This window comes from Macaca thibetana, chromosome 16 (assembly GCF_024542745.1).
Source record: "Macaca thibetana thibetana isolate TM-01 chromosome 16, ASM2454274v1, whole genome shotgun sequence".
In the NCBI taxonomy this organism is placed as follows: domain Eukaryota; kingdom Metazoa; phylum Chordata; class Mammalia; order Primates; family Cercopithecidae; genus Macaca; species Macaca thibetana.
Genome location: NC_065593.1, coordinates 52872309 through 53014932, shown reverse-complemented (window position 1 = coordinate 53014932; position 142624 = coordinate 52872309). Strand labels below are relative to the sequence as shown.

The following is a 142624-nucleotide window of genomic DNA, read 5'->3' as shown; positions in this document are numbered from 1 at the left end:
CTAGCATCTGATCAGATCCTTCTACCACCTTCACCTGCCTGGGTGCAGGCTCACAGGAAACTCTGGGCATCTCTGGTCCTTACCTCTGACACATTCATTCTGGAAACCAGATGGGTCACTTCAGAAACCCCTGTTTCCTGGCGATGCTCACACAGGACTCCTTCAGAACCGCTTGGTACCTCTCCTCTGGGCTCCCACTCCACTGCACACATGTGGCCCTGTGGCATCTGTCACACCATGAGGTCACTGACTCTGGAACAGGAAGAAGACATTCTCATCCCCATGACAGAAGCTGCAGTCTGAGCACCTTGGCAGAGGACAGTGCTTAATGTGCACTGGGGACCCATCTAAACTAGACTCTCTGGGAATGAGGCCCAGGAATCAGCATTAAAGCCAAGCTCCCTGGACTGGGGTCTAAGACACTGGCTCACAGGTGAGAAATGCCCTAGTAATAGGTATATTAGGCTAGAAAAGAAAAGCTTCCTCCTCTGTCCTCCCTAATCCCACAGAGGATGTAGCCCAATCTGAGGTAAGAACACCTGAGGCCAGGAGTTCGGTGAAACCCTGTCTCTACTAAAATCAGCCTGACCAACTTTGGGAGGCCGAGGCAGGCGGATGAGAGAAACCTCCTGTCCCTACTAAAAATACAAAAAAAAATTAGCCAGGTGTAGTGGTGCGTGGTAGTCCCAGCTACTCGGGTGAGGCAGGATGCCTGTAGGCAGAGGTCCCAAGATTGTACCACTACTCAGGAGAGAGAGACTCCGTCTGAAAAAAAAAAAAAAAATTAGCCAGGCGTGGTGAGGGCTGAGGCAGGAGAATCGCTTGAACCCGGATTGCAGGCAGAGGTTCCATCTCAAATAAATAAATAAATGTGGTGAGCTCACTAGATCAGGAGTTCGGTGCCACATGGAGAAACCTTGTCCCTACTAAAAATACAAAATTAGCTGGGCGTGGTGGCACATGCCTGTAATCCCAGCTACTCAGGAGGCTGAGGCAGGAGAATCGCTTGAACCCGGGAGGCAGAGGTTGTGGTGAGCCTAAATGGTGCCACTGCACTCCAGCCTGGGCAACATCTCCAAAAAAAAAAAAAAAAAAAAAAAAGATTCTAGGCTCACCGAATGTACACAGATAGGAGACTAAGATTTGGCTCACAAACTGTAGCTTGCTGACTGCTGGCCTAAATAGGAAACTTAGCCTAATAGGATTTAAATACTCGGTACTCAGAAAACAAAACAAAACAAAAAACAGTTCTAGAGTCTGCAGGGAAGCCTGCGGATGGAGTGAGAGGACAGGCGGACAGCAGATGAGAGGAAAGGTCTGGAAAGGCAATGAGAGGAAAGGCCAAGGCCAGCACTGGAGGGTTAGAGAGGCTGGGGATGGCTGAAGAAACTATGAAACTCAGCAAACTATGGTTCACCAGCCAAATCCGACCCACACCCGTTTCTGTAGGGTCTGTGAGCTAAGAATGGTTTTTACAGATGAACATTTGCAAGCAATTTGATGAGAAGGAACACCAACTTTGAACCCCAGTTAAGCCAAATGTCATTTCCCCAAAATAACTCTTTCTATTATTATTATTGTTTTGAATTGTTAATAAAAGACTTGTGAAAATGTATTTTCTCTGTTGTTATATAAGTCTTAATTTTGCTCTTGACCCACAAAGCCTAAAATATTTACTATTTGGCCCTTTCCAGAAAGAGTTTGTTGACTCTCGGTCTAACAATAGATAGTACTCAGGCCGGGCCTGGTGGCTCATGCCTGTAATTCCAACAGTTTGGGAGGTTGAGGTGGGTGGATCCCTTGAACTCAGGAGATTGAGACCAGCCTAGATAACATGGTGAAACCCCATCTCTACCAAAAATACAAAAAAAAAAAAAAAAAAAAAATTAGCTGGGTGTGGTAGCATGCGCCTGGAGTCCCAGCTACTTGGGAACTGAGGTGGGAGGATCGCTTGAGCCCAGGAGCTAGAGGCTGCCGTGAGCCAAGATCGTGCCACTGCAAAACTCCAGCCTGGGTGACAAAGTGAGACCTTGTCTCAAAAAATAAAAAATAAAAAATAACATACGTGTGTGTGTGTGTGTGTGTGTGTGTGTGTGTATATATATGATTCAATTCTATGTGGCTCTTTCCTGGAAACTCTATATTACCTCAAACCAGGACTGCAAGTCTGTAAAACACATAGCAGCCCTGTGTCAGCAGAGCCAGGGTCGGCGGGCGTCGGGCTGGAGGAGTCCCCAGGCAGAACGGGGCAGAAAGAGGTGGGGCCAGGGAAGGGGTAGGGTCAGAGTCATCTTTAGATGGACGAGATGAAGGGCTCTGCAAATGGGGTCATGCCAGGCAGCAGGATAGGCAGGGAGGTGTGGATAGGAAGCACAGGGTTAAAAGCAGAGAGCCTGGCTGCTTCCCTGAAGTGTGTGGGAGCATGGGGTAAGGCTGATCGGTCAAGAGCTTTGCTAGAACCTGGGAAAGCAAAAATGTAAAAATGGAGAAACCATGTATCCCTCAAGGAGTTTAGTGGGTGAAAGACAAGAGGATGATTGGAGGAAAACGTGGTCAGTGCACACGAGAGAGAGAAGCACAGGGGACTCTACAGAAGCCCCAAGGAGAAGTGGTGGTCCCACTTGTGCATACATGTGTATGTGTGCATGTGTGCATGTGTGTGTGCATGTGTGTATGTGTGTATGAAGGTTTCCTGGAGAAGAGAAAGCAACAGGAGCAGCCTTGTAGAGACCAGGACAGCACCTTACGGAATCTGGGGTTACTGATCATAAAATGCCAAAAGGAAGGCCAGGCACGGTGGCTCACGCCTGTAATTCCAGCACTTTGGGAGGCCAAGGTGGGCGGATTACTTGAGCCCAGGAGTTTGAGACCAGCCTGGGCAACATTGCAAAACTCCATTTCTACAAAAAATTTTAAAAATTAGCTGGCCTTGGTGTCATGTGCCTGTAATCCCAGCTATGTGGGAGGATGAGGATGGAGGATTGCTTGAACCCTCCATGTGGAGGTTGAGGCTGTAGTGAGCCATGATCATGCCACTGCACTCCAGCCTGGGTGACAAAGTGAGAACCTGTTTCAAAAAAAGAAAGTGGCAAGAGGAGATTGTGATGACTGAGTTGGAGAGAAGGTGAGGAGAGGACAAGGATGGCCTTGGGCACCATTTGGAGTGTGGGCTTCACCCTGCGGGTGCTGCAGAACTCCTGAGGCATGTGGAGAATCACAGAGACAGCTGGGTGGAGGACGGGCCCAAGGCAGACAGCACTGAAGTCTGAGAGGCCCACTGAGGCAGCTGTTGCAAAATTCAGTGAGAAATGATGAGGTCTGCGCTCAGGCAGCAAGAGTGTCCATGACACATGTACTCATGATACATGACTGGGGACAGAGTCAAGGAGGTGAAATCAGTGGCATGTGGGCCAGTGCGGAGGGAAGGGGAGGGTGGCCTCATGGAAGCCTCCCAGTTTTCCAGCTCTCTTGGCTGCTGGGGAGGGGATGGATTATATCTTCCAGCTCCCCACTTCTGCCCAAAGCCCCAGATGACCCCCCAGATCATGCGAAGAAAGTGTTGGCTCCCCTCCTTGCCCCACCTTCCCTCCTCCAAGTGATTGCCTGGAGTCCCCAGGGAAGACAGAGAGAAAGAGATGAAATCATGGAACAAAGGGGATTAGAGCCGCATTTCTTCCCTTCTCTACAATGGAAAACTCTGTTTGTTGGGAGAGGGGAGCTTTGGGAAGGGGGGCCTGATGAGGTTATGGTTTTGAAACAGGAGCTGTCAGGAATCACCAGTCTAAGGAGCAACAGGCTGTCGTTTTTCTTTCTTCTAAGTAGGTGCTCTTTTCAGTTGCCCCCAATTAAGACAGGGGAAGAGCACCTAGTTAGAAGAAAGAAAAACAAGAGCCTTATTTCTCTCCCACAAGGCTGGAGTGAGTGTGTTTTATTATATCCACCCCAAGCCTGCATGTGCCCCTTCCACTTGACTGGTCACTCAGCCTGGGCACCCACAGAGGAGGAAGGTACCACCTCCTAGAGGGGAAAGAGTCTCCAAAGCAGGAGGCGGGGGTCGGGGGGTGCAAAGAACCAGATGTGGGGTTGGGGGGTTTGGTTTTGGGTCCAATTTCTGCCACTTCTCACCTATGCAAAGTCAGGCAAGTTCTTAACCTCCCTGAGCCTCAGAGCCTTCTTCATTTGTAAGTGCAAGTGATTATGGTGAATAAAGGAGATTGTGTCTGTAGGGAGATGAAAAGGGATGTGGAAACCAGACTAACTCCTAACAACTGCAGGGCCTGGGGCAAAAGTGTACATGAAGTTCAGCTACATATGTCTAAACACTTAAAGAGCTAAAAAAAAATCAACTTTAGTAAACTCGTAAATGAAATGTCTTATCCTCCAACTCTCACAAATATTCTATCACAACACCCTGGAAGGCCGGGTTTGAATCTGGAGTTCTTGGACTCTTTGGAATTCAATGTAGAACATGAATTCCAGCATGGGGTGAAGCCAGCCTTTGGCCCTTACTCACGGCCCATTCTCCCCTTGCCTTCCTCCTGCCAGCTCCGAACTGCACAGCAAGGGCTTCAGGCAGATGCGTGAGGATGCCCTAGCCCTAATGTCTAACACACACACACACACCCCTCAGCCCAGAGGTGCACACACTGGGTGTGGGGTAGCGGGGGCCTGGGGAGGATGGATTCCGGGAAGAAGCCCGTGCAGATCCTGGAAGTGGGCTCAGGGCCATTGGGGCAGGACATTCCAGGGTTCAGGCACATCCAGCACGGTGTATCAGTGGGTGCTGGCTCCAGATGGGCACATCCCTTCCCCGAGGACTCCTCGCACCATGGAGAGGGACGTGACTGGCAAAAGCAAGAGCAGTTATAAAGTGAAGACTCAGGCCAGGGGCCTCTCTTGTCTGGTCTAGGACAGTAGGTTCTGCTCTACACTATAAAGTGATCATGAGTAGGAGGAATAGTTATTCTCTTCCCAAGGGTTTGGTATTTCTTTCCTCTCTCTCTCTCTCTCTCTCTCTCTGATTCTCCACTCTTCTTTTTTATTTTCCTCAGGGAGAATTTGGGGATAATGTACACACCAGCCAGTCAGAGAGGTGGGAAAGTAGGTTTCTTTGGGGACAAATGAACCAGGATGCCAGGAACTCTTGGGTTAGATCCAAGGCCTCTTCAGGCCTTGGAGCTGCTGAGCATCTGCCTTCCCACCTCTCTGGAAGTCTTAGGAACTTGTTATTTATTATCTGAGAACAGAGAATCCTTAGAGCCCTGGACATGAGCATGGCCAAAAACCTGGGGGTGGGAATGCTGCAAGCACTCACCAAGCACAATGAAAAATGGAGTGCTGGACAAGGAGAGTAAGGGAGACACAGTGACGCCCACCTGGACACAGATCCAGGCCCCGGGCTGAGCTCAAACTCGTCCCGTCCCATGTCCCCATACTGGGTGAGACTGCACACCCAGGCCCTGGGAAGCCTGAAGTATAGAGAAAGAAGCCACAGGGAGTGATGCAGGGAGCACTGGAGTCTGGGCCAAGAATAAAGAACCAGGTGCCCAAGGCTGGCCAAAGAGGGCCTGGCGAGCATTCTGGGGAAGAAAAGTGGACTAATCCCAGCTACCAGCTGCCTGAGGTCAGGACAAATCCTTTCCTTCTCTGGGCCTCAATATCCTCAACTGTAAAATGGGGATAATGGTGTTTTCCCTACAGAGTAGAGATGAGGATTTGATTCTTTAAAGCACAAGATACTTTTTGCACTGTTCCTGGAATGGAGAAAGGGATCCCTGAATATTAACCGTGCGATGATTACTATGATTGCAGTGCCTGGTAAATATCAGTTGAATGCAAGCTGAACTTGTATGAACTTCCTCAGATTGTGCCCCACTTAGGCGCCTCGGTTTCCTTATCTGAGAATTTCTTTTATTCTTTAGAAACATCTTGCTGTTAATGCCTAGAATTCCCCTGACACAAACACTACCTAACACTTGCAGAGCACTTGCTGGGGGCCAGTACCATCCAGAGCGCTTCACACAATTCCACCATTTCATACTCCAAGTTCCCTTTGAGGGCCTTCTATTAGTCCCTGTTTGGCAGATGAGGAACCCAGGACACAGGAGGGTTCAAGAATTTGCCTCCGGTTCCAATGTCCACATCTATCTTCCTTCCCTGTCCAGATGTGGGCCGTGCCCCTGCTGGAACAACCAGGCAGCCGTTTTGACCAAACCCACGGGTCAACCCAGCCAGCTCTCTGGTTTGGTGGATGTTCCTAGCACCGAACTAACTAGTTATGGGGCCAGATTAGTCATGCTGGCCTTTGAGTCAATGATCCTGCCTCGACTTGTTTAGGCTTTCTGACAGTGACACAGTCCCTCCTGCTCTAGATTTGAAAGAACCAGTAATAGGAAATACTGATTTTGAATTAAAATGGGAAAAATGGCCATTCCCGAAGTCATTTACATCTTAACCCAGGACATTGGCCCACCTTGTCTCAGAGACCCCTCGCAATCATGAGGCGACACAGGTCTGGGGTTGTTACCCTGTTTCACAGATGAGGAAAACTTGGCTGGAGGCAGAGGGGTGGAGTCAGGTGCCTGGGATGGCATAGCCTTCTGGCAGTGGGAACAGAAGCTGGATTTGAACCCAGGCCTCCCAATGCACCATCCTGTGTACATCCTGCTGCCCGGAGCCGTTCTATTGGTAACACCCTCTTCGAGGCCCCTGAGCCCCCAGCCACTCAGGGCATCACCACAAAGAACGGGAATGGCTGCGGACCATTTGGCCGGGCGTCTCCCATTTGCTGTGCCTTTTGGCACTGATCTGCAAGGCTACATTAAGCGTTCTTTTCCGAGTTGTTTGCGGGCAGGAGAAGCCATTGAAATTGCAATGAACAGAGGCACCTGGCTCCCCAGGGACAATTTCTGAGTCCATCTCCCCACCTTGTTTATTTGTAAAATGGGAACACAGACACAACTGGTGTATGTTTTCATTAAACTAAGTAGGAGCTTGTGGCATTTCTGTCTGCACTTGAGACATGTTTATACTGCTGAGTCCATTATGAATCTGTTTAATATCCTTCGAATTCTCCGAGTCCTTCCATCCCTGCAGCCAGGAAGTGGGTAATGTGCACACAGGGAAGAAATTTCCAGGCACTCAAACCTTTAGGTAAATGAGGACTCTTTTTTCTTTCTTTTCTTTAAAGAGGGGAAAGCCTATTGCAAAAAAATTAAATTCTTCCTGTTAAAAATGGTTTTTCCAGTGATCCTTTCCTTGTAGGAAATTGGCTAGGTCCTAGAGAGATGCTGAAGGAGCCACCAGCTAGGGGAGCCTGGGACTGGTGAGAACAGCATCCCTTTGCCCTGGAGAGCCTGGGATGGAGACATGCAGGTGAGTGACTATCCAGGGGCCAAAAAGGACATCAGGGGATCTGTAGCCAGGAGCTCAGGTCACCTGAGGGCTGCCTTGGCTGCTGGGGGCTCCTGGGACGCCAGTATCACACTAATTCTATCGGACTGGGAACAGGCTTCCCACTGGAGTGCTGGCAGGAGTAGCTCCCTGCTTGCTGGCAGAACAGAGAGATATTATTTTAAGGAGAAAAATGAGATTCCTGTTATTGCTTTATTCCTCCTGCAGAAATGTTGGTGCGTCCCAGCCAGGGCCAAGATGAGAGGCAGTTGGTGCCAAGAGAAGGATGAGCTCATCGCATGCGGGGACGTGAGGTGATTCCAGCAAGGCACAGTGTGGAAAAAAAAGCTCCATTCTTGGGATCCCAAATCCCTGTCAAAGCAGAACCCTGTGACCCTTCCCTCCCCCACCTCCCCTCTCCATCAGCCAGTCCATCTGCCACCTTCCTTCCCCATCATCTCCTTCCTCCCTCATCTGAGCTCACTCCCATTTAATCCCTCTCTCTTCTTGCGTCTCCAACAAAACACTCCCCCTCAGCACCCTTGAGCACCTGTGCAAGTTCTTGTGTGGAGACTGCATGAAGGAAAGAGCCCAGGCTTTGAGGTTGGAGAAACCAGAGTTCAAATCTCAGCCTCACCACTTACTGGCTGTGAGATAGGGGTCTTCTCCTCTCTGCTGTCTCACGTTACTATATGATCTTGCAGCTAGATGAGAAAGAAAATAGGAAAATATCTAGCACATAATAGATGTTCCCTTAATATTTCTTCCTCCTTTCCTTCCTGTGGAAGCAAAGGCTATAGTATAATTAAGAAATTGTTGGACTGGGCATGAGGGCTCATGCATGCAATCCCAGCACTTTGGGAGGCTGGGGCAGGAGGATCATTTGAGCTCAAGAGGTTAAGACTCAAGACTGCAGTAAACCAAGATTGCACCACTGCACTCCAGCCTGGGTGACAGAGCAAGACTGTCTCAAAAAGACAAAAAAAAAAAAAAAAAAAAAAGAAAAGAAAAAGAAAAAGAAAAAAAAATTGTGAGACACTGGGATCTACAAATGTCAAATTCCTGCAGGACTCTGGAAAATATGGGTCACAGGTTATTTCCTGGACTCATCATCAGATTCCTGGCAATGGCCTAGGGATGACACAAGTCACTGTGAATGAAACCCAGAATGATGAAGAAGGGTTCCAGAGACTTAGGGGGAACTTTCTTGGTCTTGGCCAAGAAAGAAATGGCATGGCCAGAAACCCAGGTCAGAGAGGGCAGGAAATAAGATGATGCGGGTTGGAGGGAAGTAGCCTGAGGTTTGGGGATCAAGAAGCTCCATAAGGTGGCCATGAAATCGGAATAGTTGGAAATTCTGAAAGGTGTGAGTGAAAAGGTGCAGAGTCCATGGGGTGAGTCACCTGTGGTAAGACACAGAGCTCTAACTGGCACTTTGGCTGCCTCAGGCAAGGGTCTGAAACACACCCTCAAGCCAACTTTGGTTTTCCATCTAGGAATCACAAAGGAGGTGTTATTAACCACAGGCCTTCTGGAAGCTTCCTATGGAAGGGCCAAATCCCTTTGTTTCTGTGTCATGCAGGGGTGCATGTGCCATCAAAATGTTAAAAATGTCGTAACAATTTCACTTTCATCACTTTCTGCAATTATTGTTTTAAATTCCATATCCTCTAAATTTCCAGCCCCCTGGGCAAAGCCCAATCAGACTGCCCTGGGTAATGGCCATGATGGGGCGAAGTATCTCTGTGATGGAAATTTGATTGCTTTCTGCTTCATTTCTTGGGTTCTATTTCTCCGTTGACTACTCTTTGTAGTTCACGATTTTTTAAAAACTCCATGCTTTCCCCATTTTGCTAAGGAAAATCAAGAAAAGGGATTTGGGTCCACACTTTGGTGAACAGGAGATAAAAGGTAGGCAAGGGGTCTTTAGGTGCCAGAGCAGGGGCGGCAAAGGGATGACAAGTGAGGGACTTTATGTGAGTTAAGATACAGGCTAAGATGCTGAAACAAACAAAAATATAACACAGAAGAGAATTTTATTTTCCTCTCACATTAGGGACCAGAGTTAGGCAGGCAACCAGGGCAAACACCAAGAGCTTGTGTGGACACCCAGATTCCTTCTGCTGTGTTACTCTGTCATCCTAGAGTGTTGTCCTTGTCTTCACGGTTGAGGCTACCTCACCATCCGTGTGAGCCCACATTCCAGCCCAAGGCAAGGAGGACAGAGGAGAGGAAGACATGCAGCTTCCTCATACAATTGTCATCAGGAGGTGCCTGTGGCATTTGTGCATCATCCCATTGGCCACAGCTTAGTCACATGATCACATCTAGCTGCAAATGAAGCTGGGAAATGTGACCCCTAGTAGGCACCACATACCCAACTAAAACCTGGGGTGTTCTATTACTAAAAAGAAGAAAGGGGCAATGGGCAATGGGGACAATTGTCACTTTCTGCCATAAACCCCAGGAGGAAAGGGCTATCAGGACAAGTGACACTCAGGGACCAGCAGCCACTCTTCTAGAGATTCTCTCTGGAGGAACAGAAGAGGTTCTGGGTTTTGTTTCAGGGAAGCTGGGGTAGATTGTTCTTCAGCTCTTTGTGACTTACCTTGTGACCTTGGGGCAGGAGAGTGGATGGAATATATTTCCCCACCCAGCAGCACTGGGCTTGGCCATGTGACCGGTTTGGGCCAATGGGATGTGAGAAGCAATAGCATGCCAGTTCCAAGGTAAAGCCTGAAGCGGCACTCTGTTTCCACTCCTGCCATTCACCATGAGAAGGGCACATGCCAAAAAGCAACTTGCCCAAGAAAGGGAAGAAACACACGGAGCATACCTGAGCTTAAGCCCAGAGCCAAGTACAGCTGAGCCCCAGCAGAGTTAGCCTTGTAAGTGGCGACTCCCCACTCACAGACTCATGAGTGGGGAAAATATATGAATAAACACTGGTTGATGTAAGCCAGTGTTTTGGGAGGGCTCGTCATGGAGCATTATTGCAGTAAAACTGGCTAGTACGGTGGTTCTGATACCCTGCTAAACCTCGATCCTGTCCCCATCCTTCCTCCTGTCCTCACTTCTTCAGTTCTTCACTCATGCAGGCCAGGTGCAGTGGCTCATGCCTGTAATCACAGCACTCTGGGAAGCCGAGGCAGGTGGATCATTTCAGGCCAGGAGTTCAAGCCCAGCCTTGTCAACATGGCAAAACCCCATCTCTATAAAAACGCAAAAATTTGGCTGGGCGTGGTGGCTCATGCCTGCAATCCCAGCACTTTGGGAGGCTGAGGCGGACAGATTGCTTGAGGCCAGGAGTTCAAGACCAGCCTGGCCAACATGGTGAAACCCCATCTCTACTAAACTTACAAAAATTAGCTGGGCGTGGTGGTGCACGCCTGTAATCCCAGCTATGTTGGGAAGCTGAGGCACAAGAATCACTTAAACCTGGGAGGTGGAAGTTGCAGTGAGCTCAGATCATGCCACTGCACTCCAGCCTGGGTGACAGAGTGAGGCTGTCTCAAAAATAAAATAAAATAAAATAAAATAAAATAAAATAATAAGATAAAATACCCACTCACGAAGTCAATGGTCATTTACAAGACACCTGTTATGTGCCAGGCACTGATCTAGGTGCTGGGACTAAAGAAACCTTAAAGCATTTCCAGTCTAGGGGGAGGGACAGACATGGAAATGCATAATAACTCTCTAACACAGCAAATGCTGGAACCAGGGTCGTGCAAGCTGCTGGGGGAGGGGGAAGCTTAGCACAGGGCTACACAGAACAAAGAACCAAATCAGCTTTCCTTTGTTTTCTTCTGTTCCCAGCCAGCCCTCCTACCCATCAAGAAACTTGAGTCTGGTTCCAAGTGAGTGCGGGACTCCAGGAAGTGCTATGGAAGCAGCTGTGAATCAGTTACTGCTCTTTCACAATAACAACCAATGCTTATTGGGCATTTACTAGGTGCCTTCCAGAAAGGAAAGGTACATGCCCTGTCCTCAAGGAGATCAGAGTCTCCTGGGGGAGACATTCAGGAGAAAAAGTGGTGAGACCTACCCAATAAACAGACAGTTTTTTTTTGGATAAACATAGAAATTGCCCCTTCTGGTCTTAAAGCCTGAAACTTACATTTGTTTTTATCTGAGTTCCTTCCTCAGGAAAAGACCTTCAGGCCTCTAGAACTGAAACTCACCAGATTGCCACATCCAGACATTGAGATAGATACTTATCCCTTATTCATTATGATTGCTTCCTTGCTCCTCCCTAGTTCCTGCTAGTTCCTGTTATCTTGCACATTGTTACATTTCTTCCCTGCTATATAAACCTCTAGTTTTAGTCCACTGGGGAGATGGATTTGAGACTGAGCTCCCAACTTCTCAGCTGTAGCACTTGATTGGATTGTAGCTTTTTTCCTTGGTAATACTCATCATCTCAGTCATGGGCTTTCTGTGTGGCGAACAGCAGGACCGAGACGAAATGCCCCGTGTTTTGGTAACAGTGGCACTTCTCTCTGCAATGGCACCAGGGCCGATGGCATGGAGTTCTGACTCTGTGGCCTTGGGCAATTCATTTAGCTTTTTTTTTGAGACAAAGTCGCACTGTGTCACCCAGGTTAGAGTGCAGTGGTACGATCTCAGCTCACTGCAACCTCCGCCTCCCCGGTTCAAGTGATTCTCCTGCATCAGCCTCCCAAGTAGCTGGGACTACAGGCATGTGCCACCACGCCTGGCTACCTTTTTTTGTATTTTTAGTAGAGATGAGGTTTCACCATGTAGGCCAGGCTGGTTTCGAACTCCTGATCTCAGCTGATCCCTCCACCTTAGCCTCCCAAAGTGCTGGAGTTACAGGCATGAGCCACCGCACCTGGCTTTTTCTTTTCTTTTCTTTTCTTTTTTTTTTTGGAGACAGAGTCTTGCTCTGTCACCCAGGCTGGGGTGATCTCAGCTCACTGCAACCTCCACCTCCCAGGTTCAAGAAATTCTTGTGCCTCAGTCTCCTGAGTAGCTGGGACTACAGGTGCACACCACCACACCCATCTAATTTCTGTATTTTTATAGAGATGGGATTTCACCATGTTGGCTGCGCTGGTCTTGAACTCCTGGCCTCAAGTGATCTGCCCACTTCCACCTCCCAAAGTGCTGGGATTACAGGTGTGAGCCACTGCGCCCAGCCTATTTAGCCTTTCTGTGTCTCAGTTTCTGCCTAAACAGAAGGGTGATGTGGCCCCTAAATATCCATCCTCCCCTTCTTCCATTAACGACAGACTAGAATTTCAGCTGAGCACGTGGCTGCCCAAGAGAGACTACATTTCGCAGCCTTGCTTGCAGTTAGGTTTGGTCATGTTGAGGTAGGAGGTGGGACTTGACTCCAGAGGTGGGGCTCAGCGATGCATCAGACTGAGTAATATTTAGCTAAAACAAGGAAGGAGGGGAAAGTACCTCTTTTTAAGATATGGCCTCCACTGTGCCATGTTACTTTACCATTGCCATGGCAACACCCAGAAGTTACTGCCCCTTTCCATGGTAACAACCTGACAACTTAGAAGTTACCACCCATTTTCCAGAAATTTCTGCATAATCTGCCCATTAATTTGCATATGACTAAGGTGGGTATAAATATGACTGCAGAACTGCCTCTGAGCTGTCACTCTGGGCACACTGCCTACGGGGTAGCCTTACTCTGCAAGGAGCAGTCTCTGCCGCTGCTGTACACCACCACTTCAATAAAAGTTGCTATCCAAGGCTGAGTGCAATGGCTCACGCCTGTAATCTCAGCACTTTGGGAGGCTGAGGAGGGTGGATCACCTGAGGTCAGGAGTTCAAGACCAGCCTGGCCAACATGGTGAAACCCTATCTCTACTAAAAATACAAAAAATTGGTCTGGCACGGTGGCTCATGCCTGTAATCCCAGCACTTTGGGAGGCTGAGATGGGTGGATCCCCTGAGATCGGGAGTTCAAAACCAGCCTGACCAACAGGGAGAAACCCAGTTTCTATTAAAAATACAAAATTGGCCAGGCGCGGAGGCTCACGCCTGTAATCCTGACACTTTAGGAGGCCAAGGTGGGATCACGAGGTCAGGAGATCGAGACCATCCTGGCTAAGACGGTGAAACCCTGTCTCTACCAAAAACACACACACACACACACACAAAAAAGCCGGGCATGGTGGCAGGTGCCTGTAGTCCCAGCTACTCAGGAGGCTGAGTCAGGAGAATGGCGTGAATCTGGGAGGCGGAGCTTGCAGTGAACCGAGATTGCGCCACTGCACTCCAGCCTAGGCGATAGAGTGAGATTCTGTCTTAAGAAAATAAATAAATAAATAAATAAATTAGCCAAGTGTGGTGGCACATGTCTGTAATCCCAGCTACTCGGGAGGCTGAGGCAGGAGAATAGTTTGAACCCCAGGAGGCAGAGGTTGCAGTGAGCCGAGATCATGCCATTGCACTCCAGCCTGGGCAACAAGAGTGAAACTCTGTCTCAAAAAAAAATAAAAAGAGAAAGAAGTTGCTATCCTACACCACTGGTTCACCCTTGAATTTTCTTTGGTGAAGCTAAGCACCATCCTGGTCTAAGCCCCAATTTGGGGGCTCACCTGTGCTGCATTTTTATGGTGGACGTAAAATGGTGGTGGGGGTGGGGCTGGTGTGAGTGATCAAGTTCGTGACTCGAACTTCCTGCTGACACCAAAGAAAGGAACTCCTGGGATTTCTTTGTTTTGAAATGGGGTCTCCCTATGTTGGCCAGGCTGGATTCAAACTCCTGGGCTCAAGCAATCCTCAGCCTCTAGTGTACCACCATGCTAATTTTCCTGGGCTTTTTCAGCTTGCTAGACATGGGGCACAAAGGGAAGAGAGAGGGGTAGGGCTTAAAAGCTGTCAGCAGTTGCCGGGCGCGGTGGCTCACGCCCGTAATCTCAGCACTTTGGGAGGCTGAGGCGGGTGGATCACGAGGTCAGGAGTTCAAGACCAGCCTGGCCTAGATGATGAAACCCCATCTCTACTAGAAATATGAAAAAATTAGCTGGGTACAGTGGCAGGTGCCTGTAATCCCAATTACTTGGGAGGCTGAGGCAGGAGAATCACTTGAACTTGGGGGGTGGAGGTTGCAGTGAGCTGAGATCGTGCCACTGCACTTCAGCCTAGGTGACAAAGTGAGACTTCATCTTAAAAAAAAAAGAGCTGTCAGCAGTCAAATATAAAAAATAGAGTCAGACTTTCCTACACCCTTCTTTTATCCTTGCTTAGGAATACAGAAGTGGTGGAGAGCTGTCCTGGGCCATGCAGACAGAGGCAATGCTCTAAGGCTGACTGAGCAACAAGAAAGAAGGAGCCTGGGCCCCCATCGCTCTGGAGCCACCATGTTAATCCCAGGAGCTTGACTGTGAGATGGGAGAGTTGTTAGCAGGAGTAAGTGACACAGTACCTGGTCTATTACAGAGGCTCAAAAGATAGTCCCACCCACTTTCTACCACTTTGTAGAAAATCCTACTTTTAAAATGTTAAAGAGCTTACTTTTTTTTTTTTTTTTTTTTTTGAGACGGAGTCTCGCTCTGTTGCCCAGGCTGGAGTGCAGTGGCGCGATCTCGGCTCACTGCAAGCTCCGCCTCCCGGGTTCATGCCATTCTCCTGCCTCAGCCTCCTGAGTAGCTGGGACTACAGGCACCCGCCACCGCGCCCGGCTAATTTTTTGTATTTTTAGTAGAGACGGGGTTTCACCGTGGTCTCGATCTCCTGACCTTGTGATCCACCCGCCTCGGCCTCCCGAAGTGCTGGGATTACAGGCGTGAGCCACCGCGCCCGGCCAAGAGCTTACTATTTAAGTAGCTTCTGCTACGATTAGGTAGAGATTGCTTCAGTAATCATTCCTAAATTCCAAATAGCTGAAAGTTCAAATGGCAGAAAATCAGAGGCCTGCCTGATTCAAAGGCCTGCCTGACAGTCCGGCCTGCCACCCAAAGCAGAGCCTTCTCCACCACTTCCCTGACAGGGCATCAGCTTCTGCTTGGATACAACCAGTAACAGGGAGCTCACTATCTACCTAGGCAGTCCTTTCCATTATCGGGCAGTTCTAACTGACACACCAGCTGAATAGGCCTCCTTGCCATTTCTCACTCATGAGTTCTCCCCTCTATGTCCACAAACCACATTCAATTCAACAGGCGCCCCTTCTTAATAAAGAGCATGTCTATTCTCTGTTCTCCCCTCCCACCTCGTATTCCCTCCTCCTCTATGGTAGGCAGCCTCTAAGGTGGCTTCCAAGGAGTCCAACCTCTTGTACCCCCTCCTCTTGAGTGTGGGCTGGACATAGTGACTCACTTCTGACAAACAACAGGGTAAAAGTGGTGGGCTGTCACTTCCAAGATTAGATGACCAGAAGTCTGTGATTTCCATCTTGCTCACTCTCTCTTCCTGTCCCTTGGAGCCATCACTCTGGGAGAAGTCAACTGTCATGTCGAGCTGCCCTATGGAGAGCACAGGGCAGGAACTAATGTCTCTGGTCAACAGCCATGAGAATGAGCTTCGAAGCGAATCCTCCTCCCCTGAACCAAAGCCCTGACCAAAGCCGTGACTGCAGCCTTGTGAGACGCTGAGCAGAGCACTCATACCAGATTCCTGACCCACAGACATTGTGAGATAATAAATGTGTATGGTTTCTTAAGCCACTAAGTTTGGGGATAATCCATTACACAGCAATTAATAACTAATACACAGCTCAGCATCTCAGTTCCTTCAGCCTCCATTTATTTCCAGACCCTTCTGTAAGAATTAAAGAAAGAGGAAGGCAACACGAAAGGTGGCTCACCAGTCAAGACAGGTTTATTTTAGAGAAAACAAACCTGAGAGGAGCTTCTGGCTGAGTTAGGTTGGAGACACACTGTCTTACAGACTAAGAGTTTTTAAGAATTCAGGGTGAGAGAATTTATCAGAGGCTTGGACTGCTTCTATGTCTCGTTGTGCTTATCTCGGATAGAGAGTTGTGTGTCTGTTCCCATACATCTTTCTGCAGCTGCAGGCATACCCCCGAGTCTGCTTTTAGTTTCCCTATCTTAGTATACCTGAAGGGAAAGGAATGTGCTTATTAAGGCCCACTGTTTTACTGGGGTCCCATTGTATGAGGGTGAAGTTTGGCAGTTACCCAAGAGACTTTCCCCCACCTCCCTCTGTGCCCGAGCTGTCTTATCTGTTTTACTGTCTGCTCTTTCTGGCTGTTTGTAGTTAGAAAAGAAGTGATTTCCTTGAAATGCATGAGGCTAGAAAGGGAGCTAGAACTTAAAGTGATGTTGTTTGTCTGAGATGACGGTGCTCCTGCTCTGTCACCTTTCCCATCCTTTCTCTGTATATACTCCAATATATCAGTGTCCTTCCTAAAATATGGGCCCTAGAATGGGTCACAACACTCTAGATGTGGTTGTGCAGCAGGACTGTTTCCGCCTGTATGATGGACATTGCCCCTGATTCTTGCCCAAGATGCCATTAGCATTTTAATGGATGTATCTCACAGATGATTTTCTTTTGATCATGTGGTTGACTAAAACCCCTAGGTCTATGCCCCATGAACTGTAAGGAAAGCCTAGTCACCCACCATTGCATAATTGTGCCATTTTTTGTTGTTGTTGTTAAGACAGTCTCTCTCTGTTACCCAGGCTGGAGTGCGGTGGCACCATCTCAGCTCACTGCAACCTCCACCTCCCAGGTTCAAGCAATCCTCCTGCCTCAGCCTTCCCAGTAGCTGGGACTACAGGTGTGCACCACCATACCTAGCTAATTTTTGTATTTTTAGTAGAGATGGGGTTTCACCATGTTGGCCAGGCTGGTCTCAAACTCTTGGCCTCAAGTGATTCTCCTGCCTTGGCCTCCCAAAATGTTGGGATTACAGGGGTGAGCCACCTTGCCCAGCGGTGCCACTGATTTTCAAAACCCAAATGTAGGACTTTACAGTAGCTCTAGAAAACAGTCATTCTGCCTGTCCTGGCCAAGTGAGGACCCTGCAGACACTATTTTGTATCTGCTGTATTCATTTACTCTCCCAACTCTGAGCCATCTGCATACGTGGTCAAGCATCCACCCAGCCCTGAACTATCCTGTTGACTAAAATGATGAGCAAATACAGAAGCTGCTCTCAAGGGTCCCAAAAGGAAGGCAGGAACCCCGCACTGATGGAGACTCATTAAATGCCAATCTTTGCCTGCTCCTTTTATATAGGGTACCTCACCTCATTCTCACTATAATCCTACAGAGTAGTCACGATTTGCAGATAGACTGAGGCTTAGAGAGGAGAAATAATTTTCATTTATTCCAAAGAAATAATTTTTAAAAAGAAAAAAAGCCAGCCAGGTGCGGTGGCTCACACCTGTAATCCCAGCACTTTGGGAAGCCAAGATGGGCAGATCAGTTGAGGTCAGGAGTTCAAGACCAGCCTGACCAACATGGTGAAACCTGGTCTCTACTAAAAATACAAAAATTAGCTGGGCGTGGCAGCGCGTGCTTGTAATCCCAGCTACTTGGAAGGCAGGAGAATCACTTGAACCCGCGAGGTAGAGGTTGCAGTGAGCTGAGATCACAACACCGCACTCCAGCCTGGGCGACAGAGTGAGAGTCCATCTCAAAAAAAAAAAAAAAAAAGAAAAGAAAGAAAGAAAAGAAAAGAAAAGAAAAAAGCTGGAGGTGGGGCGCAGTGGCTCATGCCTGTAATCCCAGCACTTTGGGAGGCTGAGGCGGGTGGATCACCTGAGGTCTGGAGTTCAAGACCAGCCTGACCAACATGGAGAAGCCTCATCTCTACTAAACATACAAAATTAGCTGGGTGTGATGGTACATGCCTGTAATCCCAGCTACTCGGGAAGCTAAGGCAGGAGAATCGCTTGAACCCGGGAGGTGGAGGTTGCCGTGAACCGAGATCATGCTGTTGCACTCCAGCCTGGGCAGCAAGAGCGAAACTCTGTCTCAAAAAAAAAAAAAAGAGGGTCCAGCTTGGTGGCTCACACTTGTGATCCCAGCACTTTGGGAGGCCGAGGCGGGCAGATCACAAGGTCAGGAGATTGAGACCATCCTGGCTAACACTGTGAAACCCCGTCTCCACTAAAAATACAAAAAATTAGCTGGGCGTGGTGGCGGATGCCTGTAGTCCCAGTTACTTGGGAGGCTGAGGCAGGAGAATGGCGTGAACCTGGGAGGCAGAGCTTGCAGTGAGCCAAGATTGCACCACTGCACTCCAGCCTGGGCGACAGAGCGAGACTCCACCTCAAAAAAAAAAAAAAAAAAAAAAAGAAAGAAAGAAAAAAAAAAAAGCTGGAATCAAAATGTAATCATCATTGTGATAGTTAAAATAATCAGACAAAATATAAAACACATCTGTGATCTGGGCAAATAATTTATCCACTCTGAGCCTCAGTTTCTTCATCTTTAAAATAATATCCATCTCACAGGGTTTGGATAAAGACTTGATGAGAGCCCATCTGTAGCACATCTGGTACAATGCCCTGCACAGAGTAAGCCAGCAATCAGTAGAAGACATTTGTAACTAACTTAACTTGCATAAAACGAGTGGTTAAATCAGAGGGAGAGAATATCATCAGAGTAGCGTAGTTAAGAGACCTCAGGCTTAAAGTCTAGCTTGGCTACTCACTCATTGTGTAAACTTGAACCAAGTGCCTACCTAGCTCACGGGGTAATTGTAAGGAGTCAGGCGGAGTAATGTGAAATGCAGGGCAAATGTTGGTTATTCTCATTACTGGACTTCTAGGTTGTTGGTGATTAGTGTCACTACCATACTAGTGGACACCTTCTTGCCTGTAGTGCTTTTCTTCTTTTGAATTATTTTCTTGGGACAAATTCAAAATCCTTTCTCCAACCCTTTCTGCAGTTGTCAGATCCAAGAAAAGCAGGTAGTAGTAAATCCTGCAGCAGCTCAGGCTCAGGACCAAGTTGTTGCTGCTCCCCTGCCAGGAGCAGCCTGCAGTGGGTGACCCGCAGCTGCTAGTTCTAGCTAAGGCCCATGTGCCAGATATGACATCATCGGGAAGGACAGGTTCTCAGCAGTGGGGACGGGAGGAGTGGGGGTAGCAGGAGACTTTTGATTCTCTTGGGACTGCTGCATCATCCTGAGGGGGAGAGAACTGGTACAAATGCAGAATGCCAGGGTTGCTCAGTGGTCCTTTGAGGACAGTCCAGAAAATTCCCTCGGGAGTGTACGTATCACATCTGAGTAGAACTAGAGGGGCCTGAGTGTTAGGGGTGGGGGCCTCAGCCCTGGAATCTGTGGCGTGAGAGGAAGTACACCGATGAGAGTGGTTTAAAAAAAAAGTGAGAACCAAAAAGAGACAGGATCCAAGATAGGGGCTCTCCACTGCATGAGTTTTGGGAGATCCTGAAATCCCAGAATTGTATGCAGTATTTTTTTTTTTTTTTTTTTTTGAGACGGAGTCTCGCTCTGTCACCCAGGCTGGAGTGCTGTGGCCGGATCTCAGCTCACTGCAAGCTCCGCCTCCCGGGTTCCCGCCATTCTCCTGCCTCAGCCTCCCGAGTAGCCGGGACTACAGGCGCCCGCCACCTCGCCCGGCTAGTTTTTTTTTTTTTGTATTTTTTAGTAGAGACGGGGTTTCACCGTGTTAGCCAGGATGGTCTCGATCTCCTGACCTCGTGATCCGCCCGTCTCGGCCTCCCAAAATGCTGGGATTACAGGCTTGAGCCACCGCGCCCGGCTGTATGCAGTATTTTGTGTGTATAATCCAGACATCAGCTACGACATCCAACCTTTTTTCTTTTTTTTTTTAAGAAAGGGTCTCATTCTGTCACCGAAGTTGGATTGCAGTGGTGCAACCATAGCTCACTGCAGCTTTGAACTCCTGGGCTCAAGCAATCATGTTGCCTCAGCCTCTTGAATATCTGGGACTATAGGCATGTGCCACCACACCTGGCTAGTTTTTTTTTTTTTTTTTTTTTTATTTTTGTAGAAACAGGGTCTCCTTATGTTGCCCAGGCTGTTCTCAAACTGCTGGCCTCAAGTGATTGATCCTCTCCCCTCGATCTCCCAAAGTGCTGGGATTACAAGCATGAGCCACCACACCTGATCCTTTGAGTTCAAATAAAATCAGCATCTACTCCATCCCACATGCACCCCACTCTCAGGCCCCCCAGGGATTCTGGGATCTGGCTAACGACTTCCTGGTTACCACCGACTCTACCATCTTCCAAGGTAATTCAGTTTGTGAATCATCTTGTCACCTTGCAGGTACTACTCGTGTTCTGTTCTCTTCTCCATTACTCCCTTGGGGGAAAAAAAATCACTCATATACAAGTGTGTTGCAGATTTGGTTAAATGTTCAAGGATCAGTAAGACAGAGTCAACGTTCATGTTGCATTTGTGTGTGTGTGTGTGTTTGTGTGATGTGTTTGTTTGTTTTTCCTGCCCAGTGTCCCTTTCACCATCTGGTAAAAACAGAGAACTGCCTTTCCCCAATTCCATGTTTCTGGAAGTTTTGCCATCTATGATATCTGAGCCCACCCAGCCACAGGGGTTACTAGGCTGGTGTGCAGTAGGTCTAGAGTTATTGGGGCCATCTTCTCAACTGTAGGGAAGAGGCCTCTCTACAGGGAAAGAGACTGAAGCCAAGACCAAAAGAAGCTGAGCCAAGAGAGACAGGGGGACAAGAAGAGAAGTCCCTAGATCCACTTGAGCCAGATGTGAGTGCTGCCAAAATGGGAATGGTGCTCCCTTTGAGTTGTGCAACTCACAATCATGGCTCCACTGGCAATTTCCCAGTTAGATAAGTCAACTTATTCCATCTGCCTTTCTTTCTTCTTTTTTTTCTTTTGAGATGGAGCCTTGCTCTGTCGCCCAGGCTGGAGTGCAATGGTGTGATCTCGGCTCGCTGTAACCTCTGCCTCTCGGGTTCAAGCAATTCTCCTGCCTCAGCCTCCTGAGTAGCTGGGATTACAGGTGCCCGCCACCACGCCCTGCTAATTTTTGTATTTTTAGTAGAGATGGGGTTTCACCATGTTGCTCAGGCTGGTCTCCAACTCCTGACCTCAGGTGATCCACCCTCCTTAGCCTCCCAAAGTGCTGGGATCACAGGTGTGAGCCACCGCACCAGGCCCTCTTTTTTTTTTTTTTTTTTTTTTTTTAAGATACAGGGTTTCACTCTGTCGTCCAAGCTGGAGTGCAGTAAGCACAATCATGGCTCACTGCAGCCCCAACCTCCCAGGCTCAAGCCATCCTCCTGCCTCAGCCTCCCAAGTAGCTGGGACAACAAGCATATGCCACCATGCCTTGCTAATTTTTAAATTTGTTTTTTTGTAGAGATGGAGTTTTGCCATCTTGCCCAGGTTGGCCTCAAACTGCTGGGCTCAAGTGATCCTCTCACCTCAGCCTCCCAAAGTGCTTGGGATACAGGTGTGAGCCATCACGCCCAGCCTCTTGCAAGAAATTCGAGTTGAGATTCAATCACTCACTACCAGAAGACTAAATACCTAGGAGGTTCCATCTACTCTGCCTTGCTGGCCCTCAAACCTTTAGCCAAGTCTACAACACAGCTTCTGGTATTGATGTCGTGGAGAGGGGCTGATTTCTGTCTAGGCCAACCAGAGCAGAGCAAAGGCAGTGCCTGCAGGGTGGTGAGATAATCTGTGAAGTGAACCATTTTCTTTCGCAGAGCGGCAGGGTCCTCCCCTGGTTCTGCTCCTGCCTTTCATACCCTGCCCTGGGGCCCATAGCTCCATCAAGTAATTTTCCCAGACAAAGAGGTTCTTACTCAAAAGGGATCTCGATGCTCCAATAGTTATATTTTCACAGTATGCATATATATTTTCCTGTGTATATTTTTCCAGGGAGAGGATTGGTAGCTTTCATCAGATTCTCAGAGTTCCATGGCTCAGAATAGTAGACCAAAAAAAAGATGGGAGTGGGAGGGGTGAGGCCCTCCTGCACTAACAGGAAACAGCTGCCAGGTACAAGCAGCGTGAGACACTAAAGGGCAGATCACAGACCCTTCCAGCCAGAAGGATCCTCAGAGGTGTTCGAGCATTTTCAGCCTCAGCACCCTTTGTTCAAACAAAATCTTACAGGAAACCCCAATCTGTGAAACAGACAAAAGGAGGCAGGGAAGGGGGCAGGAGGAGGAGAGCCTTGACCCTCCAAGACTCCTGGGAGGCGCTAAGGAGGGTTTTGTGAAATCCTTAAAACTCCTCAATGTACACCTTGGAAAATCCCTGGTCTAGCCTAATCAACCCATTTTACAGATGGAGAAAGTGAGGCCCACGAAGAAGTGAGTTGCTCATGTTGCCCGGCTAATTGTGATGTCATTGAGACTGAAATGCAAGACTCCTGGGCTCCAGCGGCCAGGTCTGCGCTCTTCCTTCTGCTTAGGAAAAGGTGAAAACCACACTTTCTCCCCAAAAGGCTAGGTGCTCAGTCCCTCCCACAGCCCACATGCAGGAGCCTGCCTCCAGTCCCATGAAATACCCCTCATCTCAGCCCTGTGACCCTCCTGGCCTTTACAGGCAGGACACTGGGGATCTCTTTCACCCAGGAGAGAGTTTCGAGGAGGAACTGGAAGACGCCTCCTCCCTTTACTGGCAACAAGGATCCTGGGTGAGGCTGTGTCTTCTCTAACAGGGTCCAAGGAGGAGCCAGCGTGAACCTGGGGCCCCAGGGACCGAGATCGGCTCAGGGCAGAGTCCTGAGATGTCTCACTTTACAAGGATGGAATTTCACGACTTGTGTATTTTAATTAAATTTTTATTTTTATGTAATTTTAGCAAGAGTTCCCCCACTCCTGCAGCTCACTCATTGTTATTAAAAACCATGACAAGATGAGGGGGAAAAAAAAAACAACAAAACGCTGTCCAAGTGGCCAAAATGAGGCCATATTTTAGCAAAGATCTGACCACAGCGTACACTCGAAACCCACTCCCTGCCTTCGGATGCTGATTCCGCCCCCGTGATTTCACAGATCAGATTTTAAGTCTGTGGCTTATTGCTTTCTGAGCCTCCTGGGGCTTATAGGATTATTTTGGATTTAATCCTTTAATAATTTTTCCTCCCTCCTATCTAAGGTCTGGTTTTCCAGCTGAAATCGGCCTGGGTGGAGCCACTTGCTTCTAGCCCTGATGGACTCCCCTCTCAGACAGCTGTTCTCTGTCACTCCTAGAAAATTAAGGAAGGGGCCTGTGTAAAGCTGACCATTGCAGTTGGCCGGGCGCAGTGGCTCACACCTGTAATCCCAGCACTTTGGGAGTCTGAGGCGGGCAGATCATGAGGTCAGGAGATCGAGACCATCCTGGCTAACACAGTGAAACCCCGTCTCTACTAAAAATACAAAAAAAATTAGCCGGGCATGATGGCGGGCACCTGTAGTCCTAGCTGCTGGGGAGGCTGAGGCAGGAGAATGGCATGAATCCGGGAGGCGGAGCTTACAGTGAGCTGAGATCGCACCACTGCACTCCAGTCTGGGTGACAGAGCAAGACTCCGTCTCAAAAAAAAAAAAAAAAAAAGAAAAAAAAAGCTGACCACTGCTGAGATTTACAAGAGAAAGTTGAAAGTCCTTGTTCGGAAGCTTTGATGAAGAGGGAAAGGTGGCCCATGCCAAGGCCTGTACCTGAAGCTTGGTGTATATCATCTTTATTCCTTCCTACAGCCTTGGAAGCCACATAATTATCCCCATTTTACAAAAGAAGAAACTCAGGGTCAATAACAACAAATGACTTGCTCAAATTGACACAGGTGGTCAGAAGTAGAACCAGGCTTTGAACCCTCTCTGGCTGGGGTCTAGAGGCCTCACTCCCTGAGCAACACCAACTACCTGGCTCTTCCCTCTTTCACCCCAACCAGTTATCCCTTCCAGCTGAGCATGTGGCTAGTAGACAGGAATGGGCAGTGGGGAAGGAGACTCCTTATTCAGCCAAGCAGCTCTGGCAGTCAGAGTGGGAGCAATGCCCCAACCTGATCTACCTCAAACAAGAGCTGCTAAGAAAGATGAGCAGGTGTGATTCACTTCCAAATGCCCTAACTGAACACCCACTGTCAACCAGGCACAGCGCTAGAGGCTGGAGAACAGGCACAAAGAATGAATGAGACAACCCGTCTAGTACAGGAACCAGACCCATGGCAGTAAAGCTGCTACTATGTGAGAGCCCAGAGAAGCAAACGAGCCTCTGAGACCTGCCCAGAAGTGGCCACATTTGGACTCCGTCTGAAGTCAGTGAGTTGGATGTCCACCTGCAAAGAAGCAACATGGGAATGCTGAGCAGGGGAAACAGCATGATCAAAGGTGTGGAAGTGTGAACAAAATGATACATTGAAGGAACTATAGAAAACAGATCCAGACAGTGGGGTGTGGTGGCTCACACCTGTAATCCCAGCACCTTGGGAGGCCAAGGTGGGCAGATTATTTGAGCCCAGGAATTTGAGACCAGGAATTTGGGACCAACATGGCTAAACCCTGTCTCTACAGAAAATACAAAAATTAGCTGGGAATGGTGGTGCGTCCCTGTAGTCCCAGATACCTGGGTGGCTGAGGTGGAAGAATCACGTGAGTTCAAAGAGGTCGAGGCTGCAGTGAGCCATGATCATGCCACTGCACTCCAGACTGCGGGACAGAATGAAACCCTGTCTCAAAAAAAAAAGGGGGAAGAAAACACACCTTATGTGGAAGGTGAAGGAGTAGTTCCCAAGATTATTAAGACTTAGGTTGTGTCAAGGAGTTCATAATTTGGGCAGGGATTGAGATCTCGCCCTACTGGGTGGCCAGAGCAGAAGATGGCAGGAAAGGGGGCTGGGGTCCAGACCCAATTCAAAGGAAAGGCCGGGGTCCCTGGTATCCTTTCATCATTTGGCATTTCCAAGTTTCAGAGGAAGAAAATCAAGTTAAAATCCTGATTCCCCATTTCTCCTTCTGGCATCTCTGACTGGCATCCTTTACAAGGATGGAATTTCATGACTTGTGTATTTGTGTACTTGTCAATCAGTGACCCTCTTGTTTTGGACTTTCTGGGAGACCTGCATGGGGAGAGGGAGTTGTGCTTATTCACCTGGGGGGTTGGGGTGATCCCCACTTGTCAAAGGTGTTTGAACCAGAACGACTCCATCTTGAATAGCAGCTGGGCAAAATGAGGCTGAGACCTGCTGGGTTGCATTCCCAGGAGGTTAGGCATTCTTAGTCACAGGATGAGACAGGAGGTCAGCACAAGATACAGGTCCCAAAGACCTTGCTGATAAAACAGAATGCAGTAAAGAAGATGGCCAAAACCCACCCAAACCAAGATGGCCACGAAAGTGATCTCTGGTGTCCTCACTGTTCATTATATGTTAATTATAATACATTAGCATGCTAAAAGACACTCCTACCAGCACCATGACAGTTTATAAATACCATGGCAACTTCTGGAATTTACCCTATATCGTCTAAAAAGGGGAGGAACTTTCAGTTCTGGGAAATCTCTGCCTTTTCCCGGAAAACTCATGAATAATCCACCCCTTTTTAGCATATAATAAATAAATAACTATAACCGGGCCTGGTGGCTCATGCCTGTAATCCCAGCACTTTGAGAAGCTGAGGCAGGCAGAGTTGAGGTCAGGAGTTCAAGACCAGCCTGGTCAACATGATGAAAACCCATCTCTACTAAAAATACAAAAAATTAGCCAGGCATGGTGGCGCACAGCTGTAATCCTAGCTACTCGGGAGGCTGAGGCAGGAGAATAATTGCTAGAACCCAGGAGGCAGAGGTCGCAGTGAGCTGACATTGCACCACTGCACTCCAGCCTGGATGACAGAGCGAGACTCCGTTTCTAAAAAAAAAGAAAGAAATAACTATAAGTATGCTCAGTCAAGCAACCCATGCCGCCACTCTGCCTATGCAGTATCCATTCTTTATTCATTTACTTTCTTTTTTTTTTGAAATGGAGTTTTGCTCTTGTTGCCCAGGCTGGAGTGCAATGGCGTGATCTTGGCTCACTGCCACCTCCGCCTCCTGGGTTCAAGCGATTCTCCTGCCTCAGCCTCCTGAGTAGCTGGGATTACAGGCATGCGCCACCACGCCCGGCTAATTTTGTATTTTTAGCAGAGACTGGGTTTCTCCATATTGGTCAGGCTGGTCTCGAACTCCCAACCTCAGGTGATCCACCCGCCTCGGCCTCCCAAAGTGCTGGGACTACAGGCGTGAGCCAGCGCGCCCGGCCCATTTACTTTCTTAATAAACTTGCTTTCACTTGACCCTATAAACTCGCCCCGAATTCTTTCTTCTGCAAGGTCCAAGAATCCTCTCTTGGGGTCTGGATTGAGCCCCCTTTCCGGCAACATACTCATGACCCCAAAAGTCCTGAGAACCAGCCCTTCCACCAGCAGACCTCCTCCCCTAAACTGAGCTCTACAACTAGCAGGTTGGTTCCAAATCCACAATTCATTCAGTCAGCAAACTTCTAGTGATCAACTTCACTGTTTGCCAAGCAGTAGGATAGAGAAATGGCAAAGACAGTCCCAGCCCTCCCAGTGGGAGGGAACAAAAAATAAGCAGGTGGCCGGGCGCGGTGGCTCACGCCTGTAATCCCAACACTTTGGGAGGCCGAGGCAGGCGGATCACTTGAGGTCAGGAGTTTGAGACCAGCCTGGCCAACATGGTGAAACCACATCTCTACTAAAAATACAAAAATCAACCGGGGGTGGTTAAAATACAAAAATTAACAGAGCGTGGTGACAGGCACCTGTAATCCCAAGTACTCAGGAGGCTGAGGCAGGAGAATCATTTAAACCCAGGGGCAGAGGTTGCCGTGAGCCGAGATCACGCCACTGCACTCCACCCTGGATGACAGAGTGAGACAGGGTCTCAAAAAAAAAAAAAAAAAAAAAAAAAAGCAGGTAATGGCAGCACAGCAGGGTACGTTCTACCAATGGAGGTGATCACAGGGGGCTGTAGCAGCATCAGTGTCTCCTGAGATCTTGTTAGAAATTTGCAGGCCCTGCTTCAGACCTGTTGATTCTGAAACTGGGAGGGGCCCAGTAATCTGTGTTTTAGCAAACCCTCCATGCGATTCTGATGAGGGCTAGTGCTTGAGAATCAATAAGCTATAGGAACACAGATGAGAAAGTGGAATTTTTTTTTTTTTTTTTTTTTTTTTTTTTTTGAGACAGAGTCTCCCTCTGTTGCCCAGGCTGGAGTGCAGTGGCTCAATCTTGGCTCACTGCAAGCTCTGCCTCCCGGGGTCACACCATTCTCCTGCCTCAGCCTCCTGAGTAGCTGGGACTACAGGTGCCTACCACCATGCCCGGCTAATTTTTTGTATTTTCAGTAGAGATGGGGTTTCACCATGTTAGCCAGGATGGTCTCGATCTCCTGACCTCGTGATCTGCCCACCTCGGCCTCCCAAAGTGCTGGGATTACAGACCTAAGCCACTGTGCCCAGCCGAAAGTGGTACTTTTTTTTGAGACGGAGTTTCGCTCTTGTTGCCCAGGCTGGAGTGCAATGGCATGATCTCGGCACACTGCAACCTCCGCGTCCTGGGTTCAAGCGATTCTCCTGCCTCAGTCTCCTGAGTAGCTGGGATCACAGGCGCCTGCCACCAAGTCCAGCTAATTTTTTGTATTTTTAGTAGAGACGGGGTTTCACCATGTTGGCCAGGCTGGTCTTGAACTCCTAACCTCAGATGATCCACCTGCCTCGGCCTCCCAAAGCTCTGGAATTACAGGCGTGAGCCATCATGCCCAGCAATAACTTTTTATTTAATTAATTAATTTTGTTGTTGTTGTTGAGATGGAGTCTCGCTCTGTCACCCAGGCTGGAGTGCATTGGCGCGTTCTCGGCTCACTGCAGCCTCCACCTCCTGTGTTCAAGTGATTCTCCTACCTCGGCCTCCTGAGTAGCTGGGATTACGGGCACGCACCACTGTGCCTGGCTAATTTTTGTATTTTTAGTAAAGATGTGGTTTCACCATGTTGGCCAGGCTGTTGGCCAGGCCTCGGCCTTCCAAAGTACTGAGATTACAGGCATGAGCCACTGCTCCCAGGCAAGAAAATAGTACTTAACCCTGAATGGAGAGATGAGGAAATGCTTCCTGAAGGAAGAAACTCCTGAGGTGAATCTTCCAGAAGGAGCCTGATGAAGAGGTAAAAAGATGCCCCAGGTGAATGAAGCTGTGTGTGCAAGAGCACGGAGGGTAAGGAGTTTGCAAAGAAACCACAGGGGTGGGTGGTACGTTGGCAGCCAAGTGGCTAGAAATGGGGAAAATGGCTGGGAAGAGACATCAGGAATCAGAGATTTCAGAGTTTCTGAGAGAAGGAAGGCAAGAGAGTGTGGCTGTGCTGTAGACCCCATTGCAGTAAACAGCCTCACCTAAACCAGGCAGGGCAGGTACCCAGTCTCCCCTGGGGCCTACAAGCCTCCCCATCTCACTCTGCAACTCCTTGGGTTAACCAAAGCGGCATGACTTCATGTGTTATGGCTGCAAAGGCGCGGGGGAGGCCAAATCCGGTGTTTGTATTGAAATTAATTGGGGGCTCCTTGGATGATGAAGGCTTTGAGGAATGCACAGGCCCCCGCATGTGATCCTGTGAACAATGGTGTCACTTACGACCACCGAGGCCCCCAGCGGCCAGCATCTGCACGTCCACAGCCTTTCTCGATGAAATAATAATCATAGACAGATATGAATATTTACAATACAAAGCAGATACCCGCAGCAACTTGCGACGGGGAGAACTCAGGCAAGCACCCCAGACCTATTTTTAGCTTTGGAAACGGAGCCCCATTTTACCAGGGCAGCAGCTTGTCAATCAGGAAAATCCCACTGCTCCCCCCACCAAGCCCTGATTTATGATGATTCAGAGGGGAGATGCTGCCAGGAACGGGCTGGGGCCAGGAAAATTTCATCTGTCTGGAATCCGACAGGAAAAAAGAGGCCTGGAAATTTCAGAGGAAGCTGGGATCTGCGCCGGTTACAGCGCCTCTGTTTGTGTTCGCTCAGCTGGCTCCTGTTAGCGAGTGAAGGGTCCGCTGAGGAAAAGCGTCAGGCCAGGTTTTTCCATCATTCCAGAACCTTGAGCCTGATCCCCAGGCAGCCGCTGCTCCTGTGACCCCCGACCCCAAACAACAGGAGCCTTCACCAGGTTTCCCCCAGCCCCCCAGCCATAGGCTATATCTTAAATCAACATCTTTGTTTTTTTGTCTTTTCCCTTACCACAAAAAATGATAGCAAAGTGATTCTATCTTTTTAGCTATTTGTTTAACCAGACATTTAGCACACTTAAGAAGCAGGATTCAATATGAAAACCAATTAACACAATTTAGTTTTAATTTCCTCCTCCGAAATGGCCCAGCTCTCCCAAGGTGTCCTTCTCACCCTCCTCCCTGGTGCTGGGGCACCAGGAACCCCTCACCTGCAAACCTGATGTTACAAGCTCTAAAATGAGGCCAGGGATTAGGATTTTGCTCAAAATCTTGCTGGTGGATCCTAAAGGGGCAAACAAGATGGTGATGGAGTTCAGGACATGCTACCCAAAAATACAGCACCTTGGCAAAAACAGCAGCAGGAGGAAGATCTCCCTGACCTTCTGCTACTATTCTCCCCTGAAGCAGATCATGAAAGAATTTTCTGTCCTTCTTCTAAAGTAGGTCATAAGACCCTCATTCCAGAGGGTCCTCCCTATATCCAGAGGAGAGGAATGAAGATGCAGAGAAGAATCTGAAGAAACAGGCCTTGCTAAGCTCCCCCGAGTTGATTACTATTAGATCATGCCCCCTTTCTTCCATTGTATTTCTTTTTTTTTTTTTTTTTCCTTTGAGACGGAGTCTCGTTCCGTCTCCCAGGCTGGAGTGCAGTGGCGTGGTCTCAGCTCACTGCAAGCTTCGCCTCCCAGGTTCCAGCAATTCTCCCGCCTCAGCCTCCCAAGTAGCTGGGATTACAGGCATGAGCCACCACACCTGGCTAATTTTTTGTATTTTTAGTAGAGACAGGATTTCATCCTGTTGGCCAGGCTGGTGTTGAACTCCTTACCTCAAGTGATCCACCTGCCTCGGCCTCCCAAAGTGCTGGTATTACAGGCGTGAGCCACCACATCCGGCCTCCTCCATCATATTTCTACACAATTCTTTACTCCTCATTAAACCTAAGCATAAAATATACACAGTATTCCCTGTTTCCTTGGGTCTTCATCTCCCATGTCACATAAACTTATTATATAAATGTGTATGCTCTTCTCTTGTTAATCTATCTTCTGTTATAAGGCTCTCAAGCCATGAACTTTGTGACAGGTAAGGAAAAGATATATACCTAGAAGTGCAAATTTAATTTTTTTTTAAATAAAAGTAAAAGATACTACTCTTTCTCCCCTACAATGGCATCCTTTCCATCCATTCATTTCTTCATTCATTTACTTAGTGCCTATTTTGTGCCAGACCCTGTACTGGGGTAAGGGGATGGGTTTGGGGGGATACAAAATGGACATCACTTGCCTTCAGGGAGCTCACAGTTCGGTGGGGGACACAGACCTGTAAATAGGTTTAACTATGGTGCAGAAGAACAAATGGGGTAACAGCTAAGCAGAGAGGAGTCATGAAGCACGGAGAAGACTCTTAGGGCTGGCTCAGAGGCAGATGAGAGGAGAAAAGGTATCCAAGGGAAGGAACTGTGTGTGTAAAGACAGAAGCAGGAAAGAAAGGGGACACACATACCCCACACCATGAGGAGTCTGGTGTGACTGCGGCATAGGATCCACGGGCAGCTGGTCTGACTCAGGGAGACAACTTGTTCTGTTAAACAAAAAATTATTCTTTTTTTTTGAGACGGAGTCTCACTCTGTCGCCCAGGGTGGAGTGCAGTGGCACTGTGTTGGCTCACTGCAACCTCTGTCTCCTGGGTTCAAGCTATTCTCCTGCCTCAGCTCCCCGAGTAGCTGGGATTACAGGCGCCCACCACCACGCCTGGCTAGTTTTTACATTTTTAGTAGAGACGGGTTTTCTTTTTTTTTTTTGAGACGGAGTCTCACGCTGTTGCCCAGGCTGGAGTGCAGTGGCGCGATCTCGGCTCACTGCAAGCTCCGCCTCCCGGGTTCCCGCCATTCTCCTGCCTCAGCCTCCTGAGTAGCTGGGACTACAGGCGCCCGCCACCTCGCCCGGCTAATTTTTTGTATTTTTAGTAGAGACGGGGTTTCACTGTGGTCTCGATCTCCTGACCTTGTGATCCGCCCGCCTCGGCCTCCCAAAGTGCTGGGATTACAGGCTTGAGCCACCGCGCCCGGCCGACGGGTTTTCAACATATTGGCCAGGCTGGTCTCAAACTCCTGACCTCAGGTGATCCATGGGCCTCGGCCTCCTAAAGTGCTGGGATTGCAGGCGTGAGCCATCGTGCCCGGCCGAGAAAAAATTATTCTTAACACTTATTAAAGACAGCAAGGAAGATCTTATTTAAGGGGTGGGGGTCTGCTACACTGGGGTTTGGTAATAGGGAAAAGAGATTGAAGACAACAAGGACAAGTGGAGATTTATAGCCAAGGAGCAGGGTGGGGTCAGTGGATGGAAAATCACTAAGGAGAAGCATTAGGGTCAGGGGATTCCTGCTGAAGGCAGGCCAGCGCAATGTGGTATCAAGGGTGGGGGATGAGGAATTTCATCAGATAGGAAGGATAGGGGATTTTTGCTAAATGGGCCTGGCAGGATTCCTGCTACAACTGGACTAAATTGCCCAAGGACACAGCCCAAGGTCAAGATGCCATCAAAAAGAGGACCCAGAGGACCCTGACTCAGGTTTGATCAAGGAGAAAGTCTGTCAGGTCAGGACATTGATGAAACTGCCTTGCATTGGGACTTCATGCCGAGGGCACTGGAGAGTTGAGCAGGGAAACACCAAGGGGAGATGTGCACTTTGTCCAGGTGACCCAGGTGGCACTGTGAAGGCTGGTATGTAAAGGGGTGGGGCTGGAGGCAGGAGGACCAGTCCGAAGAGAGCAGGGGCTGACAAGCAGGGCAGTGGGGATGCAGAGGAGGACAGGTTTTAGAAGACATTTAGAAGCCAGGCTGGCATTTGTAATTGCAGAACTTTGGGAGGCCAAGGAAGGCAGATCACTTGAGCTCAGGAGTTTGAGGCCAGCCTGGGCAACATGGTGAAACCCTGTCTCTACAAAAAGTACAAAAATTAGCCGAGTGTGGTGGTGCACGCCTGTAATCCCAACTACTTGGTGGGGCTGAGATGAGAGGATCACTTGAGCCTGGGAGATTGAGGGTGCACTGAGCCATGTTTGCACCACTGCACCCCAGCCTGGGCAACAGAGTGAGAAGACTCATTCTGTCACCTTTGGTGGCTGGCTGATCACAGCTGTTCAACAAAGAGTCTCATGAGATCTGATGGTTTAAAAAAAAAAAAAAAAAAAAGCAGAATTTTGCCTGCACAAGCTCTCTCTTTTTGCCTGCTGCCATCCGTGTAAGATGTGATTTGCTCCTCCTTGCCTTCTTCCATGATTGTGAGGCTTCCCCAGCCATGCGGAACTGTGAATTCTCTAATAAACCTTTTTCTTTTGTAAATTGCCCAGTCACTGGTATGTCTTTATGAGCAGCATGAAAACTGACTAATACAATAACACTTTTTTTTTCTTTTTAAGATGGAATCTCATTCTTTTCCCCAGGCTGGAATACAGTGGTGCCATCTCGGCTCACTGCAACCTACACCTCCCAGGCTCAAGCAATCCTCCCACCTCAGCCTCCCTAGTAGCTGGAACTACAGGCATGCACCACCACCATGCCTGGCTAATTTTTGTATTTTTAGTAGAGACGGGATTTCACCATGTTGGCCAGGCTGGTCTCAACTCCTGACCTCAGGTGATCCACCTGCCTCAGCCTCCCAAAGTGCTGGGATTACAGGCATGAGCCACTGTGCCCAGCCCAAGATAAATAATACTTTAATGCAATTTTTTAAAATCAAAATTAATGTAAAAATTGATGATGAACAAGATTTCAGATAAACACAAGATCCAATCCTTCCCTCAATACCATGTCTCATCTCACCCTAATCTCAGTCTTGGTTCCAATAAAACTTTGTTTTAAAAAACAGGCAGCCAGCTCACAGACTGTAGTTACTAACAACAAAAATATTGCATTAGGCCAGGCACAGTGGCTCACATCTGTAATCTCAGCACTTTGGGAGGTTGAGGCAGGAAAATTTTTTGAGGCCAGGAGTTCAAGACTAGCCTAGGAAACATAGCAAGAACCTGTCTCTACAAAAAACAGATAAATTAAGGCCGGGCGCGGTGGCTCAAGCCTGTAATCCCAGCACTTTGGGAGGCCGAGATGGGCGGATCACGAGGTCAGGAGATCGAGACCACCCTGGCCAACACGGTGAAACCCCGTCTCTAATAAAAAATACAAAAAACTAGCCAGGCGAGGTGGCGGGCACCTGTAGTCCCAGCTACTCGGTAGGCTGAGGCAGGAGAATGGCGTAAACCCGGGAGGCAGAGCTTGCAGTGAGCCGAGATCCAGCCGCTGCACTCCAGCCTGGGTGACAGAATGAGACTCTGTCTCAAAAAATAAATAAATAAATAAATAAATAAGCTGGGTGTGATGGCACATGCCTGTAGTTCCAGCTACTCAGGAGGCTGAAGCAGGAGGATTGCTTGAGCCCAGAAGTTCCAGGCTGCAGTGAACCATAATTGTGCCACTGCATTCCAGCCTGAGGCATAGAGCAAGACCCTGTCTCTGAAAGAAAAAAAAATGCATTAAATTTTATTTATCTCGATTACTGAGCTTCTTGGTGCCCCTTACATTTTGGGCCTGTGGTGAGTGCCTCACTCCCCTCACCCTAAATCTGGGCCTGCCAGAGAAGGCCCCTTCCTGGAATACAAGCTCCAGTGAGGAGACCTACAGCCTTCAGAGAACAATGTGCCCACATGAATTCTGCTTGGGATCACAATCATTCCTATCTATATGTGGAGGATGAGGATGAGAAAGGAGTCTAGCTTGATTTCTAGTTTTCTGATTTGGGCAATTGTGCATAGTGGTAACAGTATACAAATAGGGAAATATGGGAGGAGGCACAAATTGGGGAGCAGAAGTTGTGCTCATCTGTGGATTTGTTGACTCAGACGTGCATGGAAGATTGTTCTGATAAAATGATCAGATGATATATGATATGCTTAGGGTTCAGGGAAAAGTTTAGGCTGGAGATACTGCTGTGTGAGCAGAGGGTATATGAGCCCGAGTGAGCTGACCCAGGGAGAGTTTAAAGGGAGAAGACAGCTGAAGGTGAGAAGCCAACAGTGGAAGGTGGAAGAAATAAGGGAGACCAGGGGGCAGCAAGGGAGATCTTGGAGGAAGAGCAGGAAAGAGTGACATCCAGGAGACCAGGAGAGCTTATAAACTAAAAGAGGAGAAAGGGTTCCACACAGCAGAGTGGGAAGAGCATGAGGACAGGAACCAAGCCATAGTTTGAAGACAAGTTGGCCATTGATGACTTTAACAAGAGCAATTTCAAAAAGGACCAAAGTCTGCACCTCATTAAACCACAGGTCATTGCCATGGAAGGGTGGAAAGAGAGTTGAGGAATCCATGGGATGTGAGGAAGTGGAGGCAGTGAGTGTGGACAGCTCCTTCAATAAGTTCTGGGGAAAGAGGAAAGAGCTGGTAGCATGTGGGAGCCACAAGGTCCAGAGGTAGCGAGAAAAAGAGCAGGCTTTAGAAAGTGACAGAGACTTGGGTAGCATTTTTGATTCGAGACACAATGGAAAGAGAAGTGAGATCCCAACTGGGCAGCACAGGAGCGCCCTCTTCAGACCCCAACCACAGAGCGCCTTGGTCAAAATTCAAGACTCGGCCGGGCGCAGTGGCTCAAGCCTGTAATCCCAGCACTTTGGGAGGCCGAGACGGGCGGATCACGAGGTCAGGAGATCGAGACCATCCTGGCTAACACAGTGAAACCCCGTCTCTAATAAAAAAATACAAAAAACTAGCCGGGCGAGGTGGCGGGCGCCTGTAATCCCAGCTACTCGGGAGGTTGAGGCCGGAGAATGGCGTAAACCCAGGAGGCGGAGCTTGCAGTGAGCCGAGATCCGGCCACTGCACTCCAGCCTCGGGGACAGAGAGAGACTCCGTCTCAAAAAAAAAAAAAATTCAAGACTCATTTTCTCTCATGGTGCTTAGGTTCCCCAGTCAGATCCCCAGAACCCATTTCCCCCATAATCCACCAGAAGCATGGTACAAATTACACATGAGAAACACACTCCTTGTTCCAACTTCAAGTTCTAGAGAATATCTCACCATCTGAAGGATGCTGGAAGGTGAGAACAAGGCTCCCAGGAGTGGGCAAGACAGATCTCTATTCTGGCTCATTTATCTACAAGAAACAGAGGTCCCCTTAAGTCACCGCAAGGAAAAGGGGAGCTTGTGGCAAGGATATATGTGGCTAGCAGTTTAGAAATAGAATGGGAATGGGAAAGCCACTGAGAAGGGCGACAGCAGTTGGCCCCTGACTCATGATCACTCTGCTTCTCTTTGGACATCTGTCCTCTTGTTCTCCTCTCTCTGCCAACAGCTTCCTTCACTCTGTTTTCTCACTTTCCTTGTGACTTTGGCTTGCATAAGGCTTTGGCTTTTCATCCTCAACCTCTTGGAATCTCTTTCAACTACTATACCAGCTGCTACTGGGTCCAACTTCTGTTTCCCAGTTGAGACAGGAATGTGACTGACCCAGCTCCTGGTTCAGGGCAGGGCTTTGGGTCACTAGCCAGACTGTAGTTGGCTGTCTTTAGATAAACTGCCCACCTCTGCTCCAATCACTGGGGGCAGTGAGCAGAGACCCAGGGACTTAGGACACTACCACTGTTTAGCCTGGCCCCTCCTACAGAGGCTGGAATGAGCAGGCAATACCCTAAAGCATGTCTGGCACAATAAATCTATGTTGCTGGCCGGGCACGGTGGCTCACGCTTGTAATCCCAGCACTTTGGGAGGCTGAGGCGGGCGGATCACTTGAGGACAGGAGTTCAAGACCAGCCTGGCCAACATGGTGAAATCCTGTATCTACTAAAAATACAAAACACTTAGCCAGGTGTGGTGGTGGGCACCTCTTATCCCAGCTACTCAGGAGGTTGAGGCAGGAGAATCTCTCGAACCCAGCAGGCGGAGGTTGCAGTGATCCGAGATCACACCATTGCAATCCAGCCTGGGCAACAAGAGGGCAACAACTCTGTCTCTAAATAAATAAATAAATAATCTATGTTTCTTTCTAAGCCAACTGCCTGATGACATGGTCTGAATTAGGGGAACAACTAGGGATGGGAAACGACAAGGCTTTGAACCACTATTTAAGGGTTCTTATGGCAGTCATCACTTCCTATAGACATATGAGATTATTGCATGAAGATCAGGAAGAGAATCTGTGGCAGAGATTAGGAAGAAGATGGTGGTGAATGCCCATTGCCCCTACTACACACATCATGGCTCCCTCCACCCAGAGATCAAAGGAGTTTCCTCCTCTCCAGAGGGCTCAGGAGATGCCCATGCTCAGTGCCCTCCTGGGGTGCTGACTGTGTGTTGGCCTTTAGGAAGCCGCCTCCTCCAGTAAGTGCCAGGCCTGGGGAGACCTTGGGCGGAAGCCTGCGGGAGTGTCCTGAACCTTGGACTGCAAGCCCACCCAGCAGGGTGTTCTCTCCCCAGCACAGTGGAAAGGTCTTCAGTCCCCTCTCCCTGCCCTCCAGCCTTCAGCTGGACTCTCCCAGATGTCACTGGTTATCTTTTCAAAAATAGGAAGAATTCCAAAACCAAATTCCAAGTGCTATACCTCCCACAACCTCCCATAGCCCCACCAGCCTGCCAACCTTTTGAAACCAGGGCCAGGCGCAGTGGCTCATGCCTGTAACCTCAACACTTTCGGGAGGGCAAGGCAGGAGGATCCCTTGATCCCAGGAGTTCAAGACTAGCCTAGGCAACAGAGAGAGAGAATTAGAAGCCAGTGTGTGCGGAACGACATCAGCAGACGTTGTTCAGAGACGTGCAAATCACAAGGGAGCCAGTCTGTGGAGGAGGCCAAAGAGTGGAGACCTGGCCGGGCGCGGTGGCTCAAGCCTGTAATCCCAGCACTTTGGGAGGCCGAGGCGGGTGGATCACGAGGTCAGGAGATCGAGACTATCCTGGCTAACATGGTGAAACCCCGTCTCTACTAAAAATACAAAAAACTAGCCAGGCATGGTGGCGGGCGCCTGTAGTCTCAGCTACTTGGGAGGCTGAGGCGGGAGAATGGCGTGAACCCGGGAGGCGGAGCTTGCAGTGAGCCGAGATCACGCCACTGCACTCCAGCCTGGGAGACACAGCGAGACTCCGTCTCAAAAAAAAAAAAAAAAAAAAAAAAAAAAAAGAGTGGAGACCTTAGCTGACCCATCACCCCTCCTGTATTCCAGCCTCTTTCTCCTCCAGCCCTTCTGGACTCCAAAGACCTAGCTCCACAGGAAGCTTAAAGTGAGGTGGAACGTTTACCACTGTTATTAACAGAATATCCGGTAACATTTTAATTGAAAATTTAACTCTAATCATTCCAGTTTACCAGGAATGCAAGCAAAAGCAGGACCAACTGTGATGCACCAAATAGATAACATGAAAAGATAGATAAGCAAATAGCAAGAGACAAAGGCTGGGACCAATGAACCAGGGGACCCCGGTATATTTATTCTACTCACAACTCAAACACCACGTCCCTGCCTCCCAGGGGATCCCAGGCTACTACGTGGAGAACCTTCTACCCCTCAAATCATCCCCAAATATACATCCTTTCTCACTGCCCCTCTGCTCTTCCCAGCTCTACACTAGCCAATGATCCCTGCTTCTTGCTCAAATCAGACCCACAGTCAGAGATTTTACTGCTGTGAATACAAAAATTGCCCAGAGTTTGTCTTTTTTTTTGAGATGGAGTCTCACTCTGTCACCCAGGCTGGAGTGTGCAGTGGCACTCCAGATCTCGGCTCACTGCAACCTCAGGTCTCCCGTGTTCAAGCAATTCTCCTGCCTCAGCCCCCCGAGTAGCTGGGATTATAGGCACCCGCCACCACACTCAGCTAATTTTTTTGTATTTTTTTCAGTAGACACAGGGTTTCGCCATTGTGGCCAAGCTGGTTTTGAACACCTGACCACAAGTGATCTGCCCACCTCGGCCTCCCAAAGTGTTAGGATTACAGGCGTGAGCCACCATGCCTAGCCTGAGATTATCCTTTCAAAACGGTGCTTCACCCTCCACAGGGCATATGGCAGTATGCAGCACAGTCTAAAAAGCCCCAATAAATAAACATGGTGGCAATATTTTACTGAAATGTTTGGCAGGGAGAACCTTTATTCTTTTTTTTTTTTTTTTTTTTTTTGAGACGGAGTCTCGCTCTGCCGCCCAGGCTGGAGTGCAGTGGCCGGATCTCAGCTCACTGCAAGCTCCGCCTCCCGGGTTTACGCCATTCTCCTGCCTCAGCCTCCCGAGTAGCTGGGACTACAGGCGCCCGCCACCTCGCCCGGCTAGTTTTTTGTATTTTTTAGTAGAGACGGGGTTTCACCGTGTTAGCCAGGATGGTCTCGATCTCCTGACTCGTGATCCGCCCGTCTCGGCCTCCCAAAGTGCTGGGATTACAGGCTTGAGCCACCGCGCCCGGCGAGAACCTTTATTCTTACCTAAAAACAACTCGGGTAGGTTATAAGGAAGAAAGCAACACTTGCATATATATTAAATAAAACACCATTTTCAAAATCATGCAGGCTAAATACAATGCTGTATCCAGGATTAGATCCTGAAATAGAACGAAGATATTAATGGAAAAACTAGTGGAATCCAAATGAAGACTGGAGTTAATTACTAGCAATGTACCAATGTTAATTTCTCAGTTTTGACAAAAGTACCAGAGTTATATAATATGTTACCATGAGGGGAAACTGGGTAAAGGGTATATGAGAACTATGTGCTATCATTGCAGCTTTTCTATAAGTCTAATATTATTCTAAAATGCAACGTTCATTTAAAAAAAAAACAAAAACGGTGGCTCAAGCCTGTAATCCCAGCACTTTGGGAGGCCGAGACGGGCGGATCACGAGGTCAGGAGATCGAGACCATCCTGGCAAACACGGTGAAACCCCGTCTCTACTAAAAAATACAAAAAACTAGCCTGGCGAGGTGGCGGGCGCCTGTAGTCCCAGCTACTCCGGACGCTGAGGCAGGAGAATGGCGTAAACCCGGGAGGCGGAGCTTGCAGTGAGCTGAGATCCGGCCACTGCACTCCAAAAAAAAAAAAGAAAAAAAAAAGAAAAAAGAAAAAAAAGCACGTGGCTGCTTCCAGCTTTCTTTCTTTCTTTTTTTTTCTTGAGACGGAGTCTCACTCTGTCGCCCAGGCTAGAGTGCAGCGGCGTGATCTCTGCTCACTGCAAGTTCCGCCTCCCGGGTTCACGCCATTCTCCTGGCTCAGCCTCCCAAGTAGCTGGGACTACAGGCGCCTGCCACCACGCCTGGCTAATTTTTTGTATTTTTAGTACAGACGGGGTTTCATCGTGTTAGCCAGGATGGTCTCAATCTCCTGACCTCCTGATCTGCCCGCCTCGGCCTCCCAAAGTGCTGGGATTACAGGTGTGAACCACCGCGCCCGGCCGCTTCCAGCTTTCTGAATCCCCACCGCAACCTCATCACTCCCCTGCACAAGGTCACCGTCCTCCCCAAAGGAGTTCCTTGGGCAGCAACCACTAGAAACCCCACAAAGACCAGCTGGGGCCAGAGGCAGGGTGTGTGGTCCTGGGCAGGTCTGAGCCAGATCAAACACAAGGTAATCAGTCTGCAGAACCACAGACAACATAGATCTACGCCATGGAATTCCAGATCATTCCAGATCTACAGGTCATTTGTTCATTCAATAAATATTTATCATAGCACACAGCACGTGCCAAATACCGTGCTAGGCTGTCTTGAGAATGGAGGTGTGGGGAAAGAGGGATGAGGTACAAAGATGCATACCCAGAGAAAGAGAATCTCCTCCCTTAAGGAAGCAGTGAGGGGAACAGACAAGCTCCTCACACACAAAGGGACTGGAAGAGAGGGATAGACACAAAGCCTGCCAGAGGTGATCAGGGAAGACTTCACAGAGGAGATGGTATCAGCGCCAGCAATGTAGCCCAGTTGCTCCCTGTGACCCAAAGACAGCCACACCTGATCTCCTGGCTCAGGGAGCTGGAAAGAGGAGCTGAGAAAAAGGAGAGTCATGCTCTCAGCAAACATCAAGTGCTATAAGCATCATAAAATCATCATTATCATCATCACCATCAGACACCGATGGCCCAGTGGGAGGCCCGGGCCGTGAAGAGAGCCCAGGTAAGGGGCAAACAGGCCTGGAGGAGGCAATTGCCTAGGGCAGTGGGGTGGGGGTGGGGGGCTGCTTCCCCGTACCTGCAACTAGCAGGGCCGCGGGGGCAGGGGCGTGTTGACACAGCTGGTAGGAAAGGCTTTGTCCCTGCCTCATTAATCACTTTTGCACAGGAGCTCCGAGGGAGGGGACGCCCCAGGGGCACTGGGCTAGCTCTCACGGGGTGGGGGGGGGGGAGCCTCAGAGGCAGAAAGAGGGGGCCTGGCCTCAGGCCCAGGAGCCAGGGGAAGGTCTGATGAGGGCAGGATGGCGTGGAAGGAGGCTGCCCAGGCCCTAGGGACCTGCGGGCCAGGGGATTTCCCAGTCAGGATGTTTGTCGCAGAACATCAGCCTTCCTGCCCAGAGGCTAAAGCACTTCCAGCAGGCAGCCCGCAGATGGTAACCCCCTAACAAGAAGGTCCCAGGAGGGGCATATATATTTTTCCTTTCTCATTTGGCCAAGCCAGTGTCAGCTGCTTGCCATGCGATACCTGACCCTCCTGCCCAGGGAGGGTGTGCGTGTGTGTAAAGGGTCACCAGCCTTTGCTGAGAACAGAGAGGACGTCCATCCACGAGAAGACTTTGCTCTGAATGCAGCAAGGGAGAGGATGGGGAAGCAGTGGAATTGTTTCCACTTCTATTATTTACTCTTCACTCCACAAGCACTTATGGAACACCTACTATGCGTCTGGCACTGTTCTAGTGACTGGGAGCAGAGAGCACAGAACAGAGAGAGGGTCTGCTTTTCTGGAGCTTGCCTTCTACAGGGGGCAGCACAGAACGGGAAAACATTATGTTCACCGGAGTGGTCAGGAAGGCCAACACCCTTCTGGGCCAACTGAGCCCAGACCTAGTTTCCAGAACCACCCTCCCTGGGCATCCTCTTCCTCCCTCCCAGCCCTCACTGAGGCCTCTCCCAAATCTGAACGTGGAGGCCCCAAGGTGGGCTGGCAGCTGAAAGGCATGAAGAACTCCCCAGGAGCCCCTGTCTGTAATGAAAGAGAGAAGCCAGTCCCGGGCAGCTCGCATCCAGTTTCATTGTAAATCCTCTAGACTATCAGATGGCCAGGTGGCCCAAGGTCTCCTCTGCCCTCTCTCCTCAGCCTGGGGGATGAGGGGCTCTCTGTCTCTCCCTCTGTCACTTCCTCACTCCTTTCTCTTTCCCTCCTGCATTCTCTTTCATTCTTTCTCCTCCTTTCTTCCTTCTCCTCCCCCTCCCCAGCCTCTGTTCTCTCTCTGAACCCCCCTCCCCTTCTTCCTGTCTTGCATTTTCCTGCCCAGGAATCAGGCCCCAGACAGTACCTAGGAAGTCTGCGGCCTTGCCTAATAGAACCGTAATAGTCCTCAGGGAGGCGCGATAATGACATCCTCCTTAAATAAAAGGACTTAATGGAGATTTCCCAAATTTGAAAACCACATTTCCACTAGCAACCCATTCAGCAAGCGACTGCTCTGGAAAGGAACTCGTGGGAAGCTGCAGTGGGGAGGGGGTGAAGTGGCAGGAGGGAAGGAGTTTGTGCAAAGAAGGTTCTATTCATAGGGGACTTTCTGTGGCAGGACAAAGAAGCTGGTCTCAGTACACAGATCATAAAGGTGGGCCATCTCATCCCTCCTCACCCTATTGGGTCAGTTCCTGAAGAATAGGGGCTCAGCATTCAGGAAGTCCTGGATGAGCTACTTCACCTCTCTGAGCCTCAAGGTCCTCAGCTGGGAGTTGGGTGTAATCTTCTCCCAGTTACTCAACGAGGGTCAGGGGATTAGCACTCACCTAGTTCCTAATGTGTAGCAGAAGGCAAATGCACCTCAGGCTGCGCCTCCTTAAACACAGCCCGACGGGGTCCTCCTAATCCTGGGACTAAGAGGACAAACCAGCCCAGCCCACCCCACCCATTCACCCTGGACTTAAGGGAATAACAAGCTATTGCTGGGGAGGGGATGGTAGAGGGGAGAGCATGGGTTTCTCATTGCCTCTGTCACTAGGATACTGATAAACTGTAAGTGAGGTGTGGATATCCAATCAAGATCTTGGGGACTCTGGGATCCAACAATTTATTTCAGGTAATCATGTAAACCTTTTTGGGTCCCATTGGCTCCACTGAAAACAGAGATGCAAAGACTGAACCAAGGGCTCTGCAGCCCCCAAGTAATTCCCCGCCCCATCCGCCCAACCCCAAGCCAAGGATGTGAATGAAGCTGAGGGAAGAGCAGTATGGCAAATACATGTTTCATGAATAAACTGTCAGGAGTCCGGGATGAAGGGCACAGCTCTGCCACCAACTCATTCTGTGATATTGGACAAAGCTTTTCCCCTCTCTAGGCCTCCATTCCCAAGGTGTAGAGTCATGGAATTAAGTGATCCCTAAGTATTCCCATTCTAAAAATAATTTAAACTGAAGGTAAGATTCTTCCGAGCTTGTAGCAGCGGAGGATGTGGTTTGTTTGCCAACACTGCCACCTTGTGGTAGCAGCACACAACTCCCAACAGACGTCTGGACTTGGCACCCCCAAGGGGCACGCCCCCTGCCCACCCCACCCCCATTCTACAATGGACACGCATTCCTATCAGCAGAGTGAATGTTTCAAAAAATCCGTCACTCACAGACTGTAACATAGGATGCTCGTTTTTGCAAATAAGATCCTATCTTGGAAGAGTAAAAGAACTACCATTTCCAGCCCAGCGCTGTGGCTCACTCCTGTAATCCCAGCACTTTGGGAGGCCGAGGCAGGCAGATCACAGGTCAGGAGTTCGTAGACCAGCCTGGCCAATATGGTGAAACCCTGTCTCTACTAAAAATGCAAAAATTAGTAGGGCATGGTGATACACGCCTGTAGTCCCAGCTACTCGGGAGGCTGAGGCAAATGAATCGCTTGAACCCAGGAGGTGGAGGTTGCAGTGAGCTGAGATCACGCCACTGCACTCCAGCCTGGGCGACAGAGCGAGATTCTGTCTTAAAATAAAAAAAAAAAAAACCTATCATTTCCAAGCCCTTTTTTTGTGCCAGTGACCACGATAAATATGTTATACATACCTTGTTTGATCCTAAAAGCAACACTGTGAGGGAGATATTATCGGCCCTCATTTTACAGATGAGGAGACTGAGGCTCAGTGAGGTAAAGTGATGCCCAATTTCACACAGCGAGAACGAGATCACCGCGAAACTCCGAGAAGGCTCCCCTAACTCCAGAGTGCAGGCGGCCTGCCCAGGAATGAGTAGCTCATGATCCTCAGCTACATCAGACTCCATCTTCACAGGCCTCTGCAGTTGAGGGGGTCACTGAGTTGAAGGGGATGAGGGAGCGAGGTCTCTAAGGAACGCCCCTGCCCTACTCCTGGGATGGGAGTGGAGGAAGCCTCACCCTAGCCTCCGGGCTCACCATACTGACTTGGGGCACATCAGTGCTTTCTGAATGCTCCCTGAAATGCCAAAGAAAAACCACCAGACCCTAAAAAAGGCATGAACCCATGACTCAGAGGAACCAGAGACTCTACTCCTGTGTCTGGGGCATATTTGTCAATTATTCTTTTACCACTAAACCTCCCCCAACCTCCCAGCATCTATGGCCAATCTGAGGGGGTGAATGAAGACAGAGACCCATCTGGTTCTCATACTCTTAGGAAAAGTGATTTTCCTGATGTGTTCCTGTGTTATAGGAACAGGACCAGCCCAGTTCCAAAAATTATATATTCATAAAGTTGCTTATAAGCAACCCCCACAAACATATTAGAACATCTTTCACAACCCCCACTGCATTTAACCACTCCTATCCCCATAACAGCTGACATCCCATAAGCAACATGGGCAGCAGCAGGAGAGAAGGAAGGAGGGAGCTGTGAGGATGCCCTTTACCTCTATCTAGGGATATGTATCTGTGATCAACTAATCTTAGCTTAGCTAATCTTAGCTAAGCTAATCTTAGCTGATTCGTGTGAGCTTTGTGGCTTCTTGAAGCATAGACACCCACCTGTGGGCCCTGGAACTGTCCCAAATAGACCAGGAAACTGTCAATATCTCCCCTACAGTCGGCTGATCTAGATGGTGTGAATGCCATGGCTCTATGACTCCCCTGCTTCCGAAGAGAGACTGTAAAACTCAAAGATTAAACAATAGCAGTAATAATAATAAAGGGTGGATACAGTCACTGGACAGAGAGTTCACCAGCAAAAGGTTGTGTCCAAAAGCAAATGAAAAGAGGAAAGGCACAAGTCTTGCTCCCTGCAACCCTCTGCCCAAGCCAGGCCCTGTCAAGCTCACCCCAATTCCATATAAACATGTCCCCTTTTTAACTTACTCTAACATTTTCACATTTATTCACAATACATCAGCATGTCCAAATGTCCTTTACCGAAGACACTGTCACTGTCTGTGGTGACGTTCTTTAGCAGCAGCCTTGGCTCTGTGAGACACACTCAGCAGCTACACACACAGACACAGACACAGACAGACACAGAACGTGCAACCTGGTGCTGCTGGTGACAACAGGCATGGCACCGGCTGTGCAGTATTCCCAGAACCAGCGCACACTATCCTGAGAGCTGCTCTCCTGCTGATGTGCTCCCAAGTTTTTCTGTTTAACACAGCTTTACCCTGAAACCCACCAGCCCACCACAGTATCCCTCGTTCCCTGCCCTGCTTGATGACAGCGAGCTGGAAGAGTCACTGAAGCAGTGTGCAGGCTAAGAGAAAGCCACTGTGCCATGCGAACGCCATTGTGCCATGCACTTTACCTTATCTTCAGCTGGTTTCTTGGGGACAGCTTTCATTTCCTTGTAAATTCTAGAGGAGTGGCTCCTGCTAACTGGCAGGGCAGTGTCAGAAGGCCTGGTCAAGGGCAAGGCATTGACCTCTAGCTCCCAACACCCAGGCCAGAGCAGCTGTTATAACTCGGAGGAAGCTGGGGCAGAGACCTCCAGCTCATTTCTCTGTGGGCCAGAGAGGTGTCATCTCTAGGCAGCACCCCAAACAAAGCTTCAGGCCAGCCCCACCTGCTGACCACTTAGAAGGGAACACATGCACCCCAAAGCACCAGCTTGAACAGGCAAGTAGGACAAAGAAATTAGACAGCATGTACTCCTCAGTACGGTGTGGGGAGACCCAGGGGCCCAGCTATGCTGCAGAAGCTGCAGGCTCTGCCGCCATCTGAGTTGGGGCAGAGGCTATTCTGGGCCTTGAGAGGGTTAAAAACTTGCTCTTGGATCCATGGCTCCATTCCAAAGGGTCTCCGTTAACACCAGAGGTCTCCTGATATCTCACTCTCTTTAATAGATTTTTCCCATTGACGTCTCAGTTTATTGACTATCATTTCCTTTTCTGCAGGGGAGCTATTTTCTGGGTCACTGATCCAACCAACTTAAAAGGGGTTGCATTGATTAGGTTTTATTGGTGGTGACTTGCACAGAGATGGGCTGACTTGCTCCTACCTGCTAACAGCTCCTTTGTTTCCCCTCCCAGCCCCCACCCACCCTGTTGACTTATGAGAGGGACAAAGTTGGAGCACTTAGGTGGTAAGCTTTATGAAGTGATGGGGAACTCCTGGCTGCATTGCCTCAAGGTCTCTGCAGAGTTAGGTTAAAGTCCATTCAAAAAACAAAAAAACAAAAACAGAATTTGTGTTCACAGAGCTGGAGTAAAAATAGAAACAAATCCAGAAAGTCACCTATGCATTTAGTGAGCCTTTCCTGATCACCTACTATGTGGGATAATCATAAATACACCTTAGTGACGTCTGCAGGTTTCAAAACTCTTTTGAACGTATTATCTCACTTGATGCTTGTAACCCTGAGTGATAAACAGAATGATTATTATTCCCACTTCGTGGATGACAGACCAGAAGCAAAGAGAAGAAACCTGTCCTAAATCACATAGTTAGCTAATGGCAAACTCAAAAATTTAAACAAAGCATTGTTTGACTCCAGAGTCTCTATCCCCTCTACTAAGAGCTCAAGGGGCTACGAAGAGGAGTTAGGCAAAATTCTTTCTTTTTTTGAGACAGAGTCTCACTCCGCTGCCTAGGCTGGAGTGCAGTGGCGGGATCTTGTCTTGCTGCAACCTCTGCCTCCCAGATTCAAGTGATTCTCCTGCCTCAGCCTCCAGAGTAGCTGAGATTACAGGTGTGTGGTACCACGCCTGGCTAATTTTTGTATTTTTTTTAGTATAGACGAGTTTCACCATGTTGGCCAGGCTGGTCTCAAACTCCTGACCTCAAGTGATCCTCCCACCTCGGCTTCCCAAAGTGCTAGGATTATAGGCATGAACCACCATGCCCGGATGGCAAAATTCATATTTGATGGAAGTATATGATTATTGATGCATGTGCAGTGCATGTACCACTAATTGACAAAGGGGTAATGGGAGAAGTGGCAGTGGAAACCCTAGAGGCATCTAGTTCAACCCCCCACAATTTACAGGTGAGAAAAAGTGAGTCCCAGAGATGTAAAATAGCGTGTTCAAGGTCAGACAACATTCATTTATTCACTCATTCATTCATTCATTCATTCAATGTGCCAGATACTTGTTTTTGGTCTCACTAGAGCCTAAGAGGGTTCAGCAGAGGAGTGGTGGTTGCCTGCAGGAACACTCATCTTTATAGAGATAGTATCTGTAGGCAGCCTTTGATCCTTCTCTACTCTGAGTCACTGATCTCTTTTCACCACAGGCTCTCCCACCCCAGTCCATTACCACATTCAGAGTAGCCCACTTCCGACCAGGACCCCAAAGCTCCAAGCCCCCCAGCTTGGTCTTGGTTCAACATTGGAATGCCCCTCCAGTCCCACTTTTCTCCCTCATCCTGCGCTGCTCAGGTAAATCTTGTCTAAAAGAACAGCTAGGCCGGGCACAGTGGCTTACTCTGGGAGGCTGAGGCAGGTGGATCACTTGAGGTCAGGAGTTCGAGACCAGCCTGGCCAACAAGGTGAAACCCCATCTCTACTAAAAACATAAAAATTAGGCCGGGTGCAGTGGCTCACACCTGTAATCCCAGCACTTTGGGAGGCCGAGGTGGGTGGATCACCCAAGGTCAGGAGTTCGAAACCAGCCTGGCCAATGTGCTGAAACCCTGTCTCTACTAAAAATACAAAAATTAGCTGAATGTGGTGGCTTATGCCTGTAATCCCAGCTATGCGGAGGCTGCAGTAGGAGAATCACTTAAACGTGGAAAGCGGAGGTTGCAGTGAGCCGAGACTGTGCCACTGCACTCCAGCCTGGGTGACAGAGCAAGACTCTGTCTCAAAAAAATAAAAATAAGACTGAGTGCGGTAGCTCACGCCTGTAATCCCAGCACTTTGGGAGGCCAGGGCAGGTGGATCATGAGGTCAGGAGATCGAGACCATCCTGGCTAACACGGTGAAACCCCATCTCTACTAAAAATACAAAAAAAAAAAAAAAAAAAAAAATAGCCGGGCTTGGTGGTGGGTGCCTGTAGTCCCAGCTACTTGGGAGGCTGAGGCAGGAGAATGGCGTGAACCCAGGAGGCGGAGCTTGCAGTGAGCCCAGATTGCGCCACTGCACTCCAGCCTGGGCAACAGAGTGAAAAAAAAATAATTAAAAATAAAAATAAGGCTGAGCGCAGCAGCTCATGCCTATAATCCCAGCACTTTGGGAGGCCAAAGTGGGCGAATCACCTGAGGTCAGGAATTCAAGACCACCCTGGCTAACATGGGGGGATTTTTTAATAGAAACCCCGTCTCTATTAAAAATACAAAAATTAGGCTGGGAACAGTGGCTCATGCCAGTAATCCCAGCACTTTGGGAGGCCGAGGTGGGCGGATCACGAGGTCAGGAGATTGAGACCATCCTGGCTAACCTGGTGAAACCCCGTTTCTGCTAAAAATACAAAAATATTAGCTGGGTGTGGTGGCGGGCACCTGTAGTCCCAGCTACTCAGGAGGCTGAGGAAGGAGAATGGCGTGAACCCGGGAGGCGGAGCTTGCAATGAGCCGAGATTGCGCCACTGCACTCCAGCTTGGGCGACAGAGCGAGACTCTGTCTCAAAAAAAAAAAAAGAAAAATTAGTCGGCCATGATGGTGGGCGCCTGTAATCCCAGCTACTCAGGAGGCTGAGGTGGGAGAATCACTTGAACCCGGAAGGCAGAGGTTGCCATGAGCCAAGATTGCACCATTGCACTCCAGCCTGAGTGACAAGAGCGAAACTCTGTCTCAAAAAATACATATAAAATAATAAAGTAAAAAATAAAAATAAATAAATAAATGAATTAAAGGACTGCTACAGCTACCAGAGCTCTTCTGAAAGCAAAATGCCAACGTGTGCAGAACAAGAATCAATTGTTAGAATTCAATTCAGCCGCTGTGAGTTAGGGGTGACAAGTATGCGTTTGCAGGAGTGATTATTTGTGTAATGACTCTGGCATAGGAGGTGGGATGGTGAGGAACTATGTGCCTGTCTGTGTGTGCTCATTCATTCATTCATTCAGCAAGCTTCTAGTCCATTATCTCCTGAGAGGCAAGGACTGCACTAGGATCTGGTGATTCAGAGATGAATAAGACACAATCTCTACCCAAGAGAAACTGATGGCTGAATGTGGGAGAAAAACACATGTGCAAAGAATTAGAGCTCAGTGTGGTGAGCACCACAGTCAAGATATTTGCTGGGATGGCTGGGTGCGGTGACTCATGCCTGTAATGCAAGCACTTTGGGAGGCTGAAGCAGGCGAATCACTTGAGGCCAGGAGTTTGAAACCAGCCTGGCCAACATGGCAAAACCCCGTCTCTACTAAAAATACAAAAATTAGCCAGGTGTGGTGGCGCACACCTATAATTCCAGCTATTCGGGTGGCTGAGGCACAAGGATCACTTGAATCGGGGAGGCGGAGGCCACAGTGAGCTGAGATCGTGCCATTGTACTCCAACCTGGGCGGCAGAGCAAGACTCTCTCAAAAAAAAAAAAAAAAAAAAAAAAAAAAAAAAGATATTTGCAAGGGAGAGGAAATGGGAAAGCACATCATAAAAAACAAAGTCTGAGCTGAGGACATAACAAGGACAAATAAGAGTTTATCAAGTTGGCCAAGAGTGAAGGAGGGCGGGGTGTGGTGGCTCAAGCCTATAATCTCAGCACTTTGGGAGGCCGAGGTGGGCGGATCACTTGAGGTCAGGAGTTTGAAACCGGCCTGGCCAGCATGGCAAAACCCTGTTTCTACTAAAAATATAAAAATTAGCCAGGTGTGGTGGTGGGTGCCTGTAAGCCCAGCTACTCAGGAGGCTGAGGCAGGAGAATCACTTGAACCTGAGAGGTGGAGGTTGCAGTGAGTTGAGATTGCGCCATTGTAGTCGAGCCTGGGTGACAGTATGAGACTCTGTCTCAGAAGAAGGAAGGAAGGAAGGAAGGAAGGAGGGAGGGAGGAAGGCAGGGAGGGAGGGAGGGAGGGAAGGAAGGAAGGAAGGAAGGAAGGAAGGAAGGAAGGAAGGAAGGAAGGAAGGAAGGGAAAAAGAGTGAAGGAGGACGTTCCAAGCAATAGAGAAAAACATGCAGGGCTGTGGTATGTTCTTGGAAGCAAAGCAGTCAAGTTCAAGGGAGGGAGAGAGAGGAGCCCGCAGAGGTGGGCCAGGAGATCGCAGTGGGCAGGCTGAGACTGGGGGAAGCCCGATCTCCAGGAGGGCCAAGCTGGGTGACAGAGGGTGGAAGGAGGGAATATTATTTCTCAAATCTCGCCAACGAGACCAGTTGTTTTTCATAGAAAAGTCCCAAAGACAGGCCCTTATTATTTGGGTCACCATAACTAGGCCCAATTTGAAATGTGTTCCCTTGGACAGAAGTCCTCTCAGATTTCAACCTTCTGCATCCCTCTGTCTTCCTCACTCTCTCCTTCAGGCCCCTGTAATGCAAATTGTGTGTTTTGTTCCTTCTGAATGAGAGAATTAAATCATCTGATTTAAATAAATGTCTTCTCCTAGGCAGGAAGCTTGGCACATTTCAGAGAGAATTCCAGCAAACCCTCCAGAAACAAATAGAGAGCCTGAGATCCACCCAAATGAACAACAGCTAAAAGGGTCGGCCCATTACCAGAACCCATTTTCTCTGCATAAATCTGCAGCAATCAAGGGACATGCATTACAAAAACACATAAAGGCTGCTCACCGGAGGAGCAGCAGCAAGTGTTTGCCAGGCACTCGCGCCAGAGAGATGAGTCCCTGCATCTCTGCCATACCACACACTACACACGTGTGCCCACACAGGCCCCCAGAAAGTCCCACATTCCAACTCCAAATGGAGGGGAAAGTTTCTGGGCTCTGTTTTAGGGTGGTTCTCACAGACTCACACACACACTCATACCCACTTACACACATCTCACACATCACACATATACACACATATACACAATCACACCCATACACAGGTACACACACACCCATCCTATCTACATACACAACTCGTACACAACTCATACATATACTGACACATACTCATACACCTCACGCTCACAAACACAATCATAACCACTTGTACATACACACAGCTCACACCACACATATCTTCACAAATACACCCACTCATGCATACACAAAATTCACACATTCACTCACACACACTTCCCACTCAAACACACAATACACCCTACACTCAATCACAGTTGCTCACACACGCACACATTTCACACACGCATACTCACACATAAATACCACACAAACATCTCACACACACACCACACATATACAGTCTCACACACATACACTCACACATTTTCTGTGCTCCAGGGAAGCAGACTTTTTTTTTTGAGACAGAGTCTTGCTCTGTTGCCCAGGCTGGAGTGCAGTGGTGCAATCTCGGCTCACTGCAACTTCTACCTCCGGGGTGCAACTGATTTTCCTGCCTCAGCCTCCCAGTAGCTGAGACTACAGGTGTGCACTACTATGTCCAGCTAATTTTTAAAAATATTTTTAGTAGAGACAGAGTTTCACCATGTTGGACAGGTTGGTCTTTAACTCCTGACCTCAAGTGATCTGCCCTTCTCGGCCTCCCAAAGCGCTGGGATTACAAGCATGACCCACTGCGCCAGGCCAAACAAAACTGACACTTTCCATGTCAAGGTGCCAGATGTGTATGGATGAGAGGACCCTCTGTTCCACCTGCAAGGTTTGTGGGTGATGTCCTTTGCTGATCAGCACAGCAATAGTGCTTGGATGACATCAGTTCTGCTTCCTGTCCCTAAAAGTGAACACTAAAAGTGTACTGCTTCACCAAGATGCCTTTGGGACTATTTATTTATTTATTTTGAGACAGAGTCTTGCACTGTCGCCCAGGCTGGAGTGCAGTCGCGCAATCTCAGCTCACTGCAAGCTCCGCCTCCCGGGTTCATGCCATTCTCCTTCCTCAGCCTCCTGAGTAGCTGGGATTACAGGCCCCCCACCACCACGCCGGCTAATTTTTTTTTTTTTTTTTGTATTTTTAGTAGAGACGGGGTTTCACCGTGTTAGCCATAATGGTCTTGATCTCCTGACCTTGTGATCTGCCCGCCTTGGCCTCCCAAAGTGCTGGGATTACAGGCATGAGCCACCACACCCGGCTGGGGCTATTTCTAAGTACATTTTATTGGAATAGAACATCTGCGGCCGGGTGTGGTGGCTCCCAGAAATTTCTGCCCAGAAATGTACCCAGTGTAGGTCTGATGCCTTTTCACAAAGACCATCCCCAGATCAAGAAGCAGAACATTTCCTCAAACCCAGAAGCCCCCATGTGCCTCCTTTCAGAGATAACCACTCTCCTGGTTTTTTGGGTTTTTTTTTTTGTTTTCTTTTTTTTGAGACAGAGTCTCCCTCTGTTGCCCAGGGTGGAGTGCAATGGCACGATCTCAGCTGGCTGTAACCTCCACCTTCTGGGTTCAAGCAATTCTCCTGCCTCAGCCTCCCGAGTAGCGCCCAGCTGAATTTTTTTTTTTTTTTGAGACGGAGTCTCCCTCTGTCACCCAGCCTGGAGTGCAGTGGCACGATCTTGGCTGACTGCAAGCTCTGCCTCCCGGGTTCACACCATTCTCCTGCCTCAGCCTCCCCAGCAACTGGGACTACAGGAGCCCGCCACCACGCCCGACTAATTTTTTGTATTTTTACTAGAGATGGGGTTTCACTGTGTTAGCCAGGATGGTCTCAATCTCCTGATCTCATGATCCGTCCGCCTTGGCCTCCCAAAGTGCTGGGATTACAGGCATGAGCCACCATGCACAGCCCACTCTCCTGGCTTCTAATAATAATAGCACAGATTAGCTTTGCCTGGTTTTGAACTTCATGTAATTGTAACTAGAGGTGTACTTGGATGACCCATAATGACATCCACATCAGGAAATTCAGCACACTGCTGCTGCAGGAAACAAGAGCAGAGAGAAGCTCCAGTCTCTCTAGAAACCAGGCTTCGTGCTGCAAGATGTGGGCCCTGGAAAAAGGGATGCCATGTACAACTTAGACTCTTTCCTTCTTGAGCATTTGTTCAAAGTGACTTGAGACTCAGGAGATCCAGATGAGAGGCCCAGTTCTGCCGCGAACTCCCTGGTAACCCTGGATAAGTCACTTTGCCCCTCATCTGTACAGTAGGGGTGAGAATGATAATAACTGAGGTTTCTTGAGCACTTGCTATGTGCCAAGGACTGTTCCAACTCATTTATCCTCTAGACCAGGGGTCAGTAGTTATGGCCTCCTACCTGTTTGTGTACAGCCTGCAAGCTGAGAATCATTCTTACATTTTCAAAAGGTTTGAGGCTGGGCGTGGTGGCTCAAGCCTGTAATCCCAGCACTTTGGGAGGGTGAGGCGGGCGGATCACGAGGTCAGGAGATTGAGACCATCCTGGCTAACACGGTGAAACCCTGTCTCTACTAAAAATACAAAAAAATAAAATTGGCTGGGCGTGGTGGCGGCGCCTATAATCCCAGCTGCTCAGGAGGCTGAGGCAGGAGAATGGCGTGAACCCGGGAGGCAGAGCTTGCAGTGAGCCGAGATCATGCCACTGCACTCCAGCCTGGGTGGCAGAGCAAGACTCCATCTCAAAAAAAAAAAAAAAAATAAATAATAAAAATAAAAGGTTTGAAAAAAAATCAAAAGAATAATACTTCACAGCTGGGCGTGGTGGCTCAACCTGTAATCCCGGCACTTTGGGGAGCCTAGGTGGGAGAATCCCTCGAGGCTAGGAGTCGAGACCAGCCTGGGCAATGTAGCAAGACCCCTGTCTCAACAAAAAATTAAAAAATCATCCAGGTGTGGTGGCATGTGCCTGTAGCACTAGCTACTTGGGAGGCTGAGGCAGGAGGATTACTTGAGCCCATTAGTTCCAGCCGGCAGTGAGCTATGATGGTGCCACTGTGCTCCAGTATGGGCAACAGAATGAGGCCCTCTCTCTCTTTTTTTTTTTTTCCTTTGAGATGGAGTCTTGCCCTGTTACCCAGGTTGGAGTGCAGTGGTGCGATCTCAGCTCACCGTAACCTCTGCCTCCCGGGTTCAAGCTATTCTCCTCCCTCAGTCTCCCATGTAGCTGACACTATAAGCATGTGCCACCACACCCAGCTAACTTTTGTATTTTTAGTAGAGATGGATTTTTACCATCTTGGCCAGGCTGGTCTCAAACTCCTTACCTCAAGTGATCTGCCCACCTTGGTCTCCCAAAGTGTTGGGATTATAGGTGTGAGCCACCATACCTGGCCAACTCTATCTCTAAATAAATAAATAAATAAATAACTATTGGGTACTAGGCTTAGTACCTGGGTGATGAACTAATCTGTACAACAAAACCCCATGACACGAGTTTCCCTATATAACAAACCTGCACATGTGCCCCTGAACCTAAAAGTTAAAAAAAAAGGAATAAGGCCGGGCGCGGTGGCTCAAGCCTGTAATCCCAGCACTTTGGGAGGCCGAGATGGGCGGATCACGAGGTCAGGAGATCGAGACCATCCTGGCTAACACGGTGAAACCCCGTCTCTACTAAAATACAAAAAAAATTAGCCGGGCGAGGTGGCGGGCGCCTGTACTCCCAGCTACTCGGGAGGCTGAGGCAGGAGAATGGCATGAACCCGGGAGGCGGGGCTTGCAGTGAGCTGAGATCCGGCCACTGCACTCCAGCCTGGGCAACAGAGCCAGACTCCGTCTCAAAAAAAAAAAAAAAAAAAAAAAAAAAGGAATAATACTTTGTGACATATGAAAATTACATGAAATTCAAATGTCAATGTCCATAAAGTTTTTTTGGAACACAATCATGCTCATTCATTTACATCTATGGCTGCTTCCAGAGTAGGTATGACAGAGACCTTATGGCCCTCAACCGCTAAAATATTTACCACCTGACCATCTGTAGAAAACGGTGGCTGGGCCAGGCACGGTGGGTTTTGCCTGTAACTCCAGCACTTTAGGAGGCCAAGGGGGGTGGATCACCTGAGGTTAGGAGCTCAGCCTGGCCAACATGGTGAAACCCCGTCTCTACTAAAAGTACAAAAATTAGTTGGGCACAGCAGTGGGCACCTGTAATTCTAGCTACTCTGGAGGCTGAGGCAGGAGGATCACTTGAACCCAGGAGGCGGAGGTTGCAGTGAGCCAAGATCGTGCCATTGCACTCCAGCCTGGGTGACAGGAGCGAAACTCCATCTCAAAAAAGAAAAGAAAAAGGGGGCTGACCCCTTCTCTAAACTGTGTTCTAACTCCCCTCTCACTCTAGACATTCTTTTTATCATCCTCATAGCCCAGATGCAGAGAGGTTAGATCACCTGCCAGGGGAACCCATCTTGAGGTGGTAGCAGGTAGACTGGCTCCAGTTCACTCCCTCCAGGAAACACCCTAAGTGAGGCTCTCTGAGATGGTGGACATGGCATTGCTTTGCAAACTGCAGAGAAGTTTACAAATGTGAGATCCGTACCTCCCTTACCTCCTGGTAGGCATCAGTGACTGAATCTACACTGACTCCCCAGATCAAAATGCCCCAACACCCTACACATACCACACCCAGCCCAAAGACCTCCTCATATGATTAATTAGCACTTTTTCTACAAAATTCTACTTCAGAAGGAGAGGGTTGAGTCTACCATACTCTCCATTCACGGCCAGTTGTCATAACTGGTCTGTGTAGTGCCCTGCTCTTGGTTTCATTCATTCATACATTCCCTTTTTTTTTTTTTTTTTTTTTGAGACAGGGTCTTGCTCTGTCACCCAGGGTGGAGTGAAGTGGTGAGATCAGAGTTCACTGCAGCCTTGACCTCATGGGCTCAAGCAATCCTCTCACCTCAGCCTCCTAAATTACTGGGACTACAAGGGCATGCCACTGTAATTTTTTTCATTTTTTTGTAGAGATGGGGTCTCACTGTATTGCTCAGGCTGGTCTTGAACTCCTGGGCTCAAGTGATCACCCTACCTCAGCATCCCAAAGTGCTTGGGATTATACGCATGAGCCACTGCACCCAGTCTGTTTGCTGAGTTCTTTCAAGATAGGTAGTTATTTCATAGGCATGGGGTTTATTTACATAAATAGCATTGTGTTATATATCTCCTTGTTTCCTACAATTTTTTTCCTCTACAGCATTTATTTGCTCTTTCCTTTCCTGTTGAGATATAATACATATACAGTAAAGTGAGTAATGAGCACTGATCTGAAATATGAAACTCAATTTTTAGCCTATATATACATCTGTGTAATCATCACCAAGATCAAAATATAGAACATTTCCAGTACCCCAGCAAGTCTCCCTTGTGTCCCTTCAGTCAGTAAACTGCCCCCTTCCCTGCCTGAGGTACCCACTCTTCCAGCTTCCGTCTCTACCCATTCAATGAATTTTTTCTTGAACATCCTCTGCATGGAATCGTACCTGTCTTTCATGTCTTGCTTCTTTTGCTCAACTTGTCTGGGAGACTCCCCTATGTCATTGTGAGTAGAAAGAATTTGTATTTTTTGCTGTTGTGGAGCACTGCATTTTTGAGATCAATCGCGGAGCTCTGTGTACAGGCGTCAGTGCTTCTTGCTGCTACCTGGCACCCCTTGGTGCTTCCACCCATTTGACCTTTCCACTCTCCCAGTAAGGGACACCCAGGGTGCCTCCTGTGAGGCTGCTCTGATCATCCTCATCCACATCTCCTTACAGAGTCGTGTGAACATTTCACTGGATGAATACCTAGGAAAATAATCTCTTGGGCACAGGGAATTGACTGTGCCCTAGCAACTGACAAACTGCTGGAATTGACCAGCTCTCTTCCACGTCTACCAAGGCAGGAGCAGGGAGAAGGGAAGAAGAGCTGCTTTGGTGATCCTCCTCTGACCCCATTCTCCCCTCCCCCTTGCCCTCCAGGAAAACCTTTCAGCTCCTTCACCTTCTTCTTGCAGGACCCAACTAAGCGCTTTGCTTCCTGAATGTCGCTGCCTCCGCAGCAGCCCGCACCATCCTGCTGCATTATAACAGGACGATAATCAATGAACTGCTAACTCTATTGCAATAAAGGAGTGAGCCCAACCTTATATAATTCTTTTTAATTGTTTTCTCACATTACAAGGTTTTTTTTTTTTTCCTAAACTTATTCTGCCGTAAGTTATGTCGTTTAATTTCTCAAAGTGCTAATAATTTAATTGCTTCCTTCCTGCAGACAAAGTGCCTGAACTGTCCTCCCTCCCCGGCACGGAGATTATAAAACGGAGTTGGCAGGAATACCTAAGAGGAGAGTCTTTTTGGCGGCAGGATTTGATGGGAAGCAGCTTTCTCAGAAGTCAGTATGTGGGGCTGGGAACCTGGCTTGGGACTTCAAAGGGGCATGGGGCCCAGCCAAGCCTGCCTAACTCGAGAGGGTTTATGATAATCACAGGGGAGGGGAAAGGGAAGAGCTGAGATTAGAGAGGCTGGACGAGGGTGGGGAACATTGAACATGGAGCTTCCCGTCCTGAAAGACTGTCAGGGAAGCTAGGCTCCATCTGCAGCAGGAGGGATTTAGATCAGACTTGTAGGTGGGGTGGGGGCATTCCTGACAGTCAGGACTTCGAGGTGCTGACTGGACCGGGGACAGGGTGGGGAGGTGACATCTGATAACAGGAACTAGCCTTTATTGAGCCCTTACTGAAAGCCTGAGCTTCCCTAGAGCATCTCAATTTAGCTGCATACCCAGGTCTCTGAGGCGGGTACTACTAGTATTGCTGTTTTACAGATGAGGACACTGAGGCATAGAAAGGTTCCAGGCCCCACAGCTTGTTGGTGAATGATGAGTTGAATGATGGCATCACATCTTATGTGGCAAAAGGAAGATTCCAAGGCAGTGATCTCCTTCTCTTGCCTAGGGTCTGATTCAGCCAGAATTGCTTTAACCTACCCATGCTCAGCCACCTGGTCCCCGACCCCAGTGACTCCCATGATCTATAGTATATAACCCAAGCTCCTAAACATAGTCTTTGAAATGCTCACTCCCTAGCCTGAGGATAGATATTTTGAGGACTTCCCCCAAATTTGTCTCTCCCCTAGGATTTCCTTTCTGGCTCCTGCACCTTGGCAAATGCTGCTTCTTTAAACCTGGAACCTACTCCCCTCTCCTAGAATGAAATTTCATTCATCCCATGAGGACTGGCTCAAATGCTGCCTCCCCACTTCCCCAAGCACAGCCCCTCTCTCAAGTCTCCAGGACACTCCAGAGCACACCTCAGCTGGAGGGAGATCTGATCTGCAGGGTTGCTGGCCTGAGCTTACTCAGTTGACTCCCCTTGCTACTCACTAGCTCTGTGACTTTGGGAAAGTTACTTAGAAACTTCTTTTCTTTCTTTCTTTTTTTTTTGAGAAGGAGTTTCACTCTTGTTGCCCAGGCTGGAGTGCAATGGTGCGATCTCAGCTCACCACAACCTCCGCCTCCTGGGTTCAAGCAATTCTCCTGCCTCAGCCTCCTGAGCAGCTGAGATTACAGGCATGCGCCTCCACACCCAACTCATTTTGTATTTTTAGTAGAGACAGGGTTTCTCCATGTTGGTCAGGCTGGTCTCGAACTCCTGACCTCAAGTAATCCACCCACCTCAGCCTCCCAAAGTGCTGGGATAACAGGTGTGAGCCACCGGGCCTGGCCACTTAGAAACTTTCTAATAGAGAAGTTAGAAAAAAACTTCTCTATGCTGTACACATATATGATGTGGAATAAATGAGTAGCACATGCAAAACATTTAGCCTGGCACATGATGAATGCTAAAAGTTTGCTGTTGTTCTTGGCTGTCGTTGACCCTATATTCTCATCTCCTAACACAATGCTTGGCATGTAGCAGTTGCTCAATAAATGAATAAAATGGAAACAATTACTAACTACCTCCTCTCTCCACCCCAGCTCCAGGAATATTCCTGTTTGGAACCCTAGTTGAAACTCCAGGTATAACACCTATTTGCAGTTTCCATTACCCTGGTATTTCCTCTGGAAAGCAGGGACCCAAGGGTTCTGTCTAAATTAAATCCCTATCCTCCTCCTCACCTGACCCCAAAGACTCGGCAACAGAGGGCATCTTGAATCAGCAACCACTAAGCATAGAGAAGCCAGAGCTTCACCACCAGCAGTCCCTTTGTTTCTTACCTTCCTTTCTCTGGCTCTAGCTGTCATCTCTGTTACCAGGAACTAGGATTCCTCAACTGGGCCTCTGCCTCCTTGCCCTGCGCCTTTGGACATGGGTGTCTGGGACAGACCTCAGGTCTCCTGTACTCAGTCCATTGAATCTACTGATACACTAGACAGAAGTTCAGAGGCATTCAGGCTCCAACTGCCATTCTTTTTTTTTTTTTTTTTTTTTTTTTGAGACGGAGTCTCGCTGTGTCGCCCAGGCTGGAGTGCGGTGGCGGGATCTCAGCTCACTGCAAGCTCCGCCTCCTGGGTTCACACCATTCTCCTGCCTCAGCCTCCGGAGTAGCTGGGACTACAGGCGCCTGCCATCTTGCCCGGCTAATTTTTTGTATTTTTTAGTAGAGACGGGGTTTCACCGTGTTAGCCAGGATGGTCTTAATCTCCTAACCTCGTGATCCGCCCGTCTCGGCCTCCCAAAGTGCTGGGATTACAGGCTTGAGCCACCATGCCCAGCATCAACTGCCATTCTTGATGTGTGAGTCAGACAAGTCACTTAACCTTTCTGAGCCTCCAGGTTTTGGTACAATAATATAGAGAGGTGGGTGAGACTCCATGGTGCAAAGCCGCACAGAGACGATTCTCTTGGGCTCCCTTCCCTGTAGCAGCAGCCTGCCCTGGGAGAGGGAGTAGAGCAGGGTCAAAGCTGAGTGCCTTGAGGTCTCCAGAGTTTGAGATCCTGAGGGCACCAGGGAAGAGGGGTGGGCTGCAGAGCCATGGAAAAGTGAGTGACTTGGAAGCATGAGCAGACACCCTTCTACCATGGGACAAGCAGGGCACCAGGAGTGTGGCTCGAAGTTGCCGTGGTTCCCCCTCATATGCAGCTGCTGAAATTGGGTTGGGCAAAAAGAACAACTCACTCCCCCCGCCCTGTCTGAGCAGAGAAAGTAAGCTTTGTAACTCCCGGAGGAGGGGCCAGCAGGACCCAAAGTCACAAATGCCCCCTTTCTCTACCCGCAGGAGACCCACATATACCAGTGACCCCTCTGCACGAGGCCATGGTTCTGAAGTCTCCATCCTCAACAGAGAGCAGCAGAGACCAAGTGAGGATCTAGCACCTAGAGCGATGGAACTTGCAGGACAAGCCAGTGCTAAACAGGGAGGGAACTCAGAGCCTCTGTGGGCTAGAACGGGAACGCCTCCAGGAGTGGCTTCCTCTGCCCTCCTGTTGATATGTACTTATCCTGGGTTGCCTTTGGTGCTCAAACCTTAGTTATGAAAAATGTTATTATTATAACAGCACAGTACCACCTCCCACCCACCTCCCCGACTAAACAGGAAGTGTCTGGCAGGTAGAGGCCTGTTTTGCACCCCTATGGACAAACCCCTCCCCCAGCACCCACTCACTCATTCCTTCACTCACAAATATTTATTAAGCATTGATGTAGTTGCCAGGAGGCCTGAGGCTTATCCTTTAGGGGTGTCAGCTGCTAAATCTCCAGAACCTTGGCCTCCCAGATTCCCAAAGGTAAAATTTCCTCCACTCCATCCCAGAAGGGAGGATGGGGTCCAGCTAGGGCCTGTAAGAAGCCACCAGCTTCATGCTTGCAAAGGAAAACCACTTCCCCCTTTTTCTTTCCTCAGTTCCAGGGGTGTGATGGCCCCATGGAAAATTCACAGGCAGGACTTGGAATCTCTACCAGGGAGTTAGCCCAGGCTCCATTCAGGGAAAGCCCTGCCACCGAGACCAGGCCTACGTCCAAGGAAACGTGTCCAAGGCCATCGATGTACAAAGGCTTAGGCAACCAGAGACTCTGACCAACCAGGGCCTCTCACACTGGCCTGGAATTACTCTCAGCTTCGTGACCAGCCGGCAAAGACATCAGGCCTGGGGCCACAGAGCCAAGATTCCAAAGAGAAAATTCCAAGGCAAATATCTCAAGGGTTTCCAAGGACTGTCTCCCCACTTCCCAACACTCCCTTCCACAGCATCCTAGAGTCCTTCCCCTCCCGTAATTTAACCTTGTGCTTCCCAGACTCCTGCCCTTGGTCCTGATATTCCCTAAGCCCAGAATATCCTGCCTCTAGTCCCACACCCAAATCCTACCCACCTCAGTGCTAGCTCCAATGCCACCTCCTCCAAGAAGTCTTCTCTGATCCTCTCAGTGAGGAAGGTCTCTCTCCCTCCTTTAGATACCAAAGTCCAGGCCTCTTCTGTGGCTGTGGACAGGTATTTGGCTTCTGAAAGCAAACAAGCTTGGGTTCACAGGCTAGCTCTACCCCTTCCCAGCAGGGCAACCTTAGACAAGTTCCCTTCCTGCTTCCTGCTGGGCTGCCCTTGCCTCTGCCTTGCCCAGAGACACTTGACCTCCTCCCTTGGGCTGCCCAACCTTCAGTGTGGATTCCTAGTATTTGTGAATTAGGTTCTCTGCCTGCAAACTTTTTCTGTTCAGGGCCAGAAAGTAAATATTTTAGGCTTTTCAAGCCATACTGTCTCTCTTGCAACTACTAAACTGTCCTGCTGTAACACAAAGCAACCTAAAATGGTAAATAAGCATGGCTGTGTCCTAATAAAACTATTTCTGCACACTAAAATTTGAATTTCTTGGCCAGGAGCAGCGGCTCATTCCTGTGATCCTAGCACTTTGGGAAGCCAGGGCAGGCGGAGCCTGAGCACATGAGTTGGAGACCAGCCTGGGTAATGTGGCGAAACCCCATCTCTACTAAAAATACAAAAAATTAGCCAGGCATGGTAGCGTGCACCTGTAGTCCCAGCTATTCAGGAGGCTGAGGCACAAGAATCGCTTGAACCCGGGAGGCAGAGGTTGCAGTGAGCTGAGATCATGCCAATGCACTCCAGCCTGGGTGACAGAGTGAAACTCCAAAAAGAAAAAAAAAAAAATGAATTTCTCATATTTTCACATGTCAAAAAATATTGTGTTTAACAATTTTTTTTTTTCAATCATTGAAAAAAAGGACTTTGCACCTCACAGGCCATACACGTCCTTCCATGTCTCTCCTGAGAGCGCTCCTTGGCTGCGAACTCCGTTCCAGAGGCTGCACAAAGCTGCTCCCTCTGATTCAGCTTCAGCAGGGAGTCCGCAAAGCCCTGACTATTCCAGGGGCAGGCTTGGGTGCCACAGGGAGCACACAAGTGAGGCACCCAGCCTGCTCTCTAGGAACTTCTAATCCAATGGGGGGACCCAAGACAGATCCACAGAGGATTTAATGGTAACACAAGGTTGGGGAAGATCAGCATCATGAAAGAGACCTTATCTTTTCCAATGAACAAATACTTTCTTTTTTTGTTTGTTTGTTTGTTTGTTTGAGACGGAGTCTCACTCTGTTGCCCAGGCTGGAGTGCAGTGGCGTGATCTTGGCTTACTGCAAGCTCTGCCTCCCGGGTTCACACCATTCTCCTGCCTCAGCCTCCCAAGTAACTGGGACTACAGGCGCCCGCCACCACACCTGGCTAATTTTTTGTATTTTTTTAGTAGAGACTGTGTTTCACCATGTTAGCCAGAATGGTCTCGATCTCCTGACCTCGTGATCTGTAATTTGTTGGCGCCCGGCCAACAAATACTTTCTTTACAACTTACATTGACAAAGCTGAAGGAGAACGCTGGCTCCCTGGGAGAAGAAATGCACCAGGAGAGACTTCATGGAGGAAATGGCATTAGATATGGACTTAAAAGAATAGGAATTCCGGCTGGGTGCAGTGGCTCATGCCTGTAATCCCAACACTTTGGGAGGCCGAGGTGGGTATATCACGAGGTCAAGACATGGAGGCCATCCTGACCAACATGGTGAAACCCAGTCTTTACTAAAAATACAAAAATTAGCTGGGCATGGTGGCAGGCGCCTGTAGTCCCAGTTACTTGGGAGACTGAGGCAGAAGAATTACTTGAACCTGGGAGATGGAGGTTGCAGTGTGCCAAGATTGCACCACTGCACTCCAGCCTGGAGACAGAGTGAGACTCCGTCTCAAAAAACAAAACAAAACAAAAGAATAGGAATTGCAGGACTGAAGCTGTCACCCTTCACTGTTTCCTCCTGAAAGGCAGCCCCCTGGGTTTTGCATAAAAACATTGAAGACTTATAGCTATACTCCAGCCCCACACACCTATAATGCCATCACCAGAAGGCAGGCTCCTTGGGTGAGGGCAAGGGCCTTCCTCATTTCTGAGCCTCTGGACATGTTTCTGAGCCTAGCACATGTTTTTTTGCAGAGTGTATTTCTGTAAATGCTTGTTGAGACTGAATTGAAGTTCGAGTTAGGGGAGATGATGACAAAGAAGATTCCTGATAGGAATTGGACCAAATGAGGTCAGGCGTGGTGGTTCACGCCTGTAATCCCAGCACTTTGGGAGGCCGAGGCAGGCGGATCACTTGAGGTCAGGAGTTCGAGACCAGCCTGGCCAACATGGTGAAATCCCTTCTCTACTAAAAATACCAAAATTAACTGGGCCTGGTGGTGTGTGCCTGTAATCCCAGCCACTTGGGAGGCTGAGGCAAGAGAATCACTTGAACCCAGGAGGCAGAGGTTGTAGTGAGCTGAGATCCCGCCACTGAACTCCAGCCTGGGCAACAGAGTGAGATTCTGTCTCAAAAAAAAAAAAAAAAAGGCCGAGCGCGGTGGCTCAAGCCTGTAATCCCAGCACTTTGGGAGGCCGAGATGGGTGGATCACGAGGTCAGGAGATCGAGACCATCCTGGCTAACACGGTGAAACCCCGTCTCTACTAAAAAATACAAAAAAAAAAACTAGCCGGGCGAGGTGGCGGGCGCCTGTAGTCCCAGCTACTCGGGAGGCTGAGGCAGGAGAATGGCGGGAACCCAGAAGGCGGAGCTGCAGTGAGCTGAGATCCGGCCACTGCACTCCAGCTTGGGTGACAGAGCGAGACTCCGTCTCAAAAAAAAAAAAAAAAAAAAAAAAAAAAAGAAAGAAAGAAAGAAAAGAGCAATTGGACCCAATGGATTAGGTCATTCCCTCCATTTTATCCAGCTCCTCAGGCCCAGAAAGACATTTCCCAAGGAATGAGCCAACTGTCTTGGGCACAACCTTAGACCACCTTAAAGGGGACTCCTCATTCTGACTTCCTACCACAACCTTCTGACTTCTTAAAAATGAGATGTGAGGCCGGGTGCGGTGGCTCATGCCTGTAATCCCAGCACTTTGGGAGGCCGAGGCGGGTGGATTGCCTGAGCTCAGGAGATCAAGACTAGCCTGGGCAACACAATGAAACCCCGTCTCCACTAAAAACAATACAAAAAATTAGCCGGGCGTGTGCCTGTAGTCGCAGCTACTCAGGAGGCTGAGGCAGGAGAATCACTTGAACCAGGGAGGCGGAGGTTGCAGTGAGACGAGATCGCGCCACTGCACTCCAGCCTGGGTGACAGAGCAAGACTCCATCTCAAAAAAAAAAAAAAGAGATGTGAAACAGTGATTACTATAACCTGCGCGCGCATGTGCGCATGCACACACACACACACACACACACACACACACACACCCTTCCCTCTTCTGACAGCCCCCTTCTGCCTCTTTAAGTGGAGGCTCCTCTTCTCTGCCCAGTAAGGTGGGACCTTTTGTACCAAAAGTAACTGCCGACTGGGCCCCGAGGAACTCAAAGCCACCTCCCCACAGAACCCAAACGAGTGCAGCCAGCACCACCTGGGTCAGCACCACCTTGTAAATCAGAGAGGTCATCGCCTCTAACCTGACACGCCCCAAACCATGACTAAGCAGTTGTTGATGCTTCCCCAAGACAACATTATGCAGGAGAAGTTGTAACCAAAGGGGAAGGAATGAATTAATGTATGTATGTGAGGTCTGAATTGGCTTGGGTATATATGTATGGATCGTCTCACCAAGGATACACCAGAAACTGAACATAGTGGCTGCCTCCAGGAAGGCAAACTGAGCTGCTAGCGGACAGAGAGGGGAGAGATTTAAAAATTTCACTGGCGAGTGCTACATGAGTTTTGAATTTTGTGCCATGTGGATATCTTTTTTTTTTTTAGACTGAGTCTCTCTCTGTTGCCCAGGCTGGAGTGCAGTGGTGCGATCTCGGCTCACTGCAAGCTCCGCCTCCTGGGTTCATGCCATTCACCTGCCTCAGCCTCCTGAGTACAGGCACGAGCTACCACGCCCAGCTATTTTTTTTCTATTTTTAGTAGAGACGGGGTTTCACCGTGTTAGCCAGGTTGGTCTTGATCTCCTGATCTCATGATCCGCCCACCTCGGCCTCCCAAAGTGCTGGGATTACAGGCGTGAGCCACCGCACCCAGCCGCCATATGGATATCTTACCTATTCAAATAAATAAATGTTTTACAACATGCGCAATGTTGTTTTAAGCAAATGCAACATAAAATGTGGATTCAATAGCTTGTTTTCAACTGTGCAGGCACAGCTGAGACAATAAAAGCAGATATCTGGTTACTTACTACCGTTTAGAAAGACAGAGGGGAAAACACAGAGAACAAAGTGCCATTTAAAATCTCACCAGGCCGGGCGTGGTGGCTCACGCCCGTAATCCCAGCACTTTGGGAGGCTGAGGTGGGTGGATCACCTGAAGTCAGGAGTTCAAGACCAGTCTGACCAACATGGTGAAACCCCGTGTCTACTAAAAATACAAAAATTAGCCAGGTGTGGTGGCTCATGCCTGTAATCCCAGCTACTCGGGAGGCTGAGGCAGGAGAATCACTTGAACCTGGGAGGCAGAGGCTGCAGTGAGCCGAGACTGCACCACTGCACTTCAGCCTGGGCCACAAGAGCGAAACTCCGTCTCAAAAATAAACACATAAAATAAAATAAAATCTCACCAAATGATCATGCCAAATAAGGATCCTGCCTGGGAAAAGACGGGGGTCAGAGAAGCCAGATGGAGAGAATTGACAGAGAATTAACAGTACTCACTGTGGAGGTGAGGAAGGGGAGCTCCAGAGGCCCATCCCCCTCCCAGCATGAGTTTGCATGGGGAGGGCAAAGACATTTAAAGAGAGAGGAGTCGGAGCCTGGTGACTCCCACCCTGTGATGCACATAAGTTGAAGTAGGAGAGAGAAGGTGGTGCGCAGGAAAACAAGCCGCAGTGCCTGCCTCCACCTCAGCCACTCATGCATCCCCAGCACTTCCCCAATCTGAGACTCAGTTTCTTTGTCTCTGCAATGAAGGATTTGGCCCAGACAGATCTCCAAGGTGCCTCATGGCTCTAATATTCTCTGATTTGATGGCTGCAGCCTTCGGCAAACGTGCATAAAATAGATTAGTTTTAGCAGTAGTAAAAACAAAACTGAAAATCAGATTTATCATTTTAATTAAATATACTTTACATTCTCAATTTCTAGGGAGCAAAATGCTCCCCTCTCCATCAGTTTTCTCTTTGTGGGAGACATTCATGTCTGACATGCAATTTAAGAAAATACCAAACCACATTGTAAGATACACAATTAACAAGACCCTAACAGGCATTTCTTAACAGGAAAGTGGGGCTTGGTGGGGCGGGGGAAGAACATAAAAAGGAAATGTCAAGAAGGGGAGGGTCAGGTGGGATCAGGAGCCCAGAGAACTGTGTATCAGGCTAGTAAGAACAACGTGCTATTGTTTTTACTCAGCCCTCAGAAGTCACTATCTCTGGAACTCTGTGGAGCTGAGGAGTCTGAAGCGTGTGGTTTGGTTCCCTCTCCCTGGGTGACATAAGGCAAATTGCTCTCTGGACTTTAGAGTGCTCAACTATAAAATGGAACTAAATATACCTACTTTGAGGAACGCTGGGAAAATGTAATAAGATATTTGAAAAGGCTTAGGAAAACAATAAAGGGTAAAGCACACATGCGAACACTGTATTTATTTTATTTTATTTTATTTTTTTTGAGATGGAGTTTTGCTCTTGTTGCCCAGGCAGAAGGGCAATGATGTGATCTTGGCTCACTGCAACCTCTGCCTCCTGGGTTCAAGCAATTATTTTGCCTCAGCCTCTCAAGTAGCTGGGATTATAGGTATGCACCACTACGCCCAGCTAATTTTGTATTTTTAGTAGAGAGAGTGTTTTGTCATGCTGGTCAGGCTGGTCTCAAACTCCTGACCTCAAATGATCCACCTGCCTCTGCCTCCCAAAGTGCTGAGATTACAGGCGTGAGCCACTGCGCCCGGGCCAACACTGTATTTTGGAAACTCAAGTTGGGGTCCAGAATGCCTGGTCCCCATCTGGTTAGGTATCATGTCCTCTCAGCCTGCGTCCCCCTAACATCCTTTCTTTCTGCCATCCTCTTCTCCACCCAGGCACGTGGTCCCCACAAAGCAAGAGGAAAGCAGCGCCCCTACCCAGAAGGAGCATCATTTCCTGGGCTCTGGGCTCTGTGGCTCCAGATCATTAACTAACAACCGGGGTTGTAAATTACCAGATAAATCTGGGCTGGGGTCGCCAGTAGGATAGATGAGAATCAACAGGAGAAATAAATCTACAGCAGAAGCTCCCTGAGTTTCAGGAAAGCCCTATAGCCTGGGGGCAGTCAGGGACTAGTGAGAGAGGAGTTTCTGTTTTGGATAAAAACAAAAACAAGGCTGGGCATGGTGACTCAGGGCTCGATTGCCTGAGTTCGTGAGTTCGAGACCAGCCTGGGCAACATTGCAAAACTTTGACTCTACAAAACATATAAAATTTACGCGCCGGGTGCGGTGGCTCACGCCTGTAATCCCAGCACTTTGGGAGGCCGAGGTGGGTGGATTGCCTGAGGTCAGGAGTTCAAGACCAGTCTGGCCAACATGGTGAAACCCCGTCTCTACTAAAAATACAAAAAAATCAGCCGGGCGTGGTGGCGTGCACCTGTAATCCCAGCCACACGGGAGGCTGAGGCAAGGGAATTGGTTGAACCAGTGGAGGTTGCAGTTAGCCGAGATTGCGCCACTGTACTACAACTTGGGCAATAGAGCGAGACTCCGTCTCAGAAAAACAAAAACAAAAAATACAAAAATTAGCTGGGAGTGGTGGCACCTGCCTACTGAGATTGCACCACTGCACTCCAGCCTGAGTGACAGAGCGAGACCCTGTCTTTTAGAAAAAAAAAAAAAAAAAAAAATCAAGGCCAGTGTGGTAGCTCACACCTGTAATCCCAACACTTTGGAAGGCCAAGACAGGAGGATCCCTTGAGGCCAGGAGTTCAAGACCAACCTGGGCACCAGAGCAAGACCCTGACTCTGCCAAAAATAATAATAATAATAATAATAATAATAATAAATAATTTTTTAAAAATCTCAGAAATAAAACCAGGAATTCTCCCCACCACCCATTACCACCATTCTCCCAAAAGGATTCAGGTAAGAGTCAAGTCCCCAGGCTTCTGCCAGTGCTGACAGAGCTGTCCCTGTCCCTGCCTTATCGAGCTGGGGCGTCCACTCAGTTGCACATTATTCCTGACGACAAGAGCAAATATAGACACGCTCAGAGGCTGAGGAGAGGCTAAGTGGAATAAGCGGTGTTTAATATTTAACGAGAGAAATTGCCTTCCCTTAGCAGAGCCCCACCCAGCAGGCGCTGTGGCCCCTCATAATTCAAGTCCGTACTTAATTAAAAAGGGGAGCATCCTGGACTCTCCCCAACTGGCACCAATTCCATTCTCATCCTTCAGCCTGCTGACATTTGTCTGTTTGTCTCTCTTCAACAGAAAGAGAAAAAAATCAAAAGGAAAAGAAAATGTTATATCCTGCAGCTTTCTGAGAGGTCCCGTCCTTGAGCTGGGGCGCTTCATCTAGAAGCAGAGAGGGTTGAAATCTAACAGGAGGAGACAGAACAGGACAAGGAATGCTTTGCATTTTGGAGAGAGCCCTGAGCTATTGCAAATAGCAAGGATGAAAAGCTAAAGTCACCAGCACCTTCTAAAAATAAAACTTGGTCTCCTTGGGGCATCCTTGATTGCTGGCCTCCAGCACTGGGCTCCAACATTTCCTCCTGGGACAATATTCCAGAAGAAAGGACGATGCATTTATTTAGCCTTGTTTAAAAATATTAAGATGTGGCCAGGTGCGGTGGCTCATGCCTGTAATCCCAGCACTTTGGGAGGTTGAGGCAGGCAGATCATGAGGTCAGGAGATTGAGACCATCCTGGCTAACACGGTGAAACCCCGTCTCTACTAAAAATACAAAAAATTAGCCGGGAGTGGTGGCGGGCGCTTGTAGTCCCAACTACTCAGGAGGTTGAGGCAGGAGAATGGTGTAAACCCGGAAGGTGGAGCTTGCAGTGAGCCGAGATTGTGCCACTGCACTCCAGCCTGGGCGACAGAGCAAGACTCCGTCTCAAAAAAAAAAAAAAAAAAAAATTAAGATGTTTCTCACTGGGATCCTGACAAGTTCCAATTACAGCTCCCCAAAAGGTAACACTCCCCCCCGCCAATAAATAATTCTAAAACAATCCCTTGTGGACTTGGCTCCACAGAGGTCATTATGTTCATTCTTTTACTCCTGGGAATGTCACACTGTCACACACAAGTTGGGGTGAGGAGGGAATCAGAATCTCCCACCTCAAACTCTTTTTTTTTTTTTTTTTTTTTGAGACGGAGTCTCGCTCTGTCACCCAGGCTGCAGTGCAGTGGCCGGATCTCAGCTCACTGCAAGCTCCGCCTCCCGGGTTCACGCCATTCTCCTGCCTCAGCCTCCCGAGTAGCTGGGACTACAGGCGCCCGCCACCTCGCCCGGCTAGTTTTTTGTATTTTTTAGTAGAGACGGGGTTTCACCGTGTTAGCCAGGATGGTCTCGATCTCCTGACGTCGTGATCCACCCGTCTCGGCCTCCCAAAGTGCTGGGATTACAGGCTTGAGCCACCGCGCCCGGCCTCCACCTCAAACTCTTAACTGCAGCTCCGTCTGCTCTGTCTGCCAGAAGAAATCCTTCATGAGTCCGGCTGGACAATCTGTTCTTCTCCTTCTGTTTCTCCCAAGGTCCTCGAGGACGTCCAATGCCTGTACCACCCAAGGGAAAAAGAGTCCTCATCTTTAGAACTTTTATATGTAGACTGCTCTTCTCCTCCACAGGATGCCCCTAGGAATTGAGCAAGACATCAGCTTTATCTATGAGCTTCCTCTTTAGCCCAATACACTCCCAGCTAGCAGGCTGAGGGAGAGCCCCATTTCTTTGGAGTTTCAAGAGAGATCTCAGGCTAAATAGAAGATGGAGAGGAACAAGGGAAGTAGTTGCTTTACCTCCCTGCCCAGCACGTTCTCCAAAAGTGGTGCCTTTCCAACCACGTTGAAGGTAATATATATTGACAAGATATTTGTAAAGACATCTATGATTAAAAAATAAAAACCAGGCTGGGTATGATGGATCATGCCTATAATCCTAGCACTTTGGGAGACCAAGGCAAGAAAATCGTTTGAGCCCAGGAGTTTGAGACAATCCTGGGCAACATAGCGGGACCCCATCTCTACAAAAAACTAAAAAAATAAAAAATTTAAAAAGCCAGTTGTGGTGGCGAGCACCTGTAGGCCTAGCTACTCAGGAGGCTGAGGAGGGAGAATCGCTTGAGCCCAAGAGGTCGAGGCTGCAGTAATGAGCCATGATGGTTCCACTGCACTCCAGCCTGGGTGACATAATGACAACTTGTCCCTGCGCCTCCTCCACACACAAAAAAAATCTGCTTAGTTCTGTAACATTAAAATAATAAATAAATAAATAAGAAAAAGAAAAATGGGCACCAGGCATTTTGGTGTAGGCAGTTAATTTGAGGGGTACATATCCATGTACCCATCATTCAGAAGCCCTGCAGTTTAGAGGAAACAATGTGAAAAGGGGACAGCGACACAAGACAAAAGAAGTCAAAGAGTGGCATGTTTTGGTTATCCTGACCCACCAGCCCATGGGGAGGACCCCAGGCTCCCCCTCTTTCATCCCCACCACCTGACCCCTCTGTCTGGTTCATTCCTCTAGTGTCTCCAGTCTGGGAGACACTAAGGGGACATAGGACATTACTTGACCCTATTTATCTCGTCCATCTGACCTTGCGGAGCCAAGGTTACCCCACTGGGTTCCACCCTTTAAGGCTCTGGAACTCAGCTCTTCCAGACCATGAGGAAGCCAGGCCTTGAGGATACTTCCATCCTCCTCTCGCAGACACATGGCATAGGTCACCCACAGGATGTCCCCAGCTAACCCAACCCAGAGAACCAAATCCAGCCCTATGCCGCTCATTCTTTGAAACCTGCCCTGGGGAAAGCCTGCTTCTCTGATGGCTCCTGAGCCACCTTGATATCGGATCCAGGTGAATCCAATAGCTTCCTCTCCCTACTCATCACAGTGCTCTGATCTTCCAGCCTCCTGAGCAAGCCACAGCCTGCCTTTATATGAACATTTGCATATCAAAGCCTCACATTTACATTTTATAACTTAGGCTTCTGGGAAACAGGTCAGAGTTCAGCCCCCAGTCTACTAGCATAGCCGGGAAAGAAGCATTTACCTGTGCAACCCCCACCAAAGATGTGTTGGAGGGGGTCAGGGAGTACGCTGCATGTGTCCGTGAAGCTGTGTGTCCAGGAGGGGACTGTGAGCGTCCTGCATCCAAGAGTGTTCCTGTGTATCTCTGGCTCAGGGGTGGGCTCCATCTGGCCTGTTATGTGGTCCTTCAAGGTGTTTGCATGCCTGTGAGTCTGTTTGGGGTGTCCTCAGTCTGTTGTGGGAGCCCTTGGGGTAGATGTGTGTTTGTGAGGGCTCTGTTTCCTCATTTGTAAAATGGGAATGAAAATCCTAATACTTACCTCACAGGATCGTTATGAGGTTGCCTTAGTTAATGCAGGTCATGCACTTACAGCAGGGCATGGCTCGGTACATGTCAGTTATTATGACTCAATTCCCAATAGAAATTCCAGCCCCTCTATTTCCTCCTCCCCAACTACTTCCAGTGGTGTAAGAGGCGAGTATTCCCCTTGGAAATATCACTGTTCTGAGCCTGGACATCAAATCAGAGGTCAGTGACAGCAGCAGTATCTTCTCTTACCCTGAGGGAGGAAGGCCCCTCAGCCTCTGCCAGGGCTGGGGAGGATTGGGAATGTGGAGGGGACACTTACTCACCAGGGAGCCAGGGGTCCTCCAGAAGAATGTAAGAACTCAGAACCAGCAGCCTGGGCAACATAGTGAGACCCTGTCTCTACAAAAACAAACAAACAAACAAACAAACAAACAAACACATTAGCCAGGCATGATAGTGCATGCCTGTAGTCCCAGCTGCTTGGGAGGCTGAGATGGGAGGATCGCTTGAAGCCAGGAGTTTGAGGTTACAGTGAGCTATGATGGCACCACTGTACTCCAACCTGGGTGACAAACGGAGACCCTCCTGTTTCTCTCTTCAAAAAAAAAAAAAAAAAAGGCTAGGCTTGGTGGCTCGTGCCTTTAATCCCAGCACTTTAGGAGGCCAAGGCGGTGGATCACCTGAGGTCAGGAGTTCGAAACCAGCCTGACCAACATGGTGAAACCCCGTCTCTACTAAAAATACAAAAAATTAGCCAGGCATGGTGGCGGGCACCTGTAATCCCAGCTACGCGGGAGGCTGAGGCAGGAGAATTGCTTGAACCTGGGAGGTGGAGGTTTCAGTGAGCTGAGATTGTGCCTTTGCACTCCAGCCTGGGCAACAAGAGTGAAACTCTGTCTCAAAAACAAAAACAAAATAACTCAGAACCAGAGGGGCACTGGCACCCCTAGAGAGGCCCCATCCTACTGAAGTGCCCAGTACCAACTTAAAGACCCACTGGACTCTTCTTCGTTGTCATGGAGATCACACCAGAACTGCCTTCCAGGAAGAACCCTGTCCTCCTCTCCACCTCTCTTGGCCAGAACTCACACTTGTCTCTAAACTGGTTCCATCCAACCCAAAGTTGGGATTTGCTTGGGCTTGTTTCTCCTTCCTTGGGCAGGGTTCCTGCTAAGATCAATTAGTTTGGTCTTTATTGTACCTATTCACTACACAAGCATTTCATGCCACCCTCATAAGCATGCAGACAGGCTGAGGAGGACTTACAGAGGCAAATGAGCTCTGGAGAGCTCTCCATAGATAAGGATGTCTACGCCATGAGGCAGAATGAAAAACATCCACACCAGAGATAGAGTTAAGAATGTTGTATGGGGATAAAAGGAACTGATTGAGGTTATCATGGAAGGCTTCCTGGAGGGGAGGGACAATAGACACGAGTCTTATAGAATATTATAGCACCTATAGAAAGGGAAGTTTATTTTCTTTTTTCTTTTTTTTTTTTTTTTTGAGACAGAGTCTCGCTCTGTCGCCCAGGCTGGAGTGCAGTGGCTGGATCTCAGCTCACTGCAAGCTCCGCCTCCCGGGTTCACGCCATTCTCCTGCCTCAGCCTCCCGAGTAGCTGGGACTACAGGCGCCCACCACCTCGCCCGGCTATTTTTTTTTTTTTGTATTTTTTTAGTAGAGACGGGGTTTCACCGTGTTAGCCAGGATGGTCTTGATCTCCTGACCTCGTGATCCACCCATCTCGGCCTCCCAAAGTGCTGGGATTACAGGCTTGAGCCACCGCGCCCGGCCGGGAAGTTTATTTTCATTTCCCCAAGCTGATCTCATGGAATGAGCCCTTAAGAACGTTAAACAGGGCCGGGCGCGGTGGCTCAAGCCTGTAATGCCAGCACTTTGGGAGGCCGAGACGGGTGGATCACGAGGTCAGGAGATCGAGACCATCCTGGCTAACACGGTGAAACCCCGTCTCTACTAAAAAATACAAAAAACTAGCCGGGCGCGGTGGCAGGAGCCTGTAGTCCCAGCTACTCGGGAGGCTGAGGCAGGAGAATGGCGTAAATCCGCAAGGCGGAGCTTGCAGTGAGCTGAGATCCGGCCACTGCACTCCAGCCCGGACGACAGAGCCAGACTCCGTCTCAAAAAAAAAAAAAAAAAAAAAAAAAAAAACGTTAAACAGCAATTTTATGTTTTAGCCCCAGTTCTAGCCAGACAGGCCCAAAGAGCTTCCATGTGTCATTTCCTTCTCTGAAACTCCACTGCCTCATCTGTAAAGTGGCGGGTGTTAGGTTAGATGAATTTGGGAAGCCACTCCTGCTGGCCTGGCATTTGAACATTCTTTTGTGTTTATCACAAACAGGCAGGACGCAAAATCAGGCTATCCTCAAAGGAGTGCATAGGCTGGAGACACAGAGAATTGTCTCAGAAAAAAGGCCTTTGAGGATTCATGTCCTTTGTGCCCCCATGGCCACAGCCCAAGCACCCCAGCTCCCCTCAGATGTCTGTCTTGGTCATAGCTGCTTGCCTGGAACCCAGCACTGTATCTGACACAATAAATGCTTATTGAAAGAAGTGATGAATGGATGAGATGACAGAAACTATGACCAGCTTCTTAGCTAAAACTGAAACCCATCCTGCCTCCAGATCATCCTCAGATAAGAGGGAAGATGGCAGAGAGGGAGCTACACTTTCAGAAATCATCTACCCTGGGGCTTCTGGTTTCTGCTGCAATCAATAGAAAGTGGGTCACAAAACAGCTCTGCAGAGAACAGACCCTTGAGGAAAAGCCTGGTTTCTGTGCCAGTTTACATTTATTGATCACCTACTGTGTATCAGTTGTTACATAGCTTAACTCATTTAATCATGGCTTCAGAGGGGTGTACAGGAGAGTGTGAGGGATTTGAGGTTCTAAACTCCAGAGGTGCTGACTAACTGAGTGACCTCAGGCGAGTTACCATCCCTCTCTGAGCTTTCAATTTTAATATCTGTAAGATAAAAACGATCCATTCCGCCGGGTTATGGGAACGAAATGAGCACGTGGAAACGGAGCGCTTCATAAATGCCAGTTATTATTGTTCCTCTGGGCACACAAGCCCGGTCGCCTCCCTCCTGGGCACACACAGACATGTTCATACTCCCACGTACACGCAGATGCAGAGACATGTGCAGACGCCAGCCGGAGGAGCTCGCGGCGCATCAGACCCAAGACCGTGGCGGAGACGGGGGAGAAGCCGCGGGGTCCTCGGCTTCTCTTTTTCTCTCGGTTCTTTATGAATGAACTCCGGCCGCGAGTTTTATTTTTTTATGAATGGGAGCCGGAGCAGTGAATGAAGCCGGGAGCCAACCCCTACATTCTGATTGGCCCCCGCGGCTGGGAAACTCCGCCCCCCGGCCAGGCCGGACGACTCTCCGGATTGGCGGGCGTGCCCAGCCCTGGGGTTCCATTCACAAAAGTCAATGAAACAAAGGGAACCGGGGGGCGGTGGGGTGGGGGGGAAGAGACGAGGCCGAGCGAAGGAAATGCACCAATCAGCTGCTCCCCCGGGCTCACAACTGTCTGCGGCGCCCGAAAAACAAGTCGGTGCGCTGGGGACCCGGGGCCGGGGCCACCTTGCTCCGGCCTAGCCCCGCGGCCCTCGGTGCGGGCCCCAGGGCATGCTCGGGACCCCCCGCGGCTCCAGCCCAGAAGCCCCGGCCTCAGGTGAGGCTGCGGGAGGGAAAGGGAGGGAGAGTGTCTGTGATTCCCCGCCTCACCTCCAACGCACACCACACTCACTCTCACCATCCGCCTCCGCAGATTCCAGGGCGGGGGTGGGAGGCTCTGGGATTCGGGGTTGGAGGGGGCGCGGGAGTTGTGGGCATGCGATGGTGTGCGCCTCGCCTGCTTCGCGCGCGCGCGCGCACACACACACAAACACACACACACACGTCTTATGTAACCGAGCCCGGGTAGCGCAGGGCTGCAGAAAGCAGAAACCGCGAGCCCGGCTCCTGGGAGCAGGTGGGACCTCCTTTAGCCTTTGGCGGGAGGGGAGTGGTGGTGGCGCTCGGCCTGGCAGGCGGAAACCTCCCCATCGCCCCAGTGAGTCGGAGAAGTTTCGCCGTCGGACCCAGAGCCTTGGGACTGCCCCCTCCCGCCACCCCTCCCCGCCCCCATCGCAGCCCTCCCTGGACGGTGTGCGAACGCAGACCCCTCCCCCCCAGGTCTCGGCCCCCGCTTGGGGCCCAGGCCGTGCGGCCGGAGGGAGCGGCCGGATGGAGCGGAGGATGAAAGCCGGATACTTGGACCAGCAAGTGCCCTACACCTTCAACAGCGTGAGCGCCGCGCCAGCCTCCAATCCCGCCCCGCCCCGCACCCAGCCCCTACTCTCACCACAGTCCCCCTCCCTGCGGTCCCAGCGGAGTCCTGGGCTGCCCCGCCCCTGAGTCACCCGCGGACCCCAACCTCGTCCCCCAGACTAAGCGCCTCAGGGTGACTCGGGGGTATTCTTCCCGCTTCTCGCAGAAATCGCCCGGAAATGGGAGCTTGCGCGAAGCGCTGATGGTCCCGCAGGGGAAGCTCATGGACCCGGGCTCCCTGCCGCCCCTCGACTCTGAAGGTAAAGAGCAAGAGAGACAAACCGCGACCCTCCCCCGCCACACACACACGCGCGCACACACACACGGCCGATCCTGGACCCCCTGCCTGTTTCCCCAAAAAGCTCGCCCTCCAAGGGATTCTTCTTGGTCCCTACTCCCAAGGCAGGGGAGTCACCGGGGCTTGCTAGGCTCCTTCTCTCTTACCGTCCCCTCCACCTCACCTCCAATCCCACTATTTACCCCTCAGATCTCTTCCAGGATCTAAGTCACTTCCAGGAGACGTGGCTCGCTGAAGGTGAGTAGTTTTGTGACCTTTTCTATTTTGGGAGGCTTGACAGGGGAACACTCCGTAGCCCCTGGTATTCCACCCTAGCCGTGTAGGGTTCCTCTCCCTTCCCTGCCTTAAGGAGTTCTCCAAGGCCCTTTCCCCAGGTCCCTTGCCACTCTACTCACCCCAGCACCCAGCGTGGATACTTATATTGATATTTATTTTCTCTACCCTGAGCCAGGCTTGTGTAACTAGGCTTGAGGATGAATCAGACCATTGTGTGGGGTATTTGCTTATTTGAATGGAACTTGGCCTCAGGCCCATTTTCCTGGTTGAAATTTTCATTTGCAAAGTTTGTTTTGCAGAAGCTGCCGGGCCAAGGTGCGTGTTGGGGTGGTGTTGGTGGGGGCGGGGGGCAGCAATTAATTTGTCACCTATCCTCCGGAGTTGCCCAAGCATTGATTCTTATCCCCTGGGTTTCTTTTCTTCCCAACCCCCAGCACCAAACAATTTACTGTCCAAGCCAAAAAAACAACAAAAGTTTAAATAATTCTTTTCGGCAGTCCTTTGGCACGGAGAGCCCAGGGCTCCCTCCCCAAATAGCCTTGATTGTAATTCTAATAGCAAGTGTTCCTCCCTCTTCCATCCCGCTTGAATACCTCCGCCCCCAGGCAAATTCCCCCCTTCCTGTGTGCTGGCCGGGGTGGGGACCGTGGCTGGGCTTGATGGGGAGTTGGTGTGTTCGGGAGGTTTCCTGGTTGGATTCTTCGGTGCGTTTTGGTGGGGCCTGAGGGTGTCACTGGTGGGGCTGCAGGTGGGAGGGAAAATGGTGGTTTAGACAGTCTCAGAGAGGGAAGGGTTAACTACCCCCATCTTAGGGTTTATTTTAACGCTATGAAAATGAAGAAGCCAAAACACTAGGAACTTCTTTTTTGAGGTCTTTTTAAGGTCTTTTCCTTAGGATCTCCTCATCCCTCCACCCTGAGTATATGATTTTTTTAAGGCTCAAATCCAACTGCCCTGGAACTCTCCATAGAAGCTTGGAGTAAAAAGAAAATGACCCCTGACTAGATCCTTGGAGTGAGACTAGGTCTGTCTTCCCCACTATGATATTTTAAAAATATATATGTTGACAGAATGACTATTTAGCATAGAGCAAGCAGTCAAGACATTTTGTGGAATTAATGGCTGAATGGCTGTGTGAGTGCTAGAGGGATCTGGGGGTTCTGTGGGTATTGTGTGCCTCTTCCCTGACCCTGCAAGTCCTGCATGCCCAGCTCCAATTTACAGGCAGAGCTTTGCCCCGTCTCCCCATCCTCCTCCTGAGGTTCCAGAGCTGGGCTGAAGAACGCAGAGGTGTCAGTTTCCATGGGCTCTTAAAGACTTCCTTTCCCAGCGCCTGATTTCCCTCTGGCTCACCGGGCTTCATTCCTTGCCTGTCAGTTGAGAGTCCCCACAGTGGGCAGCTCCTGGGGCTGTGAGCTAGGGGTGGGCTGAGGTTGGCATTTTGGCAGCAGCTGGTCCATCTGTGCCTGGGTTTGAGATGGGAGGGGGAGGAAAATGCTCTCATCTCTCTACTTTGGAAGTCCCACCCCTTGGCCAGGGGTCTGGAGAGGGTAGGCATGCCTGTGGCAGTGTCAGTGTGACAGCAAGTGTGTGAGTGTGTGTGCGAGAGAGACAGTGTGTGTGCATGTGTGTGTGTCAGTTACATGCTGCTGCCCTGTACATTTAAATTCAGTGGGTGGGGAGGTGGGGGTGGGGATTGCAAGGCGGAGGTAGGGGGGGCGCGCTGGGATCTCCTTGGTTCCCTCTCCTTCCTTCTGAGGGAGCAGCTCAGGTTCCCAGCTGGCGATGGATGGCCAGGCCTGAGGGGGGGATGCTGAGGCCGATTGCTCCTTCTCACTTTCTCTGCGGAGACAGATGCAGCTGCCGGGGCCCTGTCCCCCTGCACCATCCCAGCACCACCCCAGTCTCCTCTCCTGTCTCTTCCCACCAGGTCAGTGACCCCGGCAACCCATGGGGAGCTTTGGGGTGGCAGGGAGGGACTAGCTTCTTTGGAAACTTGCCAGTGGTGGGATGCATTAGGAGGAATGGGGACCAGAGCCCAACCTCCCTCTCTCAGTTTGGTTTTTTCCAAACCCCCAGTGTGGAGAGAAGCAGCTAGTGTGGGTGGGGCTGTGAAGACTTAGCATTTGGAGGAGGCACAGGTTGGAGCCAGGCAGGTATAGGGAGATTCCGATGTGGTTGCAGGTTCAGTGTCCTGTGTCCGTGCGTTGAAGGGTGAGTGTGAGTGCGGCTTTATGGAGGCATTTCACATACCCTTGGGGTTGGGTTTTTGTAAATAGCAGGGAATGATGTGAGGCTCGGAGGGCGTGTCTGATTTGGGGGTGCCTGGAATCTGTTGAGATGTTGGGGAAAGAATCAGGCTGCTACAAGGAGACCCAGGCTCAGGCAGGCTGAACCCAAAATGTGTCTGGCTATGGTAAAAGACTTGCTGGTTTCTTGTTGAAGGTTCCTTTCCAGGCTTTTCAGGAGCCCTGAACCTTTGGGGATAAAGACTTTGTTGTCTATTTGGTAGTAAGGGCCATTGACTCTAGGCCATGACTCCTTTGTGTGAGGCTGGGGTCTGTGGATTCCCAGAAGCTCTGTGGATACGTTGCTGGGATCATGATCCCTCTGATACTGTGTGTAAAATTGCTGGAAGTGCACCATACATAAAGGTGTATGGATTTGTTTAGGAAGAAAATGACCCATAGCTTTTATCAGATTCTGGAAGGGATCGATCTGGGCTGCCCTTTTCACAGGAATCACTGCTCCCCAACCCTCCTCCAAGGGCTCCAGTCCCTTTGCCCTTTGACTTTCCCAATCATATTTGTAGGTCCAAAAAAAGACCCCACGTGTGGAAGGCGTGCATGGAGGGCACATTTCACCCTGTGCTGTTGTGCTGCCGCAAGAGTGAAGTAAAAGGAATTAGGGTGTGTGCGTCCCTGAATATGTGTTCAAGTGCATGTACACTGGTGCTTCGGCATGTCTGTGGGGAGGGATGAGGTTAATCCCCTCCCTAATCTTTCCCAGCTACAATGCCTCCTTCTCCATCTTTCTGTCTCTTCCCTTTCCAGAAGACTCCTGGGGACAAATGTGTCCCCTCCACAACTAGAGAACTGGTTTCTTCCAGTACAGAGGCTGCCAGGGTGGGGGCAGGGTAAGGGACAGCGGTGACACAATGGAGCAGAAGCTCTGAAGAATGCCTCTACCCCCTTCACCCTATGACTGGATCCTGGGAAGAGGGTGACGGAGCATATATAGTGTGGGTGGCTAACCTATGGTGGGTTTCAGTGTGTCTCTGTTTTAACCTCTCAATTCTTCCAGAATCCAGCTTGGGAGGCTCCCAACCCCCTCCTCTTTTTTTACTGACCCCCATTTTGAAAGGAGAGTCCCTAAAATTCTTTCTCTCTCTCTGAGCATTATGCTGTCTTGGCACTTTTCCCACCCCCTCCTTAATCATCTGCCTCATCCCCAGACAGATAAACTCCATCTTAGTACCAGGATGGAGCTGGGGACAGACCCTGGCACACTGGCTTGGCAGCCAAGACTCAGCCAAGTTAACAAATAAATAGAGAGAGTGGTGTACACTCAAGACCAAACATGGTAATTAAAAATTCTCCTGCTCTCCAGGAACGCGAGGCTCAGTGTTCCTATTTCTATCCTGTTGACAGTCTCTGGATGACTGAGGGCCCTGGCCTACCCCTTTGGGAGAAGGCCAGTGTTTGGGGGAGGGGCTGAGCTAGGACCGATTTCTCCTGGCTCTGGGAAGAGGATGGCACCACCTCTTTTGGGGTGTGGTCTGTGGGCTGGAGGAAGCCGCCTCCTGGACTGCTGGGCCGGAGGGGTCCCTGGTTAAACTGTCAGGCCTGAGGCAAGAAGAAAGGCAGGATGATGCTGAGGGCTTTCTGCTCTCCAGCACCATTGACGGCAGCAGGAGATACCCCCAGCCCATTACCTCAATGGAAAGTAGCAGTTAATGAGGCCCCAGCGGTGGGGCTGGAGTGCGTCAACCACCCCTGAGTTCTGCACCACCCTTTCCCTTGGGACTTGTCTAGTAGGAGGGAGGGAAATGTTGGTGACTCTGCTCCCATCACCCCTGCTTCCTGCCACCCTGGGGAAATGTTGCCTCAGAATGGACCAAAGGGCACAGCAGGGACAAGCCTGGTTTTGCATCCCTGGGCAGGTGGACGGATTTGGCCTCCTACCCTCTATCCAAATGTGCCTTTTTTTTTTTTTTTTTTTTTTTTTTTTGAGACGGAGTCTCACTCTGTTGCCCAGGCTGGAGTGCAGTGGCGCAATCTCAGCTCACTGCAAGCTCCGCCTCCCGGGTTCATGCCATTCTCCTGCCTCAGCCTCCTGTGTAGCTGGGACTACAGGCGCCCGCCACCGTACCCGGCTAATTTTTTGTATTTTTAGTAGAGACGGGATTTCGCCATGTTGGCCAGGCTGATGTAGAACTCCAGACTTCAGATCATCTGCCCGCCTCAGCCTCCCAAAGTGTTGGGATTACAGGTGTGAGCCACCACACCTGGCTGTAATCGTGGTTTTTTTTTTTTTTTTTTTTTTTTTTTTTTTTTTTTTGAGACGGAGTCTCGCTCTGTCGCCCAGGCTGGAGTGCAGTGGCGCGATCTCGGCTCACTGCAAGCTCCGCCTCCCGGGTTCACGCCATTCTCCTGCCTCAGCCTCCCAAGTAGCTGGGACTACAGGCGCCCACAACCGCGCCCGGCTAATTTTTTGTATTTTTAGTAGAGACGGGGTTTCACCGTGGTCTCGATCTCCTGACCTTGTGATCCGCCCGCCTCGGCCTCCCAAAGTGCTGGGATTACAGGCGTGAGCCACCGCGCCCGGCACATAATCGTGTTTTTAACAATGCCCTGATGACTCCTGAATCAGGCCAGTTTGGGAATGGTTGTCTTTTTGCTGTGTTTGTGTTCCTGAAAAGATGTGTGCTGGCTGTGTCTTTCTGTTTGTTCTTGCCATCGGATTTCATGTCTCATTGATATCTTTGGTCACTTCAGACCAAAGTATTATTATGTTGACTCCTCTTAAGTTCTCGTTTAGCTGCTGGTGGCTCCTGATTCTTAAACTCCCTCTCCGTAATGCTTCTGTCAGGAAACCAACTATCTATTAATATAAGCCTATGTTTATAAACACTTGGCAGCTCTGATATTTAAAGCAAATTGTTGAAGAGTATTCTTGCCAAGCAACATATCACAACCTAAAGTATCCCCTGTGAGATGTGCTTTCCTGAAGAGGACCTGCCTCTAGTGTTGCTTTGTGTGTGGAGAGGGGGAAGCTGCAGGGAAGGGCTAGGATGGTCAGGATCTCTTCAGTGCATGCCCCCAGGCCCACAGTGCTGACTCCTGCCAGCCTGAGGACAAACGAGTATTGCATGTTTATTCATGTAGTCCAGAAATAATGCACTGAGCATCTACTCTAACACCCTGTCTACTCTGACCCTGTGCTGGGTGCTGGGGCATCAGATGACAAGAAAGATAAAGCTCTTGCCCTCATAGAGCTTAACTTCCTGGTGGAGGAGATAGATAGATAATAAACAGGTAAACATAATATGTTCAGGTGGAAATATGTGCTAGGGACAAAACAAAACAGAGATGCAATAGAGAGCCAGGAGGAACCACTTTGGTTTAGGGGTGGTCAGAGAGGGCCTCTCCAGAGATGTCAAAGTGAGCTGAGACTCTGATGGCCAGGAAAAAAAGAAAAAGGCAGGAAAGCATCTGGTGAAGAAGAAACAAGCTCAGCAGGTTTGGGGGCTAGAAAGGAGACCAGAGCGCCGCAGACTCACAGGCAAGGAGAGGCAGGTCAGAGAGGTAGGCAAGGCCAAGTCATGCAGAGTCTTGGAGGCCAAGGGCAAGCGTTTGGGTTTCATGCTTTAAATAACAGAGAGAAATGATTTGATTTCTGTTGTAAAAAGATCACTGTGACAGCTAGGTGGAGAGCAAGGGACTACAGAGGATAAGAGTGAAAGTAGGGTATCCTGGTAAGAGGCTGTGGGTGAAATCCAAATAAGAAATGATGGAGCCTTAGCCTAGAGAGAAGCCTAGAGAGAAGCAAAAGAGATGGGATGTGTATTTGTATAGGCCAGGGCTGTGGAGGTTTTCTCTAGCCATCTCATACCTCTCACCAGCCATTTTGACCTCTCTGGGCATTTTATCAATCCGTTTCCCCATTGTCCAATCTGAGAGCAGTCTCCAGGGAAGGAGAGTCCAGCCTCCTTGGGCTACAGGTTCCACTGCATCACCCGAGAGCCACTGTCTTCCTGGAATAATATCAGGAAGTTCTTCTTGGTGTCTACACTTCCTGCTGTGAGCCATTTAGTTTTGAGAGAGGGGCAAAAGTGGGCAAAGACTCCGGGATCAAGGGAGATACTTAGCTGTATAACCACCTGAGAAGGCCCCCTCTGGGGAGGCCAGAATAGGAACTAGAAGTCAGAGTTTGATGTTCAGGTTAGAAGCCATGGATGAGCTGCTGCTGTATTTCAGTTTTCCTGCCTATTCCCAAACCCAGCTCCACCCATCCTAGCACCCTGGGACAGCTCTTCAGATCTCCAACCTTGGGAATCTCTCCCCTCCTTAGTTGCACATTAAAGGGATGAGGAACCTATGTACTCAGCCAGTGTCCTTTGCCTTCTGCAACAGTCCCAGTCACTAGCCTCCTGCTCTTCCACTGTCATCCTTCTTTTTTATTTTATTTATTTATTTTTGAGATGGAGTCTTGCTGTGTCGCCAGGCTGGAGTGCTGTGGTGCGATCTCAGCTCACTGCAACCTCCACCACCCAGGTTCAAGTTATTCTTCTGCCTCAGCCACCGGAGTAGCTGGGATTACAGGCGTGCCACCACGTCCAGCTAATTTTTTTTTTTTTTTTTTTTTTTTTTTGAGATGGAGTCTTGCACTGTCGCCCAGGCTGGGGTGTAGTGGCGCGATCTCAGCTCACTGCAAGCTCCACCTCCCGGGTTCACGCCATTCTGCTGCCTCAGGCATACTGCTGCCTCAGGAGTAGCTGGGACTATAGGCGCCCACCACAATGCCTAGCTAATTTTTTTGGTATTTTTAGTAGAGACGGGGTTTTACCGTGTTAGCCAGGATGGTCTCCATCTCCTGACCTCGTGATCCGCCCACCTCGGCCTCCCAAAATGCTGGGATTACAGGCATGAGCCACCACGCCCGGCCTTTATTTTTCATTTTTTTGGACAGAGTCTCACTTTGTCGCCCAGGCTGGAGTGTAGTGTCATGATCTCAGCTCACTGCAACCTCCGCCTCCTGGGTTCAAGCAATTCTCCTGCCTCAGCCTTCCAAGTAGCTGAGATTACAGGCACCCCCCACCACGCCTGGCTAATTTTTTTATTTTTTTATTTTATTTTTTATTTTTATTTTTTGAGACGGAGTCTCGCTCTGCCGCCCAGGCTGGAGTGCAGTGGCCGGATCTCAGCTCACTGCACACTCCGCCTCCCGGGTTCACGCCATTCCCCTGCCTCAGCCTCCCGAGTAGCTGGGACTACAGGCGCCTGCCACCGTGCCCGGCTAGTTTTTTGTATTTTTTAGTAGAGACGGGGTTTCACCGTGTTAGCCAGGATGGTCTCGATCTCCTGACCTCGTGATCCGCCCGTCTCGGCCTCCCAAAGTGCTGGGATTACAGGCTTGAGCCACCGCGCCCGGCCCTTTTTTTATTTTTTTAATAGAGATGGGAGTTTCACCTTGTTGGCCAGGCTGGTCTCAAACTCCTGACCTCAAGTGATCCTCCTGCCTCAGCCTCCCAAAGTGCTGGAATTACAGGCATGAGCCACTGCGCCCAGCCACCCCCCATGTGATTTTATTTATTATTTAATTTTATTTTTCTTTTGAGATGGAGTTTCACTCTTGTTGCCCAGGCTGGAGTGCAGTGGCACAATCTCAGCTCACTGCAACCTCTGCCTCCCAGGTTCAAGCGATTCTTCTGTCTCAGCTACCTGAGTAGCTGGGATTAATAGACACCCGCCACCACGCCCAGCTAATTTTTGTCTTTTTAGTAAAGAGGGGTTTTGCCATTTTGGCCAGGCTGGTCTCGAACTCCTAACCTCAGGTGATCCACCTGCCTCGACCTCCCAAAGTGCTGGGATTACAGGCGTGAGCCACCACGCCCCGTTGCTTCCTATGTGCTTTTAAATCCACAGGATCCCACTGCTTGTAATGTCTGCCCATCCTAGATATGACTGCTGTGAGCTTTAAGGGAGTTTTGTAAACTCTGAGGGGCGAGGCTGTTTCACTTCAGAAAAATGGAGGAAATAAAGACAAAGCATCTAGAAAAAGAAAGACTGGAATCTGCTCAGACAGGTTCTGGGAAAGTCTTCACTTCTGGGTCTTAGTGGAGCCCAGAGCTGGAGGGCACTAGGACCTAGGGTGGAGCAGCCTTTAGTCTCAAGCAAGCTTGTCCAACCCGTGGGCCTGTGGGCCACTTGCAGCCCAGGGTAGTTTTGAATGTGGCCCAGGCCCAACACAAATTCCTCATGAAATTTGTTAAAACATTATGAGATTTGTTTGAGATCTGTGATTTTTTTTTTAAAGTTCATCAGCTATTGTTAGTGTATTTGTGTATTTTATGTGTGGCCCAAGACTATTCTTATAATGTGGACACCCCTGGTCTAAAGGCTGTTGGTCCTTTCTTGGCTGTTGCTAATCTGCAGGGCTGCAATAATGGAGCCTCCCAGGGGACAACTAGGGCCCCGCCCCAAACTCACCTCTCACCTCTCTCTGCAGCTCAGGTACCAGACAGTGATGAGCAGTTTGTTCCTGATTTCCATTCAGAAAACCGTGAGTAGAGGTCCCTGGGGAGAGGGTATATGGAGTGGAGGATGGCAGGAAGTGAGTCATAGGATAAGAGAGAATCACAGGAGATCAGCTTGTTCTCTCCTAAAAAACAGTGGGGGTGAAGGTCAGGGCTCCCATTCTGGGATTTGATCTCAAAGACCAAGGCAATAACTGGAATGAAAACCTTGGTTGAAATCTGGGGCTTGCCATGTTCTTGCTGTGTGACCTTAGAGCAGACACTATCCCTCTGGTTCTCCATTGAATTTTATCTGAAGTGAGGGGCCTGGGCCAGTTCAGCAGAGTCCAGTTCTAGTGTTTGTTTTTTTTTTTCCTCCCCCGAGACAGTCTTGCTCTGTCGCCTAGGCTGGAGTGTAGTGGCACGATCTCGGCTCACTGCAACCTCTGCCTCCCAGGTTTAAGCTATTCTCCTGCCTCAGCCTCTGGAGTAGCTGGGATTATAGGCACCCACCACCACACCCAGCTAATTTTTGTACTTTTAGAAGAGACAGGGTTTCACCATGTTGGCCAGGCTGGTCTCCAACTCCTGACCTTGTCATCTGCCCACCTCGGCCTCCCAAACTGCTGGGATTACAGGCATGAGCCACCGTGCCCGGCCCCAGTTCTAGTGTTCTAAGTCACTTTCATAAACTGGGGACAATTTTGCCCCCCAAGAGACATTTAGTAATATCTGTAGACATTTTTGGTTGTCACGATTGAGGGTGGGGTGCTTCTGGTGTCTAGTGGATAGAGAGGTCAGGGATACTGCTAAAAGCATCCTATGATGCTCAGGACAGCTCCTTACAATATATTAATAAAACACTATCTGGCCTACATGTCAGTAGTGCCACTGTTGAGAAACCCTGCTTTAGGCTGGGTGTGGGTGGCTCACACCTGTAATCCCAGCACTTTGGGAGGCTGAGGCGGGTGGATCACATGAGGTCAGGAGTTTGAGACCAACCTGGCCAACATGATGAAATTCCATCTTTACTAAAATACAAAAGTTAGCCGGGCATCGTGGTGTGTACCTGTAATCCCAGCTACTCAGGAGGCTGAGGCACAAGAATCGCTTGAACCTGGGAGGCGGAGGTTGCAGTGAGGCAAGATTGAGCCACTGCACTCCAGCCTGGGCGACAGAGCGAGGCTCCATCTCAAAAAAACAAAAGTCAGAAAACAAAGAAACCCTGCTTTAATGTCAGATACTTTGCTGTCAACTGTCTTCACCTGTGAAACAGAACGGGCACAAAGAATCAAAAACACCTGAGAATAGTTGGTTATAAGCAGGGCATTTGAGTGGACTGCAGGTAAAACTGAATCTCACTCACACTGACTTGGAACCAACTCTTTGCTGCTCAGCTGCGTGGCCAGAGTTTGGGAACCCAGCAGGGGCCACAGGAAAGGCCAATGTTCTTCACAGATAAGTAGGAACATGTGTATAATGTTAGTCAGCTGACATTCAAGTGGGCCAATATCCAACCTCAACGAGAAAAAGTTTTTTTAAATCAATTAATTTTTTTTTGAGACGGAGTTTTGCTCTTGTTGCCTAGGCTGGAGTGCAATGGCGCGGTCTCGGCTCACTGCAACCTCCGCCTCCTAGGTTGAAGCGATTCTCCTGCCTCAGCCTCCCGAGTAGCTGGGATTATAGGGATGCGCCACCATGCTCGGCTAATTTTTTTGTATTTTAGTAGAGGGAAAAACCAACATAGTTTTTCTATGTTGGTCAGGCTGGTCTGCAACTTCTGACGTCAGATGATCAACCCGCCTTGGCCTCCCAAAGTGCTGGGATTACAGGCGTGAGCCACCGCACCCGGCCAAGAAAGATTCTTTATATCCTCAAATAAGAAAACATGTCGCTCCCTTGGAATTTTCCAGGGCACTTAGGAAAATGACAGGCCCTAGGTTGGAGGTGCTTACTCCTTGAAAGTGTTTTCTGGGGCCTGGGGTTGCATTAAATGTTTTTGTTTTTTGTTTTTGAGATGGAGTCTCGCTCTGTCACCCAGGCTGGAGTGCAGTGACATGATCTTGGCTTGCTGCAATCTCCGCCTCCCGGGTTCAAGCAATTTTCTTGCCTCAGCCTCCGGAGTAGCTGGGACTACAGGCACCCACCACCATGCCCGGCTAATTTTTTTTTTTTTTGGTATTTTTAGTAGAGACGGGGTTTCACCATGTTGGCCAGGCTGGTCTTGGACTCCTGCCTCCCAATGTGCTGGGATTACAGGCGTGAGCCACCGTGCCCAGCCTAAATGTTGAACTTTAGATGGTTTCTTTGGTTAATAATCAGACACTACTCTGATGTATAAACTAGACATAATGTAAATAGCCAAAATGTTCTTGTCTCACTGCGGATCTCAGAAAATTGATACCCAGAGAGGGAAGGAGGCTGTACCAGTCACCCAGCTAGTCTTCAAAGTGCAGAAGGTATCAGAAGCCCTGCCTGCCGCTTGTGTGACAGGCTCTGGCCTTGCTCTGCCCCCTCTACTATCCCCACAGTAGCTTTCCACAGCCCCACCACCAGGATCAAGAAGGAGCCCCAGAGTCCCCGCACAGACCCGGCCCTGTCCTGCAGCAGGAAGCCGCCACTCCCCTATCACCATGGCGAGCAGTGCCTTTACTCCAGGTGAGCCCCAGCCCGGACCTGGTGAAGGGTAGGGGAAGGGTTCCTGAGGAGGGAGGCAGGGGGCACCCATCAGCAGAGGTAGCAGCTGAGATGCAAGTTAGACAACAGAAAGGATTTTCTAGCTCCTGTAAGGAAGCGATACAGCTAAGGATTTCCTCTAAATAGACGGAAAATGCAGCAGAGGGCCTCAGGAATACATACTGAGGCCAGAGCAGATTCTTTTTTTTTTTTTTTTTTTTTTTTTTTTTGACACGGAGTCTTGCTCTGTGCCCCAGGCTGGAGTGCAGTGGCGCGATCTCGGCTCACTGCAAGCTCCGCTCCCCCGGGTTCACGCCATTCTCCTGCCTCAGCCTCCCGAGTAGCTGGGACTACAGGCGCCCGCCACCTCGCCCGGCTAATTTTCTTGTATTTTTAGTAGAGACGGGGTTTCACTGTGTTAGCCAGGATGGTCTCGATCTCCTGACCTCATGATCCGCCTGTCTCGGCCTCCCAAAGTGCTGGGATTACAGGCTTGAGCCACCGCGTCCGGCCGGCCAGAGCAGATTCTGTTTCCACCAAGAGGCCCACTGTCCCACCTAAACCATTGCTCTGAGCAACGAATCCCCCCTGTATGAATCCTAGGGGTTCAAGACCAGCCTGGGCAACAGAGGGAGACTGTCTCTGAAAAAAGAAAAGAATTGGCTAGGGCTGAGTCTGTGGCTCCTGCTGTTCCCTTCTCAGCCCCCTCTATCCTTCCTTCTCCCGTAATCCCTGTGACCTCACTTTCCTTGGAATGAAGGGTTCAAAGATGCTTGCCAGCTTCTCTGCCCCCTCACCCCTGTTTCCTTCTCAACTCCAGTGCCTATGACCCCCCCAGACAACTTGCCATCAAGTCCCCTGCCCCTGGTGCCCTTGGACAGTCGCCCCTGCAGCCCTTTCCCCGGGCGGAGCAACGGAATTTCCTGAGATCCTCTGGCACCTCCCAACCCCACCCTGGCCATGGGTACCTTGGGGAACGTAGGTAAGGAGACAGGGAAGCGCACTGCTCATGGGCCCAGGTGTTTTTTCTTTAATTCCCGAGTGTTCTCCTTAAAGACTTGAGCTGTGGGGTGGTGAAGGCGGGGGGCGGCGGAATAGAGAGGGAGAGATACTGACGCCCCAACCCCCTACCCCCAATTCCAGAGCCCACTCTAAAAGCCTAGGAGTAACAGGCTCGAGGAGGGATTAATTTAAAGTTCTCTTCTCTTCCTTCTCCAACCACATCCAGCTCCGTCTTCCAGCAGCCCCTGGACATTTGCCACTCCTTCACATCTCAGGGAGGGGGCCGGGAACCCCTTCCAGCCCCCTACCAACACCAGCTGTCGGAGCCCTGCCCACCCTACCCCCAGCAGAGCTTTAAGCAAGAATACCATGACCCCCTGTATGAACAGGCGGGCCAGCCAGCTGTGGACCAGGGTGGGGTCAACGGGCACAGGTACCCAGGGGCGGGGGTGGTGATCAAACAGGAACAGACGGACTTCGCCTACGACTCAGGTAAGAGACTAGGGTGGGGCAGGGTGGCATGTGATCAAGTGAAGAATTCAGTTAAGCCCAGAATGTCTCCCCAGTTTTTTACATTGCTGTTTACCATTTCATACATCCAACCCACCCACCCACTTTTTTTCTTCACAATTTCAAAAGAACTGTTATTTTTCTTTCTTTCTGTTTTTTTTTAGACGGGGTCCTGCTCTGTGGCCCAGGCTAGAGTGTAGTGGCACGATTTCTGCTCACTGCAACCTCCACCTCCCGGGTTCAAGCGATTCTCGTGCCTCAGCCTCCCAAGTACCTGGGATTACAGGCACCAGCCACCATGCCCAGCTAATTTTTGTATTTTTAGTAGAGACGGGGTTTCGCCATGTTGGCCAGGATGGTCTCGAACTCCCGACTTCATGTGATCCATCCGCCTCAGCCTCCCAAAGTGCTGTAATTATAGGCATGAGCCACCTCACCAGGACAAATTGTTACTTTTCAATGAGCAAACCTATATTCAGATTAAAAGATAAGGCCCCCACCCCCACCCCGGGACATGGTGAGTCATCTGTAATTCCAGTACTTTAGGAGGCCATGGTGGGAGGATCGCTTGAGCCCAGGAATTAGTTCAAGGCCAGCCTGGGCAACAAAGTGAGACCCCGTGTCTATTTATAAAAAAGTAAAATAAAACTAAAATAAAGGGGGATGTAGAGCCTTCCCTCAGGTAGCTTGTGACTTAATAGGAAAGTTAAGGCATTTATTTCTATTTAACAGGTGTTTGAGGTTTTAATTACCTATTAAGACCAAACTACTGTGACAGGAACATGAGTGTGCAGAGTTGGGAAATACAAAGATGAATAGGATGTGTCTGGTCCCTATCCCCATAGAGGCTTAAAAATACAAAGGGATTTGAATGAAGAGAAACATGAATTTGAAACTAGCCAGGCTCATGGTTCTTGCTACTTCTCAATAGGAGCGCAGGGTTTTTTGTTGTTGTGTTGTTTTGTTTTGTTTGTTTTGAGACGGAGTCTTGCTCTGTTTATTTTGAGACGGAGTCCTGCTCTGTCGCCCAGGCTGGAGTGCCACTGGATTCAAGTGATTCTCATGCCTCAGCCTCCCGAGTAGCTGGGGTTACAGGCACCCACCACCACGCCCAGCTAATTTTTGTATTTTTAGTAGAGATGGGGTTTCACCATGTTGGTCAGGCTGGTAGGAGCACAGGTTAATACGTGGTTTACACATCCTATTTGAGCCTCCCAGTTGATGTTTGCCCAGGCCAGAGGCTGGGCACTGGAAGTAGGAACTTCTTTAAATTTTAGTTCCACCTGGCTGTTGACTGGAGTGAGATGCATTCAGCTATGTTCATAAATAGCTATAGTTCAAAGCCCCAAGAGCCGAAGGAGGGCCAGTCCCAGGAAGGGTCCAGAAAACCCTGCCTTTTTCCCTTTCCTCCTAGCTTTTGTTACATTACTAGCCCCAGAGTTTATTAGAGTAGGCCCAGAGCTAGCTAGAATGTTAGAATTTCCCTTTTTGTGGTGCCCACAACCGTTCAGGGGCAGGGGGATGAACCACAAACCCCCAGGCTGTCCAACTGAGAACCGGATGGTGCTCCTGTCCTCAAATCCAGGGCATAAGCCTGAGCCAGGCTTGGCAGTGAGCTGGGGAGAGGAAGAGGGAGGCACTCTTTGCTGCTGACCTTCAAAGGCTGTAGACCGGAGGGGATTGTGTTACATGCCCTTGAACTCCTGCCCCTCCCCCCAGCTACTCCTGAATGGAGTCAGGAATTCCATTCACAAAATGGAGGCATGAATGAGCCCACCCTCCCGCCCTCTCCCGGAGGTGTCAGGTTTCACCATCTTCTCATTCATAGGTGGGAGTGGAGTGGGGGGAGGGCGGGAAGGGGTTGGAACTTGAACGGGTGGCTTCATACAGCCACCTCCCTGATGTGGAGTGGGGAGGTTCCTATCCTATGGAATGGAATGAAATGAAGTGGAATGTGCTCTGTTAGACCTGAAAAAACAAGGCCCAGTGCCCACTGCCTCTTTGCCAGGCTCATGCAGGCGCATGCTCTCAGTTTCTGTCCCATAGACACACACACACACACACACACACACACACACACACACACACACACACACACACACACACACACACACACACACACACACACACACACACACACACACACACACACACACACACACACACACACACACACACACACACACACACACACACACACACACACACACCCCCCCCCCCCCCCCCCCACCCACACACACACACACACACCCACACACACACACACACACACACACACCCCCCCCCCCCCCCCCCCCCCGGGCTGGGAACCTGACCTGCTGACCGGCCATTTGTCCATTCTGAGGGAGTCTTAGGCGTGGACACCGAACCCTTTCCCCGGACGTTCATCTCACCCTCCCTCCTCCCCCTGAACTCGCAGGAAACAGCTGCTCTCTGGCAGCTTGGGCCCTGCCAAACAGCTTGCCCGGCCCCCGCTGCTGCCTTCCACGGCCTCTGCCCCAGCCCTCAAGTTGAGGAGGGGTTCCAGTGTCACACTCCCTCTAGGTGAACTTTCCCTGGGATTTTGTGGTTGGCAGGCAACTTGGGCAAAGAACAGGAAGCAGGCTGGAAGGAAGAACTTCATGAATGTGGATAGGACTTCCTCCTCTCCTGCTCTCTAGCTCCACCCCAAGCCACCTCACATCACCCTTTCTTCCCCCACAGATGTCACCGGGTGCGCATCAATGTACCTCCACACAGAGGGCTTCTCTGGGCCCTCTCCAGGTGACGGGGCCATGGGTAAGGCAGCCCCCCTTCCCCTGCCAAGCCCTCCATGTTGGGGGAGGGAGCACTGCCATTGGGGAGGGTCTCCCTGGCCAGGAGTCCCTCTGGACTCTCTGGGGTCTCGTCGGTGAACCCCTAGATCTGAGCAACCCCCAACTTCCTCTACAAGGCTATGGCTATGAGAAACCTCTGCGACCATTCCCAGATGATGTCTGCGTTGTCCCTGAGAAGTTTGAAGGTCAGAGAAGTGACTGTTCATGGGAGGGTCAAGGTCTTATCATGCTGTGTCCCTGCAGGAGTCACATCACATTTCATTGTTGCAAGAGGGTGGGACCCATAGAAAAGTACCTGGGAAGACCCCTTGGAGAAATCCCTGGGGTGGGAGGCGGTTGCTTGGGGGACCAAAAGACACAAACCCCACACCTCCTATTTTCGTGTTCCCCAGGAGACATCAAGCAGGAAGGGGTCAATGCATTTCGAGAGGGGCCACCCTACCAGCGCCGGGGTGCCCTACAGCTGTGGCAATTTCTGGTGGCCCTGCTGGATGACCCAACAAATGCCCATTTCATTGCCTGGACAGGCCGGGGAATGGAGTTCAAGCTCATTGAGCCTGAGGAGGTGGGCCTCTTGGATGTCCCCAGCCCTCCTTTCCAAAGTTTAGGGCCTGGAGGTGGGAGAACCTGGGAAATGGTGGCACGTGCCTCCACCATGATCCTTGCTTTACCTAACCGGAATTCTTGCCAAGCATAAGTTTGTGGGCTGATGCTTTGTTGCAGGGCTAGCTTAGCACTTTGCACCAAGAATCTCAAGTGCTCTTTCTGACCTTACCCCATTTTTTCCTCTGCTGAGGTAGCATCTCTACCCCAAAACTGTTTTGTCCCCAGGTCGCCAGGCTCTGGGGCATCCAGAAGAACCGGCCAGCCATGAATTACGACAAGTTGAGCCGCTCGCTCCGATACTATTACGAGAAAGGCATCATGCAGAAGGTGGGGGCTGTGGGTCTAGGGACAAGGTGGTGGAGGGCAGTGGCCATGAAGTTGATGGGGGGAGAGGGTCAGCGGAGCAGTTCTCAGCAACTTTGTAGGATCAGATAATGAATCAGTCAGAGGGACAAGAAATTGTCAAGGTTCTCCTCTCCCAAAAAAGTGCAACTCAGAAGCCCAAGCATGGAGAAGTTGAGATGAAAAAGGGATAAGAACTGTGAAGGGAGAGTCAGCTTCTCAGGAGAACCAGCATAGGAGAAAATGCCCCGAGCATCTGCCTGGACTGGTAGAAGGGCCGCATTCCCTGCTCCCCTACCTTACCCCATACAAAGGCTGGGGGGCTAGCCAGGCTGACCAGCCCTTCTCTCTCCCCATAGGTGGCTGGTGAGCGTTACGTGTACAAGTTTGTGTGCGAGCCCGAGGCCCTCTTCTCTTTGGCCTTCCCGGACAATCAGCGTCCAGCTCTCAAGGCCGAGTTTGACCGGCCTGTCAGTGAGGAGGACACAGTCCCTTTGTCTCACTTGGACGAGAGCCCCGCCTACCTCCCAGAGCTGGCTGGCCCTGCCCAGCCGTTTGGCCCCAAGGGTGGCTACTCTTACTAGCCCCCAGCGGCTGTTCCCCCTGCCGCAGGTGGGTGCTGCCCTGTGTACATATAGATGAATTTGGTGTTGGGGAAACCTTCATCTGAAACCCACAGATGTCTCTGGGTCAGATCTCCACTGTCCTACCAGTTGTCCTAGCCCAGACTCTGAGCTGCTCACCAGAGTCATTGGGAAGGAAAAGTGGAGAAATGGCAAGTCTAAAGGTAGAGTCTCAGAAACTCCCCTGGGGGTTTCACCTGGGCCCTAGAGGAATTCAGCTCATCTTCTTCCTAGGTCCAAGCTCCCCACACCTTTTCCCCAACCACAGAGAACAAGAGTTCTCTTCTGGGGGACAGAGAAGGCGCTTCCCAACTTTACACTGGCAGGAGGGTGAGGAGGTTCACTGAGCTCCCCAGATCTCCCACTGCGGGGAGACAGAAGCCTGGACTCTGCCCCACGCTATGGCCCTGGAGTGTCCCGGCTTATCAGTTCTTGGTGCTCTGTGTTCCCAGAAGCAGGGGGAGGTTGAAGAAAGGAACCTGGGATGGGGGGTGCTGGGTAGAAGCAGAGAGGGATGGGTTCCTGCTCCAAGGGACCCTTTGCCTTTCTTCTGCCCTTTCCTAGGCTCAGGCCTGGGTTTCCACTTCCACCTCCACCACATCTGCCAGACCTTAATAAAGGCCCCCACTTCTCCCATTAGTTCTCCTGTGTCCTCTTTGCTGCCATGTGGGAACAGACCTGGGGGTAGAAAGAGCTCTGGCCTTGAAGCAGAGCTGACTGGTTTGGGGCCAGGCCCTGACACTTAAATCCCCATGTGGATTTGAAAAAAGGCAGTTCACCTGACTATTTCTCTTCTGAAAAATGGGCTTAATGATACCTGCCCTTCCCCTCTCCCAGCATTACTGTGTGAGGATCCAGAAATAATGGACAGGGGGTACTTGATAACCTGGATAGGTACCCCCTTGTGCACTTTGGGCCTGCTTCCGGCAGCAGTCTCCCTGCCCCTGCGGGTGGGGCAGGTGGGCTACTGAGTTGCAAGGCTCTCCCTCCTGGGACCTCCTCAGACAGGGTTTTGGTCTTTGGTTTCTGTGATCCTAATTGTTCCCATGACCCTGCTGCCCCACATAGACCCCAATTGCATGTCCTCCATCCTACTTCAGCTCTAGGTTGCTACTTTTGCTGGGGTTGGGGACAAGTGTTTGTCTGGAGAATGGGGCAAAGGAGAAAGGCTCCCAGGCCAGATGGTACAGAGAGAGGCTAGAGCAGGCCCTGGATTCTGGCCAGTGGAGATTAGATCTTCGGGGGAGTGGGAAACACCTAGATTCTCCTTGCCCAAATTTGGGAGAGATCACAGTCCTGAGGCTGACTTTTTTGGGGGTAGGTAGAAATGGCAAAGCGGACGACATGGTGACACCTATGGAGGAAGTATAACTGAGTAGATATGACAAGAGGTGGGAGGGGCAGAATGAGTGGTTCTAGAGCCAGCTCCTATGTAAACCGCTGCCCAGGAGACACGTTCAGGTAAAAACAGGTGCTCTCCTGTTAAATAGAAACTGCAGCTGTGCTGAGATTGGGCCAGCCCAACTCTGTTCATGCCTGAACTGCCAGCAGCCTTGGCCTAGCACCAACCTGAGATGATCCATTGCAGGAAGGGATGCCCCTTGACCACTACCCACAAAGGCAACATTACTTCTTCCTAGAAACACAAAGCATCAATGTACTGACACAATTTAGTGCAAGAAACAAATTTTTTTAAATCAAGTTTTAAAAATATATAATTCCATTCCACATTAAAGCAAAGCTATCTTGGTGGGAAGGTATAAAAGTCAGGTGGAAACCCAGAGGGCCAAGTACACACATGAAGAGAGATTGATTTAGCTGAGAAGCAGCATCCAGGGAAAGAAAGGCCTCCACAAGCTGAGATGATTGCTCTCTGCCCTCTGAACTGTTCATTAACAAGTCACCAGTCCCAGTTCTTTGTTCAAATCCTCAAACTTGGAGAGACACTGCTCCAATGAGACAGCTACAGCAACCACGGGAAGTGCTTTGGGCTGCAGGAGAGACAGTCAAAGCCAAATCACGTCCAGGCGGGATGAAGTAAACCTGGACGAGAAGCCTGACCCAGCAGCGGAGCTCACACATGCCCCATAGGGACGGTCCTCCCATATACACAACAGCACGCTCAGCACGTGTGCAGAGGCAGGCAACTCCTGAGCTTGGTTCCCGCTGGGTCGGGGTGAATAATGCACTTTAATGGCCAAGAAGATCCCAGGTCTCTGCATAGACCCATATCCTCTCCTGGGCTGTCACTCAATCTTGGGAAATACTGGTTCAAGGAAGAGAAACAAAGACTGCATTGTGTGAGAGCAGCAGGCAAGCTCCCCTTCTGCATCTGGACAGGACCCCACCCCCTCCCTCAGATCAGGCTCAGTTCAGCTGCCGCCATTGCTCTCCTGATGGTCAAAAGGTCAGAACCCAGCTATGTTGTCATAGCAGAGAAGTGACCTCAGCTCTAGGGTAGAGATGGTCAAGGAACACCCACAGAATGGGGATCCTTTTTCCTCACCTGAGCCAGAAAGATAACCAACCCTGCTGTCCCTTATCCTTGGCCCATTCAACATCCCTTTTCAACCTCAGCTTAAAACCCAAACCTCCCTCCCCAGGTGCCAACATTGTCAGTGCTGGGCACTCAGTCAGGACAGGCTAGGCCACCATATCCAGGAGTGTTTCTGAATGGGGAAAATTTAGGCTGGAATTAGGACTGGGAGATAAGTGTGGTGGCATGCACCTGTAGTCCCAGCTACTCAGGAGGATGAGGCAGGAAGATCACTTGAGCCCAGGAGTTTGATGCCAGCCTGGGCGACATGGCAAGACCCTGTCTCAACAAAAACAAAAACAAAACAAGATTGGGGAGGTGGGTGCCCAGTCCCCGTTTCCCCTTTGGTTTCATTTGAAGTTCCTGCACTGTCTCTCCCCAGAAGGCCTTCAAGGTTAACAAAAAACAATGCCCTGCCCCTTGATTGTTGGCCTGGATTTACGAAGGCGCATACTCAGACAGAATCAGGAGGCACTCACTCAGCTTAATGAAGGGGCAGGGATCTGCAGTCAGCAGATTGCCTGGCCTATATTCCTCTCCCTGGACTTTTTCTGAATTGTGTCTTTAGGGTGTGGTTTGCTGCCCAGTGACAACATACATTCCTTTATATCCTGGAATGTTGTATAGTCTCTTTTAGTGTCTGGCATACAGTTCTATAGTAGTTCTAGCATTTACATCACTTCAGAACTTACTAATAAGGATGGGAGAAGCAGCACCATAACGGATGTGCCCAATCTCCCAGAGGCTTCTCTACAAGCACTACATCCAGACCAGCTTTCCACAAGTTCTGCAACCTGGCCTGGCAAGACCTGCCTGATGTTCCGCCAGGTAAGGAGCCTCCTCAGTGCCAAGGACAGTGGCTCTCGACTGTAATCCCAGCGCTTTGGGAGGCAGAGGCAGGATTGCTTGAGGCCAGGAATTGGAAAGCAGCCTGGGCAGCATAGTGGGAACCCATCTCTATGGCAAGCAAAAAAAAAAAAGCCTCCTCAGGAGCTGTGAGGGGAGTACAAGGAGGTGGCCATTCCCCAACCAAGTGCTAGGAAAAAACCACTAAGAACCAACCCTGGAGCACAGATACTGGGCAGCACAAGCCAGCCGAGAGGAGAGGTGTTATGTTTGTTTTCTGTTTGGGGTGGGGAAAGGGAGGCTTTGACCATAAAATCCCTTTGTTGAAGTCCATCCAGGACCTCAGGGGAGAAAAATAAAAACAAAATAAAATAAAAGCTGTGTTGTTACTTAGTATGTTTCAAAAGCAAATGGGACATGCTGCACATTGTGAATGTGGTAGGAGGTGGAGGGAGCAAGGGGAAACCTTCTGCATTTAATATGTGCCATCTGTAACCACTCAGGACTCCAGACTGAAGTGCTCTGTGGAGAGGACATGGTTAATCATGGGGCGATCCCCCAGCATGGCCCGGCTAGTGCTGATGCAGAAAGACAAGGCTGGAGGTCTGGGCTGTATGTTCTGGGCGCAAAGAGGCCCTGTGCTCTGGTTTTAGGGGATTCAGGGGACTCTCATCGTGTGCACCAGAGCACAGATACTAAATCTCCCTCACCCTGAGCCCAGGCCAATATCCTAACCTTTCAGCTAAAAGGAACAGTCACAGAAAACCATTTTTGTTTCCTTAAGAAAATAAATATTTCCAGGAGGTCAAGCCAAAGTACAGGGGCTGGAGAGGGGGTGGGAAGTGGGGCAAACACTTTAGATGAGCACAGTAGCTCCTGTTAGCTGGGGCATCAGGGCCCTCACCGTGTCCCTGCACAAGATGCTCACCCACTCCCCTTTCCCATCCTGGGGCTACACAAATTGTCCCTTTCTTGAAGTTGATGCAATGTGTTTCTGTGTTAGATATGAGCTCCCAACTGGCCCCAAGGACTTGGGGTGATGGGGGCTGGAGGCTCTTGTGAAAGCCAGGCTTAAATCCCTGTTTCTATTTTACCAGCAGGGAAGAAATGAGTCAAGTTGAGAAAATGCTCAGTTAAGACAGTCAGTCACAGGACAGTTGTATCCTCAGGACCAGCCTGTCATCAGTGAGAATAAGTCCAAGCCCTGGGTTACTGCTGATGGAGAGGCAAATGAACAAGCTCGCCTTTCAGCGCCGTCGGAAGGCCCGGGATATTCTCCAGGCGTTGGGTTCCTCATAGCGGTTGTACAAGGGTTCAAGACGCTGTTGCTTCTTCTGTTTGCTTAGCTTAGTTGGGTCTGAGACCTTGAAGAAGGCTGGAGCAAACTCCACAAGCCACCGAGGGTCGATGGTGGTAACTTCACGCATGTATTCCTTGGTGGTCAGCACCAGCTCATGGTACACCACCCTGAAGAGGGACAGAGATAGGACTCAAGCCTCTGGATATAGGCCCCACTCTACAGTCGACCTGGTCCCTAGTAGGCCTCAGCAGCGCTTACATTTTATCCTCTTACCTCTCCTGTCTGACCCCTACAAGACTGCAGTCTGTTTATGACAGCCACACCCCAATACTGAAGCACCTGCACACCTCTAACCACAAGAAAGGTCTCAGGCGAATGTGTTCTAGTCCTGGCTCTGGCTCTTAACCAGTTAAGTGACATGCAGCCAATCACATCCCTTCTCTAATCTGTTTCTTGCTCTATAAAATGTGAGGGTGGTTTATTAGAATGTTTCCATAGAATTCTAGGGCTCTGAAGAGGGGCCTCACACTGCCACAAGGGATGGAGAAGGCCAAACATGCAAGGAGCCACATTTCTAACCCTTCTACTGTGATAACATGGTGGTTTTAAATCAGTTTTATATTAGGGTTCTAGATAGAGTCCAATTTTTAAAAAATGCTACTTTAAAACAATTTTTTAAAAAAAACTACATCACTAGGTAGTTGTTTCTTTTTTCTTTCTTTTTTTTTTTTGAGATGGAATCTCGTTCTGTCTCCCAGGCTGGAGTGCAATGGCGCGATCTCGGCTCACTGCAACCTCCGCCTCCTGGGTTCAAGCTATTCTCATGTCTCAGCCTCCCAAGTAGCTGGGATTACAGGTGCCTTCCACCATGCCTGGCTAATTTTTGTATTTTTAGTAGAGACAGGGTTTCACTATGTTGGTCAGGTTGGCCTGGAACTCCTGACCTCTGGTGATCCACCCGCCTTGGCCTCCCAAAGTGTTGGGATTACAGACGTGAGCCACTGCGTCTGGCCACTAGGTAGTTTTTTTTTTTTTTTTGAGATGGAATTCTGCTCTCATTGCCCAGGCTGGAGTGCAATGGCTCACTGCAGCCTCCGCCTCCCGGGTTCAAGGAATTGTCCTGTCTCAGTCTCCCGAGTAGCTAGGATTACAGGCAGGCACCACCACAGCTAGCTAATTTTGTATTTTTAGTAGAGATACGGTTTCTCCATGTTGGTCAGGCTGGTCTCAAACTCCCGACCTCAGCTGATCGGCCCACCTCAGCCTCCCAAAGTGCTGGGATTACAGGTGTGAGCCACTGTGCCCGGCCACTAGGTAGTTTTTTTAAACCACAATTTTTTTTTCAACTAGGTCTCACCCCTATGATTTTAATTCTCTCATAGGGTTTGATACACTGTGCCTAATTCAGGTTTCTGATGCTCTAGAAAGGCAAGCAATGTTATACTAGGACATACTGGGAGCAGTGAAGACACAATCACAAAATACCAGGAGATTTACAGGTTTTTCTCTGCCCAGAAAAGCCCCTAGACCCTGGGACATGTCCACCTACCATTCTGGCTGTCTGTTGAAGAGAGCACTGGAAGGATGGATATAGACCACCTGCTGGTCGATCAGTGTTCGGTAACCCTCCTGCGGGTCTTTCTTGGCAGCATTACGGAAGAACCCACTGCAGATGGCCTTCTGCACTCGGACTGTGGACTTGCCACAGGAAACAACATCCAGCTTGTGTCTATCAAGATGGGACAAAAGATGTGAGGCCACTCGGCTTTCACAGGTCTATTTTCCACAATGACAGTGCCCAATACGCCCATCTTGGGGTGCCCAGAGTAGTTACCAGGACTTTTCTTCCAACCCTAAGTGTACTACAGAGGCAGTTCTACACAGTGGGCAGATGGAGGCACTCAGAGACGGGTACTTTGTTTATACAGGTATTCAATTCCACAGTAATAATGTTCCAGAGGGTTGCAAACAAAGAGCATTTTTTCAACAACTAACAAATAATCTTCCTCTTAGGAACTTTCTGAGGTAATTCTCAGCCATACCCTTGCTTGGGGAGAAGGAATATAACAAAGATGGAAGAGCTGGAGGAAAAGGGTTATGTGAGGACCAAGAGAAAAGGTGCCTATAGCTTTACAGGTACACACAGAGATGAATGGACACGATACTCAAAGTGGTTCAACTCAAACATGGAGTGTCATCAGATTCTGGCTTACCTGTCCATTATGCCTAACATCTGCTTGCGAATGTCCTGGGCCCGGCGCAGGGAACGAGCCTGGATAAAGTTCTCATAGCACCATGGGTTGGAGAACTTGTTGTTCTTCCAGGAGTTGTACACAGCTAGCAGGGTGAGGTGGTCCCCTTCAGTCTGGTGGAATTTGGCCTTCTTCTGATCTGCAAGGGCTTGTTTATCCTGCCAAGCAGTGGGACAGAGGAACATTTCTGATTCAACAGCTACTAACTGAACATGGAGCAATTCTAGGGAGGCTTACAAGACCCTATCAAAAGTGTCCACATCAGGCTAGGCATGATGGCTCAGGCCTGTAATCCCAGCACTTTGGAAGGCTGGGGCAAGAGAATCACTTGAGGCCGGGAATTTGAGACCAGCCTGGCCAACATGGTACAATCCTGTCTCTTACTAAAAATACAAAAATTAGCAGGGCATGGTGGCGCACGCCTGTAATCCCAGCTGCTCTGGAGGCTGAGGCAGGAGAATCGCTTGAACCCGGGAGGTAGAGATTGCAAGATCATTCCACTGCACTCCAGCCTGGGCAACAGAGTGACAATCCATCAAAAAAAAAAAATAATAAAAAAAAAAAAAAGTCCACATCAAGCATTGGAATGGTAACAGGCCAACTACCGCAACTTCACAGCACCCCCATCTAAACTGGATCTGAATTTCCTACCTTGGGCCTATAGAAGACGTTCTGCACAGACAACATGGATACAATGGTCAGCATTTCCTCACTGCAGCCCAGATGCACAGACATGATGAGCATTTTGCATAGCATTGGCTCCAGAGGGAACTCTGCCATCTAGAGGGAGAAAAAAAACTACAACTGCTTCCCTGTGGAAGACACATTCGGATTCACCATAGCAAGACCTTGGTCAGAGTGGGTAACAACACAGATTTTCCCAAAGCATAATGATGCCTTGGGATGCCTTTCACTATCAGAAGAATGCTGTTGTTTATTATTTTCCCAAATAAACTCCAACAGGATGTATGTGACCAAGCACATAACTACTGCCGGGGTAGGTGAGAATTTTGCAGATACCGTTTCTAATTAAGGCCACATTCAGTAATACATCCTGAGGCAAAATTAACTGTGAACAGAACACCTTTTTGTATAAAGAAGAAACAGTTTAAAGTGATAGTGGAGAAATTCAGGTTAAAAAAAAACATTTAGAATTCTACTCAAAGCTTATCCATGGCCTCAGCCTGATTTTGTACAGACCGAAGGACGTGAAAGGCTGACCAGGGAATCTGCCCAAAAGCACAGGAAGTTAAGTCTGTCCTTTACCCGGCGGCCCAAGCGAGTAAGCAGGCCCTCGTCATCCAGGGCTCCCAGTGTGTACAGCTGCTCCATGGCTGTGATCAAAGTTTCCATTGGTGGGGCATCCATGAAATCAAAGGACAGCAGATCATTGATACCCATGGCCTAGAACAGAAAGGAAGAAGGCATGTGATAAGAGGGTCAGTCTAGCCAGTGTCAGCATGTGGGGAAGCTACTTGTTACTTTATTTCCCATTTCTTCAATTGCAATTAGGAAGCCACTGGTGAGACTGGTGATAACTTCCAGGGCTGGGCCACATAAAACTCAGACCACTATAATAGAAAGCACATACTTGAGACAGAGTCTCACTCTTGTCGCCCAGGCTGGAGTGCAGTGGCCCAATCTCAGCTCACTGCAACCTCCGCCTCCTGTGTTCAAGTGATTCTCCTGCCTGAGCATCCCAAGTAGCTGGGATTATCGGCACCCGCCATCATGCCCAGCTAATTTCTGTATTTTCAGTAGAGATGGGGTTTTACCATATTGGCTGGGCTGGTCTTGAACTCCTGACCTCAAGTGATCCGCCTGCCTCAGCCTCCCAAAGGAAAGCACATACTTTCTCAGGAAACTTTTCGAAAATACTCTCTCAGTTGGGCATGGTGGCTCACACCTGTGAGCCAAGGAGGGAGAATTGCTTGAGCCCAGAAGTTGAGACCAGCCTGGGCAACATGACAAAATGTCTTCAAAAAAAAAAAAAACAAGCCTAACACTCTCTCAAAATGACAGTACATACAACTCAACAACAAAAGGACAAACAACTCAATTTAAAAAATAGGCAAAGAGCTTGAATAGATATTTCTTCAAAGAAGATATACAAATGGCCAACAAGCACATAAAAAGATGTACAACATCAGTAGTAATTAAGGAAATACAAATCAAAACCACAATGAGATATCACTTCATACCCACTAGGATGGCTATAACTTTTTTAAAAAACAGAAACTAACAAATGTCAGTGAGGATAGGAGACATGGGAAACCTCATGCATTGCTGGTGGGAATGTAAGATGAGGTAGCCACTGTAGAAGAGTTTGGTGGTCCCTTAATAGGCTAAATATAGAATTAGCACATGACCCAGCAATTACACTTCTATGTATATATCCAAAAGAACTGAAAGCAGACTCAAACAGATACCTGCACACTAATGTTCACAGCAGCATTATTGATAATAGCCAAAAGGTAGAAACAATCCAAATGTCCATCTGCTGATGAATGGATAAACAAAATGTGGTATATACATACAACAGAATACTATTCACCCTTAGAAAGGAATGAAATAAATGGATAAACCTTTAAAATAACATGAATAAATCTTGAAAACATTATTCTAAGGGAAACAGGTCAGATACAAAAGAGTATTGTATGATTCCACTTAAATGAGGTTATCTAGAATAGACAAATTCAGAGAGGCAGAAAGTAGAAGAGTAGTTACCAACGGATATAGAGGGAGGGGGAAAGGGCAGTTACGGTTTAATGGGTACAGAGTTTCTGTTTGGGACAATGAAAAGTTGTGGAAATGGATGTTGGTGATGGTTGTACAACATTGTGAATGTATTTAATGCCACTGAATTGTATAGTTTAAAAAGGTTACAACAGTAAATGTCGCTATGTATTTTACAATAATAATAATAATATAGTCTACCAGCTTGTCCTGTCTCTTGCATACATCATCTCTACTACACATCTATGAGGGACCTCATACCATGTTAGGTGGGAGGGATATAAAGATGGCCAAGATATGACCCCTGCTTTCAGAGAGTTCATACTGGGTGAGAACTATGTTCACAACACCACCACAGTACAATCTACACGCCTGGCACGTAGCAGGTGTTCAATACATTAGTTAATTTGATGAATAAAAGAAACGACTGAATGATGCACAATTCAAGTGTGTATAAAGTGTGATGTGGTAGGACCTAAGCTTTCTATTTCTTTCTCATAAAGTGATCGTGACCATAAACACAGCAGGTGTTCAATAAATGTTTATTGTGTGAATAATAACTATGAGGAATTATGTTAGCAATCATCAAGCACTGTGCCAAGTGCCTTTACTTACATTATCTCACTTATCTTTCCAACAAATACTATTAACAGCCCCCTTTTCAGAGGAGAACACAGAGCAGAGGGCAAAGTAAATAAACTTGCCCAAAGTCACACAGTTTGGAGCTGAAGTCCGAGCCACAGATGCCTCTCTGTTGGCACTCCAGAGACTGGAGCACGTTTCTTTTTTCTTTCCAAAGCTCTGTTTTAGCCTCTTTTACAGGGAATAAATAATAAATGACAACAGAGCACTCTGCACCAGAATGTGCTAGGGCTCCAGGGTAGCATCAGTGTCGGGGGAAACGCCATCAGCTGGGAAATTACTCATACGGCTCCTCCTGCCAAAAGAGAATAAAGTCCTCACTGGGGACTGAGAGAGGAAGAACAATGATTCAGAATGAAAACCAAGTCCCTCAGAGCCAGTCTGAAATCTGTACTGACAGTTCCCTTGCAAAGTTTTTGAACAGGGTTTTTTTCTCTCGTTCTAAAAGAACAGAATTGGATCTGAACGCTAAAGTGGTTGAGGTTAGGTGTGTTTGTCCACAGTTTGGCATTGATTATATTTTTCTAATTTCCTTTTAGAAAATGCTCCTAACTAGAACCTTTTACAACCTAATATCCTGCTGGCTGTTATGGTAAGAAAAAATGTGTGTTCACAGCAGACATGCCAACTTAGCCCCAGACCTGCCGTGAGAGGCTGTTATCAGAGCCATTTGCATTTCACTCAAAGGGACTGGTTTCATGAGGTTACTAAAGTATTTAACAAGGTTCATAAAACTGAGATTCATTTATGAAGGCCAGGATTGGACTGTTCCACCAACCCATTCTAACAAGACAGTGATTTCTACCTTGAGTGACAGCACTGTGCTTGCTAAGTTGGTTCTCTGGATTTCCGGCACGTTTGTGGTCAGCATTTCATCTCGGTAGGCACGTTCTGTGTACAGCCTGTAACACTTTCCTGGGCCTGTTCTCCCAGCTCTGCCAGCTCGTTGCTTTGCCTGAGCCTAGAGGGGTGGGAATATAAAAGCAAACTATCTGTTAAACACTGCTTAACAACTTTATCCAGGATATCTGTTAAAAGGGGGACAATTAGCAACTGGTAAAATCAGGAATGGGGTTGATTTCACTTCCTTTGGGACCACTTCCAAGATTGCCAATGCTCTTATCTTCCCCTCTCCATATGCAGCACTTTGGGGAAGTTTGTTCAAGGGAGGCAATACAAGCAGGGTTAATGGAAGAAATATTATACAGATCTCAGACATATATCTTCAAAACAGTGTGGCACAATATAAAAGAGAAAGCATAAAACAAGATGACAGAACACCATCCCCACAGTTATGACCAAAAATGTAAGTGAAATAAATAAATTATGTCAATCATACCAATGATGACTCTGCAGTCATTTTAAAAATCATGTTTGCAGGCCAGGCATCATGGCTCACGCCTATAATCCCAGCACTTTGGGAGGCCAAAGTGGGCAGATCGCCTGAGCCCAGGAGTTCGAGACCAGCCAGGGCAGTATGTTGAAACTCCATCTCTACAAAAAATACAAAAATTAACCTGGTGTGGTGGCTCACACCTGTAGTCCCAGGATTCAGGAGGCTCAGATGGGAGGACCACCTGAGCCTGGGGAGGTCGAGGCTGGCTGCAGTGAGCCGTGATCACATCACTGCACTACAGCCTGGGCAACAACAGAGACTGACCCTGACTCAAAATAAAAAATAAAAATAAAAATCATGTTTGCAATGTTAAATGACAGAAGAAAACGTTCACTCACGTTAAATGCAAAATGCAAGTTACAAAACAACATAAAATAATTTTATAAAAAGTCTTTCTATATCAACTACTAGAAGGAAATGACTAGGGGAAAAAAACCCTAAAATGTTAACAGTGGCTAACTCTGATAGTAGGCTTGCAGATGAGGTCTATTTTCTTTAGACTTTACCAAATATTGAACATGTATTATTCTAACGGGAAAATTAAATACTCAAAAAAATATACAAAACTGCATATTTACTTGACTACTAAAATTGCAACCATGAAAGAAATAAACATGAAAAAAGACAGGAATGAAAAACAGCAAAATGATGACAGTGGAGGTAGTAGGATGATGGGTAAATTCTTTTCTTCTATTTTTCAAAAATAGTATAATACTACTTCAAAAACACCAATTTTTTTTATTAAAAAAAAAAATTTAGTCTAGCCACAGGTTGCTAAGAAACCATGAATAGCAATCTGAAGAGGGCCGTTTTCTGACAAAACCATCTGTTGTTACAAACAGTACCAGGATTTACAAATTACTATGCCAGCTCCAAACCAAAAGATGGGTTATGAAAGGACAACTAACCACACAAATCCAGGCAGCAATCACACACAGTGACTGGATTCTACAGCATTCTACAGATGTCTCTCTCCAAATCAGGACAGGCATGTGTAATTAATTTTTTGATCACCATCACCCTGACAAGTAGTATAGAGCATACAAGCTGGAGCCAGCTACCCAGGTTTAAATCTTGGCTCCACTAGCTCTGTGATGTTAGGCAAGTCACCTAACCCCTGTGCCTCAGGCTCCTCATCTGTGAAAATAATATCTACCACATAGGATCAATGCAAGAATGCACTGAGTCAATGCATGCATCTAGTACGTTAAGTACTAAAAGTGTTTGCTATTATTGGGCCGGGCATGGTGGCTCACGCCTGTAATCCCAGCACTTTGGCAGGCCAAGGCAGGTGGATCATGAGGTCAGGAGATTGAGACCATCCTGGATAATAATGAAACCCTACCAAAAATACAAAAATTAGCTGGGCATGGTGGCATGCGCCTGTAGTCCCAGCTACTTGGGAGGCTGAGGCAGGAGAATCACTTGAACCCAGGAGGCAGAGGTTGCAGTGAGCCGAGATCGCACCATTGCACTCCAGTCTGGGCTACAGAGCGAGGCTCCATCTCAAAAAAAAAAAAAGTGTTAGCTATTATCATTACTTAAGTTCAAAATAAAAATAGCCTTATGGCTTTCACAAATTATGAAAGTAATATATACCCACTGTAAAAGATTAAGACAACATATAAAAGTATAAAAGAAAATGCAGGCCGGGCGCGGTGGCTCAAGCCTGTAATCCCAGCACTTTGGGAGGCCGAGGCGGGTGGATCACGAGGTCAGGAGATCGAGACCATCCCTGGCTAATATGGTGAAACCCCGTCTCTACTAAAAATACAAAAAACAAGCCGGGCGTGGTGGCGGGCGCCTGTAGTCCCAGCTACTTGGAGGCTGAGGCAGGAGAATGGCGTGAACCCAGGAGGCGGAGCTTGCAGTGAGCCGAGATCGCACCACTGCACCCCAGCCTGGGCGACACAGCGAGACTCCGTCTCAAAAAAAAAAAAAAAAAAAAAAAAAAGAAAATGCACATTACCTACTAGCACCACCCATAAATAATCTTGGCTAACATTTAGACTACATGCTTTCAATCTTTGGCATACCTCACTCACACACACACACTCTGTAGAAATGCTCACCATCTATTTTTTTTTTTTTTTTGAGACGGAGTCTCGCTTTGCCGCCCAGGCTGGAGTGCAGTGGCCGGATCTCAGCTCACTGCAAGCTCCGCCTCCCGGGTTCATGCCATTCTCCTGCCTCAGCCTCCCGAGTAGCTGGGACTACAGGCGCCCGCCACCTCGCCCGGCTAGTTTTTTGTATTTTTTAGTAGAGACGGGGTTTCACCGTGTCAGCCAGGGTGGTCTCGATCTCCTGACCTCGTGATCCGCCCGTCTCGGCCTCCCAAAGTGCTGGGATTACAGGCTTGAGCCACCGCGCCCGGCACCATCTATTTTTAAATAAAAATTGGATTATATCATTCATGTTGTTTTGTAGGCTCACTTTTTCAAATAAAATATTATAGTTACATGCTTATGTCATTAAATATAGATACATACCACCATGTTAATGCCACCAATATTCTATGGCATGAATATACCATAATTTATTAAACTACTTCCCTTTTGGAATACATTTAGAATTTCTTCCAGGTTTCCCCGATATAAACAACGCTTCAATGAATATCCTTTTCCATTACCTTTGGACATGTATTTAATCATTTCTAACTTTCAGATACATTCCTAAAAGCAGAACGGTTAGGTTAAAGAGATGAACCTTTAAGTTTTGGATATACTGTTGCCAAACTTCTCTCAAAAAAGTGATCGGTAATTCATTTTTAAATGTAATTTAGGCAGGAAATTACATTTTACCAAATTACCAAAAAAACAGAAAATCATGTAATTTATTATTATCTTAGATATCTATCTCGTAGCTAAGCAAAGTATTTTAGAAAATAAAGTACTGATCTTTCCATCTAAAGTAGGTAATATAGGGTACTAGGATCCAAACATTTTTATGTTCTAGTTTTATGGGGCATTTAAAAAATTATTATTACTATTTTAGAGACAGGGCCTTGCTCTGTTGCCCCCGCTAGAGTGTAGTGGCACTATCCTAGCTCACTGCAGCCTCAGATTCCTGGGTTCAAGTGATCCTCCCACCTCAGACTGTTAAGCAGCTGGGACCAGTGGCACATGCCACCATGCCAGGCTAATTTTTTTTTATTATTTTTTGTAGTGACAGGGTCTTGCTATGTTGCCCAGGCTAGTTTAGAACCCCTGGCCTCAAGCAATCCTCCCACTTCAGCATTCCAAAGTGCTGGGATTACAGGTGTGAGCCACAGTGTCTGGCCTTATGGGGCATTTTAATGGTGAAATACTATTCTAAAGATTAAAAACCTCAAGGATCAATCAGACTTGGGGGATAAAAAAAGATTAAAAACAAATAACAAAAAACTCTTTTATCTCATGTCATTATAGTACCCAGTATCATAAAAGTTCATCTTTGAAAACAATAAAGTTTGAAATATATAACCATAAAACATTTCAGCAAGGCCCTAACCAGGATTATCAGGAAAACTGTTGATACAAGCCGTCATACCTGAGAAATAGGCGTTACCACGAGCTGGTCAATCCCTGTCTTGGAATTGTAAACTTTCTGCTTCACAAATCCTGGGTCCACCACATAGTAGATACCATCAATAGTCAGCGATGTCTCTGCAATATTGGTGGCAATCACAACCTGCAGGCAACAGGGACAAAGCTAGAGTGATGTGCCCAAGTATGAAATGGTTCTTCATACCCTGAGATATGAAATGGTTCTTCCGAACCCAGATATCTTCCCAAAGGAATATGTGGCTATCTCCCTCTCTAGATGGTTAAAATGACACTTAATCCCAGCGCAGCCTCCAACAGCAGAAGGGAGGTGCCTTCCGCTTAAGGGTTAAAGTTAGAAAAGGGATGGTACCTGAGAGGTGAGTGGAATAGGAAAAAGCTAAGGCCAATCAAAGCCAATTTCATTTGGTGCAAATAGCTACTGTATATCTCATTTTCTAGATCCAATGTTGATTACTACAATTTTAATTTTCTAGCACCCTGGGAAAGCAGAGATTTCCTGGCATCACATGTGCCAATGCAAAATGAGATTTTTCTTTCCCCTACCGAGATATCTGGACTAAAATATGGGCTGCTTGTATTTTGTGGAATATGTATGTGGAACAAGAGGGAGATTGTTTTTTTTACTGATCATAAAATGAACCAAGAGATGACACAGGAATTTCACAGTTTGTTTGTGTGTAGCAGTCTATGTGATCTGGAGGATTATTAGTCTCAGCTTGGCACTGTCACTGTTCTTCCACCCAGAGGTTCAGCTAATAAAACACAACTGCTTGGAAAAATCATCACTGGGGGCACCGGAATATCACACATCATGCCAGCATCTTACTGGTCCTGAAAGGCTTCTACCTGCTACAGAACTACAGAAGCCCTGCTTAGAAAGAACTCTCATTATTAGGAATAGAATAGGGGAGAAATTCACCATCTTTCCACTCAAGCCTGCTCCTCCTTTCATGTTTCCCTCCTCAGTGCCATCTTCCATCCAGTTGCCCAAGCCAGAAACCTGAGAGTCATGCCTGACTTCCCTCACCCTTCTCTCCTTTACCTGCTAGTACCCACCAAGTCTTGTCCATTTTAACTCTTTAACATTACTCAAGTCTGTCTGCCTTCTTTTTTTTTTTTTTTTTTTTTTTTTTTGAGACAGAGTCTCACTCTGTTGCCCAAGCTGGAATACAGTGGTACAATCTTGGCTCACTGCAACCTCCACCTCCTGGGTTCAAGCGATTCTCCTGCCTCGGGCCTCCCAAGTAGCTGGGATTGCAGGCATGAGCCACCATGCCTGGTTAATTTTTGTATTTTTAGTAGAGATTGGGTTTCACTATGTTGCCCAGGCTGGTCTTGAACTCCTGACCTTGTGATCCACCCACCTTGGCCTCCCAAAGTGCTGGGATTACAGGCGTGAGCCACCACGCCCGGCCAAGTCCATCTGCCTTCTACTGTTAGGTATATGTCCAAGAGAAATGAAAACATATGTCCACACAAAAACTTGGTTTTCTTTTTTGAGACAGGTTCTGGTTTGCTCTGTAGCCCTGGCTGGAGTACAGTGGTGTGATCATGGCTCACAGCAGCCTCACCCTCCCAGGCTCACGTGATCCTCCCACCTCAACCTCTTGAGTAGCTGGGACTACAGACATGCGCCACCACGCCTGGCTGATTTTTTTTTTTTTTTTGTAGAGATAGGGGTCTCACCATGTTGCCCAGGCTGGTCTTGAACTTCTGGGCTCAAAGGATCTTCCCACCTTGGCCTCCAAAAATGTTGGGATCTGCCAGGTGTGGTGGCTCATGCCTGTAATCCTAGCAATTTGGGAGGCTGAGGCGGGTGGATCATCTGAGGTCAGGAGTTTGAGACCAGTCAGGCCAACGTGGCAAAACCCTGTCTCTACTAAAAGAGAGACAAAATTAGCCGGGCATGGTGGTACATACCTGTAATCCCACTTACTCAGGAGGCTGAGGCAGAAGAATCACTTGAATCTGGGAGGCAGAGGTTGCAATGAACCGAGATCATGCCACTGCACTCCAGCCTGGATGACAGAGCAAGACTCTGTCTCAAAAAAAAAAAAAAAATGCTGGGATCACAGGCATAAGCCACTGTGCCTGGCTTACACAAAAATTTGTAAACAAATGTTCACAGCAGCATAATTCAAGAAAGCCCCAAAGTGGAAATGACTCCAATGTCTATCTTCTTCTTTCTTTTGAGATAGTTTTGCTCATTGCCCAGGCAGGAGTGCAATGGCACGATCTTGGCTCACTGAAACCTCTGCCTCCTGGGTTCAGGTGATTCTCCTGCCTCAGCCTCCCAGGTAGCTGGGATTACAGGCACCCACCACCATGCCTGGCTAATTTTTGTATTTTTAGTAGAGACAAGGTTTCACCGTCTTGGCCAGGCTGGTCTTAAACTCCTGACCTCAAGTGATCCATCTGCCTCAGCCTCCCAAAGTGATGAAACTACAGGCGTGAGCCACTGTGCTCAGTTCCAATGTTCATCAACTGATAAATGGATAAACAAAGTGTGTTGTACCCATACAACAGAACGGTATTCAGCGAGAAAAAGAAATGAAGTACTGATACATACTACAATGTTGATGAACTCTGAAAACATGCTAAGTCTGGAAAAATTACTGGAAACAAGCCAGCCACAAATATATGATTTCATTTATATGAAATGTCTAGAATAGGCAAACCCACAGAGATGGAAGGTATAGATTAGTGGTTTCCAAGGGCTGAGCAGAGGAGTAAATGGGGGTAGGAGGTGAATGCTAAAGGGTACAGCATTTCTTTTTAGGGAAACAAAATTGTTCTAAACACAATTGTGGTGATGGCTGCACAATTCTGTGAATACAGTTAGCCCTCTATATCTGCTGGTTCCCCATCTGTGGATTCAACCAACAGCAGATTAAAAACATTTGGGGAAAATACAACAATAAAAAATAATACAAATAAGAAATATAGTAAAACAACTACTTATATAGCATTTACACTGTATGAGGTATTATAGGTAACCTAGAGATAGTTTAAAGTATCACACAAGAAGATGTGCACAGGTTACATGCAAACACTATGGCATTTTATATAAGTGACTTGAGCATACTTGGATTTTGGTATCCTCAGGGGTCCTGGAACCAAACCCCACATATCACGGGATAACTGTATACTAAAAGCCTTTGAATTGTACACTTTAAAAGGGTAAATTCTGGCTGGGCGTGGTGGTTCACGCCTGTAACCTCAGCACTTTGGGAGGCTGAGGCGGGCAGATAATCTGAGGTCAGGGGTTCGAGACCAGCCTTACCAACATGGAGAAACCCTATCTCTACTAAAAATACAAAATTAGCCAGGCCTGGCGGCGCATGCCTGTAATCTCAGTTACTCGGGAGGCTGAGGCAGGAGACTTGCTTGAACCTGGGCGAGGCAGAGGCTGTGGTGAGCCGAGATCGAACCATTGCACTCCAGCCTTGGCAACAAGAGTGAAACTCCATCTCAAAACAAACAAACATTGGCCGGGCGTGGTGGCTCAAGCCTGTAATCCCAGCACTTTGGGAGGCCGAGACGGGCGGATCACGAGGTCAGGAGATCGAGACCATCCTGGCTGACACAGTGAAACCCCGTCTCTACTAAAAAAAAATACAAAAAAACTAGCCGGGCGAGGTGGCGGGCGCCTGTAGTCCCAGCTACTCGGGAGGCTGAGGCAGGAGAATGGCGTGAACCCGGGAGGCGGAGCTTGCAGTGAGCCAAGATCACGCCACTGCACTCCAGCCTGGGCGGCAGAGCGAGACTCCGTCTCAAAAAAAAAAAAAAAAAAAAAACCAAACCAACCAACCAACCAACCAACCAACCAATCAAAAAAAAACGGTAAATTCCAATCTGGGCAACATGGCGAAACTGTGTCTCTACAAAAAAAGAATACAAAAATTGGCTGGGCACGGTGGTTCATGCCTGTAATCCCAGCACTTTGGGAGGCCGAGGCGGGCGGATCACATGAGGTCAGGAGTTCAAGACCAGCCCGGCTAACATGGGGAAACCCCATCTCTACTAAAAATACAAAAATTAGCCGGGCACGGTAGCAGGTACCTGTAGTCCCAGCTACTCGGGAGGCTGAGGCAGGGGAATCACTTGAACCTGGGAAGCAGAGGTTGCGGTGAGCCGAGATCGTGCCATTGCACTCCAGCCTAGGCAACAAGAGCAAAACTCCGTCTCAAAAAAAAAAAAAAAAAAAAAAAAAAATTAGCCAAGAATGGTGGCATACGCCTGTAGTTCCAGCTGCTTGGGAGGCTTAGGCAGGAGGATTACCTGAGTCTGAGAGGCGGAGGTTGTAGTGAGCCGAGATCACACCACTGCACTCTAGCTTGGGTGATAGAGTGAGACCCCATCTCAAAAAAAAAAAAAAAAAAAAAAAAAAAAAAAAAGGTGTGGGGTGGGGGAGTTAATTGAAAGGTATGTAAACTATATCTCAATAAAACTGTTATTAAAACTATACCTATATCCATCTGTCTCCTTTCCTATTGTCTCATACACACAGTCATATACTTGGTTCCAGCCACTGGAACTATGCCATTCCCTGAACTGGCCCCTCTTGCTCGCCTCCAGGCCATCATAGACAGTTCTGTGTCCTCAGAATGCTTGTCCCCTTGCCTTTCATGAGTTCTCCAGGACTACCTTAGATCCTTATTTCTCCTAAGAAGACAGGGTTGGGTGCTCCCACCTGGGTATCCAAGCATGAGTGGCATTTTCACACTATATGCTGAAAGTCTGTTGACTGGGGATGCCCCATAGCAGACAGAGGCCTGTTCTCACAATGCAGCTCCCATGTGTAGCCCAAAGCCTGGTAGATGCTCAAAAAATATTTGTCAAATGAAGAAGAAGAGGAAGAAGAGGAAGAAGACGAGAGGTCACATACTAGGCCCTCATTCCTAAACAAATTGTTTGGACCAGTCTCTAAAACCTAACAAACAAGACTTACATACACCTGAAGCAATCCCTACTATGGCTGGCAGGTTGCACACAACACATGGTTTCAGGGCACATGGAAGCTTCATTTTTGCCCATGTTACCTTTCTGCTGCCTGGTGGAGCTGGGTCAAAGATTCGGGTCTGCATCTCACTGGGAAGAGCAGAGTACACTGGGAGGATAATTAACTCTGGAACATCAGGTCCCAGGGATTTCATTCTTTCATACAGGATCTCACAAGCAGTATCAATTTCTTCCTGACCAGTCAGGAAGACCAGGATATCACCTACGAGCAGAATAGAGCATTCATTTACTTTCTAACTGTGTGTGTATGTTCTATACAAAGGCTATGGTGATATTAATAAAACTTCAAATAACAGAACATACACATTCATATTCTGACCAGTAAGTAAACAATAGACAAACCAGTAAAAAAACAATTTATATATGACATTATAACTACCACCATTTCAAACATACAAGCCTGAGGCTTGCAGAGAGATGACTATTTAGAAGGTGTTTTTAAAAAGATTAGCAAAAAAGAACCACATGAGGACTTTTGGGCTAAGAGAGAAAAAATTGCTTTTTCCCTTTACCTGGTGGCTCTGTTAAATGGATCTGCATAACAGTAATCAGGCTGGCATCCAGATAATCTGTCTCAGGTTCCTTTGTGTACAGTATTTCCACTGGATATGTTCGACCTGGGATGGTGAAAATGGGAGCTTCATAGAAGTATTGAGAAAACTTCACTGCATCCAAGGTGGCTGAGGTGACAATCAGCTTCATGTCCTGCCGTTTCTGAACTGTCTAAAGAGAAATATTATGTGGCTTACTGAAAAGGACCACCCAAAAAGACACAGATACTCAAATCCAACTCCCAGAATTCAGTTTCCAACAGGTAGAGGGGTCATTGAAGAGCATCTAGTTACCTTTTTCAACAATCCAAAGAGCACATCAGTGTGAATTGTCCTCTCGTGCGCTTCGTCCAACATGATGATCGCATACTGAGTGAGGTCAGGGTCAATCAAGCACTCTCTAAGCAACATCCCATCTGTCATGTACTTGATGACTGTTTCAGGGCTAGTGCAGTCCTCAAATCGAATGGTGTAGCCCACCTAAAGCAGAAGAGAAGGGGAAAACCTAGGATACAAATGTCTCCTCTTCCCAATCACCAGGGAAGATTTCAGCCCAGTCACTGTTACTCACAATCTTAATAATTTAATCAAGATGTACAGTAATTTCCTTATAGTAAGGTATGTCTTAGACTATACCCTCAACAGACTGATTATGACAGTGGGAACCCTCTCTCCCTCAGGAGAAACCTGAAAAAAGGCAGTATTATTAATATTTCCATTTGATAGGTTAAGAGATCTGGGCCTTTGTTTCTGGTATTTTTAGAGTGACTCCACTATCTACTTACCTCTTGGCCTAAGCAACAACCAAACTCCTCCGACACTCTTTTGGCCACTGACATAGCTGCCACTCTTCTGGGCTGGGTACACCCAATCTTGCCCCTGGAAGTGTAGCCTGCCTCTGCCAGGTACTGGGTGATCTGCGTTGTCTTTCCAGATCCTGTCTCACCAATAACAATCAGGATCTGATTGTCATGGACGGCCTGAAAGCAACAGAATATAAATATTGTCATTAAAATCTGCCAGAATATACATATGGTCATTAAACAGAATACAAATATGATCATTAAAATCTACATTACTCTGGAATAAAATAATTAATGACTACATTCTAACACCAAAGAAAAGGGGGATGTACCCATATGGTTAAAGAAGTCAACAATAAATTTAAAAGATAAATAAAAAGTGTTCCTTTCCCCTGTAACTCCCAAATTTCTAGTATCTTTCCCCAAAAATTATTTCTTATTTCTACATTGTTTGTAACACCCAAGGATTACAATCAACTGTGGTTCTATGGATATAGGACTAGTTAAATAAACCACAGCCTATCCAAATAATAGAAAAGGCTTTTTTTCTTTCTTTCTTTTTTTTTGTTTGAGATGAAGTCTCACTGTGTCGCCCATGCTGGCGTGCAGTGGCATGATCTCAGCTCCTTGCAACCTCCACCTCCCGGATTCAAGTGATTCTCCTGCCTCAGCCTCCCAAGTAAATGGGACTGCAGGCACCCATCAGCACGCCCGGCTAATTTTTGTATTTTCAGTAGAGATAGGGTTTCACCATGTTGGCCAGACTGGTCTTGAACTCCTGACCTCAGGTGATCTGCCTGCCTTGGCCTCCCAAAGTGCTGGGATTACAGGCATGAGCCACTATACCTGGCCTGGCATTTTTTTTTTTTTTTTAAATAAGGCCAGGCGCAGTGGCTCAAGCACTTTGGGAGGCCGAGGAGGGAAGATTGCTTGAGTCCAGGAGTTCAAGACTAGCCTGGACAATATAGTGAGACCACATCTCTACAAAAATACAAAAAACTGGCTAAGCATGATGGTGCATGCCTTGCAGTCCCAGTTACTTGGGAGGCTGAAGTGGGAAGATCACTTGAGACCAGGAGGTAGAGGTTGCAGTGAGCTGAGATCATGCCACTGTATTCCAGCCTGTACAAAGCGAGACTCTGTCACACACACGCACACACACACACATACACACACACAAAATTTCTGAGATATACCATTAAGTGGAAAAAGCAAGATGTAGAACAGTGTATATATCACTGTCACCTATAAACACATATAGTATGCTTATAAAATGTGTGCGTGTGTGCATATATTTGTACTTGTTTTATACATATAAGATATTGTTGAAAGGATTCACTGGAAACTAGTAAACCTGATTACCTCAAGGAAGGCTCGGTGGTCTTAAAATCGGAATTCCAGAATATAGAGTACCAAAGCAAAGGCCTTGCCCATGTGAGTTTATTGGCTGAGTATCCTCGTTTTTAATTACTGACCAGAGCTGTTGGTCCATGCAACACAACACTCTGCCCACCTGGAACTTTTCTAGGGTCCCCAGGAAAAAGAAAATATACAGACATATACATACATATGTGTGTCTATACACGCACACACACAAATATTTGTGATACAGGGTCTCACTCTGTCGCCTAGGCTGGAGTGCAGTGGTGTGATTGCAGTTCACTGTGGCCTCGACCTCTCAGGCTCAAGCAATCCTCTTATCTCAGCCTCCCGAGTGGCTGGGACTACAGGCATGGACTACCACACCCAGGTAAATTTTTTTTTTTTTTATTAGACAGAGTCTAACTCTGTAGCCAGGCTGGAGTGCAGCAGCACAATCTCAGCTCACTGCAACCTCCGACTCCCTGATTCAAGCGATTCTCCTGCCTCAGCCTCCTGAATAGCTGGGATTACAGGCATGTGCCACCATGCCCAGCTAATTTTTTGTATTTTTAGTAGAGACGGGGTTTCACCATGTTGGCCAGGATGGCCTCGAACTCCTGAACTCGTGATCTGCCCACCTTGTCCTCCCAAAGTGCTGGATTACAGAGGTCAGCCACCACGCCCCGCCAAATTTTTTATTTTTGTAGAGACAGGTCTCCCTATGTTGCCCAGGCTGGTTTCAGACTCCTAGGCTCAAGTGATCCTCCTGCGCCTTGGCCTCCAATGTGCTGGGATTATAGGCATGCACTACCGTGCTCGGCCCCATTTTTTAAAAAAGTATTTAGAAAATTTTCTCCTTATTTCTTAACCCTTTTGGATGAGCCACTTCAAGGAGGCACATATTTGTCCTGTTAGTTTCAATTTTAAAATATCCCTCTTTTAGAAAACAACCCTACTGCCCACCAATACATCATAAAAGTCTTCTCACCTGGACCAACTGCTCCTTCAGTTTGTAGATTGGCAGGCTCTCCCTTTGCTCAAGGATTGACATCTGGGTCTTTTTCCCGTAAGAGGCTTTATTGCCCCCAAAGGCATGCTTCTTCCACTCGGGAATATCATTGGGCATCATCCCAATACCCCGCATGTTGGCAGCAATCTGTCTGCCTTCCGCTGGAAAGGAAAACAGGCAACTTAGGATTGTCCTCAAGCTACCTCAAGATGTGCCAGAGAAAAAAATAAAATGGCAGGTGGGCACTGAACATGGAGCATCTCTATTCAGTGACCCGTGATCAAAAGTACTCAAAGAAACAAATTAATGTGAAAAAAAGAATATAGAAGGGGCAGCAGAGAGTGGGAAACAGACTGTAACAAGTGGTGCTACACACCTGTGATGTCAGAAAAAAGGTTAGCTGAGAGAAGTGAAGACCTGATTGACACTGGAATTTTTTTTTTTTTTAGGTAGGGTCTTGCTCTGTCATCCAAGTGGGTGGGAGTGCAGTGGCACAATCCTGGCTCATTGCAGCCCCGACCTCCAGGGCTCAAGCGATCCTCCTGCCTCATCTTTAAATGTTTTTTGAAGAGAAGAGGTCACTCTATGTTGCCAGGCTGGTCTCGAACTCCTGGGCTAAAGCAATCCATCCATCTCACCCTCCCAAAGTAATGGAATTACAGACGTGGCCACCATGCCCAGCACTCTCCCCTTTTTAAATAACTGCTACATTGAGATGTAATTCACAAACCATGTCACACTTTTCTTTCTTTTTTTTTTTTTGAGACAGGGTCTTGCTCTGTTGCCCAGGCTGGAGTGTAGTGGCGCAATCATGGCTCACTGCAGCCTCAAATTCCTGGGCTCAAGAAATCCTCTCTCCTTGGCCTCCCAAAGTGCTGGGATTATAGGTGTGAGTCACCAAGCCTGGCCTCCATGTCACTCTTTTTAAGTGTTTAACTTAGTGTTTTACTGTATATTCATAAAGCTGTGCAACTATCCCCACTATCTAATTTTAGAACATTTTCATCATCCCCAAAAAAACTCCGTACCCATTAGCAGTTACTCCCCATTCCTCCCTTTTCCTTCCCCTTGGCAACCATTAGTCTACTTTCTATATCTACGGGTTTACCTATTCTGGATATTTCTGTTGTGGTCTGTTGTGCCTGGCTTCTCTCAGATTAATTTTTTCTTTTTTTTGACAGGGTCTGGTTCCCAGCAGGTTGGAGTGCAGTGGCGAGATCTCAGCTCAGCAACCTCTACCTCCTGGGCTCAAGCAATCCTCCCATGTTAGCCTCCTGAGTAGCTGGGACTACACGTGCATGTCACCACACCCGGCTAATTTTTTTTTTTTTGAGATGGAGTTTCGCTCTTGTTGCCCAGGCTGGAGTACAATGGCGTGATCTTGGTTCACTGCAACCTCCACCTCCTAGGTTCAAGCGATTCTCCAGCCTCAGCCTCCCCAGTAGCTGGGATTACAGGTGCGCTCCACCATGTCTATTAATTTTTCTATTTTTAGTAGAGATGGGGTTTCACTATGTTGGCCAGGCTGGTCTCAAACTTCTGACCTCAGGTGATCCACCTGCCCCAGCCTCCCCAACTGCTGGGATTACAGGCTTGAGCCACCACACCCGGCCTAATTTTTGTATTTTTTGCAGAGACGGGGTTTCACCACATTGCCCAGCCTGGTTTCAAATTTCTGGACTCAAGCGATCTGCCCACCTCAGCCTCCCAAAGTGCTGGGATTACAGGTGTGAGTCACCTTGCCCGGACCTAGCTTATATTTTCAAGGTTCACCTTGGAATTGTGGCTTGAGGAGCAAAAAAAATGAGCAGAATTTTAGTGGCTCTCTAGAATATGCAAACATTTTACAAATTTGATGCCAAAAGCTGGCTATGAAAAAATACTTGTGCCTTCTAACTAAATAAGTGAGCTTTGGCAGAGGTCAAAGGAGGGTCACGAAGAACATTTCACTAAAGGGTAAAAGGGAATGAATGGGTTTATTCTGAGGAAATGGAAGATGATATTGTTAAACAATGAATGAATATTTCCAACCTTCTACTTTAAATCTAATATTTTGGTTTTTATTTTTGTTGTTTTTAAAAATTTAATTTTAAAATGGAGACAAGGGCTGGGCACGGTGGCTCACCAGTAATCCCAGCACTTTGGGAGGCTGAGGCGGGCAAGATCACTGGAGGTCAGGAGTTCGAGACCAGCCTGACCAACATGGTGAAACCCTGTCTCTACCAAAAATACAAAAAAAATTACTCGGGCATGGTGGCGGGGGCCTGTAGTCCCAGTTACTTGGGAGGCTGAGGCAGGAGAATCGCTTGAGCCTGGGAGGCAGAGGTTGCAGTGAGCCGAGACTGCACCACTGCACTCCAGCTAGGGCAACACAGTGAGACTCCATCTCAAAATAAAATAAAATAACATAACATAAAATACATAACATTAACAACATAAAATAAAATAAAAAAGAGACAAGGTCTTACTAGGTTGCCCAGACTGGTCTTGAACTCCTGGCCTCAAGCAATTTTCCGGCCTCAGCCTCCCAAAGTGTTGGAATTACAGGCGTGAGCCATCATGTCGAACCTAATCTAATATTTAAATCTTTATTACATGCAGCCAAACTGATATCTAAATTAACACAATTCTCAAACTTCTGTCTCCAGCCCAGACCTCTATTCTGAGCTCTCATACTCAATTCTACACTGGATACCTCAACCTAAGATGTCCTCTAGTTGTCTCAGATACAAGTCCAAAACGGAATTCACCATCTTTCCCCACAAACCCATTTCTCCTCCGGTGTTCCCATCATTCATCCTAGTGCTCATGCCAGAAACCTGGAAGTTATCTTTGACCATTCCTGATACCCCACATTCAACGAATCACTTTTCTCAAGTACATCCCTCCTCTTTGCTACCTCCATGTTCAAGCCACCATCCTCTCTCTTCTGAATTATTAGAAAAGCTTCCTAAATCATCACATGTGCCCCATCCAACTCATTCTGCAGGGCAGCCTGAATCATCCTTTGGAAATGCAACTCTGGTCATACCATGTGCCAGCTGAGAACTTTCAACATCTGGCCAGATGCGGTGGCATCTTGTAATCTCAGCAATTTGGGAGGTCGAGGTGAGTGGATCACCTGAGATTGCGAGTTCGAGACCAGCCTGACCAACATGGAGAAACCTCATCTCTACTAAAAATACAAAAAATTAGCTAGGCGTGGTGGTGCATGCTTGTAATCCCAGCTACTTGGGAGGCTGAGGCAGGAGAATCGCTTGAACCAGGGAGGTGGAGGTTGCAGTGAGACGAGATTATGCCACTGCACTCTAGCCTAGGCAACAAGAGCAAAACTCCATCTCAAAACCAAAAACAACAGCAACAACAAAATAACTTTTCAACATCTCCCAGTGCTGTAAGAATTGAACCCAGATTCCTAATGCCACCTACAAAGCCCTGGTCCAATGCTCTTATCTCATCCCCTACCAATGCCCCTTGCTCTCTCTATTCCATCCACACAGGCTTCCTTTCAGTTCCTTCTTTCCCACCCCACAAACCCAACACGGGCTACTCCTCAGGCTGGAACACACCTCCCAACCTCCATCCCATCCCCACTTGACAGACTGAGTCCCATTTATCCTTTGGGTCTCAATTTCCCCAGGGAAGTGACCAACCACAGTCAATTACACTGCCTGTACTTCTTCACATAGCACTGATCATAATTTAATTATTTGGTAATTATTTAATTAACATCAATTTCCCCGACTAAGCTGTAGTGTCTAAAAGCAGGGGTCGTATCTGTTTAATTCACATCTGTATCTCCAATTGCCAAACACAAATTAAATTAGTAAGTATTTGTTATGACTACATATAGTAGTTAAAATTTCTGCACAAAAAAATATATGAAAAAGGAAGTTTCAAAGCTGTATTATCTTTAGAATAAATTTTTTTTTTTTTTTGAGATGGAGTCTCACTCTGTCGCCAGGCTGGAGTGCAGCGGCACAATCTCAGCTCACTACAACCTCCACCTACAGGGTTCAAGCGATTCTCCTGCCTCAGTCTCCTGAGTAGCTGGGACTACAGGCATACACCACCATGCCCAGATAATTTTTTGTATTTTTAGTAGAGACGGGGTTTCACCATGTTGGCCAGGATGGTCTCGATTTCCTGACCTCGTGATCCACCTGCCTTGGTCTCTCAAAGTGCTGGGATTACAGGTGTGAACCACCGTGCCCGGCTATAGTAAAATTTTTAAAGTTATTCAGAAGAAAAACTCAGTCTAATGATTTGACCATGGCTATTAAAACATTTTTGGTTTTAAACATGTGTTTAAGAAAAAAACCAAACATGCTCTAACTGAAGTGAAAAACCAAGGGTAAATTATTTTTTCGAGACGGAGTGTCATTCTATCACCCAGGATGGAGTACACTGGCCTGATCTCAGCTCACTGCAACTTCCACCCCTGGGTTCAAGCGATTCTCCTGCCTCAGCCTCCTGAGTAGCTGGGATTACACATGTATGCTACCACGCCCAGCTAATTTTTGTATTTTTTTAGTACAGGCGGGGTTTCACCATGTTGGCCAGCTTGGTCTTGAACTCCTGACCTCAGGTGATCCACCTGTCTTGGCCTCCCAAAGTGCTGGGATTACAGGCATGAGCCACCACCCCCCACCCAAGGATAAATTTTTAGTGTGTGCTGGGAGTGACCCCTCCCTGTGCTCTGGAAGGCTCAGATTTTTAAACAAGGTCCGTACACCCCTCCAAGGGTCCTACCATCAGGCAGAGGGTCAACCCAGTGTTTGTTGAGTCCCATGGGAATAGAATCCATCTCAGCTTCCCGCTGGGCCTGCTTAAGTTCCCGCCTTTCTTTGGCCAAGGCACTCTGCATCATTGCTGCTTGGGAGAGGGAGCCATCTGGGTTCTGGTGCAACAGAAGAAAAAACGACAGGGATTAAATGTCCATGAAATAAAATGTAGATGTTAAGCCCCTGTAAACTAAAACATGGGAACACATCTGGAATAAAGTTCCTATCAGTGTAACAGACTATACGAAAGAAATGGATACACCGTAGCACATTCAGATAAAATGAACAGGGACAATAATAAATCATTGAAGGAATTGAATGTTTAGTTTGAAAATGAGAATCCCAAAAGAGATAGGAATGATGTGCTACCTTTAAATGTATGAAGGACATAAGAAAGGGATAAGAATTTTTCTGTATGGGCCGGGCGCGGTGGCTCAAGCCTGTAATCCCAGCACTTTGGGAGGCCGAGGCGGGCGGATCACAAGGTCAGGAGATCGAGACCACAGTGAAACCCCGTCTCTACCAAAAATACAAAAAATTAGCGGGCGCGGTGGCGGGCGCCTGTAGTCCCAGCTACTCAGGAGGCTGAGGCAGGAGAATGGTGGGAACCCGGGAGGCGGAGCTTGCAGTGAGCCGAGATCGCGCCACTGCACTCCAGCCTGGGCAAGAGCGTGAGACTCCGTCGCAAAAAAAAAAAAAAAAAAAAAGAATTTTTCTGTATGACCCCGGGAACCAAAATTAAGACCAATGTGGACACTTCAGTGAGCGAGGTTTCAGGTCTGCCTAAAGAAGAAGTAGGGATCAGATTCATCTCATGATGAAAGGTACCTCCTTAAGGGCTGGTGAATTCCCTGTCACTAACAATGTCATGCAGCTATGAGATGACCACATGAGAAGAACACTACAGAAGAATCGTATGTGTGGATTACAAGCATTACATATGTGCTGGGCTGGGAGACCTTTAAGATACCCTTTTCCATACCTAAAATTTTTACCATTCTATAGATTCTGGTTTAGATTCCCTTCACAGCTCTGCCCTCCCCAACACCCAGTGCTACAGCTTTCTATGGTGGCCAGCCCTAACTGCTCAAGTAAATTCTTCAAAATTGCCTTTAAATCTGCAAGATTCAAGACCTAAGGAAACCATACAAAGGCAATGATGGTAGATTAAGCATTCCTATCTATCTCTGCTTCCACCCAAAATACACAAAAGGAGCACAAAAGAATAAAACAGGCAAAAGCAATAAAGCCAACCCAACCTCCATTTAAAACAAAATTATTCTAGACCCTGGCTAACAGCCAATAATACTTTATGTGGCCTAAGTTCTACTTACGCAGATCTAATAACCTGACCCGTTACTTTAGAAAAAGAAGTCCACTTGACATTTCCAGGTTGAAGGTTCAGAAGTTCTCACCTTGACGATTTTAATGGGGCTCATGTCCATGCTTTGCTTAGTGTGTCCTCTCAGGAATGGAGGCTCTTCCTCAACCAATTCAATCTCAAGGTCCTCATCTAAAAGTCCCCCCAAAAGAAGAATTAGCCATAAACAAGAGAGAATAACAATTTTCACCAAAACAATTAATTTCCATAAACACCAACAATCTTTATCAAAAACAGCTTCCCCTGGTGGGGTGTGGGGGTCATGCCTGTAACCTCAGCACTTTGGGAGGCCAAGGCAGGAGGATCACTTGAGGTCAAGAGTTTGATATCAGCCTGGTCAACATAGTGAAACTCCATCTCTACTAGAAATCCAAAAATTATCCCAGCTTGGTGGTGGGCACCTGTAGTCCTAGCTACTTGGGAGGCTAAGGCAGGAAAATAGCTTGCACCCAGGAGGCAGAGGTTGCAGTGAGCTGAGATCAAGCCATTGCACTCCAGCCTGGGTGACAGAGTGAGACTCTGTCTTTAAAAAAAAAAAAAAAAAAAAAAAAAAAAGGCCGGGTGCAGTGGCTCTCACCTGTAATCCCAGCACTTTGGGAGGCCAAGGTGGGTGGATCACCTGAGGTCAGGAGTTCCGGACCAGCTTGGCCAACATGGTGAAACCCCATCTCTACTAAAAATACAAAAAAATTAGCTGGGCATGATGGCACACACCTGTACTCCCAGCTACTTGGGAGGCTGAGGCAGGAGGATCACTTGAACCCAGGAGGCGGAGGTTTCAGTAAGCCAAGACTGCGCTACTGCACTTCAGCCTGGGCAACGAGAATGAAACCCCGTCTCAAAAAAAAAAAGCTTCCCAGGTCAAAGGATGGCAATACAAGTAAAACTCTAACCTAGGTGACTATTCCCCCTACCACCAGCCATTTCTAGGGCATTTGTGCTCCAGTCCAACAACTGATCAGACCTACTTTCGAAAGAAGTTAAACCTGTGAGAAAATACTCTCCTGACATTCTAAATGGTACTAAGGCATTTGCCACCCAACTTCATTATGGAATAATTCTTTTTTATTTTTTATTTTTTTTAATTTTTTTTTGAGACGGAGTCTTGCTCTGTCGCCCAGGCTGGAGTGCAGTGGCCGGATCTCAGCTCACTGCAAGCTCCGCCTCCCGGGTTTGCGCCATTCTCCTGCCTCAGCCTCCTGAGTAGCTGGGACTACAGGCGCCCGCCACCTCGCCCGGCTATTTTTTTGTATTTTTTAGTAGAGACGGGGTTTCACTGTATTACCCAGGATGGTCTCGATCTCCTGACCTCGTGATCCACCCGTCTCGGCCTCCCAAAGTGCTAGGATTACAGGCTTGAGCCACCGCGCCTGGCTTTTTTTATTTTTATTTATTTTTATTTTTTTTTGATTATGGAATAATTTTTAACCCATAATAAATTTGCAAAAAATTAGTTGGACAATTGAACAACACGAGGCGGAACTTGCTTACGCTTATGGCAGAAGTATAAATGGTACAGAAACCAATAGAAAACAATTTGGAACTGCCCAGTAAAGTCAAACACACACATTTCTTACTACCCAGTAATTTTTAAGACAGGGTCTTCCTCTGTTGCCCAGGCTACAGCACAGCAGCATGACCACGGCTCACTACACCCTCGACCTCCCAGGCTCAAGCAACCTTCCCACTTCAGCCTCCCCAATGGCTGGGAGTACAGGCACATATCACTATACCTGGCTAATTTTTTTTTTTTTTTGTAAAGATAGGGCATAGCTATGTTGCCAGGGCTGGTCTCAAACTCCTAGACTCAAGCAATCCTATCATCTCAGTCAGCCTCCCAAAGTGCTGGGATTACAGGGCTGAGCCATGACACTTGGCCTACCCAGTCTATGTATTTAGGAAAAAAAAAAAATGTTTTGCACATAAGCACTGAGAGACAATATAGCAATTTCAAAATACTATTATTCACAAAGATTAACCAAAAACCAAGAAACAACTCATATGTCCATCAAAAGTAAAATGGATAAATTATAGACAATTTATATATACTCTAAAGCAATGAAAATGGATAAAATACCACTATAAATATCATCATAAATATAAAAAATATGTAAGTCAAAAAAAAAGAAAAATGAGTTAAGTTCAAAAATAGGCAACACAACATAATGTTTAGGAATAGATATGTAGATGGTAAAACTAAAGAAAAGCAAGGGAGTAATTAACACAAATATGAGATGGTGGTTACTCCTAGGAGGACAAAAGAAGATCTAAGCAGAGGGGAGCACATAAGGGCTTCAGAAGTGCTTGTAAAATTCTACTTCTTAAGCTGGGCGGCGAGCACGTTGGTGCTCACTTACTATTATAATTTAAATTATAGAATTCTATTATAAGACTTCATAATTTCAAAAAAGTCATTATGGGCTGAGTTAAAAGTTGTTTCCAGGGCAACTCAGAGGTAATCTAGGTGGATCCAGGATTTTCAGAATAATTACCAAGAATATGAGATCAAATTTACACCCAAAAATACCATTATAACTTTTTATAACCTGAAAGCTTTTTTTTTTTTTTATAGATAGAGTCTCACTCTGTCACGCAGGCTGGAATGCAGTGGCGTGATCTCAGCTCACTGCAACCTCCATCTCCTGGGTTCAAGCAATTCTCCTGCCTCAGACTCCTGAGTAGCTGGGACTACAGCTGTGCGCCACTACACCCAGCTAATCTTTGTATTTTTTTAGTAGAGACAGGGTTTCACCACCTTGGCCAGGCTTACCTGGGCTCAGGTGATCTGCTGGCCTCGGCCTCCCAAAGTGCTGGGATTACAGGCATGAGCCATCACGCCTGGCCGAGAGATTATTATAAGCAACAAGTATAATAATACATAAGCACTTGTCAGAAAAATGAACTTCTTGCTTCCATCATGGTGAGATCCTTTTTTTTGAGAGATGAGTAGTGAGATCCAAAGAACAAGTGATTAATAGCCACTGGGTTAAACTACAAGCAAATCACCCAATCCAATGGCTCAACTTGCCAATTATCCTTCTCAATCCAACTGGACTAGTTACCTTCCTCATCATCCACCTTAGGGAGAATGCCAGTCTCTTCATCAAAGTCTGGAAACTCTTCTTTGGAAAGGACATTGGCAGCAATCATCTAGCCAAAGAAGAGAAGGCAGCATTTGTAACCTGCTAAGATCAAAACTTTTTTTGTTCTTTTTGTTTTGTTTTGTTTTGTTTTTTTGAGACAGGATCTTGCTCTGTCACCTAGGCTGAAGTGCAGTGACCTGATCAAAGCTCACTGCCACCTCAAACTCCTGGGCTCAACCAATCCTCCTACCTCAGCCTCCTGAATAGGTGAGACTACTGGCGCACACCATAATACCTGGCTAATTTTTAAATTTTTTCTAGAAATAGGGTCTCACTATTTGTCCAGGCTGGTCTCAAACTCCTGGCCTGAAGCAATCCTCCTGCCTTGGCCTCCCAAAGTGCTGAGATTACATGTGTCAGCCACATGCCCAGCCAAAACTCTTCTTTTCTAGGAGAGTTAATTACAGAGGTTTCATGTAAGAAACCCAGTTTTTTTCTCCTCTGACCCACGATGTCGGGACCTCAAATGTCCTATGTCCCGTTCCAGGGTTGGGGAGGTGGTTCTCCAACATGGCGCTGTAAAGTATAAGCTCAAAAGTATCATCTCCAAGAAGAGTTATCTGCTCTTCCCTTGTTTCCACAGCACTCTGGTACATTTATTATATAATATGTAGGCCAGACATAGCAGCTCATGCCTATAATCTCAACACTTTCGGAGGCTGAGACAAGAGAATCACTTGGAGCCCAGGAGTTTTTTGTTTGTTTGTTTTTTGAGACGGAGTCTTGGAGTCTCGCTCTGTCGCCCAGGCTGGAGTGCAGTGGTGTGCTCTCGGCTCACTGCAAGCTCCGCCTCCCAGGTTCACGCCATTCTCCTGCCTCAACCTCCTGAGTATCTGGGACTACAGGCGCCCACCATCACGCCCAGCTAATTTTTTGTATTTTTAGTAGAGACGGGGTTTCACCGTGTTAGCCAGGATGGTCTCGATCTCCTGACCTCGTGATCCGCCCGCCGTGGCCTCCCAAAGTGCTGGGATTACAGCCATGAGCCACCACGACCGGCTAAGCCCAGGAGTTTAAGATAAGCCCCGGTAACACGGCAAGACTGTCTCTACAAAAAATTTAAAAATTAGCCAGGCATGGTGGCATGTGCCTGGGGTCTCAGCTAATTGGGAGGCTGAGGTGGGAGGATGGTTTGAGCCTGAAAGGTTGAGACTGCAGTGAGCCATGGTCACGCCAATGCACTCCAGCCTGGGTGACAGTGCAAGCAAGAACCTGTCTCAAAAATAAAGTAAAAAATATGTAACCCCTCACAATTATTTGTTTAGATCTGTCTCCTCTGCTGGACTTTGAGCTCCTTAAGCATAGGAACCATGACATATTCGTCTTTATAGCCCTAGCTATGCATGGTGCTTGACACACCACGGTTATGATATTTAGTGAAGAAAGATGAAAATAATAGGCTGGGCACAGTGGCTCACGCCTGTAATCACTTTGGGAGGCAGAGGTGGGAGGATCACCTGAGGTCAGGAGTTCAAGACTAGCCTGGCCAACATGGTGAAATCCCGTCTCTACTAAAAATTCAAAAAAATTAGCCGGCGTGGTGGTGGTTGCCTGTAATCCCAGCTACTCAGAGGCTGAGGCACAAGAATCGCTTGAACCCAGGAGGCGGAGGTTGCAGTGAGCTGAGATCGCACTACTGTCCTCCAGCCTGGGTGACAGAGTAGGACTCTGTCTCAAATAAAAGAAAAAAATAATGAAGACTTACATAGTAATTACCATATGCCAGGCACTAACCTAAGAGTTTCACTTTTTTTTTTTTCTTTTTGAGGCAGAGTCTTGTTCTGTCACCCAGGCTGGAGTGCAGTGGCATGATCTCAGCTCACTGTAACCTCCGCCTCTCGGGTTCAAGCAATTCTCTTGCCTCAGCATCCTGAGTAGCTGGGATTACAGGTGCGCACGACGACGCCCGCCTAATTTTTTGTAGTTTTAGTGTAGACAGGGTTTCACCACATTGGTCAGGCTGGTCTTGAACTCCTGACAGGTGTGAGCCACCATGCCCAGCGACTTTCACCTTTATTAACTCATTTAATCATCATACCACCAACGCTGGTCCTGTTTTATAGATGAGGGTACTGAGGCACGAGGTAGAGTAGCTTAGCTAAGGATTACACGGCTAGTAAGTGGCTGACATGGTTTGGCTGTGCCCCCACCCAAATCTCATCTTGAATTTTCACATGTGTGGGAGGGACCCAGTGGACGGTAAATGAATCATGGAGGCAGCTCTTTCCCACACTGTTGTCATGATAGTAAGTCTCATGAGATCTGATGGTTTTAAAAAGGGGCATTTCCAGCCAGGCACGGTGGCTCAAGCCTGTAATCCCAGCACTTTGGGAGGCCGAGACAGGTGGATCACGAAGTCAGGAGATCGAGACCATCCTGGTTAACACGGTGAAACTCCGTCTCTACTAAAAAATACAAAAAACTAGCCAGGCGAGGTGGTGGGCGCCTGTAGTCCCAGCTACTCGGGAGGCTGAGGCAGCAGAATGGCGTAAAACCCGGGAGGTGGAGCTTGCAGTGAGCTGAGATCCGGCCACTGCACTCCAGCCTGGGCGACAGGGCGAGATTCCGTCTCGAAAAAAAAAAAAGAGGGGGCATTTCCCTGCACAAACTCTCTTCTCTTGACTATTGCCATGTGAGATGTGCCTTTCACCTTCCTCCATGATTGTGAGACCTCCCCAACCACGTGGAATTCTAAGTCCAATAAACCTCTTTCTTTAGTAAATTGCCCAGTCTCAGGTACGTCTTTATCAGCAGTGTGAAAACAGACAAATACAGTGGCCAAAAATTATCCCAGGCCATCGTGCTCCAGGGCACACCCCTAAGCACCATGCTACATACTGAATGACTATCTGGCCACGAAAACTAATGGCCCCAACCTGTTTGATCTCCCACTTCTCTGGGTCAGAGATTCGGGTGAGGCGCTTGCGTTCCAGTGAGTCGTCCTCTACTTCAGGGGCACTGACAAGGGACAGGTGAGTGGGTCTATCAGGATTCCGCATTGAGGTCTCCTCATTGGTCTCCCCGACAAGATTTCGCCGTCTATTTGGGTTTAGATCTTCTCCAGACTCTTGATCCACATCCTAAGGCACAAAAACAAGGGGGCCAGCTCACTTGCTGTCTTCTTCCATTCCCTTGGCCATCAGATGTAAGAAAAGGCTGACCATCTCACTTACCTTCATGCTCAGGCTGGTCTTGGTCCCAGTGAAGGAGAGCACTTTGACTTTGACCCTCTGGCCTTTGCTCACCACATCAGCTACATTGGCCACACGACCCTCCCGCCGGAGCTCAGAGATGTGCACCAGGCCTTCCCATCGCTTCCTGAGGGAGAGTCAGACACATCTGGAACATGATAAAAAATACTATCCCCCAACCAATTTCTACCCTTATTGGAACTAACAAAAGAAAATGGCCTCAAACTCAAGAGAAAAGTACCATGAAGGTGGTCAAACAATCAAATAGTGTTATCACTCTCTCCATGGGGAGACATGGGGTGTGGAAGCAAATTCTATCTGTCCCAACAAGCAAAGGACAGATCTCCTGAAGACAGAGAAAGGAATAAAAGGCTCTGTAACATTTCAAAAGAGTCAATTTCTAAGAATCGTGTATGGCTGATTTGACTAAAGTGTCATTAATCAAAGTAACTTTTTAGAATGTGAAAATCCTCAGTGATAAAAGAAATTCTGCCCATCACTGGTGTGGATAGAAGAGCACCAGTCATTACCTGAGTCCTTCCAGCTGCACAAAGCAACCAAACTGCATGATGCTGGTAACTTTGCCATTATAAATGTCACCAATGGTGGGCTCTTCTGGAGGAGGGCGGTCCACATGCTTATCCCGCCATCTATCCAGATTCCGCTCTCCATATTTGTCCCGGTCCTTCCGGTCTTTGGGGGGACTCTGACTCCTGCTCCTGGACCGATATCTAGACTTTGCTTTATTCCTCTCCCGGGTCCTGGAACGTGATCGAGAGCGGGATCGGTGTCTCCGCTTGTGGTCTCTCTCTCGGTTTCGTTCCCTATCTCGGTCTCGATCTCGATCTCGATCTCGGTCTCGATCTCGGCTTCGACTCCGCTTCTTCTTCTTTGTCCTGTCCCTAACAAATCAATAAGCACCTGTCTTAAAAAAAAACCAATCCAATTTCATCTTTGCATCCCCAAGTACCCAATACAGTGCCAGGCACATGGTAGGTGCCCACTAGGTTTTGAGCTGAATTAGTTTCAATAACTATGACATCCCTATAAGCCAATAAAGAATCAAGCCACAAACATATTCAGCCTCTTTCAACCCTGATTTCTATATTCTGAATATCCTAGCATTTGCTAGATACACTTAGCAGGAAGCAATGAAAATAGATCCAACAATATGATATATGACCAGTCCAGATTCTGTAAACTTGCCCCAAATTTTGCTTGGCTGGTCCACAAAATTCAACTGTCACAGTATCCTAAACTTCCAAAGGACAGGACACTAAGGACAAACCGGTGCTCAGTATCTCTCTGCTTCTCCTGGACTGCTGCACTGGGCATTAAAGCTTCCAGTTCTTTCAGGACATCCACAGCAACTTTCACATCATCTTCATCCAACATGGTCTGCAGAGGTAGAGGCCAGCAAAGTTAGGAGAAAGAAAAAAACCACTCAAGAATCAGCTCAGGTACATCTATAAATCACTAACCACTATGTGAGGGAAACGGAAGAGGGGCAGAGATTTCCAGCTTGATTCAAGATAGATGCAGAAGAAATGGAAAGAAGGCTCTTGAGAATCACTGCTACATTTGACAAACCCCCTTTGTCCTTAATACAATTCTATGAAAGGCAGTTAGATATTAATCATCCCTGCCATGAAAGAATGCAAGTGATGATTATATAAAAACAGGTGTTAAAAATTTTAAAAAGCAACTCTCCCTCTGCACTCTCTGCCTCCCTCCCCCCACTCCAGCTTAATGTTTTTCCATAGTCCTTATTGCTATCTGCTATGTTACATACTTATTTGTTTGTTTATTGCCTATCTCCTCCCCACCAGAATGTTTACATGTTTATTTCCTGCTCTGCTCCCTACCCCAAAATTAGGATATAATCTCCAAAGGCAGAAACTCTTGTCTGTTCTGTTCACGGCTGTTACCCAGGTACTTAGAACAGTGTTTGGCATACAGTAAGTACTCAATAAATATTTGTTAAAATGAAATTTAAAAATCAAAATGCTTTAAAAATTAGACCCTTAACAAGTAACAGAGCAAAAAAAGAAATCTAATTTCACACATCTGGCATCTGGTCCAGAACCTTATTTCATATTCCTAAGCACTACTTCCCCAAATTCCCAATCTCATTTCCCTTGAATATCATTCTCAGAACCCCTTAACATGTTCAATACATAGTACATGCTCAGGGAGTGATCAAACACTTTCTTTTTTTCTTTTTCTTCTTTTTTTTTTGAGACGGAGTCTTGCTCTGTCGCCCAGGCTGGAGTGCAGTGGCCAGATCTCGGCTCACTGCAAGCTCCGCCTCCTGGGTTTACACCATTCTCCTGCCTCAGCCTCCCAAGTAGCTGGGACTACAGGCGCCTGCCACCTCGCCTGGCTAGTTTTTTTGTATTTTTTAGTAGAGACGGGGTTTCACCATGTTAGCCAGGATGGTCTCGATCTCCTGACCTCGTGATCCACCCACCTCGGCCTCCCAAAGTACTGGGATTACAGGCTTGAGCTACCGCGCCCAGGCTGATCAAACACGTTCACTCTTAAAAATAAGTTACAACAAAGGCAAACTTAAAATTAATAAAATTACTAATGAGACAAAGAAAAGGGGTTGGGAATATATATTTATAGTAGACATTCTCAAAATGGTGTCAGTACCCGAACAGAAGGGTTGTCCGGTTGGCAAAGGACTGGGAAGAGTTCCTTCAGTTTTTCTTTTTCTGTTTTAGGTTTAACAACTGGATCTTGTTTCATTAAAGAGCATGAAGGGGTTAAAAAAAAAAAAAGATATATTTAATATTATTAATGATTAACAAAATAACTTCAACATTAGATTTGTATCAAACCGAAACAGAACATGGCATTTTGCTATATATTAATCGTACCTGTTACTATAAATGTAATTTAATTTTCTAAATACATCGATCACAAACTATCTCAAAATGTAGCAGAGAGAGGAGTGTAGCAATACTCATTTGGTTATGTCTTATCTTTTTGATTTTGTCTTAAGTCGCTTGAAACTTTTTTTCCCCTTGAAACAGGGGGAAAAAACCTCTGTCATTCAGGCTGAAGTACAGTGGTGCAACTATGGCTCACTGCGGCTTCACCCTTTTGGACTCAAGCAACCCTCCTTCCTTAGCCTCCCAAGTAGCTGGAACTACAGAGGCACGCCATCATGCTTGGTTAATTTTTAAATTTTTTTTGTAGTGATGAGGTCTCTCTATGTTGCTCAGGCTAGTCTAAAACTCCTGGGCTCAAGTGATCCTCCCACCTTGGTCTCCCAGAGTGCTGGGATTCCAGCAGGGAGCCACTACGCCCAGCCCATTTGAAAAATCTTACTGGAACATTTACTTGCTCAGCAACTGCTGAGAGGAAAACAAATGCAATTTACAGGATGTTCAAAATCTACACCATTCTAGAAACTAAGCTCAGCTGGAAGCTCTGCTTACCTTTGCTAGTGGAAGGCTTCACTGGAGGCCGCATGGTTTGTATGAGACGCAACAAGTTACTAATAAGAGAATCCTTTGAAAAGAAACATAGAACAAAAATGGTCAGCTCCTGTACCAGTGCTTAAATACACTTTGAAAAAGGAAAAGGCAAAGAATGTCCTTTAGAGAAGGGTGGTTATGCACTGGAATTTAGCTAATTGGAATAAATGAAACATAGAGTATCAACCTGGTGTAGCATGAACCTAGTATAGCAGCTTCAGAGAAAGCCGATACTTAGGACTCTTTGGGGAGAAAAGTTATTAGGCTCCCTGCAACCATTTTATTTCACAAGGTTTAGAACTACCCCCAAAACTCCTTTCCAACTTCCTGACTTACAGAACAAGAATGTAAATACCTACAAAAACTTAATGATGAAAATCCTGCCCTGTTTTCCTAGAGAGGTATCACAGAAAATCTGGTTACATTACCCCTACCTAATGGCATGAAAACATTACACACTTAATGGCTTATTTAATTGATACGTATAAAATTGTCTCCTTCCTATATCAAACTCCTATATTAAATCCTATCAAAATTTAAATTCAATAGTGACATTAAAACATAAATTATGTAATCCCAGCACTTTGGGCGGTCAAGGCGGGCGGATCACAAGGTCAGGAGATCAAGACCATCCTGGCTAACACGGTGAAACTCTGTCTCTATTAAAAATACAAAAAATTAGACGGGCGTAGTGGTGGGCGCCTGCAGTCCCAGCTACTTGGGAGGCTAAGGCAAAAGAATGGTATGAACCCGGGAGACGGAGGTTGCAGTGAGCTGAGATCACGCCACTGCACTCCAGCCTGGGCAACACAGCAAGTCTCTGTCTCAAAAAAAAACCCCATAAATTAAAACATTAATATCTACAGATTGTCTTCTCCAGATATACATACCGTAAATTCTGCACCATTTTTGACGAGGGAAGCCTTAAAAGTATCAAAGGTGGTATTTTTCTCAGCAAGACTGATCACAAATTCAGCTGCAAAGAAGAAACAGAATTCAGAAAAGAAGAGACATGAGCAAGAAATCAGTTTTAAGTATGGTAAAAACAAAACTAATTAGGTTATCCAACAGTCATAAAAAACAAAGACCACCATCTGATAAGGGTAAAGAGAGAAAATCTGGCCAGGTGCAGTGGCCCATGCCTGTAATCCCAACACTCTGGGAGGCCAAGGTGGGTGGATCACTTGAGATGAGCCTGGCTAACACAGTGAAACCCCGTCTCTACTAAAAATACAAAAATTAGCTGGGTGTGGTGGCAGGCGCCTGTAATCCCAGCTACTTGGGAGGCTGGGGCAGGAGAATCACTTGAACCTAGGAGGCAGAGGTTGCAGTGAGCCGGGATTGTGCCACTGCACTCCAGCCTGGGTAACAGAGTGAGACTCCGTCTCAAAAAAACAAAAAACAAAAACAAAACAAAACAAAAAAGAAAACGAGAGAAAATCTAGACTGCTGAAATTATCCACGCGTGTTCTAGTGAATTTATACAAATGAAAGGAAGACATTACTATAAAATGGCTCAATGTAGCCCGGCACACAACAGAAGGACAGACCCAATCTGTATGTGACAGCAGGCAGCTGCTGGGTGGTGCAATCTCCACATTGATGAAAGACTTACTTTTCCCCCAAATTTTTTTCCACAAATCTGCCTAATTCTTTTTTTTTTTTTTTTTTTTGAGACAGAGTCTTGCTTTGTCGCCCAGGCTGGAGTGCAGTGGCACGATCTCGGCTCACTGCAACCTCTGCCTCCTGGGTTCACGCCATTCTCCTGCCTCAGCCTCCTGAGTAGCTGGGACTACAGGCACCCGCCACCACGCCTGGCTAATTTTTTGTATTTTCAGTAGAGACAGGGGTTCACCATGTTAGCTAGGATGGTCTCGATCTCCTGGCCTTGTGATCTGCCCACCTCAGCCTCCCAAAGTGCTGGGATTGGAGGCATAAGACTTGCGCTCGGCATACCTGACTAGTTCTTGAAACTTTTTTTTTGAGAGGGAGTCTCGCTCTGTCACCCAGGATGGAGTGGAGTGGTGTGATCCTGGCTCACTGCAACCTCTGCCTCCTGAGTTCAAGCGATTCTTCTACCTCAGCCTCCCGAGTAGCTGGGGCTACGAGCGGGCGCCACCACACCCGGCTAATTTTTATATTTTTAGTACAGAGAGGATTTCACCATATTGGCCAGGCTGGTCTCGAATTCCTGACCTTGTGATTTGCCTGCCTCAGACTCCCAAAGTACTGGGATTACAGGCATGAGCCACCGTGCCCAGCTAGCAATTCTGCTGTCTCAGCCTCCCGAGTATCTGGGATCACAGGTGCCCTCCACCATGCCCGGCTAATTTTTGTATTTTTAATAGAGATGGGGTTTTGCCACATTGGCCAGGCTGGTCTTGAACTCCTGACCTCAGGTAATCCTCCTGCCTCAGCCTCCCAAAGTGCTGGGATTACAGGCATGAGCCACTGTGCCCGGCTTAGTTCTTGAAACTTCTAATATTAGAGCTATTTATTAATTAAGCGACTTTCAGACAGTGGCTCACGCCTGCAATCCCAGCACTTTGGGAGGTCGTGGTGGGCAGATTGCCTGAGCCCAGTAGATCAAGACCATCCTGGGCAACATGGCAAAACCCCATTTCTACAAAAAATACAAAAATCAGCTGGTGGTGGTGGTGTGCATGTGTAGTCCTAGCTACTCAGGAGGAGACTGAGATAATAAGCCTCATACTCTGAGACCCACAAAAAAATTGTAATGCTTTCATTTGAATACTAATCCTAAAAAAGTAAATGAATAAATAACATGAAAAATCTAGATGACTAACTCATAAAGTAGTACTACCATACAATTTCCATCCTGGAATTTGCCTTTATCTTTCTGATGAAGGGAAAGCCAAATGCCATGAGGCTACATGAACACATCTTATGCATAATAAGTTAGTAACATTGTCAATGGTTAATACTTTTTGAACATTACCATGTGCCAGGCACTATGCTAAGTACTTTTTGTGGGTTACTTCATGATCCCCAAAACAACCCTCACAAGTAGGTGCTACTACTGTCCGTTTTACAATGAGGAAGCTGACAGTTTGAGACACTGACCTACCCAATAATAACTAGGGGGAGCTAGGAATAAAATCCAGGCAATCTAACTTCAGAGCCCATATTCTTTCAAGAAATGTGGAGGGAGAACTAAGTCCCATGGTGCTAGGCATGTCGTGCTCAAAAGAGCCCCTCCCAAAGCAGTCAGCAGCACATTCACACTGCCAGCCATCAGTAATCAGTTTTTTTTTGTTTGTTTGTTTTTTTGAGACGGAGTCTCGCTTTGTCGCCCAGGCCGGGGTGCAGTGGCTGGATCTCAGCTCACTGCAAGCTCCGCCTCCCGGGTTTATGCCATCCTCCTGCCTCAGCCTCCCAAGTAGCTGGGACTACAGGCACCTGCCACCTCGCCCGGCTAGGTTTTTGTATTTTTTAGTAGAGCCGGGGTTTCACCGTGTTAGCCAGGATGGTCTCGATCTTCTGACCTCGTGACGCGCCCGTCTTGGCCTCCCAAAGTGCTGGGATTACAGGCTTGAGCCACCGCGCCCGGCCTTTTTTTTTTTTTTGAGACAGAGTCTTGCTCTGTCACTCAGGCTGGAGTGCAGTGGCACGATCCTCTCACTGCAACCTCCGCCACCCAGGTTCAAGCGATTCTCCTGCCTCAGCCTCCTGAGTAGCTGGGATTACAGGTGTGCGCCACCATGCCCGGCTAATTTTTGTATTTTTAGAAGAGACAGGGTTTCACCATGTTGGTCAGGCTCTGGTCTTGAACTCCTGACCTCGTGATCCACCCGCCTCGGCCTCCCAAAGTGCTGGGATTACAGGTGTGAGCCACTGTGCCTGGTCCCATTAATCAGTATTTTTAGTTTTCACAATTATACAGGGGAATCATTAAATTAACTGAATCCATTATAAAAAATTAATTCATAGTTTAAAAAAATTCATTGGTGAAAACAGTAAAAATAACATTAATTTAAATGATAATCCAGTATTACAGCTCTTTCAGAATTTGTCTAGCAGGTTTTCCAGTATTCATCGGAAACTCTACTATCTCAACTCCCCCAAAAATTAAATACATAAATTAGTAAGTCATTCATCAGGGTCAAAAGCAAAAGAATCAAGTCAGCAAACAAAGCATAAAAGAAGCAAATATATGCCTTTCTGTTATTAAACCCAACTCTGCCAATTTAGTTTCAACAAAAAACAGTCTATCACATTAAACCAATATTAGTACTTTTTTTTTTTTTTTTTTGAGATAAAGTCTTGCTGTTGTCGTCCAGGCTGGAGTGCAATGACGCAATTTCGGCTCACTGCAACCTCCGTCTCCTGAGTTCAAGCGATTGTTTTCTCAGCCTCCTGAGTAGCTGGGATTACAGGCACCCACCACCACGGCCAGCTAATTTTTGTAAATTTTTTTTTTTTTTTTTTTTTTTTTTTTTTAGTAGAAATCGGGTTTCACCATGTTGGCCAGGCTGGTCTCAAACTCCTGACCTCAGGTGATCGGCCTATCTTGGCCTTCCAAAGTGCTGGGATTACAGGCATGAGCCACTGCACCCGGCCAATGTTAGTACTTTTAATGTTACTGGTTTTATAATTCTGTATTTAACAGAAAAAGCATATTTGTGGGTTTTCTGCAAATTAATTGAGATCTTTAGCTATATATAAATTAAAAGAATACGGAGTTTATACCTTGCTCTATTTTTGTACGTAAATGAAGTGAACATCAAAACAAACACTGGAAGATGTCAATAACTTTTTTGTTTCCTCTAAAAGGCCAAGGTATTAGGAGTTAAAACGAAAACAGAGAGAAAAGTAAGCTCCCTGAAAGCAGAAATCTGTCTCTTTCTCTGTGGTATGCCTAGCCCCCAGCTCAATATTTGCTGAAAAAAGGAAACATATTAACAAGATAGCAAAACCGACAAAATTATCACCTCATTATTAACTGAAAGAGAAGAATACTGCGGAAAAATTACATATGACAGACACATCTTGCCTGGGAGGCAAGAGAAAAAAGTAAACAAAAATATACTGGCATCATACTTTCGGGCATCTTCCTAAGTGCTACATGGTGACCCTGTGAAGACATTGTCCCACTTCACAGATGAGAAAAACAGCTTCAGAGAAACTATGAATCTTACCAAAGGTCACTCGTCTAACTTTCCTAACCCGGTTCCTCCTGTCACCGGTCCCTTCCCTTCCATCCCTCCAATTGATGATTTCATCTTCATTTAGAAAACTGAAGAGTGGGCTGAAACTCTCTCACTCATCTTCCTACCACCAATCTCTAAACTCATCTGAATCTGCAACTATATTCTCTGTCCTCGCTCCTGTTACAACTGAGGAAGAAATGCTGTACTTACCAAAGGTCAATCCCTCCATTGGTTGCCCTTCATCCCATCCATCCTCTTTACATTTATAAGGGCTTCATCTGTCTATGGCCTTAGCTCTAGGACCCTAAACTTTTCTAATTCCTCAGTTTGGGTTCCCCAGATGTAGTTTGCCCCAAAACATCTAGTGACTGGTGTTTAAGACATAGTACAGGACCCAATGGCTCACTCCTGTAATCCCAGCACTTTGGGAGGCCGAGGCAAGAGGACTGCTTGAGCCCATAAGTTTGAGACCAGCCTGGGCAATACAGTGAGACCCCTGTCTCTACAAAAATTTTAAAAATTAGTGAGCTTGGTGGCGCGCGCCTGTAGTCCCAGCTACTCGGGAGGCTGAGGTGGGAGGATTGCTTGAGCCCAGGAGGTGGAGGCTGCAGTGAGCCGAGATCGTGCCACTGCACTCCAGCCTGGGCGACAGAGCGAGGCCCTGTCTCAAAAAAGAGTACAGAATGAACGGTCGGTCAAAGAACACAGTTAAAAGCACAGACGCTGACTGCTATGTCACAGAGTGGCGTGAAGACCAAATAAGACAAATGTCAATAAGGAGCTGAGCATCGCATCTAGCACACAGTGAGCACCCAATAAACGTCAGCCATCATCATCGTCATCGCAGCACCTGATGCTGCTGTTGTTGTTAAACATGTTTAATTGAGGCTGAAAAAAAACCCACAAAAAACAATCAAGCAGAGATGATCGCCCCGGACTTCACTGACAGCTCTGGAAAAGTTTCTAAAGTTTCTTGAGGTCTCTCAAGTCGAGGCCACGGCAGCGGGTACCCTGGGTCCGGGTGTCTGCGACAGAGAGAGACAGACTCATACGAACATACTTTCTGTCCACCAACCACCTTTCTCCTTCCGCTTCCCTCAATCCCAAACTGAGGCCACAGGGTCCTCCCCGGGCTCACCAAGGTCCTTGTCGTTGATCCCCAAATGATTGTCCAGCTCAGTGCAAACCTTTGACACCAAAGACAGGTACTCGAGTTTGGCAAGTTCTTCCGCGGGGCCCGGCTCCGACCCGACTATGGCTCCCGCCATGGCTACAGCCACAGCCATGGCTATAGCTTACCCAGGACCTCACGGCCGGCGATCAGAGCTACTCGGGCCGGCTTCCGGCTTTCATTTCCGGGTCAGTGCGCGTCCCCTTTGTTTACGGGAAACTGAAAATTTGAGGAACAAATCAAGTCACAACTGGATGGATCATAGAGAACGGACAGGAAGTGCTTAAAGAAGGGACAGCTAGAGTGGGTTACTCTGCACGCCGACCTACGCCCTCTACAGGCGAGAAAAATCTCCGCCCGCTCTCAGGCCCGGAAACGTTCACTCAGCGCCCTCCCACCCTGGGTCGGCAGAGGGCGACCCCGGCCTGCACAAGAGAAGCCGGTAGGAAACCGCAAAACAGCCTGCGCCTGCGCTTTAGAACACTTGAAAAAGGAATCTTAATGCACGTCTGGAAAAAGACAAACTTGCTTTACTGTGGATCCGCAAATTCCCGGCCTCACTTCTTTGTGGTTCCTGTCGTCCGATCTCAAGCGACCCTTGACAAGCCAGTAGGCAGTAGATTGACTTCTCTCATTTTACACAGGACGAAACTGGCACTTCCACTGCCAGCTGGATGCTTGGGCAAATCAATCTCTGGGGCCTTAGTTTTCTCATCTGTAAACTAGAATAATGTTGTTCTACCCTAAATGGAATAACTGCAAGGAGTGTGACACAGAGTAGGCACACCGCAAATGGCAGTTACTGTCCAATATTACAAGGCTAGGCCGGGTGCAGTGGCTCACGCCTGTAATGCCACACTTTGGGAGGCCGAGGCTGGTGGATTACTTGAGGTCAGGAGTTCCAAACCAGCCTGGCCAACGTGGCGAAACTCCATCTCTACTAAAAATAGAAAACTTAGCCGGGCGTGGTGGTGGCGGGCGCCTGTAGTCCCAGCTACTCTGGAGGCTGAGGCACGAGAATCGCTTGAACCCAGGAGGCGGAGGTTGATGTGATCTGAGTTTGCACCACTGCACTCCAGCATGGGCGACAGAGTGAGACTCTGTCTCAAAAAAAAAAAAAAAAAAAAAAAAAAAAACCAAGGCTGAGACGATGGTCACAGTAGAGCTGGTCTCTGGTCTGTCAAGCACGGATCTCCTTAGTCTGGGAACCCACAGAGCCAGCTGCCTCCACTCTCGTGAAAACCTGCGTTTCAATCCCCAGTTTTCCTGAGTCCTCTCAGAACTTATTCCCTGAGGTGCCGGGCGCTGTGGCTCACCCCTGTAATCCCAGCACTTTGGGAGGCTGAGATGGGCAGATCACTTGAGGTCAGGAGTTAGAGACCATCCTGGCCAACATGGTGAAACCCCGTCTGTACTAAAAATACAAAAATTAGTTGGGTGTGGTGGTATGTGCCTGTAGTCCCCCCTACTAGGGAGGCTGAGGCGGGAGAATCGCTTGAACTCCGGGAGGTGGATGTTGCAGTGTGCCGAGATCTCGCCACTGCACTCTAGCCTGGGCGACAGAGTGAGACTCCATCTCAAACAAACAAACAAACAAAACACACACACACAAACAACAACAACAAACCTTATTCCCCCAAATATCAGCTGTGCTGTAAATCCAAGGTCATAAGCTTAGGTCTCCCAACTTCTGCTTCAGGTCCTTTTTACCTTTGTGGCAACCTTAAAGTGGGATGGGGATTTTTCCCACACTCCAGTGCTTTGTGTGATGAGTAAGGAAACAGAAGCACCCTCAAGTGAATGGGTCTCCAATCAATCAAAAGGAGGAAATCAGTCTCCTACTTTTCACTGTAGCAACATTTTTACACTGGTGTACCTTTGGACTCTGTTTCTTGAACATCTCATCATGGACTGAAAAATGACAGGCAGAGAAAAACCCAGCAGTTGTTCTCTCTGCCTCCAGGAGCTCCATGTTGCCGGGTTCCTAAGGAATCACTACTGTACCCTCTGAGTTCTTCCTACTCCTCCCCATTTCGCTGCTTCTTTTTCCCCATGAATAGAACGGAAAACTCTGCACTTGATCCAATGTGCTCAATTTGCCAGCTTGGAGTTACGATTTCAAGGGCTTATTCTATCTGATGTTCATTCTCTGTAC

The 142624-nt window shown here is 48.1% G+C and overlaps 2 protein-coding genes and 1 non-coding gene across 6 annotated transcripts; 2 read left to right on the top strand and 1 right to left on the bottom strand.

The window, feature by feature from the left end:
* Nucleotides 1–75836: 75836 nt before the first annotated feature.
* On the top strand, nt 75837–94782 carry ETV4 (ETS variant transcription factor 4). Of its 3 annotated transcripts, none has more exons than XM_050762717.1 (13): nt 75837–75919; nt 76123–76233; nt 76424–76517; nt 76745–76792; nt 85562–85615; nt 88100–88226; nt 89065–89226; nt 89473–89738; nt 92460–92534; nt 92659–92757; nt 92965–93137; nt 93404–93505; nt 93880–94782. In XM_050762717.1, the coding sequence occupies exons 2-13, from the start codon at nt 76174–76176 to the stop codon at nt 94102–94104; spliced, it is 1485 nt and encodes a 494-aa protein (XP_050618674.1). In that variant the 5' UTR covers nt 75837–75919; nt 76123–76173; the 3' UTR covers nt 94105–94782. The 3 variants fall into 3 exon arrangements, with proteins under 3 accessions (XP_050618674.1, XP_050618676.1, XP_050618675.1); XM_050762719.1 differs by having other exon boundaries at nt 75845–75919; nt 92460–92519; nt 92689–92757; XM_050762718.1 differs by having other exon boundaries at nt 75845–75919; nt 92689–92757.
* A 1063-nt stretch (nt 94783–95845) lies between these two features.
* DHX8 (DEAH-box helicase 8) lies at nt 95846–140728 on the bottom strand. 2 transcript variants are annotated; one of them, XM_050762557.1, is made up of 23 exons: nt 140437–140728; nt 135018–135103; nt 134089–134161; nt 133298–133383; nt 131931–132040; nt 131173–131544; nt 130625–130769; nt 130328–130531; nt 127371–127458; nt 124343–124440; nt 122896–123043; nt 118123–118304; nt 115755–115949; nt 115264–115449; nt 114931–115141; nt 114439–114620; nt 109380–109520; nt 105261–105416; nt 102344–102481; nt 101729–101857; nt 101039–101235; nt 100375–100554; nt 95846–98992 (listed from the first exon to the last, which is right to left on the bottom strand). In XM_050762557.1, exons 1-23 carry the CDS (start codon nt 140582–140584, stop codon nt 98773–98775), a joined length of 3675 nt encoding a protein of 1224 aa, XP_050618514.1. In that variant the 5' UTR covers nt 140585–140728; the 3' UTR covers nt 95846–98772. The 2 variants fall into 2 exon arrangements, with proteins under 2 accessions (XP_050618514.1, XP_050618516.1); XM_050762559.1 differs by having other exon boundaries at nt 95846–96409.
* LOC126940017 (U7 small nuclear RNA) lies at nt 138135–138195 on the top strand. Its single transcript, XR_007720544.1, has one exon. It is a non-coding gene; the product is annotated as a U7 small nuclear RNA (small nuclear RNA).
* Nucleotides 140729–142624: the final 1896 nt, after the last annotated feature.

Coding starts and splice junctions, on each gene's coding strand:
- ETV4 (XM_050762717.1), top strand. CDS start 76,174: ATGGAGCGGAGGATGAAAGCCGGATACTTGGACCAGCAAGTGCCCTAC. Junction 76,518..76,744: donor GCCGCCCCTCGACTCTGAAG/GTAAAGAGCAAG, acceptor TTTACCCCTCAG/ATCTCTTCCAGGATCTAAGT. Junction 89,227..89,472: donor GGGTACCTTGGGGAACGTAG/GTAAGGAGACAG, acceptor AACCACATCCAG/CTCCGTCTTCCAGCAGCCCC.
- DHX8 (XM_050762557.1), bottom strand. CDS start 140,584: ATGGCTGTGGCTGTAGCCATGGCGGGAGCCATAGTCGGGTCGGAGCCG. Junction 127,459..130,327: donor AGAAGTGGGAGATCAAACAG/GTTGGGGCCATT, acceptor TTCTTTGGCTAG/ATGATTGCTGCCAATGTCCT. Junction 115,142..115,263: donor TCTTTGGATTGTTGAAAAAG/GTAACTAGATGC, acceptor ATTTCTCTTTAG/ACAGTTCAGAAACGGCAGGA.